The sequence below is a fragment of the Fistularia commersonii genome, chromosome 6 (assembly GCF_037954325.1).
Source record: "Fistularia commersonii isolate RoL2024-O1a breed Wild chromosome 6, RoL_Fcom_v1.0, whole genome shotgun sequence".
Taxonomy (NCBI): Eukaryota; Metazoa; Chordata; class Actinopteri; order Syngnathiformes; family Fistulariidae; genus Fistularia; species Fistularia commersonii.
The window spans coordinates 12406854-12551032 of record NC_141289.1 but is presented as its reverse complement, the minus strand read 5'-3'; the positions used below and the strand labels follow the sequence as shown (position 1 = coordinate 12551032).

The 144179-nt window shown below is 43.0% G+C and overlaps 6 protein-coding genes across 14 annotated transcripts in view; 1 reads left to right on the top strand and 5 right to left on the bottom strand.

Annotated features, from left to right (window-relative positions):
* The window catches only part of retreg2 (reticulophagy regulator family member 2), an 8657-nt gene extending 2890 nt beyond the window's left edge, over positions 1-5767 (bottom strand). The window contains exons 1-8 of the mRNA XM_086148158.1: positions 5480-5767; positions 4859-4962; positions 4362-4392; positions 4022-4151; positions 3471-3555; positions 2808-2945; positions 1968-2056; positions 869-1004 (exon numbers count right to left, since the gene is read on the bottom strand). Of these exons, the coding sequence (XP_086004284.1) occupies positions 869-1004; positions 1968-2056; positions 2808-2945; positions 3471-3555; positions 4022-4151; positions 4362-4392; positions 4859-4962; positions 5480-5733 (967 nt within the window). The 5' untranslated portion in view covers positions 5734-5767. The remainder of the gene's footprint in view (positions 1-868; positions 1005-1967; positions 2057-2807; positions 2946-3470; positions 3556-4021; positions 4152-4361; positions 4393-4858; positions 4963-5479) is intronic.
* Positions 5768-6653: 886 nt separating this feature from the next.
* On the bottom strand, positions 6654-10798 carry prkag3a (protein kinase, AMP-activated, gamma 3a non-catalytic subunit). 4 transcript variants are annotated; one of them, XM_086148153.1, is made up of 13 exons: positions 10614-10798; positions 10474-10513; positions 10238-10338; positions 10072-10153; positions 9908-9966; positions 8979-9039; positions 8840-8894; positions 8277-8403; positions 8018-8183; positions 7772-7809; positions 7543-7689; positions 7262-7449; positions 6654-7133 (listed from the first exon to the last, which is right to left on the bottom strand). In XM_086148153.1, exons 1-12 carry the CDS (start codon positions 10629-10631, stop codon positions 7333-7335), a joined length of 1011 nt encoding a protein of 336 aa, XP_086004279.1. In that variant the 5' UTR covers positions 10632-10798; the 3' UTR covers positions 6654-7133; positions 7262-7332. The 4 variants fall into 4 exon arrangements, with proteins under 4 accessions (XP_086004279.1, XP_086004278.1, XP_086004280.1 ...); XM_086148152.1 differs by having other exon boundaries at positions 7356-7449; XM_086148154.1 differs by having other exon boundaries at positions 8994-9039.
* Positions 10799-11573: 775 nt separating this feature from the next.
* Positions 11574-16383, bottom strand: cnppd1 (cyclin Pas1/PHO80 domain containing 1). The gene is made up of 8 exons (XM_086148151.1): positions 16214-16383; positions 15400-15502; positions 15025-15106; positions 14809-14929; positions 14028-14156; positions 13886-13947; positions 13637-13754; positions 11574-13527 (listed from the first exon to the last, which is right to left on the bottom strand). The coding sequence occupies exons 1-8, from the start codon at positions 16274-16276 to the stop codon at positions 12931-12933; spliced, it is 1275 nt and encodes a 424-aa protein (XP_086004277.1). The 5' UTR covers positions 16277-16383; the 3' UTR covers positions 11574-12930.
* A 577-nt stretch (positions 16384-16960) lies between these two features.
* On the bottom strand, positions 16961-27984 carry abcb6a (ATP binding cassette subfamily B member 6 (LAN blood group) a). 2 transcript variants are annotated; one of them, XM_086148150.1, is made up of 20 exons: positions 27713-27984; positions 26551-27074; positions 24875-25015; positions 24553-24742; positions 23494-23586; positions 23185-23377; positions 22746-22867; positions 22062-22171; positions 21876-21941; positions 21154-21279; positions 20937-21013; positions 20393-20456; positions 20228-20313; positions 20092-20149; positions 19887-19991; positions 19006-19180; positions 18673-18785; positions 18378-18472; positions 18219-18287; positions 16961-18142 (listed from the first exon to the last, which is right to left on the bottom strand). In XM_086148150.1, exons 2-20 carry the CDS (start codon positions 27064-27066, stop codon positions 17986-17988), a joined length of 2556 nt encoding a protein of 851 aa, XP_086004276.1. In that variant the 5' UTR covers positions 27067-27074; positions 27713-27984; the 3' UTR covers positions 16961-17985. The 2 variants fall into 2 exon arrangements, with proteins under 2 accessions (XP_086004276.1, XP_086004274.1); XM_086148148.1 differs by having other exon boundaries at positions 26551-27071.
* A 1557-nt stretch (positions 27985-29541) lies between these two features.
* Positions 29542-30618, top strand: LOC147233381 (tripartite motif-containing protein 16-like). Its single transcript, XM_086148737.1, has one exon. It carries the CDS (start codon positions 29542-29544, stop codon positions 30616-30618), a length of 1077 nt encoding a protein of 358 aa, XP_086004863.1.
* A 25729-nt stretch (positions 30619-56347) lies between these two features.
* Positions 56348-125873, bottom strand: nrp2a (neuropilin 2a). Of its 5 annotated transcripts, none has more exons than XM_086148143.1 (18): positions 125122-125870; positions 116458-116635; positions 108667-108848; positions 100680-100910; positions 97924-98079; positions 97286-97455; positions 95767-95922; positions 84300-84444; positions 81562-81737; positions 79887-80066; positions 79653-79797; positions 71973-72053; positions 71722-71826; positions 65293-65558; positions 64648-64744; positions 63024-63056; positions 58198-58260; positions 56348-57248 (listed from the first exon to the last, which is right to left on the bottom strand). In XM_086148143.1, exons 1-18 carry the CDS (start codon positions 125195-125197, stop codon positions 56944-56946), a joined length of 2745 nt encoding a protein of 914 aa, XP_086004269.1. In that variant the 5' UTR covers positions 125198-125870; the 3' UTR covers positions 56348-56943. The 5 variants fall into 5 exon arrangements, with proteins under 5 accessions (XP_086004269.1, XP_086004270.1, XP_086004271.1 ...); XM_086148144.1 differs by having other exon boundaries at positions 56348-57233; XM_086148145.1 differs by lacking the exon at positions 63024-63056.
* Positions 125874-144179: the final 18306 nt, after the last annotated feature.

The following is a 144179-nucleotide window of genomic DNA, read 5'->3' as shown; positions in this document are numbered from 1 at the left end:
CTTTCAAAAGACTTCATTATCGGATTCTCTGATTGATAATAAAAGAAAATTTAAAAAAAAATTGTGAAAAGGGAACAAAGAATGTAGAATGCCCTCATGTGCAGTTTGAAGTAGCTTTAAGAATAATAAAGCTCATTATACAGAAATACCTTGACTTCTGCTTGTATATCAAATTTAATTTCCCCATTGAAATGAAATGGAATGCTATTGATCTTTTCCAGCCTCTGTAATTTATAAAAAACAAATATTGTATAATAAATAATAATACAGAACAGAGAATATAAAGAAAAAAATGGTTTTATTGAGTGCAGTTACTATGAAGATTTGATGAAGATGCCTGCAGCGCTGGCGGAGGCTGGGGGAGTTTTTCATTTCATGCTCTATCATTGAACTAAACTTGCTTGCCACACATTTAACGTGCTACAACGTACTGCTAAATTTAACTTGCACTCTATGCTACACTTTATCGCAAAAGTTAATTTTGTGATGGAATTATTTCCAGTCCTCTTTGTGAAATAATCAAACCATTCCTGACTGGGTTTGAATGAATCTTATGATACTTTGTCATCTGTTGACATTCCCTCTGTCTGCTGCACTAAATCCCTGAAAATGTGTTGTGCCACAATGGTGTTAAGAGCTCACCCTGCTCGCATGTAACTTAGATCTCACTTGGTATCACAAAACAAACAAACAAAAAAAGAAGCGATGGCTCATTGTGTCTACACACAAGAACACGATTTAAGCTTCTCCTCACTCCAGGACTGAACTGACCCAAACCTTTACCCCTCTAACTCCCCCCAATGCAAAGGGCTATTTTTATGTCGGGGCAGGAGGTTGCAAGGATCCTGCTAACATGAGTGGTATTTACCTTCAGAGACATCAGTGAGTTGAGGAGTTGTGGCTCTGGACACGGAAAATCCTCCACTCTCCAGTATGGATGCCTCCTCATCCGACAGCTCAGAGTCAGTGATGGCCATAGCCAGGGCTGTGGTCTTCACATCCACCTGTGCACAAAACCACAAAGTGAATACTATGGGGGGGTTCTAAATGGTGAAGTATTCATCACATACACAACACTCAAATGGAATGACATTTTCCAACCAAAAAAAACCAAGTTGTAGCATTATTATACTGATTCCATTCCAGTCTCATCTATTTTTCCTATCCAGTTTACTATATTGATTTTTTCTAGTTCCTGAACTCTCACTGTTAATATTTACATAATCATAATATTCATGTTAAGCCACTGAACCCAGCCTCTCTCCATTTCATTGTCGTAGACTTTATCATATATACATACATATAAGGCAAATATATTGCCAACTTCTTCATCAATTCTTAAATAATTGCCAAAGTCATTCTATTATTTTTTTGCCTAGATCAACTCCTTATTCAACATATTGCTCAGTATTTTGTGTTTTCTGAAAAACCTAAAAAAATGACAGGTGATTATTTTAAAAAGGCGATATAGCCAGTGACAAACTCCAATGAGATTTTGAAAAGTTATAGTATCGGTACTCAAAAGATATTCCCTTAAATACACCCTTGCTTAGACTAGGTAACATGTTAGCTTAGACAGCTAACATGTTAGCATCTACTAAATCTCCCAAGAGGGGACAGCACTTTTCCCTCAAATTCATTCATATACCTCTGCAGAAATGCATCAGCAAATATGCTGAAGCCCTTTCTGGCTGCTCCTCTCTTCCTCTTTTCCTTTGACCTGTCATTAGAAACATTTTCTTTGGGAAAACATCTGCCTGGTCCAGCTGAGAGCGCCACCTTTTTCAAATGCCAATATTCAAAGGTCCATTCCAGACGATTTTAAAGATACTCTGCTCTCACATTAAGAAGGTTCATGACTCTTGTGACCTGCAGCTCACTGTCACTGGATATGCCGGCTCGTTTTGTGTCTGCCATACATGCTCCGAGAGAAAGTGCGAGGTGTGTGTTCTGGTGTAAATCAATACCGTTGGGGCAAAACAAGACAGCTCCTCCTCACTCTCGCTCTCCGTTTCAGCTCTGGGCTCATCACCCTCTTCTACCTCCTTCTTCACCTCTGTATAAAAACACAGGATTTTAGAGCGTTAAACCTGCTTCTCTTAGCTAAGATGTAATTAATAAAGCACTCTGTAAACTTGGCAATGTCTCAACACCACATAAAAGACAGAAAGTTTCACTCAAAGATGTTTGTGAGTAACAATTTTGGGAAACTCATTTAAATTTGATTCTTAAACAGACATTGATCTTTTAACATGTTTCCTATAGATTTAAGTAGGAGGGGGTGCATTGCACAGGAGGTAGAATATTGTAGAATATTGAACTGAATATTCCTTGTTTGATTCCCGGATCCTCCTAGTGTCGAAATGTTTTTGAGCAAAGCTGTGAACCCCTAACTGCTCCCCTGGCACTGGTGGACAGCATGTAGCTCATGGGCAGTAGCTCATGGTTCATCCATGATGGGTTAATTGTAACAAACGAATTTCCCCATAGGGATCAATGAAGAATAAATGATAAATTTTAATAATCATAGATGCTTATGAAAATCTAATAACCCAATTGCTGATTCATTTTTAGGATGTCAGTAACACATGCAATATTAAGCATCATGAAAGGCTGTATTAGAATTTGCTGGGTTCTCAAGCTCCTCCTGGCCTGTCCAAGCATTTTCAGCAAGATGCTGAACCGGTAACTGCTCTTCGGGCGATGCAAAGTGTCTGCCCGCTGCTCAAGACTCATTCACAATGGGTTAAATGCAGAGGTCAAATACAAAATAAAGTGCCCAATTCTTGTTGAGGCGTTACACTCACTTCTCTTATCATGCTTGCGGTGCTCGGTGTCTCCCTTCATGCTGTAGTCCAGTTTCATCAGTATCGGTTCCAGACCGGTGTACATTCTCTGGATCAGTTCGTGGTAAACCACCAGAGGCCACAAGAGCACGCTGAGGACTGATGGACAAAACACCAACTCGTTAATACAGAGTTTGTTTGCTTGTAAACTTTTATGTCTCCATAACAAAAACAAAGCTTGCAAGCATAATTAGAACATGACAAAATTTTTCTTTATTTTTCTCTCAAATTTCTTTTGATTTTAGGGCTGGTTATCTGTATTTGTTTGTTCCATGTCAATTACGCATGAGTTTTTCCACTATTTTGTAAACCAGCCCAGTTTATTATTTTTTTTATGTTTTGTAACAATTAAGGTTAAAAAAATGATAAAAAGTGTTTATTGTTGTTTGATTACAGAAAAATCTTCTTGTTATCTGTATCTGGATGCCCAACTCCAACTCTAGGAACTTCTGGTTTTAAAGATTAAAAACCTAAGTGACACAGTAGGGCAAGACTGGAACTGTTAGACGGAGAGCATCATTCATTGAAGGGATTCTAATAACTGTAAATGATTAGCAAAATACACCTTTCCCAACTATTAAGTCGGACTGAACTGTCGCACGACATCAGCCAGCGGAGGCTCACCTATAATATAGGAGATCATTATCCCTGGAACATAATGTCCGACGACAGCAAGTGCAAAACAGCCGCTGCACATCATCGCGCAGAACTGGGAAACAGATGTGAAACATTAAGTGATGACACCTTCAATCTGCTGCAGTTAAAGAGGAGGAAGTGAAACAGTGACATGTCCGATGGTGCACACTCTGTGTGTAAGAGATAATGGGATGTCTGAAGTATCCCAAAGCATATGATGAGATGACACTCTCAAACTCAAGGCAGCTGCAAGAGACTGAACAACAATTTCATAATTGGATCAGGCAGCCAGTTTTATTATTTGTTAGCCATGTTTATTGTCAGATTAAAGTTTTACAATTGTCAAGCATAGAATTCAAGTTGGAATGTAAACAAAGTTCTTTCACAATCAGTCCTTTTTGCATTCAGAACAGAGAAGCCATATCCGCGACAGCATTCACTTGCTCAAATATTTGGATTCCCAAATATTTGGTTTACACTGAAAACCTATTTTTCCATATTTAAAACAACAAAAAAAACACTAGCACTGATGCCTATACCTTTCCATGATTCTGCTGTTTGTACTGAAGCATCTCCTGCAGGTACAAGCAGCAGGTCAGGTAGCTTTCAGCTAGGTGGTGGCTGAGCTCCGGCACACTTAGCAAACGCTGCTCTGCACTCATAGTTTCACTGTATGGAAACACAAACACGAGAGGGTGGCCAAAAAATTACTCGTCACCTACAGAGACCAGCAATCGAATATTTGCACACTGGAATTACTGGGGATAAATTGATAGGTGTGCAAAAAATTAACTCCAACTTGATCGATGGCTTAAAACCAGGTACAAAAGTGACCGGAATTAAATAATGCAATCTATTTGCTGTGTAAACATTACCCACCTTTGTATGGGGGGAGCCTCTGCCTGTTGAACTGCAATAGGGGGAAAAAAAAAAGTTTGCAAACAACTTGTAAACAAATTATTGAGAAAGACAGGTTTTTCACCTTCAGTGCTGTTCTTGCAATGTTGAAAAGGCACATTTTAACCTCCACACTACAATACACGTATTGTGTTATGTTGAGCTAAACAGGATATTCAGCCCAGGGAACATTTCAACAAGGATTTTAGTATCTCTTTACTGATGGTAAAATATGTTGCAGAGTACATTATCTTTAAAGTCCATGCCCTTTATCAAATATCCAAAGAATGCATGCAAAGTCATAGCTACGATCACCTTATTATCGTAACTGTGAATTGTTCCAACGTTCAAAAGGAAAGCACACACCTAAGCAGGACATCAATTGATTTTGCATGTGTACCTCGACGTACCAAGCACCCTTGAAATACTGACGTAAACATTCTCACATCTTATCTAACTGTGTAAATGCCTTGACTTACCTGCAATGGCAGGCAACTTGGGCTTCCATCTCTCCAGCAGCATGAGTCCCAGTAATGACACACTCAACAGGAAAAGAGGCCTCAAGGAGGTGGAGGACAGCAACCTGAGGGGAGGGGGGCAGGACATTAAATTAAATTACAGTCTGCACGTTTGCTTATGATCGGCAGTGTAAATACATTTTCACACATGGATACTGTCAAACGGCTGTAGCTTCGTCTTGTAAAAACATGAGTCTGGGTAGAGGACCTGTCACTGACAGCTGACTTCGATTAGGGCCTCGGCATGAAACGAATGGATCATCTGGCTGAGCTACATGAGATCTAAAGTTTCCACCTTTAACACCGACACGTCTGTCTGTCGCACCCAAGCATTAGAGTGTATTTGCGGTTTTAAAATACGTGTCGCTAAACTCGTCACACTGATTGTTAAGTATCAAACTGGCACGCGATTAAGGTTAGCATTAGGCTAAAGTCGTGGGATTAGCTAACTTATCCTGACACTGGTAAAATCCTCGCCGATGTTAGCCAGTGAGCGAATGATGCTCCTTTATTTAGCCGTGTAAAGCTGTCAGCGTGGCGACAGGCGTTATTTTTATTCCAAATAAAAAAGGAGAATTATACCAGAATAATGTGTTGAGTGTCAGGGCGACCGAGATGCTGTACAACGGCCTTTCCCACACCAGCAGCCTCTGCACCCATAGCAGCAGCGGCTCGTACTGAGAGAGCCAGCCCTGTAGGCGCTCCCGCAGACGGACTAGATCCGGGTTTCCGTCCCCGCAGGAAGGCTCCGAAGTCCCCGCGGGGAAGAGGGCCTCCAGGCCGACCGAAGAGGAGGTAACTGAGGGTCGTCTTCTTTCCTCCTCTGCGCTCGCCATGTTTCCCCCCCCACTTTGTTATGTTGTTTGGAAGATCACGGGGCATATGAAAAAAGAAAGCATCAAGTATGTCATGCGTACAAAATTAAAGCTTCCGGTTTTGCATTTTCAAAATAAAAGCACCCACACCAACCGAAACATAAATCAAGGCTTACCCTCTTGTATTTAAAATGTTAAGAATTTCAAAAGGAGGTTTCCAATTGCATTTAGGAAATTAATATACGAATAGTAATTGTGTTCATTCTTGTGTCAGTGTCAGGTGACAGAAATAACTTTTACGATTTTTTTCCACTTCACATTGATTTAAATGTTACCTCGAAAGCGCTTCTAGTAATCCTAAACTTTTAATGTTAGGAAGGCTTTTGATTTCCAAAACGAGTGAAAACTATTCCTCGTCTCAACAGCGCTTGGTAAATTCCGATTACATAAGCGCTCTTATTTCGAAGGCGACGACAATTTCCGGACTTGTCGGTAAGGACAATAAGGAGCTTAATCGTACCAGTGTCACGGATGGGCGGACGCCTCACAAGGCCCGTACATAGAACCAGTGGAAAAAAGGAAGAGGAAAAAAAACAAAGTCACGTGTTTCCTTATTTACGGAATTAAGGGAGTGAAGTGGTGCAAGTGTACCATCACAGCTGTGTGCATAAATAATAACACTTGGATGTTTGTTCATACTTGTGTTGAAACTAATTTGAATTCTAGCAATATGATTTTGGTATTAATGTTAGAGCGGACTGTGGATTATGTAATCATGACATTATAAGGCAGGAGCATCACAATATGCTAGTAATTGTTGAGCAGAATGAGCAGAATATATCCTCAGTTTTCTTTCTTATTTCTTGTTTCCTTGGACAGGTGTACATATACAGAAAGGACCACACTATAGCTAGCTTCATTATAAACGTTTAATACAGAAATGTACAGCATGGCGCCAATGTGATCAATTTGATCAAATACAATATGCGATGATTCAGTGATTAATCCAGTTGTGATCAACTTTTATAAGGTGATGCAAACTGATAATTACATGGATTTGTGGGTGAAAAGTTTTTACATTTGAACATCTGAGTAAATCATTTGGGGCCTCCGGGAAACACACACATTGTCAGACATTTTAGAGACCAATCAACCAATGGATTCACACAGAAAAAAATGACAGAGTAATGTCTATTTAAAATACGGTAGTCACTAGCTGCAGTGCCAATGTGGTCATTATAAACTCGCCGTAGAGGCCAGAAATACACACAGTGGTTTTGTGCGGACAGGAAATGTTCACACCTGTCTCCTGAACGTAACAGTTGGATCACGGGGAACATCTTCAAATACACGGGTGAACAGGCGGGGAAGTTTTCCTCTGGTGATTTTTCATGTCAATCATTTCAAACAATCGGGGGTTTCTGGAAGACACCGACAACTCTCATGAGAAAGCGTTCAGCCTTAGCAAGGTTTCAGAAAATGAGCTGTGTGACTGAGTGAGTGGGAGAGAAAGAGAAAGAGAGCGAGAGGGAGAACAAGTGCTACCTGCCTGGAAACATGGCCAGGACGGAAGCTAGTACAGGCAATATAGAAGTGATGGGGGACGCTCCTCCCATGGTGCTAGGACAAAAGTGCATCAATACCTGCAGGAGATAAGACCATGGCCTGCAGCAGGTCAGACAAGGAGATGATTCCCCTCACTACATTAGCCCTGTCCACCAGAACCAGCCGATGGACCTGAGGTGAGGAGACATGGATTGTTCCCATTTTTTTCCCACAAAGGATTTTATCATATAACATTCAAATCTCTCTTTTTTTCTTAAATTCTACCTCCGCTTCCACAATGCGATCTATGATAGTTTCCAACGTTTCATCCGCGTAACACTTGATCACGCCTTCGAAGTAACAAGAGCGCCTGCAAACGGCCTCTCGCATGGTCATGTCCAGGTTGTTGTATGACTTCTGGGCTGCGAGATTCTGATGTGGAGGGAAGCACACATCCTTGTCTTTCCAGTGAAAAAAAATGACATTTCTGATATAAGACCTATGAAGAACTTACAATTGCATCAAATCTGGAGTAGAGGGCCACCACTTTGCCTGAGGAAATCAAATAAGTCAGTGTCATTTAACTGTTATTCTGTCATTGATTTTCTTACGCCTAAACTCATTATCTGCTGACCGCTTCTACGCTGATTTAGTAAATCTAACAGTTCTTGCTGCTTGTCTGTATTTTTTCATTGTTATGGAGAATGTCCTTCCCTTTTTTTATGCAAAATGTCTGATCCCTGCACAGGCTTCACCCTACCGTTCTCATCCACCACCGGGAGGGCCGACACCCTCCTTTCCACAAAAATGGAAAGGGCATCATAAAGAGTGGCTGTATGCTGGACTGTAGCAATGTTTCTGAATGTTCCAATTCCGAGCTCCTGGATCTGCCGCTTGACAAACGCAGGCTTGGGCACTTTTTTCCCCTGAAAACACAGTTTAGTGCCACAGCTGTTATACTTGTGTCGTAAACACAGGTCTGACTTAAAGCCGCTTCATACAAATGAAAGTTTGCTCACAAATATATGGAGGAATTTGAGGATTCTTTTGTGAGTCAGAATGTGGAGGACGTTTCCAGATGCCGGATCGATGACAGGGAGCCGATGGATCTTGTATTTCAGTAAGGAATAGATTGCGTCGAAGAGGCTTTGGACAGAGGAGGAGATGTTTCTCAATGTGACTCAACCATAGAACACAAGGATCACAAAGGTGGCAATTTTGAACATTTTTGGACTGTGGGAGGAAATCCATGCAGATAAGGGGAGAACATGCAAACCCGACACAGGGTCTCTTATTCACTTTGCTGGAGGCGCTAGTACAAGAAATTGTGTGAAACCTGCCTTTTGAAGGCTTCAGTCTGACCTGGATTCAACTTTGCTCTGAACCTGCTGTTACATCGGGTCTCTGATGAATTACTCCTGCAACACTTTTCTGTAACCTGGTAAGGTTTAAGAAACGTCTACAACTTGTCGGAGGCCAGCGTTTTCTGAGCCCTGAGCTCTTAACTGGTTCATTTGACTCAATACTGGCTGGTATCTTTCTTGTTGTGATTCAAAAATCCACAAATATATTCTTAACCAACCTGGCATCTGGAGAAATACTGATCAGAAAGTGACTGGAGAACTTCAGGTAGACGTCTAAAAGAGAGAGGAAGCACAGCATTAATGCAGATTTATCAGGCCGTGCAGACATTGCGTCGCTCAGCTATCTTGTTCATTTACTTTGAAATGAATCACCTCTCCATGTCTCAATTTTGTGGCTCTCCAGCTCATACATCTGCACCTTGGTGGAGAAAACCACAACGTCTGGTTATGAGTCAGTCATTTTGCATTGAGGGAATATCACAGCAAATATCACTGCCCACACATCCTTATGTCTAAACGTTTTTTTTTTCATTTTTTTTTTACGTAAAGCATTTTATTTCATTCTTTTAACACATATCAGAATAAAGTTTAGTCAAACAGAATATTGCAGAAATGAGTGATAATGGAGCCCAAAATATTTATAAGTCAGCTTCATCCGTTTATCTCATGATATTGACTATTATCCAATCGATGAAATCGAATCTATTAGAAATTCCTTTTCCATGTCATAATTATCACTGACAACCGTTATAATATTTATTAATTTAGTGCTTTAATACTTAGATCAATCTGATTACTATTTATTTTCTCATTTGTTATTCTTACTGTATGGGAAACAGCATATTTAGTGCAGTATTTTTATATATTTAAAGTAACCTCCAGCATTGAGCCTCTTTGGAAGATCATTTTGGTGCCTTCCCTGAGAAGCAATAGTCATAATAGTAGGGAAGAATAAGAGCAGAAAGAATGAAAATAAATAGGACTAAAACCCCAGCAAGAAAACATTACAGTATAATTACACATCATTATCAAGGGATAAGCTAAGAGAAATTACCTTAAATACTACCTTTCCGTTAATTTAAATCTCTTCAACTTTATATTACATTTTATATCAGAATTAAGTTAAATTCCTAAACTTTATATAACATTATATAAACATTCCGGCACCCCATGTCTGCGATAATTATGGATGTATACATGTAATATTTCTTTAAGGGAAGTGTCTGGCCAGATGTAAGGTCTGATCCTACAGAGGGTCGAAATGTTGTGAGTGCGTTCATGCTCACCAGAGGGGACTTGTAATAACAGTGGAGGATGTTGATGAAATCTGTAATAGTCAGCATACCTGCAAGACCAAAACACACACCCTTCCAAGAACTGCAAACAACAAGGCATTAACTGTCAGAGCAGCGTTCACAATGGGAGGAGGGGGGATAAATCCATTTCTTACCCACAAACTTCTGTAACTTGCTGTCCCACAGAGGTGCAGCACGCAAGCCATTTGCCACCAGAGCAAAAAATGCCTTTTTCACCTTCAAATGCAAAGAATTTTGTCAGAAAATTCTACACACTATTTTTTTCTTTGATGCTTCATTTGAACAGCAGCTGAGGGTTACTTGGAGTTTGGTATCAAATATGACCAGTTTACAGCTGGTTGGAATGGCATCGTAGCAGCAGTGGCTCTTCATGAAGTTCATGTAGACCGTGGCATCATCCTCTGTAAACAGACACTTCGGAAGTTCATACAAACAAACCCCCCTCTAAATCTATGCTGATAAACAAGCATGGCCACAACATGCCACCATGCACGCACAAACACACACACACACACACAAAATCATAATTTAAATACCTTGTTTCTGCCTTTGCCAGTTCTTTTCTGGGAATGACACCTCAAAAACAGCACATCAACCATTCTCAGTATGAAATTGCAGATAACTTTAAATCCAATAAAATATGACACCCCCACACCTTAAGATGCAGATGTCTTACCTTGGAAGGGGGTTGCATTCTTCTCTTGTAAGTCCATGAAAAAATAATGTGATCTGAGCAGCAACGTCAAGACTGTGGGTGGCTCTGCTCGTTTCCCTTGCTCTTTGCACAAAGCTGACGGAACTATATTAAGAGCTCTTGTGTGGTATGTGCTGGGGGAAAGGGGTGAGAAGGCACGACGAATTTGGCGCAGACTCAAAGGGAGGGACTCCCAGACATCTGCTCTTGAAGTCTCGTTACTTTTTTCACGAATGTTTAAAGGGATACACATTTGTGATGCTTGCTCTGTGAGAAAAGGCATTTTGCCGTCGTCGGGCTTTAACTACTGGCTTCAGTGACTTTTGGACCCATGCAGAGGAAAATGTGACAGAAAAGGTGTTTTACGATTATCGAAGTTCCTTCCCCAGCAGAAAGCTCAAAGTCTCCTGCTTTTAGAACTCAAATGACACGACCCACTGTCTGTGTAAATGTCAAGGCTGCAATGGAAACCAAAGGCCATCTTCAACAGCTATTCTTGTTTATCTATCATATATATGTACCATGTTTCCCGTCCAAATGCACAAGATAATTTGTCAAAACCCAAACAATCATTATATGGTTACAAATATTAATATCAGACAGTGCATAGGAGGGAAACATCACTTGGGATGTTCATCAAAAATTGCTTTAACATACTCTAGAAACTGTGAGAAAATCATCAAATAGCACATAGGAAAGAAATTGAAGAACACCTAAATACCTAAAAAGTCAAAAGATGAATACAATCTGTAAGATGACAGATCAAATGTCAGACATCAAAGTTATATATTTAATGTTCAGGTTTCTGCTAAAATGTTGGATCTTATTTTCAAAACAGGAATTGTTTTCCCTCACACAATATTTTAGATGGATAGCTATATCTATTCTGAAGTCAGGCTTCTGAATGATGTGATATCCCAGTTGCATTGACAAATAAAAAAGTATGACCAAATTCAATCTTTATTAATTCTGGCAGCTTGTACATAATTTTACAATATTTGCATTCTAAATAATGTACAGATTTAAAGGACATTGTGCTTTTAGGTATTCAAATTGTTAAAGCAACTTATTCAATATTTTCTTAGAAAGTGAAATGTTCTATGCCGTGTACCATGTTGCCTTCAATAGAAATTAGACCATGAATAACAAGATTTTTAAGTATCAGAAACATCTCCCTCTGGTGTTAAACAGATGAATGTACTTGTGGAGTGAGCTGTTCAACTGCAGTGCAAATAAAGCCAGATGTGAAGGTTTCAACCGCCGAGGAAACACTGCTGTTGAGATTTAAAACTTTTTACATACCAAAACAAGCCATGTTCCAAATATTCACTTCAAAAAGCAAGTACAAATAAAAACATTTTCTGAGCAGACTGAGAAATTTGTTAAAATACTAAATATTACCCTGTTGCAGGAAAGTGCCTTTGAGGTTACAGGCATTCTATTGCCACCAGAAAAAGATGAAGAATCTCGAACACAAAATGGCCATGTCCACTAACAATGATACTGAGGTATGGTATTCAAACTGTCTATTTTTCTTTCCTCTATGCCTTGCCCTAATTTAAAACAATGAATTCAAAGACAAGGTACAATATGCTGAAAATGACCTATGCAATGAACAAAAAACTGTGTGTGTGATGTGAACATATGCACAAATAAATATTGTATAAGTGGATATGGGTGACCCAAGATAAAGTAAACCAGTTAGTCCCTTCTTACCAAGCACCATCAATTCAAATAACAACTTACTGCAAAACCTCCCGACGCAGTCACCAAAGCCCACGCAGCTTGCAACTCAACACACACACACACACACACACACACACACACACACACACACACACACACACACACACACACACACACACACACACACACACACACACACACACACACACACACACACACACACACACACACACACACACACACACACAGCTCCTACTTTACCATCTTATATGTCAGAACTTTGAAACAAGCAATGAGCAAATGATTGTTTGCAGCCAAGGAACGCATTTCAAACAACTAGTGATAATCTCTGGTTGCATCAGAGGATCATACTTATCACTACGGCATTTGGCTTGTGGCAATAATGAACTACAAGTAAATTTCCAAACGGCAGCTGCTTTTGAACTTTTTGCCAAGGCTGCTATGTGCCTTAACTACCTCTACCTTTGCAGAAGTCCTCTAGATCGGGAAGCGCTAACAAGAACTTGTGAAGCAATTCATGTGTCATGAAATCAATGCTGGTTTGATGCTCAGTCTGTCGCTACAGGCTGACAGTGGCGGAGGCTGCAGGTCTCTAGCCAGTCAGAAGTAGGGCTTGGCTTTTGTCGACAGGTATCATCGGATCTGGATGACAGTGTCCTGAAATAGGTGGAAATACCTCCAAAGGAGAGTTCAAGCTGGATTCGACACTTCCAAAGAGGCTGGAGGCCAGCCACTGGATGTTAGAAGAGGCATTTCTAAGCTCACACTGAAGCTGAGGGAGGGTTCCAAAACAGCTGGGACAGAAGTAGGAGGATGTAGACCAGGTTTGGGGAGGTTCTATTTCTGACTTTGTTTCATGATCAACGTGAGCCATTGAGGCAAGGAGGGAGCTCCAGAGACACAAAATGGAAGTCTGTGCAGGAGCTGTCGGAGGACTTTGGCCGATTCCAGGCCCACTGGTTTTACTATTCTGACTCTTGTTGGCCAAAATGCAAGAGGGGAAGCGCTGGGCTTCAGCAGGAGCTTCTGGGTTGATGCTGGAGGTCTGGAAGTGGGCTAGGCTGATTTCAGGTTGAATTGGAAGCAGGGACTGGCCGCTCCGTGAAAGGCTGAGCTCGTGCAGCATGGTGCTTGTTGCAATCAGGCCGGCCACACCTGTCAGATAGACCAGCCCAAGCATACAAGATACCTGAAAAGCGGTAAGGAATAAAACAAGATTATACACCTGTGTAGAACGGCACAACACTAAAGATATTTCACTACCTTCCAGCTCTGCTGGTAACTGTCCTCCACCATACCTTAGTAAAGTGCTGGTAGATGGCTGCAAGGGCTTGGCTCCACGCTGACTGCTCCAGCAGCACACAAAGGTCAGTGTAAGTGAACCAGCCCCGTTTCATCCCCTGTCGATGTGCAATGCTGAGGATAGAGATATGAGTCAGACAAACTGTAAGCCAGTCATGGAAAAGCCAATGACCCCTTTCCAAAGTTTGGTTTGTTGGTTGTGGTTTCTTATACTATGTCTTAATATTTACACTGTTGGCACTGACCTGGTTTCCAGCTGAGACAGCATATCCAAGAAGTCATTTGGCTCAGTGAAGAGGCTCCACCCCTAAAAGGTTTCAAACATTATTAACACATCATATGAAACTGTGTATGCCCCAACTCACACACATGCACGCACACACTTACAATAGCGTTCAAGAAATTCATCTCCAGCCGGTTGACTGTTTGAACATCCAACTTCCCAGCTGCTCCCCACTCATCGTTGAAAACCTCTTCCTCCTCTCCTTCGTCGTACAAGTACTTGCTGGCAACCATCTGATCCAAAGAAGATTACTGCAGTTTTCAAAGCACTAGCAATACACTGAGTTAAGAAACAGTAGTGGTGTCTCTCTGGCAGGGTCGGGAGAAACTTGGACCACCAAAACGGCTATAAACTGCAGATATACATCCTGTTTTTTGTCTATGGTTTCCTTGACAATTGTTAAATCAAAAAAAAAAATCTAAATATCTGTCGAAATGTTCTTGTTGTGGTGACTGGACTTGAATTTCTTCACTTGAAGACATTTCCCCCCTCATGTGAGGCTTCTTCAGTTCTAATATTCGGTAACTCCCCACAGGTCATTGGAAGTGAAGACACATCTCGGATGAGGTGTGAAACGTCTTCAAGTAAAGAAATTCAAGTCAAGTTGCCACGACAAGAAGATTTCAACAAGAAGAAATTAAACTATTTCTTTCCTCAACTTGTAGAAATTCTTTGGAACAATTGTCCCTATAATATTCCATTCATAATACTAGAATGCAAACTGCAAGTTATAACAGCTAAATTACTCAATCTTTGGTAGAAATTACTTCAGCATTACCAAGCCCTAATTTATAGCTGGTTAACTGCTAAGGAACAAACTGTATTCTGAAAAGAGCAGTGGACGCTTGACATAAACAGAATTATCCCAGGACCCCAAACACATACCATGGAGATCAGGAAGAGGTCAGAGGAAGAGATCTTTTGCAGGTATTCAGGGTTTCTATGTCGGAGCCTTTCTATGTAAACGAGAGCCAGCATCATGGCACACGGAGAGATGCAAGCCTCCCTATTCAAAAAACAAAAACAAATTTTAGAAGATTCTAGGACATTATGGCATTAATATCCAGGGATAAAACAGAGTTTATGATTTCATGCTCGAACCTGGCAACATGCGCAGCATACTTCTTCTGGAGTTTTCGGATTGGGCTTGGGGCAGACTTCTGGAGGATTTCAACAGCGATATCTAGGATCACAAGCAGGGGATCAAAACATTACTTGCAAATTTACATCATTGCAAATTGTTAAGTTAACAACAGATATGCCATTAAATATTTGCACACATGCACTTCTTAAAGGCTGTACGAAAAGTGCTTTATGACGCTAAAATTATAGGAAATCTTGTAATTGTAATAAAGGAAGACTGAAACCTTGGATATTGGAAAAAAAAAAAAAAAATCGCAGTTTTGAAAGTGACATATCAAGATGATGTCCAACCTCAGGTTATAGAACATTGACTTTTTCCTACATTCAACATACCTGTAACGGGGCAGGAGAGTGCATCGAGTGATACATCTTTTTCCAAGCCATAGTACAGTCTCTTTCTTACTCGTTCAGACAACTTCTGGTGTCCAGGAAGGAACTGTGGACGCATCACAATGTGAACACTAGCTGATACTACCGGCCTCTACATCACCTCGGGTGGAACACAAACAATTTAGCGGTTGACATACATGGGGATTTACACGCTGAATTCAACATTTTAACCAGAAATATGACCTACGGCTGACCTGCCGACAATTAAGGACAATCCCCAATACATAAGCACCAGTAGTAGCATATTTGTCAAAGGTGGCCAATAGTTACACGAATGAACCCCTTAAAACAACAAGAAATAACCTGAATACGTTTCGTGGGCTCCAAATGTCGAGGGGCAATATTTGAAACACTTAAATTTCAGCTTTAAAAGTTCAGTTTGGAGAAACAGCCTTTTCTAACATGGCGAAAAGTAAAACAAATAGACATCGAGGAAGATTCTCTCGTTTTCAATAACAGATGAATTTCAACATTGCTCTAAGACATGCGGCAGCAAAGCTATCACATGCTCTGCTAGGCCAACAGCTTGTGACCCGAGATTATTCTGAGCTCAAGACGTGACGTTTCTGATTTTACAGACATTATTTTTTTCTGACTTGAAAGGCCAAGCGGAAAAACTTTCGTCTCGGGAATACAAAGTTCTGGTCTGGATGTACCATTGCCTCACCACTAGCAGACAGCAAGCTAGTAGCTACGGCGTTTGAGCATAGCCTAGCTTACTTAGTTTGCTTAAAAATTTGTTCGCGAAATAAAATACCGTGAACTCCTGGAAGTCGGAAAACTGGATGGTCCTTTCTCCAAACAGCGCGTCGAAATCCATAACTAAGTTACTTAAGAGTAAACATTTAAAAGACGACAGGTCAGCCCAGTTCCCTCCTAACCAGGGTGCCTTCGTTAGCACACACCCCAGTCGGTTACGACACAAGTCTCCAGCTGTTTCCTTTTCTAGACTAAGCCGAGACGTCCTGACCGCCAGAGGGAGCACTGTGCAAAGCTGCTGGCCTTTATCGACATAATAAAACTGTGAATGGGGAAAAAACAACAACCAAGAAAACGCTACTTTACTCAAGCAGTTAGAAAACTGCGGATAATCTGGAATGACGCTTACGCTAGTTAGCGCCATTCCATATTGGGTTTCTATCACTTAAACGATGCAAGAAAGCAACTCGTCAATATGGATTTTAAAGACTCTGAGGGAATTATCACAAATCTTGCACCATCTGACCACATTGTATCAGTTATGTATGGAAAAGGGCAAAAGACTATTAAAACATGCAACATACTGCGAAATGATGACGACTAAATGTTCCAAGGTAAAGTAGTGGAGAGGATGTATGAGGTAGTACTTTTTTGAAATATTCAAGGCACCTAGGGAAACAACGTATTTGCACGACCTGTAACTAATCAAAAAGTCAGATGTATTAAGTTCATAAAATGATAACTTGTAAAATCTGTTAGTTTACAGCCTTTACTCTTATGATTGGTAGATTAACTGACATGGAAATATTGTTTTTTTTTTATTTCTAAGTTTAAAAAGTACACAACTACATACAGAAAAAAACATGTTGATACTCATACATGCATTAACACTTTTTAAGAGGTAGGATCAAGAACACACACCTTTGTGAAGTGAATCTGAGACCAAAATTTGAAAAAGGGCAATGACATGCGAAACACATCCCACATAACATTAATAATGGCATACAATTGGGATCAACAAAAAAACTTATCAATGTGATCTAAGTAAACATGGCTGCAGGAGTTGAACACTTTAAATAGGTGAGTGCAGAAAGCACTAACAAAATATCTCACTTTAAAAAAAAATCCCTAAAAGCCTTTACATTATTCATAGATCATTTGGCTAGCAACCAGTAATTAGCCACTGTATTCAACCAGATTCACTGCTGAGACTTTATTTATTGTTCTCTATTCCCTTCATGAAACATAAAAAATAATATACATCCAAGACTATAGTGAGCTGCTATCATCATTGGTGCAAGTCACAAAACGAAAGTTTTCAATAAAAAACATAGGATGGCAAATAAAACCAAAACAGGGGAAGGAGTGCTGCATCTATGATGTTCCTATAATTAAAACTTGTAGTTGATTACATATACAGCCCGTGTCTCCAAAAGTATTATCTCTCTCCAAATGACAACAATGAATTTGAAATGAAACCCTTTACTTTTTATAGATTAAAAAAAATACAGCCCATTTTATTCTTTAAATACAGGGTCCCTGACTTTCAAAATACATCCTAACTTTTTTCCAGTTCAAATCCATTGTTGTGATATACAAAGGCAAAATGACAAAATTGTGTCACTCTCCAAAATTACAAGGAATTGACAAGAGATGCTCTTCTGTTTTTAAAGGCACCTTCCAATGTTGCTATTGATGTCATCTAACAGTATTCTGTTAGACAAAAAAAATCTCAACAAGCTAAATGTTCCATAACATTACATTTAAAATGCACAAGGGAATAAATATGAAGAGTTTTCATATAAAAACAAACAAATAGAAAAAATACATTCAGTGGCCATGGTGGCTAGAGGTGGATGGCGGCTGCAGCTTCTCGGACTTCAAGTCTTTGGCTTCTGGCTCTGATGGGGAATCTGTATCCTGGGCTTGCTGCTGCTTTAGCCACATGTCTGCATACAGTCCTCCCTTGCTTAGCAATTCCTCATGACTTCAAGGCAGAAATTTTGGATTATTTACTGTTAAATGAGGAAAGTTGTTATGTCATTTGGTAAATGAATGCTTACCTCCCTCGTTCAGCAATCCGACCAGCACTTACAACAAGAATCTGATCCGCTCCGATGATGGTTGACAATCTTTTATAGAAACAACATATTTAGTGACGCAGCTCCCGAGCTAAAATGTGTATCTTTTGAAAAACACAGTGGTACAAGCGGTATTTTTACCTGTGGGCCACAACAACTGTTGTTCGATTTGTGCAGACTTTGTGCAGAGACGCCTGGATGTTGCGCTCTGTCTGTGTGTCAAGTGCTGACGTAGCCTGCAGAGACACTGCGTTATTTAGAGTGGAAATACAAGCAGCAACTTCCATTCAAAGTCACTCCATAGTCAAACAAGCGGAGATGGTTATTTCTCAAAGTGTAAAGTAAAGCAGCGATATGTAGGTAAGCTTTCAAAGGTGTCAGCAATTTTATCAAGAAATAAGGACATGCATGCACTCGCTGCATATTTATATCTCACCTCATCCAGCAGGATGATCTGAGGTGCTTTCAGGATTGTTCTGGCGATAGCTACCCTCTGCTTCTCACCGCCACTTAGCTTCAGACCTCTTTCACCCACTTGTGTATCATAACCTGCCAAAGAACAGCAATGTTATTGCTCTTGCAAGTAGAGTGGTGTCAAGTAAAGTTTTGCAACCTCTGCTGCATTTCACTGTCAAAGAAGCCAATATCTCCTGTGTAAAATAATGGTCAAGTAAGCATTAAGTAAATAGAAAAAAAGTAACTGAAACATAGATAATGTATAAGTAGAAATTTAAACAATTTAAAAAGCCTTTAAAGTCGCAAGTCCTGCCTTCAGGGAATGTCATGATCTTATCGTGGATGTCGCCAGCGATGGCGGCCTCCTCCACCTCCTGGTCGCTGGCAGAGATGCGACCGTAGCGGATGTTTTCTCGAATGGTGTCGTTGAAAAGGACAGTATCCTGGGGAACCACGCCGATGTGAGCTCGCAGTGACTTCTGCTTCACCTGAAGGTAATAAATTGCTTTTCTTATCATAGTGAAAGTCAATGACCTGTATTGTTCTCTGGAACTCTAGAACTACCACTTTCTTCTTCACATGAAGTTCAAAGGCAGCATTCAATGAACATGCAATGAAGTGGATTATGTGGGTTTTGACATGTTCACATTTCCACAGTTTATATACACCATGATAGTGTGTACGTACTAAAAATTTTAAAAAGGCATAGGAAATACAGGTTTGATAGGTTATAAGAATTCAACAAACAAAAAACAGTTATACAATCACTTGAAGGGGTGTTTACCTTCAATTTTACACCCAGATAAAGCACTGAATAGGAGATGGAAACATATGAGTGGAATGGGCCAGGCTAGATAACGTACACAGCTTTTCGACTGCATCTGAGTTACCTTCCAGTTTAACTGAATATTTTATATATATTACAGAATTATTGGAAGCTAGTACTGCATTGCTAATAATAATAATAATTAAAAGGGGATCTTACTTAAGGTGCCTAACTTGACAATCAAGGACACCGAAAGAATACAAACAATGCAAGTGAAAAAATGGCAAAAGTAAGTAAGTAAGTAAATAAATAAATAAGACAATAGTTGTTGTTGTCAGATGGAATAGGCCACATTAAACAGCTGTATTTTGAGTTATGATTCAAAGTGTGGTGGGGGGATCGGATTCCGGCAGCAGTGTTGAACTTACTTTCGATATATCCTGACCATCAATGCGAATGCAGCCTCCCTGGACGTCATAGAAACGGAAAAGAAGTCGGATGATGGTGCTCTTCCCAGACCCTGATGTCCCCACCTGGAAAGACGTACAGCATCACTTATGATACAAAATTCACAAAGAAAAAAAATGCAATAGTGCATACAGTTAAAAGTAATGTTTATATTTCTCAGCTTACCAAGGCAACAGTCTGTCCTGGCAGGACAGTAAAGGAAACATCCCTGAGGATCTCTTTGCTGCAAAACAGGGATCAAAGGTCACTTCATTTGGGCCTTTACCTGCCAACAGCTTTCACCAACAGTTTGTGAACCGACCCATCTGTGTAGCTGAAGTAAACATTTTCAAACTCCACTTTTCCAAGCTTGTAGAGAAAATTCACAGCATTTACTTCATCTTTAACCTGCATGGAAACAACAGAGGCTTTAGAGAAGTAGATTGTGATGTAACAGAGGTCAAACGCGGTTGAGATTGACACGTACCTCTTCCTCCTCCTCAAATAGCTTGAACATGCTTTCCATATCGATGAAAGAATTCTGGATCATTCTGAAGTGGAAGAAAGAGTCAGCAGATATAAAAATACACACAAACAGAAATGTAAGCAGAAATATCAAATATCAGAGACACATTACTTGAGAAGAATCACTAGAAAATAAGATATAAAGCGTGTATATAATATAAAGAAAAAAAAATCAGAAATTGAACCAGAATCAGAAGATTTTAAAAAAGAGGCTTTTAAACCAGAAAGTGTTAAACCTTCATGATTAGTAAGTACATTGTGTGCTTTTGAACATGCTTTGTGAAAGCTTTTCCGAATTATTTCATTGACATAGAATTAAACCAACTGCCATTAAGTCAACAAGATAATCAGCCTACTTTTACAGTGTATCTGGTTTGTGATTTCCCAAGCCTGATCAGAGCTCTTGGTCCTCATACTTACAAGGGCTTCTGAAAATGCTCATTTTCTTTTCTGCGACCCAAATCTAACTGATCATAGCACTGTCCACCTTGACAGCTGAGTCTTACCTGTAATATGTCCCAAACCAGTTGAGCGGGGTGTACAGCTGGATTATGTATGTCCCAAAAAGGACAAAATCTCCAACCTAGGATGAGATCGTTTTCTAGTTGATCATTACGTTAATGAATAAAGCATTCACAAAATTTTTGGATGAAATCAGCACATGCTGGTGTATTCATACAATCAGCATCATAATCAAAAGCAACATATCAATGTCAGGCCTACCTGAAACTTTCCCTCCGTCACAAAGTATGCACAGAGCAATGAGCCAGCCAGCAGGCCAGATCCGATGATGACATTCTGTGTCTGGTTGAGGAAGGCCAGGGACGCCTGGGTTTTCCACTCTGACACCTGCAAGAGTGCAAATTAACCAGATTGGTAGCAAAAATCCCGAGTCTGTAATAAAATGCTGCATGCGAATCAGAACTCTCACTTTATTTTTCCATTCTCTGAACCATAGGCTCTATCTTTTTACCTGTTCTCTTATCAAGAGTTAGAAACTGTTGATCAAAAACATGAATATTAATAATGAACATATGGACTAAAAATTTGCTTAGATGGAGAAAGTTGATTTGCTGTGGTAGATGGAGAAAGTTGATTCGCTGTGGCGACCCCTGAACGGAAAAGCCGAAAGAAGAAGAAGAAGGACTAAAAATCTGCTGCTTGCTAAGAAAAGTTTTACTCCAAGAGACACTGATAATCAAATGGCACTGTAAATTTGGACACCACAATATAACAATATGACATTTGATCCTGAGCACTGTTTGGGAACGTTCACCACACTGGACAGTCCTGATATACTGAACGACTAGAGAGGGGGTGACGCAAACTGGGGATCGATGGGAAACAATAGTTTCTGAGCTGCTGCATTCATGAGATGAAGTACACAGTCTATACTATGAGTGTATCAATACTCTGTGTACTGTTACACAAGGATTCTGACTGACCTGATATTTTAAGATGGCATCCTCAAAACGTCTGACTTCATAGTTCTCTGCATTGTAGTATTTTACCTATATATAGCAGACAAATAAAATGATGAAAAAACAAAAACAAAACAATAACTGACATTTTAGAAAGTTTCTTGGCATTAATACAAATATCAGCTGGTTAGACAATCACTATTTCGGTACCGTCTCAAAATTGAGCAAGGAGTCCACTGCTTTGGTTTTGGCATTGTTGTCTTGCTGATTCATGTCTCGTCTATATTTAGTCCGCCATTCTGTGATGATGATGGTCAGAGCTTGTCCACACACAATGTGAAGAGGAAATTAGGAATCTTTGCATTACAAAAGACATTTTCTATGAAAATAACATGTGATGTCACAAATATCAAACAAAACCAGTGCTTATTTGTTCGCCTGCAAGTATCACCGCTACAGCACAGCAACTGTCATGAATAAAAGTAAGTTAATTAACATCTTTCACTAACTATCGAAAACAAACAGCAATAGGTTTTCCTGTCTTTCGACAGACCACTTTCAAGTAATCATAGCAGCACAGAGAGGAGGCCATTCTTTTTAGAACTTAGCTATTAATGATTTTTTGAATTGACTATCATACCTTCAGAGATATTTGACTTGGAGAGATTTTATTTATACAATACAGAATATGCATGATGGGCTGGAACCCTAAATAAACAGACAGCAACTTGCTTGTGAATATATTTGAAAACTTGGGATCTAAAGAGTAACAAATTTCTGAATACCCAACAGGTTTTTCACTAGCCTGCAATAGAACTATGAGTCCTGATTAATAAATATATTTCTGTGACCAATGGATACATGACGGTGCAACTTTGTGCGAGTAGTACTCACTGAGGTACAGCGCCATGCAGACGAAGACAATCAGGCCAAACCAAGCGTTGAAATAAGTAATGAAGTAAATGATGGAAATCACAATGTCAGCAATAGTTGGGAAGATACTGAACACTATGTAGCTGTGGAGAAATTGCATAGGAAGTTGAAAGATTTCAGTTAGTAACCCATTCATCATTTATTTGATGATGATTTGAAATATATTTTTACAATATTTTAGATGCAATAAAATGTTGCTAATAAAGAGCAAACTTCAACACATGACGCCTTTGAATAGGCGGTTACCCCCATCTTGACACAAGAAACACACTAGTTAGACTTTTATTTATAAACGAAACAAAAGGCTGACAACAATAAAAAACTGAAAAGCAACTCAATACAATATACCATAAATACTGTAAAATAGTGATACTGGCTTAAATGTCTATGCCCATCTTACCTGAGCAAGCTGTTGATAGAGGAGGTACCACGGTCAATACTCCTCAACACATCACCTGTTTTGCGGCCCAGGTGCCAGCGGAGGGACAGGGAGTGCAGGTGGGCGAACAGACGGACCTGCACCACGCGATTGGTAAATTGCTGGACACGGATCCACAGGAAAGACCGCAAATTGCTGACGAACCCTGAGGCGCCTGGCAGAGGTAGGGGACAAAAGCATCATCAAAGTATCAGCTGCAGAGATTTTGATCGCCTTGCTGCAATTCTAATGATCTCGCTCTCATCGCGCAGGACAACAAGCCATACCTACCTGCACCTCCACCCTGCAGGAACTTGAGCAGCACATAAATGCACACTGTCGTGGCCAAAGTGCGCCAGCTGCTGCCATCAGTCAGTTCATTTACTAAATGAGGTAGGACAAAAAGGGTTGTTAGTGGGGGATAGACAAAGAGATAGGTGAAACAAAAAACACCCAAAACACAGGTTGGTTTCTGATACCAAGATAATACATTCCTCTCATTGTTTCTCAGGAGAAGATCTCATTTCAATTTCATTACAGGCACAAAATCAAATCATAAAACATATTAAAAAAAAATCAGCAACCTTAAAATCAAGACTAGTTTTGATTTAATTTAAAATTATTTATATTATTCTTTATTTATACATTTTACATATTTTTACGCACACATGCACCCGTTAACATTGGATGCAGTTTCACTCATTTTGTTTTGATTGTAAAGGGCTTACATCACTCAGGATGTTGATTACACAGACAGCAATGTCAGATTAAAAGCCCAATATTATTTCTATTATTTTGTTTTATAGTGAAATTTCAGATTCCTAATCTGGCTCGAACTGAACTATGTGAACAACTACAAAAAAATTGTGTTCAAACAAAACCTTATCAGGCTGAAAGGATAAACCTTGTCAAAGCTGTACTTTATCTAGCTCTTAATAAAATCGTACTTTTAGTATTTGTACTATTTTGTCTACTTTTGATAACCACGTATTGCTAATTATTTTGACTTAGTTTACTATAACTTAGTTAATTTCAATCGAAATTTAACTGTAAATCCTGTTATGACCATCAGTTTTATTCACACATCTCTTATTTTTACTCCTATGTATTAGTTTCCAGCTCCATTTTCAGCAACTGTTTTTAATAAATTTAAGGTGTGATGAAATGATTGATAAAAAAACCCCAAAACATTGTAAAGATTTTCAGTCAGATTTACAGCAGCAGTTTTGTGTGATGAACTGGAAAAAAAGAATTTTGGGCCATGATTGTCATTACAACATAGCTTTAACAACCAGCTCAACACAAAATAATCTGGGCCTGAAGTTTGAAGTAAATTAATTTGAGTCTCACCAATGTTTTTGTAGTAAATGGGCACAAAGACATTGATGGCTCTCTCAGTTCCCAGCAGCCCCAGACAGAAGAGGACAAGGAGCTGGAGCATCATGTTGCCCCGAGGCCAAATGTAGGGAACCAGCAGACGGATCTTCTTCCTGAAACCCTGCCAGGTAGACTGGTTCTCCTCTGCTCTGCCAAGGAGACTCTGACAAATTGAAATATATTGACACAGAAAAGAATTGTAATGTCCCAGGTTCTGATTTTGTACGATGTCATAGAATAACAAAATACTGAAATGACATTTTTTTAAAAACAAATGCCCATTTAGCACAAGCACCTGTCCGCTTTGCTCGATGTCTCGCTCATCTTCATTGATCAGTAGCATGTACGGCCTACGCGGCAACCCAGGGGCTTTGAGACCAATGAAGAAGAGCAGGCCTGTGCCAATGTAGCGAATTAGCCACAGGGCAAACTGCACCTAAGGGGTTCATTGACAGTTAAAAGCAGATCAATATTGATGCTACATTGTGCTACGCAGTTTAACAAAGGAGAAGAGTGCTCACAACACGGCGGCTCCTTAGGAAAATTACAAAGTCAATGTTTATGACAAAGCTTCTTTTAGGATATGTTGAAAATCCAAATATCATCACTTACTTTATTGCAAATCAAATAGTTTTTATTTAGATTCAAGTGTTATTATTCTACTACGCAAATGAGAAGGCATAATGACAACAATAGCAAAGACAATTAGTAGTACCAAATAATATGTAAAGAATCAGTCTTGTTTTAGCCTTCAAATAATACTGACATGCTTTTTGCAAAATGAGACAATTAGCGCATTTAATTCTTCAAATGACAGCTTCCTCCATACAGTCATGAACATTTCTACAATCCTTCCAAAGATCATTTTCAGTGCTAATATACTTTTTCTAAACAGATGCTGAGGAGTTCAGTTTTTATTAGAGAAATATTAATTCATATTTAAATAATTAATTTCTCAATTCTTGAATTTATCAAATTAAATTCATTTCAATCAAAGGTGTACTGAAGAGCCAAAATTAAAGATAAAGGAGAGACCATCATTAGTCATGCTTCTAAAATTGAATCTTCAGAACTGTTTTATATAATTCATAAATTTATTTGTCGCTCAACTGCCAGATTTTATCCAAATGGAACCCCTAAAAAGCAAATTGCCACTGATGAAAACAATTTCTACAGTCATAAGTGAACTTCACAACAGCCTCAGGGAGTCAAAATGTGTTGACACTGGAACATATTCCATATTTTTGACTGCAGGGTAACTTTAAACTGCCGATTGATAACAAAATACAAGGGACTGTTCAGTCGACAAGTTCTGCTAAATCAGTGAGCAAGAAGTGAAACCAATTGAAACTGACATGGGGGCTGGGGTAGAGTGGAAGGTAACAAGAGGTCTCATGAGTCAGCAGTGGCTCTGTCACTCAGAACGGTGGAGTGACTCAGCAAAAAAAAAAAAAAAACAGTCTGCCCTTCACATCCTTCATTGTCATGTATGTTTTAGGAGGCGACCTCACTTTCTTGCCACAGTGGGTTAACTTGCAGGGACGTCTGCCTGGGGTGATAAAAACCCATGATGCTTTTTTTCCCCTGCACTACTAAACTAGTTGTCTTTGCTGTATTAAAACTTTTAAGCAGAGTTAATATTAACATACATTAAATACAGAACGTTAGAACATGCCAACTGAACACTTTACGTGCATTCATCAAGTAAAAGGAACTTGACATCAAATGTTATTGCTTCTTGAACACAAATTTAAGTCAACAATCTGGATTTTTAGTTTCAAAACCGGGGCTGAAGGGTGAATGCCTTTCCCAGAAGAGAGAGACAAGGTTTAATGACAGGTCTTTTCCTGATTTTAATTGTGATTTTCTAAAGGGAACAGTACAATAAATCAAAATGAATCACTTTCAAGCAAGGGACACGTTTCACATGCTAGTTAAATGCATCTCATAGCGCCCGATTGTTCGTCTCACCTGATGATGTTCGTTCTCCAGCCTCCACCACCAGTGTGGACTGTACCAGGAGATAAAGGCAAGATTCTCACCGGAAAACGCCAGAGCCCAGAACAGCAAGAGCACTGCGCTGTGGCCCGTAGTCCGGTCCATCACCAAGACTCTTCGTCTTTCCACTCTGAGCAAGGCGATTGCCCAGGCCCAGCTCATGGCTGAGAAACAGCTATAGAGCACCAGGTAACCTGGGAGCTCCCCATTGCTGGCCAATCGCCACACTAGTCCCCCTAGAAATTGGAGCAGGAGAACGAGGGAGATCGCCTGCTGGAAACCATAAAGGCACGAGCGTGGGATGAACTTGGGTTCCATCGCTGTGCCAAACTTTTGGTAGAAAATGCAGTGGATTGTGCCGAGGAATATGGACATGGTCAGCAGGACTGAAGGGACGAGGGTGAAGTAGAAACAGGGAGAAATGCCTTCATCCACCCAGGTTTGGGAGATTGAGGAATTGCCCTCACAATAGCTGTGTATCAGTATCATAGTTTCTGCTGGGAAGAGAAAGAGAATTCTAAATAATAGTATCTTTAATTATATATATCATTCATCAAGGAATTTGTCACATTAACAATTTGTGCTCAAACAACATTAGCAATACAATGATAATGAATATAGAGAGAAAAGATGCAGAGGAATAAGACATGCATTTTTTTTACTGGAATAGTAATGCATTATTTCTAGGCAGACCTTAAAGAAGTTAAGCTTTGAAATATTCTCTTACTGCTGACACATTTAACATCGATTCAGGAAACAGTGCTAACTGTTAGTCTCACAATTAGTTAAGCAATGAAAACTGCGGATCAGTGACAGGGCACTTTCAGATCTTTATCAAGCAACAGTATCAATATCTCGTCTACCATTTATGTCATTTTATTTAAATCCTTTAAGTGTTAATATTTCTGATGATTCCACAATATGCTCATGCTGGATTTGTATTTCTCACTGACCGAACGACATGCACTTTCGAACTATTGAGTTTTTAAATTATCTACTTCAAAATGCATGCGTGTATTTACGCGTAGCATTTGGATATGAATGAGAAAGGTTATCTACTGCAGATAGTAGAAACATCAAATGCAGGGCTTTTTTTTTTGCTTAATTTTCTTGTTTGCTATAAATTCCACAATACCTGAACGACGCAGGCTCCACCTGTCAGCAACAGAAGCTTCTTCAGCAAGGCTGGAGCAGGTCAGCTAGTATTAGCAAACGGCTAACGATAGCCTAGGCTGCTACACTCAACTTAAATGTCGTCGAACTGTTTCGCCGTGACAGAACAAGAGGAAGATACATCATACGGGTCCGGTTAGGTGTCACTTTTTACGTCCATGACCGACCGTTTCGTTGTTGCGTTGTTGTCCTTGTAGAGTACTACGTAACCGCAGGTCCCCTTGTCAAGTCATACCTCGGCGGCAGGATATTTAAAGTACATAACAGGCAACGCGGGAGTTGCCAGATCAGCGAAATTCCGCAAAACGCGGATCAAAATGTAAACCTAAGTGCGACACAACATTTTATTTAAATAGATTTTATACGTGAAAGAAGTCAACAGTCATCATCCAAACCTTGTTTTTGTTGCATCAAATCCCGAACCGAAGCACGTACTATAACCACAAATAACTTAAAATACACTGCGTTTTGGAGCAAAAGGTACCAGTGATACCATTTGAAATGATAATGGTATTTCTATTTATAATGATAATAGTGTTGTTAATAATAATAATAATGCAAAGTGTGCCTAATAAAGCATATATAGATCTGTCATCATTATTCTGAACAAGAAATGCCTCACTAACCACTACTATTACTGCTGCTACTACTAGTAATACCACCACCAATACAACATCATACAACTAATTTACTATCATTAGGTCTGACCACTAATATCATAAAGAAGTCTACCAGCCCAGTTCCAGCTTTCCTTCTCACAAGTCGTGCAGTTTTATCATGACAACGGTTTAGTGAAGTGACATCACTAAAACACATTACAAAGGGAAAAGATTGTCTCCATTGAAGAAGGGCAGGAATGGGAGTGATGGGCGGTGGAGTGGTCACACCTGTCTTTCATATTTGCGTCAAAAGATATTTCTGGAGGCTGTAAGCTAAACACACAACATTATTCGATTTTTCTTCACTGCAAAATCTTGCCTTTTTAAATTTTTAAGCCAAGGGTCTAATCTGCTGTGAATGTTAGCGCCCCCATGTGGACAAATGTAGGATTGACACATAAATGGAAGATACTCTGTTACATTTTAAGCGACTTGGCATTCTTGTTTCAATTAGCAATTTATCAGGGTTTTTTAATAAAAGGGGAAAAAACCCTTTATAGCCTTTATACATTTATAAATTACTTCTATCTCTTTGACACTCATTACAATTAACAGACAAATTGCAGACTGCCCTGTAATACCTTTTACACATTGGGAAAAGGGTAAAACTGTTAAAAGGAAAAGACAAGCTCTGTGATGTCTTTGTAAAAAAAAATTGCGCACAATAAAACACGCTATGTCAAATATGTTTATTACATTTTTATCTAACCTTGTACCAACAATCATTCACTATATCCTTTTGTACACTAGCAAATTACCCATTCACAATGATATCACTGATGCTTTGTACACTAGCAAATTACCCATTCACAATGATATCACTGATGCTGTGCTTTCCCTGTATGAGCTCGCAAATTACACATTTAAAGTAATCACTGTTATACTCATTCTTCATAGTATAGCTGTGATGTCTGTAATTACGTTTTAAATTGCAGTATACATTTGATGCACTCTGTGAAAGAGTGCGCTGTAATGCCATTTGTGGAAAAATACCAGAGCCTTGCACTGGTATTGTAAATGTAAGGTAAAGTAAATAACAGAGGAACTCTCTGGGCCATTTACTGAAGAAGAACGTTATTAGGATCAGAGCTCAAACCTTTCTTTATTCCTATGTAATTCAAGATCAAATGAAATGGAGCAGACAGCAGGCAAAGGACACAACACTGTCTCAGGCACGGCAGAAATAACCGAGAGGCAACAAGAGACAGAGGTAAGTCAACAAACAATCCAGCAGAGAATCCAGGACAGAGAGAAAGTTGTGACAGTGCTTCAGCAAGAGGTGAAGGCCATCAATCTCTCTGCTGATAAAGCAGTCGAGGACAGCGAGAGGATCTTTAATGAGTTGATTGAGCTCTTGGAGAGAAGTCGCTACGACGTGAACCAAAGGATCAGATCCCAGCAGGAAACTGAGAGGAGACGAGTCAAAGAGCTTCAGGCTAAACTGGAGCAGGAGATTGCCGAGCTGAAGAGGAGAGATGCTGAACTTAAGCACATGCCACACACTGAGGACCACAGCCAGTTTCTGCAGAATTACTTCGGCGGAGTGACAGCAGCGGTGTCAGAGACCAGAGATCAACTCCAGGAGATTCTGAGAGAGAAATGGACAAACATTTCATGGACGGTAACTCAAGTGGATGTCTTGCTGCCTCAGCCGGAGCCAAAGACGAGAGCTGAATTCTTAAAGTATTCCCGTGAAATCACACTGGATCCAAACACGGCGAACAAGTGGCTGCTATTATCCGAGGGGAATCGAAAAGTCACCGTCATGAAAGAAGAGCAGTCTTATTCTCGTCATGCAGACAGATTCATTGACGATTGTCAGGTCCTGAGCAGGAAGAGCCTGGCTGGACGTTATTACTGGGAGGTGGAATTGACAGGTGGAGGGGTGGATGTGGCGGTCGCATACAAGAACAACAGCAGAGCAGGGGGGGAAAGTGCGTTCGGATGGAACGATAAATCTTGGGCTTTACACTGTGACCAACAAAGTTATACGTTTTGGGAAAACAAGAGCCCGACTTTTGTTTCATGTCCTCCCTCCAACAGAGTAGGAGTCTATCTGGACCACAGGGCAGGCATTCTGTCCTTCTACAGCGTCTCTGAAACCATGACCCTCCTTCACAGAGTGCAGACTACCTTCACTGATCCTCTCTACGCGGGCCTTGGTCTTTATTGTCCTCCTGGAGATACTGCTGAATTCATTTTACTTTAAATTCATACAACTGCATGTTCAGCACAGCCTAAAGTGTGTGAAAATCTGTGTTGTCACCTCAGGGGGAATAAATTGTGACACCATTCTGGACACACACCATATTACTCTTGCTATCTATCAGGAAATCTGTGTATGTATGAGATACAAGTAGCGGTTTGGACGCCTCTTCATCGTACAAATTCCTGTCAATATGCAAATGTGCATTGTTGTACTGTCAGGTTTTTTTTCTATATTTACTTCGTTTTTTTAATTTTCACATGTTGATAATTCATGTTTGATGATGTAAATTTCCCCAGACAAAGATACATGATGAAATAAATCTTTATTGGTGAGCGGAAGCAGGATGCTAAGACACTTGAAAGCCTGAGGCTAGATTTAAACCTTGAATGCTGCTATTACATGATGTGCAATTGAATTATCAGGATAGTATAAAGAATTGAAAAAAATCCAAGGGTGAATTGTTTGCTCTGAAATTCAGCCTTATTATTTTGACTGAAAACAAAACAAAAGCATACCGCCCTTTTAGACCTCATGAGATGAAAATGTTATCAGCTGCAATGTAGCTGATAATGTCTGTGAAATGATATTGCAGGCAACATAAACAGCTGAGAGCTCTGAGTATCCAGCTTAATGACACTCCTTTATGTACCCCTGTCACTGTGTGAATAATAAATGTTTATGTCATTATAAATCAAGAAATACGTGTACATGTGTGTCTAGAGCAGAGGTTCAGCTGCAGTGGCCTAGGGCAATCCCAGCTGTGGAAGGAGGAATGATTCCTCAGCTAGAGATTTTTTTTAAGATCAGGACGAGGGGCCACTCACAGTGCAACCTCACAGGTCACCTCATTATATTCCTTTTGAATAATCACCAGACCTCAGCTTATTGTTTGACATCACAGCAAAATCTCCATACCACATTATAAATGTGATCATTTACACCAGGCTTGGAAGGATCATGTATGGCTGCATGATTTTCTTGGTCTATCGTCTTTTCTTATCCTGGAGGGGATCGTCTGTCTTTGGAGGTTGTACTTGATGGCCCGAAAACAAGAAAAGACTGTGCATATGAAAATCTTAGGCGAGTTATACATCCATCGAGCCCAAATGTCAAGCAGAATCTTCTAATTGGTCAGTGTCTGAAGTATCCCATGCCTAAGCCGTCATCAGTGAACTCTTCAAGAAGTGACTGGTCTTCATTTTATAGTCTTGCCTTTTGAAAGACTTAAAAGAATGCTGTATGACCTTAATTTGTTATGTTGAAAAATATTTGTTGAAAAAAAATTATTCCTTCTCTGTTTGGAGATTGAATCAGCTGACGCTAGGTGTGTTGTATACTGCCATTTATTATTTATTTATCTAAACTTACACATTATTGACCTATCAATATTTGAACTCATTTCATACACAAGAAGCAGCAGATAAAGGTTAAAACAGGGCCCCTTTTTAGGGGAATCATCCCGGGTGTTCTAATTATACTTTCATGTTATCAAATGGCACTTTAAGGAAAAAGGGAAGAAGAGTAGCTTTTTTTTAACTGATTTGTTTTTTTATTTTATGATTAAGACATTTGTGATCTTTTGTAGCAATTGGTGAAAGGACAGTGTCCTGATGTACTTCATTTCATATAATTGAGACCAAACTGCAATGCTAAAGAAGGACCACAAGATGGGACTAAATACAAAGGCATTGCAAGTGAAACAGGTCGTTACCGTCTGTTGTTTGAACGATAACTTTTAAAACCTTTGCGACCACGCATACAGGCGGTGAAGAAAACACTATTGAAGATGCGTCTTAGTAAATTAATTCTTTTATATTATCATTAATCATTTTTGATCATAATTACAATAACGATAAAAACAATAGCATTGATTGTTATTCTTATTATCCTGTTATCCACTCGTATTGACTAAATGAGTTTGATAATCATCATCATCATCATCAGTATCATTGTTAATATCATTAACAATAATAATAATAATCCCTGTGACCCTGGGTGCAGGATAAGTGGTGTAGATAGTGAATGAATGCATTAACAACAATAATAATAGTAATAATGATAACTCCCCTGATCCTGACTGCAGGTTAAGCAGCACAGATAAATGGATGAATGAGCAATAACAACAATAATAATGATGGTGATGGTGATGATAATGATAATGAAAATGATAGCAAAACTCAGAATATCGATTTAACATAAATAATGTGTTCATGGTACATTTGGTCGAAAGTTTCTCTTCAACTTCAGCAGGGGGACATCAAAGTTGAATGTACACAAAGAAGTGAGAGTGTCAGCAGAGCCTGATGGAATTACTCTCGAAGTCCATCAATTCAGGATTTTAAAAAGAAGAAAAAAAAAAAAAAATCCAACTCCAAAGCCAACTTCAGCAATCTGTCTTTTCAATGAAGCAAATGAAAGACTCCTCAGAGTAGACTGCTTTTGACATTAGAAAAATGGGGGATCACCCTTTCCTGTTGGAAAGTGTGTGGGCATGTGTGTGTGTGCAAGTGTATTGTCTGGGCTTCCACATACACATGCATACTCATAGGACACAGGCAGGTATAGAAAGTACGTAAATCTTATCATTTTGAGCCCTCACAATAGGCATAAAGAGCTACTAATCTGCTTCATCTCCCCGGTTCTTTTGTGCGAGTGGAAATGGCCCTTCTGTCCATCGGCTGGCTGTCACCGTACTCTTTCTCCCTTGCGGTGGAAGTGGTAGATGGCCTGCCCATCACAGCCCGCACCCCTCCCCCCTTTTGTGAATGTCTACCCCAATAATACAGACTTAGCTAGAACCCAATAAATCTGTTAAGCAGGCCTTTTCTTATCCTCAATCCCACCTTTTCTCTCGTTTTGTGTCTCAAGGAGATGTCTGTACGTATGAATAGCAACAGTAGGGGATAAGGCGGATGTGATTACTAGTCTAATCCCTTGATTTAGTGAGAAAAGATTATTAGTGGTGTTGGAAATGCAAGGTTCAATCTCATTAGTAGGGAAGAGCAATCAATAACGCTTTTGGTTCTGTTGAATGTAGTATTCGCTGAAGGACTGGACTTGGTGAATTCAGAACTCACCACAGGCTTACTGGCAGATGACCTTTGTTATCCCCAAATCACCAATGATCTATTGTGTGTCAACAAGCTGTTCGTAGTAGACATTCACATCCAGAAAGGGATGTGGAAGTATGCTGTCCACTTTTGTCGACAGATGTTATTTATTTCACTTATGAAAGTGAGACGGTCATCCTGCCATATTGCGGAATTATTCTGACATCTGTAAAATAATGGCAGTGACTTCGCTGCTGACTGACTGTGAGATCACCCTCACAACATTTAGGGAAAATACCTGGCAACCTCAAGCAAGTGGTTATTTGTGCCACAGGATAAAAATACATTAAATTCATAGTACAATAAAAAAAGAAACGTCTTGATTCTGTGATGAATGTGAGCGCTGCACTTGAGCAACCATAAATTGAGAAAAGTCTGTGTTCGGGTACAAGAGGTGTGTGTGAGACACATGGGAGGGGGCGCTATGACAGCTGATTTGTCCAAAAGATTGGTAGTTATTAAATGTACTTGATCTAAAAGTCATTTATGATAATCAGGGAGCAGACAAATTGGCAAAATAATTATTCAAAAATAGAGCAGTTAAAAATCAATCAGATTCTATAGGCTGGGGAAAAGTCATTGGATAGTATTACAGGGAGTTCACCGTACTGAAGCTGAAGTAGTGGAATATTTTCTCTATCTATTATTATAATGTTCAAAAAATATGTTCATTTAAGCCAGAAAAATAATGGCATAGTTTTCAGAACTAGGAATGTTAAATAGGACATACAGCCAGTGCTCAGGGGTTTAAATACATATTTAATATTTTCGTGACACCCACTCTTGAAGGATGATTTTGAGAGCAATGAACGTTTAGGCAGAAAACAACTAAAAAAGTAGTGCTAATTCAACTGCATGGATGCCAGCTGCGGAGGCATCCAAATGCTGTAATTTAATTAATGCATTATTCAAATCCAGTATTTGATTTACGAGACTTTGGCCAGGCTGTTCTTCTCGAGCTTTTCGCCCACTAATTTTCCAATATTACTGTTGCGGCATTTCTTGCCTTTCTCACAATTTCCCCAGAGTTATCATACAGTATATAGTCTAAGCCTGTTTAACTCCTTACTTGTCACTGTATCCACCCAGAACAGATGCTGTGACTGCGATCATGTGAGGGGGACAGCTCTGTGTTGACATAGGGCCATGCATACCCTCTTTGTGAATTGACTGTGCTATCATACTCTCATAATTCACATTCTACTTGACTAATAGAGTATTTTATTTTCCGCACTAACCAATAATGACAATAGAAACTCAAGTATGGCATCCAAATACATTGGCATAACTGTATCTTGAAATTATTTAAGGGGCACAATCACATCAGCTGTGCAGGCACTGATTTGATCTGATGGCTGTGAGGAAAGCTGTGACCTTTCACGGAGAATACAAAGGGTTTACAACAAGCCAACGCTGATCTGAATGACGATAACAAGGTCATTTTCGCTTCCAGGAACTTGATCGTGTGGGACGGGCGACGATGAGCTCCGCATGGCGAGCGGAAAAAACAGCAGATCTACACTGCCATCACGGAGCTGAGAGAGGACGCAAAGAAAATTCAGCAAACCTGAACCTTGAGGAATACAGTTGAGATTGCTAAGATTACCGTGGTAAAATTGTAGACCTTTACAAAAGAAATTAAGGATTCGATGGTCAGGTTTAGTGTTTTGACAGACTGCCTAAGTAGACTGCAAGCGTTTGCTGGTGAAAGAGGATCTTTATATCATCTATGTGAGAAAGGTATGACAGGACGGCATTTAACACAAGTGGTCACCTGAGATTTCTTTGGGTGGTCTATTATCACCAGAAAAGAAGTGGAACCATTTTGTGAAGTAAGTTTATTTATTTAATAGTGTAGTGTCTGCTCTGGATGACATCACTGATAACAGCTTCTGGAGTTATGAGTAAAATGTTTTCATTGGCTCTTCTCAGCCCTGTGGCTGAGTTCATTTATTATCTGTTATTACCGTGTAAAATTAAATGCAGCCTCAGGGTCTCCCTGAGCCAGCCTCTGGGGGGCACAGGTCAGTGTCTCCCTGAGCTGGTCCCCAGCTCGGATAAATGCAGAGGGTTGTGTCAGGAAGGCCACCAGGCGTAAAACTTTTTGCCAAAACCAAACTTGCGAATCAAAACTAATAATCTCATACCGGATCGGTTGAGGCCCGGGTTAACAATTACCGCCATTGGTACCGATAACCTACAGCAGAGGCGGGCAAACTACGGCCCACGGGCCACATCCGGCCCGTTGGTTTTTTTCATCCGGTCCGCCAATGATTGGTACAGAATTCATACACAATGTGAATGATTGAACGATTGGATCAATGAATGTGGGAGCTCAAACATCAGATTATTTCATATTTGGAGCTACTTGAGAATTTTCCAGAGCTGAAGGACACAGATTGGCTTTGTGATTTAGCCTTTACTGAAGACATACTGACACCCATGAACTAACTGGATGTGAAGCTACAAGCGAAAAAGTGGTTTGTGCATGAAATGAAAGCAAACTTCAGAGCCTTCAAAACCAAGCTTGTTTTATTTTCAAAGCAAATGTCGGACAAGTTGGATATGTACTGTTAACAAATGCGTTTATTTTTTATATGTATCGTAGCTTGTGGTGACCCCGCCCGTCTGTCAAATTGTAAAAGTCAGTGTGGCCCCTGAGCCAAAAAGTTTACCCTCCCCTGACCTACAGGGTACCAGTGGAAATTGGGCTACTGCGGGTCAAACGAGGAGAGGAGGAAGGCATGTTCAGAAACAAAGAGAAGAGGAAAGGCAAGAGTTTGAGACTGAGAGAAGGGACTTTGAATATTGGGACTATGACAGGAAAAGGTAGAGTTGGTCAACATGATACAGAGAAGGAAGGTGGAGACCAGGAGACCAGGTGGAAAGGTAGCAAGGCTAGAAGCTTAGGGGGAGGCTTTAAATTCCATTATCATGGTACTGACAGGAAGGGCAATGGAGTAGGAGTTATCTTGAAAGAGAAGTTTGTTAGGCATGTTCTGGAGGTGAAAAGAATTTCAGATAGACTCATGAGTCTGAAGATGGAAATTGAGGGTGTGATGCCAAGTGTTTTTTGTGGCTATGCCCTGCAGGTGGGATGCGAGTTAGAGGAGAAGTTCTGGAATAAGTTAGATGACGCGATGCAGAATATACCCGGAGTTGTGGGACAGGTAATTGGTGCAGACTTCAATGGGCATGTTGGTGCGGGCAATAGAGGGGATGAAGAAGTGATGGGCAGATTTGGTATACAGGATAGAAACACAAAGGGGCAGATGGAGGGAAGTGGTTGAAATTGAGAGTGTAGCCAGACAGCATGAGATGGTGGTTTATAGGATGACTCTGGTGACAAGGAAGATCAAGAGGACAGAGGCAGCACAGAGGACAAAGTGGTGGAAGCTGAAAAGGGAGGAGTGTTATAGGGTTTTCAGGAAGGAGTTGACAAAGGGTCTGGTTGGTCTGGGAGACGTTCCAGATGAGTGGACGAGTAGGAGGTAGGATAGTACTTGGTGTATCATCTGGAAGGAACGTAGATAAGGAGACTTGGTGATGGAATGAGGAGGTGCAGGAGTATATGCAGTTAGCAAAGAAGAGGTGGGACACTGAGGGGACTGAAGAGAACAGACGGGATTACAGGGAGATACAGCGTAAGGTAAAGATAGAGGTAGCAAACGTAAGACAAGGGGTGTACGATGACTTGTATGCTCAGTTGGACAGTAAGGAGGGAGAATGACTTACAGGTTTGCAAAACTGAGAGATAAAGATGGAAAAGATGATCAGCAGGTCTGTGTGATTAAGGACAGAGAGGGAAATGAATTGACAGTTGCAGAGAAGAGTGATGGGCAGATGGAAAGAGTACTTTGAAGATGTGATGGATGAGAAAACGAAAAGAGGGAAGGTTGGAAGAGGTGACTATTGTGAGCCCAAAGTGACAGAGATTAGTAAAAGGGAAGTTAGGAAGACACTGAAGATGATGAAGAGTGGAAAGGCAGTTGGTCCTGATGATATACAGTACCTGTGGTGGTATGGAAGTGCCTAGAAGAGGCAGCAGTAGAGTTTCTGGCTAGATTATTCAACGGGATCTTCGAGAGTGAGAAGATGCTTGAGGACTGGGGATGAAGTGTGATGGTGCCCAGACTGTGATGAAGCCAGACTGAGATGGTTTGGTCATTTACAGAGGAGGTATAGTGAATATAATGGTAGATGGATGCTGGAGTTGGAGCTTCCAGGCTGGAGGTCTAGAGGAAGACCAAAGAGAAGATTTATGGACGAAGTGAGAGAGGATATGAAGGTAGTTGGTGTGAGAGGAGGATGCAGAGAATAGGGCTCAATGGAGATTGGTTGATTTGGTGTCGCGACCCCTGAAGGGAAAAGCCGAAAGATGAAGAAGAAGATTACTGTGTAAAATTATCTAATCATGTCTGCGTGAGGTTTGAACACTTGGAGAAAGGGAAGTGACCTCACACAGGGCGAACCTGAATAGACGCCACTTGATTGATTTGACTGACTCTCAAAACGCTGATGACTTCCATATTAAATCTGGGAACCTGGATGTTTGTCAAACAATAATACAGCAAGCTCATCACTACAGGCAAACACAGCCGGAGGCGAATGCGATCAATGTAACCACTAACAACATCATCCCCGGAGCTTTTCCATTTCAAAACAGTTTAAAAGCATTTCAGGGTTTCAGTTTCAGATAATAAAATGAAGGTGATATAGTCATTTCGGAATGATGAATATTTCATTTTATACATAACCGCTGCTTTTGTCTTTTCTCGCAGATACCCAACAGTGGAACAAACAGAATACATTAGACAGTTCCCCGCTGGTTCTCATTAAAGAGGAAATTTCATGTTATAGATAAAATGTTCAATAACTTAAGGATACAACATTCCCAAAGGTACAGCCTCATGTTTCAGTACACTGCCCTTTCCTATTTCCCTTAAAACATCTAGACATTTTAATAGGATTCTGGAGTTTCAGATGCAGCTTCACAAGGAGAATTTAATGTTTAAGATGATCAACAGTCTATTTTCTCAAAGATAGGCCACTTTTTAAGGAAGATGAAAAGGCTGCTCCTGCTATGCTGGACTATCCCTAAAATGAATCATTACTTTGTATGATACAGATTTGATAGTAATTTTATGATAAGGTGCTGACTGTTATAACACACAGTGATAACTTAAATCTCATGTGGGACACAGTCTTAATGGATGAGATGAGCGCGGGAAATTTTCCCATTCAGTTTTGAAAAAAACCTGTCAGGAATTTGTAGAAATGCTTGGTTTTTAAGTCAGTTTCCCCCTCTTACAAATAGCCAAAACCGTTCTCATCCCCGGCAGAGAAAAAAAATACTTATGTGACCAAGAAAATAGCCCGGCACAACAATTTGCATATCCTCAGCACGATTGCCACTCCTGATGGGTGCCCCAGTCAAGATGTAGCATGCTTTGACTCTGTCTATTAACATTGCAGAGTGTTTTACCCAAAACAAATCCAAATTGCTGCCAAGCATGCTTTCACTAGACCGCTGTCTCTCGTCATGGTGACCTCAAAACAAAACAGTCAATTAATAGAATTAGGGAATTTGATATCCATCTCTTTTCTCCGTGAAAACCACATTATGTGCACAAATAGTATCTGAAAGAATAATTGTGCTTCAATTCATGTCTAGAGGGGATCTTTTTGAGAAAAATGTTAGCTTTTTCGGAAATGATCCTTTCTCTATGTATATTCGATGGCTTATGACAGAAGTCTGCTAACATTAATTTTCTTAAACTGAATTGCGGGAGTTGGATATTTTTGGCTCCTGTCTGCTCTCACGGTTAAGATAAACAGGATTTTTCTTCTCATCAGCGTATTCAGGCAAATATGCGACTTTCCCAAAAACAAAGGCGTGTTAGTTCAAATTTATCTTAATCACAAGGCTCGTCTTAATAGTCGGGCAGCATAGCTCTGTGACACAAGGACATAAAAACCAAACATATTACGGCTTGAAGATGGCAGCCCCAGGAAATTATTATAAATGTACTGATTGTTTCTGCAGGATGACTTTAAAGATCTGCAAGTTCTAAAAACAGGAAAAACAATTGTAAATCCAGGGTATGCATAGGTTGGTCTAAACATAAGCACATTTGGAAAAAAAACAAGCAATTCATCAAATTATAAATACCAAGGAAAAGTAAAATTAGATGCATGGTGTGAAAAAAAAGAGAAAACAGGAGATGTATGTGTTGTGAATCAGAAGGCATAGAAAAGAGTTTTCTGGCACATACATCATGCATGCATACAGAGAATGTGAAGTAAATATCATGGGAGGATGTTCGTGAGTTGAAGCCATGATTTGGAGGCCATATTTCGATTTAGCAAAAAAAAAAAAAAAAACAAGCAGTAAAATGGTGCTAAACCATATTTGGTCAAAACATCTTTTCAAGGATCAAACTGCGCGTTACAAAACAAACTTGAATAACAAACTGCATACCTCTCAGTATGATGGGGCCCAAGTCCAAAAGAGTGCCAAATAATTTGGGTTCTAATAATGATTTCAAATAGCTGCCCCAAAAATACAAGGGACCAATTAACTTTTACATTGAAACAAATATTAATTCATTCACTCATTATCTTACAATCAGTGTAGTGGGGGTGCTTGAGCCAATCCCAGCTGTCATTGAGCAAGGGCTGGGGTTCACACTGGACTGTTCACCAGTCGATCACATGACCTCATTCATTCATTCATTCATTCATTATTTATACCCTCTATCCTACACTCAGGGTAGCAGGGAGCTGGAGCCAATCCTAACTGTCTTTGGACTAGTGGTGGGGTTCACCCTGGACCGATCACTAGTTAGTCACATTGCCGCATATAGAGACAAGCAACAATTCACTTGTTCATTCATGCATATAGAGAAACGGGCCAGTGTTGCCCTGAGCCACTCTTAGAGGTGCATGGGTCAGTGTCGCCCTGGGCCGGTCACAAGCCTGGATAAATGCAGAGGTTTGCGTCAGAAAGGGCAACCAGCGGAAAACCTTTGCCAAAACCAAACATGCAAATCAAACCTAACATCCTCATACCGTATCAGTCGAGGCCCGGGTCAACAATGACCGCCAGTGGTACCGATGACCTACAGGGTACCAGTGGAAACTGGGCTATTGTAGGTCAAAGAAGGAGAGTAGGAAGGCTTGTTTGGAAACACAGAGAAGAGGAAAGGGAAGAGTCTGTGACTGAGAGAAGGGACTTTGAATATCGGGACTATGACAGGAAAAGGTAGAGAGTTGGTCGACATGATGCAGAGAAGGAAGGTGGATATACTGTATCCAGGAGACCAAGTGGAAAGGTAGTAAGGCTAGAAGCTCAGGAGGAGGCTTTAAGTTCTACATCAAGGTAATGACAGGAAGAGAAAAGGAGTAGGAGTTATCATGAAAGAGAAGTTTGTCAGGAATGTTCTGGAGGTGAAAAGAATTTCAGATAGACTTGGAGTCTGAAACTGTAAATTGAAGGTGTGATGCTCAGTGTTTTTCTGGAGCTATGCCCTGTAGGTGGGAGGTGAGTTAGAGAAGTACTGGAATGAGTTCGATGAAGCGCTGCAGAATATCCCCAGAGATGTGGTAATTGGTGCAGACTTCAATGGCCATGTTAGTGCAGGCAATAGAGGGGATGAAGAAGTGATGGGCAGATTTGGTATACAGGATAGGAACACAGATCGACAGATGGTGGTAGACTTTTCAAAAAGGATGGAAATGGCTGTAGTGAACACTTATTCCAGAAAAGAAAGGAACATAGGGTAAATTATAACTTATATAACTGCAAAGTAGTTGTAAGTGAGAGTGTAGCCAGACAGCAGAGGATGTTGGTTTGTAGGAGGACCCTGGTGACAAGGAAGATCAAGAGGACAGAGGCAGCGCAGAGGACAAAGTGGTGGAAGCTGAAAATGGAGGAGTGTTGTAGTGTTTTCAGAAAGGAGTTGAAAAAGGCTCTGGTTGGTTAGGGAGAGCTTCCAGATGAGTGGACTATTACAGCTAGTGTTATCAGGGAGACAGGTTGGAGAGTACTTGGTATATCATCTGGAAGGAATGTAGAAAAGGAGACTTGGTGATGGAATGAGGAAGTGCAGGAGTATATGCAGTTAGCAAAGAAGAAATGGAACACCGAGGGGACTGAAAAGAACAGACAGGAGTACAGGGAGATACGGCGCAAGTTAAAGATAGAGGTAGCAAAGGCAAGACAAGGGGTGTACGATGACTTGTAAGCTCAATTGGACAGTAAGGAGGGAGAGAATGCTCTTTACAGGTTGGTGAAACAGAGAGATAAAGATGGAAAAGATGAACAGCAGGTCTGTGTGATAAAGGACAGAAAGGGAAATGAATTGACAATTGCAGAGAAGAGTGATGGGAAGATGGAAAGAGTACTCTGAAGAGCTGATGAATCAGAAAAATAAAAGAGGGAAGGGTAGAAGAGGTGACTATTGTAGACCACAAAGTAGCAGAGCTTAGTAAAATTGAAGTGAGGAAGTTATTGAAGAGGATGCAGAGTGGAAAGGCAGTTGGTCCTGATGATATACCTGTAGTGGTATGGAAGTGCCTCGGAGCGGCAGAGTTTCTGACTAGATTTTTCAGCAGTATCTTAGAGGGTGAGAAGGTGCCTGAAGAATCGAGACGATGTGTGACGGTGCCCAGACTGAGATGAAGCCAGACTGAGATGGTTTGGTCGTTTACAGAGGAGGTATAGTGAATATATTGGAGCTGCCAGGCAGGGGGTCTCGAAGAAGACCAAAGAGAAGATTTATGGACTTAGTGAGAGAGGATATGAAGTTAGTTGGTGTGAGAGAGGAGGATACAGAAAATAGGGTTAGATGGAGAAGGTTGATTTGCTGCGGCGACCCCTCAAGGGAAAAGCCAAAAGGAAAAGATGAAGATTCACGATATATAGAGATATACAACCAATTCCAATGAACCTTCTTCATGTTTTAGGCCTGTGGCAGGAAACCCACACAGACATGAACATCAAAATGCTGCACAGAGGCCCCCTGTCGGAATTGAACCAGGGACCTTTCTGCTTTGAGGCAGAAGCGGTTAACACTGAGCTCTGCTTCCTCCCGAAATAAAAATGATCTCAAATATTAATCCTGTTATTGGGGTAATCTGTAAATGTAAGTGAGCGGCACATTTGCTATTGCTGAACGTCCCTAAAGTCTAAACAAGACTTCCAGAGGAATTGGCTGCCTCAGAGGACTTCAGCACTGCCAAAAAAACAAGCGGGGATTTAAACAGCTCGGCACGAGTCTGTTGGGTTAAACTTCATCTGCTTTGTCCGGGTAACATGTGCGCCTTCATTTCATTAACACTAACACTGATGGAGTATTTAAAAAAAAAAAAGCTGCGTGTCGCTGTCGAGACACAGATGCTCATTTGGATGGATTTATTGCCGTTTTGAATTATGGAACCTGTAAAATATGAAGTGAACTGTAAGTGATATGAACCACCACCCAAGATGGATTAGACGGAGGTGGGGGTCCCTGCATGAGCAGCTCTGCAGTTGGGCCGACTTCCGCAGGGGGAGGGTGTCATTTTCAAAAGAGCATCTCTTACCTCTGGACCCCAGAGTGACGGATATTGCTTTTGTGCATTACAGAAGGAAGGCCATCCATCACAGCTCTGTTCATGTGATGGTCTGTGTACAATGTGTGCAAGTGCTGCCTACCTGCAGGTAGCACGGCTCTCCCCCAAGGTGTTGATGAGATGGGAGCAGGATAAAGGACTGGGCTTTGAGACATCCAGAGACAAGGACACTCACTGGTGTCAAGTGAGACCAGGTTCTGGAGTTGCCAAAGGGATTTTGGGAATATTAGAAACCTCTTCTCCTTGATTATAACTGATGCTCTCACACATATGGCAACGGCAGTGTGTTAAATATACGTATTTTATATAGATCAGTGATGGGCCATGTATTTCACACCTAGGCCTTCAGTAGTGCTCCATTTATCAATCCACCCCTCAATAACTGTTTTATGGTGATAAAAGCCATCTTATTATGGGAAAAATGCAGTAAAAAGAGCCATTGCATTGCAGAGATAACTCATGTAGCCATAATGACAGCTGTTGCTAAAGAAACAAACCTAGAGTACACAAGTCTCCCTCTGCTGCAGCTGCAACTGCGACACACATAAACAAGCATTAATAGCCTCATAAAATTGCAATATCACTTAGGAAAATAGAAATATTTTACTCACCAAAAATTTGGATTATTTGTACACAAAATCCATTCTTCTTTCTTTCCTCAAAGAGTTCAATTACTCTGTTTGGATTATCCATGTGCTTCAGCTCCATCGAGAAGTCGTTTTCTATTGCGATCAAAGCTAATGTTGAAAGTCGAACCTGCCATGTCATATTTCTGGCGTAAGTTTTAATTAGCTTTCGCGCTGAAATGTTTGAGGAGTGGACACGGGGATGGTCAGAGCAAAACACACATATGTGTACAGGTGCTCTCTCCTTAACTTTAGCTTTCACTCCATTTAATCCTGAAGACATAACCATTGCGGCGTCAAAATACAATGCCACCACTTTACCCAGACATTCATTTTCCACCAAAAATTGGATAATAAGACAATGTCATCAGCTCATTTTCCATTGGTAACATCTTTGAATCTGATAAACCAGTCCTTCACTCCTGTGCCCGTAACATAACGCAGGACCAGTGCGAGCTGCGCTGCCTCACTTGCCGTGCACTTGCTCACTCAGCTGTAGATCCACTCTGGTCTCCCCAAAACTTTTGGACAGCACCGTTGCTTTTAAGTATCCAGTTAAGTTTACAAATCCAGTGTGGTCCCAAACACCATGTCGATCAGTGGCAAATAACCACTCCCAGCAATACAAATTGCAGTGTTCCTCGGAGCCTGTGAGCCAGGGGTACCGCTCACAGTTAGCGGACTGACAGTGACGGACAAATCCCTTTCCTAGAGGCATGCTTACTTTGGCATTGCCCAACCCTTGTGAATGATGTCCTTTTATTAGCCATTATAACATTAGCTATTATATCAACACAACAGTATTTGTGTTCATGCAGCGCACTACAGATGCAGCTTGCTAGCCCTGGCTAGTATGCTCTCTGACTATCCAATCAAAGGACGTGACATGCTAATGTTACTGTACCCTCCTAGAAGGTCTTGGTGTCACAGCTCAAAATCTGTTAGGCTGAAGCAACAGTTTCATTGACACATTTTTTTTGCCAGATTACCTGTGAAGAGAACCTTAGCATTTTCATCTCTGCGACCTCCAGCTCATCCAACCTCCAGCACACCATATAACGTCACTGGATTCACCACTGTCTTGTACACCTTTCCTTTCATTCTGGCTGATTGTGTTCTATCGCATAGTACCCCTGACACTTTTCTTCACCCATTCAGACCTGCTTGAACCTGTTCTTTTCCACAGTGTTGCTCTGGACTGTTGACCCTCGGTACTTTAAATCCTCCAACTTCTTGATCTCCACTTCCTGCAGCCTCACCATTCCACCCAGGTTCTTCTGATTCACAAACATATATTCTGTCCTGCTGCAATTAACCTTCACCCCTCTCCTTTCCAGAGCATACCTCCACCTCTCAAGATTTTCCCCAACCTTTTCCCTGCTCTCACTATAGATCACTATGTCATCTGCAAACATCATGGTCCACTGAGATTCCTGTCTAACATCTGTCAGCCTGTCCATTACGACTTCAAACAAGAAGGGGCTAAGAGCTGATCCCTGATGAAGCCCCACCTTCTCCTTGAACTTCTCTGTAACCCCTGCAGCACACCTCAGCACTGTCTTACAGCTAGCATATGTGTCCTGCACCAGTCGAACATACGTCTCTGCCACTCTCTGCCACATAACTGCTGTAACAAAGGAAATTCCCTTATGCGTATCAATGAAGTTTGTCTTATCTTATGCTCTCAGTCTAGTTTTCACCTCTCTTTCCCATAACTTTATTGTTTGGCTCATCAACCTTATCTCTCTATAGTTGCCGCAATTCTACTCTCCTACCTGTCTCTCTGATAACATTGGTTGTAATTGTAATCATCAACTGTAATCATCTGGAAGGTCTCCCTGACCAGCCAGAGCCTTTCTCAACTCCTCCCTGAAAACCATACAACACTCCTCTAACGTACTTCTCTCCCACTCCAGATTTCCTCATACAATACCAGAGCTCCTCTCTTGGCACCCTGTCATATACTTTTTCTAGGTCTACAAAAATGTAATGCAGCTCCCTCTGGCCTTCTCTGTACTTCTCTGTTAACATTCTCAAAGCAAATACTGCATCTGTGGTACTCTTCTTAGGCATGAAGCCATACGACTGTTCACAAATGCTGACTTCTGCTCTGAGTGCAGTTTCCAATACTCTTTCCTATAACTCCATTGTATGGCCCATCAACTTTATCCCTCTATAGTTGCTGCAATTCTGCCCATCCCCCTTATTCTTGAAAATGGGCATCATCACACTTCTTCTGAATTCCTCAGGCATCGTCTCACTCTTGAAGATCCTGTTGAATAATGTAGCCATAAACACTACCGTTGCCTCTCCTAGACATTTCCATACCCCCACAGGTATATCATCAGGACCAGCTGCCTTTCCAGTCTGGATCCTCTTCAGTGCTTGCCTCACTTCACTTTTACTAATCACTGCTACATTGTGGTCTACAATAGTCATCTCTTCTACCATTGCCTCTCTTTCATTTTGCCCATTCATCAGCTATTCAACCTGCTGTACATCCTTTCCATCTCTATCTCTGTTTTGCCAGCCTATATAAATCATTCTCCCACTCCTTACTGCCCAACCAAGCATACAAGTCATTTACATTCTATGGCCAAAAGTATTTGCTCACCTGCCTTGACTCGCATATGAACTTAAGTGACATCCCATTCCTAATCCATATGGTTTAATGAGATGTTGGTCCACACCTTTGCAGCTTTAACAGCTTATACTCTTCTGGGAAGGCTGTCCACAAGGTTCAGGAGCATGTTTATGGAAATTTTTGATGATTCCTCCAGAAATGCATTTGTGAGGTCACACACTGATTGTGGAAGAGAAGGCCTGGCTCTTATCTCCACTAATTCATCCAAAAGGTGCTCTATTGGGTTGAGGTCAGGACTCTGCTGAGGCGAGTCAAGTTCATCCGAACCAAACTTTGTCATCCACGTCTTGGCACGAGACCGATCTAGCATCCGCCAAACCTAGATTTGTTCATTAGATTGCCAGATGGAGAAGTGCAATTAATCACTCTAGAGAAAACGTCTCCACTACTCTAGAGTCCAATGGCAGTGTGCTTTACACCACTGCATCCGACGCTTTGCATTGCTCTTGGTGATGCCTGACTTGGATGCAGCCACGGAAACCCATTCTATGACGCTTTCTGTGCACTGTTCCTGAGCAATTCTGAGGGCCACATGGAGTTTGGAGGTCTGTAGCGATTGACTCTGCAGAAAGTTGGTGACCTCATCACACGATGCACCTTATAATTCCCCGGACCTCGCTCTGTCAGTGTACGTGGCCTACCACTTTGTGGCCGAGTTGCTGTCATTCCCAAACACCTCCATGCTCTTATAATACAGCTGACAGTTAACTGTGAAATATTTAGGAGCCAGGAAATTTCATAATTGGATTTGTTGCATACATGGCCTCCTATCACAGTTCCACACTGGAGTACACTGAGCTTCAGGGAGTGATCCATTTTTTCACAAATGTTTGTAAACACAGTCTGCATGCTTATGTGCTTGATTATATACACCTGTGGCAATGGAAGTGATTGGAATGCCTGATTCTGATTATTTGGATGGTTGAGTGAATACTTTTGGCCATATAGTGTATATACACACGTGTATATATACAGTATATCGTAAGCCAGGTGTCGTCTCCTTGAATGCAGCTGGAGTTGTAGGAAAGTGTTGCAATTATATACATAAATCACATAAAATTTAAATTTCATATGAAATGAATCAGCTTTGTATTTATATTTTACAACCATTTATGCTGCATTGCTCTCTTGCCATCTTCTTGGAGGGAGGTGGAAGGGAGTTGCGCCCATTCTGTAGCCGACGCTTAACATATAATCTTTGATTCATGTGCCGAGGAAGCTGATTTTTAAATGTTAAATCTCCGACAGTGGTCAAATGAGTTCTGGACTGTACTGAATATTCTGCAGTAGTTGGACACATTCTCCATTTGTAGGAAAACTACAGGGAAAAAAACTGGACAAAAATTCGAGCGAATTAAAACACGAGAATGAATTTATATGTGCATAATTGTCAAATAGTTTGCATTTCCTTTTTAATATGAATGCTGGAGAGTCCTCCTAGAAAAGGAGCACGCGAGCACAGAAGCATTTCTCATTCTTAGCAAGAAAGATACTCAATTGTCTGACTGGGTGAACTTACTGTGTTTGGCACGGCACGTTCTTCGGGGCTGACAACATGCAAATGCTGTTCTTGTATTCACTGGCTGTTTCCATAACAACTGAAGGTGAGCAGACAGGCCTTTGACCTAGAATACATGAGTTAAAAAGAACAACACACACACACTCACACACATACACACTCACAGTCGAAGTCAGTTGTAATTTTACACACACAAACTGCATCATCCCCACCTGCTCCTGTTGTTTTCCTGGCCCTGAGGAGGGGCCAGGTGGTGCACACTCCTCTGGGCCTGTCCTCTGGGGGTTATTACTGTTACAAATAATCCCAGAATGACGCCAAGTCCAAACAGTTTCAAGACTGAATATAGACAGGATATTGATTTGATATTTGCAGCCGCAGAATTTTTGTCATCTGATTTTTTTTTTTTTAATCATTTTCTATTCTTGTTTGTTGTCATTTCCAGTGTATTTCTGGAAACTGGAACAGAGTGTCTTTGTGTGTGGCTGTGGTCATGGGAGGATGGCCTTTTGTGGGGCTTGCTTATTCTACTACGATGTGTTTACTTGACTCCCTTGCTTGTGCCCCAGTGGCTTGATTCTGTTATGTCTCACAGGGGCTCAAACTAGAGCTTGTGAAAGAATGATAAGCAAAATGAGCAAGTCCCTTTCCTCTGTGCTCTGGTTGGCTGTTCACAGAACAGTTGCTTCTTTTGTTTCAAAAGTATATTCCTCTGTTTTTTTACAGCTTTTTTTCCCCATCTTTTTTCCTCAATTGATTGCTTCAGGAATATTCCCAAACGCGAAAATGTGGAAATGTGAAAATGTGAGATTCAACTCCGTGATATTCAGGAGTAATTCCTGGTAAAATATGAAGGTATGTGCAGAGATAAATCTATTTAACGCCTACCACCAATGTTCCTTGAACATTCCTCTGACATCATTTTGCAGGGCATGCTTGCATATGTGTTATTATGTGAAAGGATGTGTGTGCATATGTATGTATGTGTGTGTGTGTGTGTGTGTGTGTGTGTGTGTGTGTGTGTGTGTGTGTGTTTGAGAGACAAGAACAGAAAAAGAGCCGAGCTGGTGGTTTGAGTGATGTTTAACTGGGGATCAGCACAGTTGAATGAGGCTGTAAATATGATTTCTCCCGGGTGCCGTTACTCAGAACTGCCATGGTACTGAACTATCACGGGGAAATGTCACAGCTTTACAGTCATATTTTTACACACACACACACACACACACACACACACACACACACACACACACACACACACACGCTCACGGTTTCCCATACAAGGCCCAAGATATAACTCGTGCTATGAACAAGAACCCACTTGGAGCTCTGAGAATATTCCAAGATTCTTTCCCGCAGTGACCAAAACAGACGTCTCCTCATGAGGCTTTACTTTCACACTAATCCTCACAGCTTGTGACCTCCTTATGATCAAATTATGAGTTTATGGAGAGAAAAACAAACCAATATAGACCCGGTTTCTTTGCTAAATGGATATCAGTCTCATCAGAGTTCCTATTAGGTCAATACAATTTCCCTTCCCGTCTTTATGACAGTTTGGATCCACTTCCTCTCTCTCAAAATGCGAGAAATAATCTAAATGAATTCAAATTTCACACTTATTGACTGCAAAATAGCCTTTATCAGTTTCACCAAAGCCACTTTTAACAAGAAAAAAAAAAGCGATGATTATTTCATCTTATTATTTATGTCGCAGTCTGCAGTGTGCGGATTCATTTGTCGGCTGTGGTTGCGAAGTTTATCTGTAAACACACGTCTGTGGCGTAGCTGATTCTGATGAGATGAACGCAAGGAGCGGGGAAGACTCAGGAGGTTGGCTTGTTTAAGGGTAGAATTGTCAATTATTTTTGAAGGGATGGGTCTTGAAGTGTAATTGAATTTGATTATTGCCTCAATGAAAGAAATAATGAAGGGCCTATGGTGGGAAAGGAAAAGTTACGAAAAGGCCATTTCAATTACTTCACAAACGAAAGCGGGGTGGAGGCCTCACCCAGAAGTGTGAGCCATTCACATGATATTCTGTCTCTTATTGCTTTTCTTTTTTTTTCTTACTTCTTTTAAGGACAACAACAAAGAATCCAGATGAGCGAAGCAGCTCATTCGCCGCAGCTGCATTCAGGAAAGTGATGCTTCCCTCACTGTTAATTGATTACCGCTTTCCATCTAAACACAACTTTGTTCTCCGCTCTATTACTGACAGATTTGTTCAAATAACAGCGGGCTCGGTGACGGCTCCGCTGAAGTCATGCAAGAGAGCAGGGAGCAGGGAATTGTGTCTGGTGCTCTCATGCATATTCCCAGAGCATTTGGATCATTGAAAAATGCTGTTGGGCTTGATTCCTTCCAGCTTTCTGCAACTGCGATTTACTTGTGATTGCCTAGAACATGGTAGTTGTTTTCACAATATAGTTAAGAGTTCATATTGATCACAGCGCCACCGTGAGCCTGTGATATCTAATCCGTTTTCCATTTCCAGTCGTGTGAAAACTTTTTTCACTCGTCACTTGCTCTTTCATCTTTGAAATGATGACTGTTGAAGATGCAAACTTCTGCATGGTGCTATTTCTTGACACCTCTTTTCTATCCAAAATACATAGTATATATTTTTTACAATGGGGTAGTACAAGTTGGTCTCATTTTGAGAATATCAAATTGAAAAACATTTTCATTTTCCCTTGATAAAAACAACAGTATGGAAAAAATTATAGCATTTTACATGGCATTTTTTAACATGTATTTTCCCATCTATGTTTTCTATTGAGTGTTGTGCTGTTGTTGCCCTTATAATTTCCGGGTCTTGGGATCATTAAGTTCTATCTATCTATCTATCTATCTATCTATCTATCTATCTATCTATCTATCTATCTATCTATCTATCTATCTATCTATCTATCTGTACTGTATTGATTATATTCTCAAGCACCACGTGTTTTATTACTCAGTTAAGTTTTTCTTTTTCTTTATTACTCATATTTCTCCGTACACACACATATATATATATATATATATATATATATATATATATATACATAATTACTATTATAGACTGTTACACAGTCACACCAAGACAAAATCCTGTGTATGTTATACATTTGGTGAAGAGCGGATCCTGATTCTATCCATCCATCTGTAATATCTGTGTGCGAGGGGGAATGTACAAAAGAATCATAATATCAATCATTCATGCATTCTCAATACCGTTTATCCTGCACTCAGGGCCGCAATGCCTGTCCCGGTTGTCATTGGTCGAGAGGCGGGGTTCATCCTGGACCAATGCAAGTGGGTCACAGGGCCACACAGAGAGAAATACAACCATTCACTCTATCATTATCACGTTTGGGCAAATTAGGGTCTCTGATGAATCTACCGCATTTTTTGGTATTGTGGCAGGCCACCCGAGAACCCAGAGGAAACCCACACAAACACAGGGGGAACGTATAAAACTCTGCACAGAAAGGATCCCTGCCAGAATTGAACCAGGAACCTTCTTGCTGAGGTGGAAGAGCTAACCACCCTCCCACCATGCCATATGATCTGCGTATAGTTTTTTGGTAATAAAGTAAAAATCTCAACATCTCGACATGTGAGACACTAACATTCCGTGAATAACCCCATCTTAACTTTTCAAAGTTACTGTAGAGTTTTTGAAAATTGTATTCCATTTCAGCAGTCTCCACTGGGCCATTTTCATAAAATGTATTAATATGTTAATCACACTTTAGGAGCGACATAATGTTCCCTGCAACAATGTAGAAAATGGCTATATCGGCATCGGCTAGATTAATTGTAATTTAGAGGCGAATTAGATATGCGAAAAAAAATGTGAAAATTACTAATTAACATAACTTCTCCACTAAATTGATAGGGACATCAGTCTCATAATGAAATAGAGTTTGATCTAATTAATTAAATCAATGATATTAAGGATTTCCTCAGGCAAAGAATACTAACTTTGACGAAATATTGCATTCAGGTTACACCAATGCCTGCAAAGTCATTGAAAAGCATAACGGTGGTGTTTCAATTCAAACACTGCATTATAATAAGAATTTCTTATAATGTCAGGTACTTACATCATGCCCACACCTTTGCTCAAATTTAGCCCAAGACAGATGGCTAGGACCCAGTGCGAGAGGTCTCCTACCAGGCCTGATAACAAGTTTCTTTGGCTATATAGGGCAAGCAGGATCATAAACACCCGAGCTTCAAGTGGAGTGAACAGGTGGCCCACCACCTTGGATCGCTCGTCACATCTTGGGTCCACAGCCTGGAATGCGGCGGAGGAAGGCTACGAGAAAGGCTATGAGAAAAGGCTTGTGGGTAATCATATCCAGAACCCATGCGCCAAAAACACCGCTGTTGAGCAATACCAACATGATGCATTGGTTTCATCCTGCACGAAACAGCAAATATGAAAAAAACAAAACAAAAGCAGAGCCAGATGTCAGTGATGAAACAAAGTGATCTACGGTCAACAGGCCCCCAAAAATTGCTTTTAATCAAATTTGTTTTCTATGTGTTGCTCCATGGTGACACAAATGTTGGCCTAGTTTAGAGGTCTGAATAGAGCTTCTCTCAGTCCAATCATTTCCTCCATGTATTTGTTTTGGGAGACAGTGGATGGCGGTGATGTAGAGATGATAAGGAAGGAAAGCGATGGTCTGACTGGTGTTTATACAAGAACTTGGCATTTGTTATTAGGTCTGCCGTCATTGGCGGGCTGCACACCATCCTCCATCCTCACACACACACACACACACACACACACACACACACACACACACAGAAAAACACTCTGACCCATATAGGTGCTTTGAACTACTGGCAGGGCCTACAAGATTATCTGGGCCCCCTTCCTGGGGAGACCATTGGGATGTGGGTGCGTGGTGATGTGTGTCAGAATGAAACGTATTTAGAAATGTGAGTGCACGCTGTCAGTCTCGACGTGTGCATGTATTTGTATGTCTCCACTGCAGTTTTTGTGACAGCTCTCTGGATGCTTTTCAAAAAGATGTAAGGTTTAGTCTCCAGGTGGTTTCTCGTTTTCAAACAGGCACTGAAGTTGCTGGGAAATGGAAATGGAGAATTTATGATTTCTGAATTTCTCCCGGGATGGTAGAATCCTAGTCTATTAATATTCCGCATTATACAAGATATTTCCAAGGGCTGAAAACAGTTAAAACCAATCTATCTTTGATAGGCTTGACATGTCAATATAGAGGTATTACAAACTGTTTAAGTTGAACAAGCAAGAAAAGTTTCCTCTCCAACTGTGGTAACTGATGTGTTGCCTGTTTGCAGCTCTTCCATCTTGATTACTCACAAATCCCACATTAATTAGCTGTGTGTTTCAGTCACTTCCTGTGGCTCGACCCTCGTATGGGCTCCCCGCGCAATCTGCCCTATCGACTTACAGGGCGCCAGGGATTTTTTTCTTTTCTTTTTGAAGGCCACTTCGGCTTCAGAGGCAAAAGAAACTCTCTGATCTGACGGCAAAAGGAAAGGGCCCCAGCAGCCTGGTGTTACAAAAAAAATGGATGACACACACACACACACACACACACGCTCAAATAAAGTTAAGAAAGATTTGGTTGAGAAAACAAACGGCAGCATGGAACAATGACAATCTGGTTCCTTTGGTAATTTCCTGTCGGCATTCATTCGTGTGATGTGGTTGTGACTGTTCTGTCGGGATCAATCAGACCTGCGAGCAGATGGCATCGCACTCCTCTGGTGGACCGGGGATTGTCTGTGTTTTTTCAGAGACAATAATTGGCCTGCTATGTCACGGGCTGGAGCGTACTAACAGGCTCTGCCATCAGCACTGCGTAGTATCGACACATCTCCCTGCAAACCGCGGGCTTTTTTACGTATCGGCTCAAAGTTCCGCTCGTCGTTGTCAAACTTAATAAGCTACGATGACAGGGCTATTTAAACGGCGACACATCCGAAGAGCACGCATACACGCGGAAAGACCCGAAAACGTTAAGTGCGGTCCTCTCATTCATCATTCAAGCCACAAGTATAAAAGCCATCATGGCGACTGCCGGCACAAAAACCTTGGTCTTTTTGTCTTTGGATATTTCGGGCTGTTCACGCCATCCAAAGATATCATGATCTGCATCAGAAACTGTTTGTTAACAAGGTTTGCATTTAGGTGATGGAAGCCAGTGTGAATAATCGGAACCAGATGTGAGAGACCCAGCGCAATGTGTAAAAAAAAAAAAGAAGCAGGGTAATTGCATGTTTCTGTGTGTGTGTGTGTGTGTGTGGAGTGTGTGGTGTGGGTGTGTGGGTCTGAGCTGTTAGGCTCTTCAAAGCTTTGATGTTGAAGCTCCTAAATGAGGGCCACCAGAGGTCCGGACTAATGGGACATCATGGAGAGATTATAGGCCAAGCATGGCAGGCTGACAACATGGCATTATATGTATGAATGCGTGTGTGTGCGTTTTGTGTGTGTGTGTGAGTGTGTGTAAGACAGAGAGTGGGAGTGTAGGAGTTTATGTGTGAGGGTGTGTGTGTTCCTCTTGCAATTAAAAGTGAAAGTTTATCGGAAGTCTCGGCTGGAGTTGGTAATTACCGAGACACTGAGTTGCGTCCGCAAGAACGTAAACAAAAATGTATCTACACGTAACATCCCAAGAAGTTTTTTACCAGCTTTATTCATAATATGGTATAAATCCTTTATTAAATAATCATAACAATAATTATAATAACAATCATAAAAAGAGCATTTCTGTACAAAGACCCCTTTTAAAACAACAACAGCAGTCCGAGCAGTGCGAAGGGGGGATCCTATCATTTCATGTTGTTCCTCCTCCCGGCAGGGAGGGAGCGCTGTCAGTGTCACTCTCAGCATCAGCATCTTGTATCATGTCCTGGCTCCAAAGGCAAGCTGGATCCCCGAGGCTCCAAGGCACTTTGAAAAGAGTCAGTGGGGTCCAGAGATGCAGGCCTCAAGAGTTGAGGCAGGGCAAGTGTGCGCGCATGTGTGTGTATGTGTGTGTGTGAGCATGATGAAGAACAATGGGATGGCATGTTGAACGTGTTTTCGATAATGCTGACTCTGTTTTGTACTTCATAGTCGTAGACCTCAGCAGCAGCCATTGTTCCCTTCATATTCATATGTGCGTCCAAGTGAGCCGAGTGTGCATTTATGTTCTGTATACACGTCCGTATATACAAGCAAAACGTGACAGCGTTTGGAGAAGTTTTGCAATTTAGGCTGTGTGTCTCCGAATCCTCTCACCCTTCTTCTCATGGCTTACGAGTTCACCTCACCTGCGAGGCGAGGCCCTTTCTCTCGGCCTCGCCCGCCCTGCGCTGGAACGAAACAAAAACAAATAAACAAAAAAGAAAAACTGATTCGGGAAGTCGGCCTCATTCAGCCAGTAGGTGGGGGTGTGGTTGGCGCGATGTGTGAGTTTAGGGAGGGAAGGGGGGGGGGGGTAGGTCCTTTAACTCATGGCTTCTTGAGGTCCAGCGGTACAAAAAAGAGAAAGGGAACTCTTCACTTGACGTTGCCTCAAAGTTATTTCTCGACATTTGAGCGGACAGTTTAAGGCTTGGAGTGTGTGTCCGGGGCACACAGCCGCTCACATTTGAGAAGAGCTGTTTTTTTGTTTTTTTTTTGTTTTTTGGCTGTGCCTTTTGTTTTTGAATCCCATTTGTTGTTTTTCTTTTTCTGTCCTCATGAAATCACCGAGAGAACATCGCCCCTGTGAGACACATGAGAAGTTTTAGTGCTTTGTCAGCCATATCTTTCTCAGTCTCTCTTTGTTTCTCTTTCCTTTGTAGATTTCATTCCCTGCTTTTCTCAGCAATCCATAGGTTGCACTGACCAAAAGTTCCTTGACCTTTCTACATCAAACACAATGTAAACATGACCTTCTCTTGGACGGGAACCAGTGGCAACAGTCGCCGACTACTAAATCTAAAACAGTGACTATCCCTGTCATTTAAAGAATGCATTAAAATGCCCCTCGTTTCTCCGCCTTCACACCCATACACACAAACACACACGCACAAACATACACACACACACGCCTCTTTTTCTACTTATCTGCTATCGCGGACTGGCGACAGGCCAAACAGAAAACACTGAACAGAAAGAGAAGTGACAAACTCGAGGGATGTCAGTGACTAAAAATACATAGACTTTCATGACGTAAAGAGGATAACCGAGGCCGATAGATTGCGGGGTCTACAACCGAACGAAAAGCAGAAGGGTGGGGGTGGAGTGGATGGAGGGCACACATAGGAGCTAAGATCTAGGCCACTGTGTTCACATGTGATTAAAAAAAACAAAACAAAAACACTTTCTAAGCAGATTCCTAACCTACCACCTTTCCAACACGTGTTCTGACTCTGTAACGCACAGTATCCAGTTTCAAAACTAGACCTTTTACAAATCTATGATGCATTTACAAGGCGTTCTCTTTTGGTGGAGCAAGAATCTGTAATTGATATGTGTAGATATTTAGATTTTGAGGCCTAACATCCCTGTAATGAAACAGTCCACGCGGGGGGGACACACACGACTGACTGTCTCTCTCTCGCTCATTGGTTCTTTCGCCGCAAAAAAAAAACAACCAACACCTGACTGTGCCATGTTTTCAAAACAGGAAAGGAAGTGACGATCTCGTCCTCCCAGGCATCTTTATCGTCGAGGAAGTAAACTGACTCTAAGGTGAACTGGAGGGATTGAAGAAAATAGTGAGAGGTTTTCACGAAACAGCTGCATCTCACGCAAATTTTCCGTCGTCTCCCGCGTTTCCACTCACTGCCTCTTCACGCCTCGGTGCAGCATCGCTGTTGGTTCAGTTTGACTTTGTGCTTAAGACCGTCGTACAGTTCAAAGTTGTAGTTCTCCAGGGTGGTGGAAGAGCGTGACGACAGGCCGCTGTAGGAGCAGGTGCAGTAGAGGAGGAGTCCGGCACACACCGCCCCGAGCAGGACGCCCAGGGAACTCATGACAATGATCGTGACGAGGATCGGATCCAGGGTGTACAACCAGGAGTTATCCTTCTCCGACACGCGTGTCACTGGAGGCTCCGATGACGGCGGCGCCGTGTTCCAGTCTGAAAACAGTAGACCTGTGATCAGACGACAGGTAAAAAGGACGGTAAAAAATTGAACGCAGACTCTCACATTGACTGATTGGGCAACACAAAATTGGAATACTCTCCAAATGAAATGCAAATTTTAAAAAGCGGCACATGCAAATCGGTGCGTATTTCCATCCTTCATGCTTGCGCAGAGTTGATTCATATTGATAAATGGAATATATTAAGATAGCGCACTCCACCAGTGCAAGAAGAAGGTCCGCCCGCTCTGATTGTGTCGTCAAAATACATTGTAACATTGTCTTTCTGTTTCCCGATCCATTACGGCATTTATATTTGTTTACTGGAAGGCATCGAGGAACACTTTCTCTCTAATGTTTTTATCGGCTGTCCTGAAGAACCTTTTATCAATTAGGGAAGTTTACATCTCTTCTCAGCATAAACTTCATGGCAGTGTATGCTACGCCAATTTTTGAATTTGCACAAAATGGTGGTAGGATACCCTGCTTAAGATTTGCAAAATCAAATTTGCAATGGAACACTGGTGTTATAATTACAACTTAGTTATTATTAGCATAATTGGTTTGACCATATAAATAGAGGTGGGGTACCAAATGAGTGAATTGACAACAATTAAAAACAGCCAAAATAAGCTTCACAGCTAGTGGACTAATATAATTGTAAGTTTATGCTACAGTATCTCACACTTGGATATATATGGAATAAAATCATGTTAATAAATTGGATTAACTTTAAAGGAAAACCTTGAGTATGCTGAGTACCATACCCATTAATAATGACTAAGATTTCATAAAGAAAATATTTAAAATGAAATGAATTACTGTGCGATGAATCAGAGATCAGCTTTCTTGATATTTACAACAGAATTGCAACAGTAAGTGATGCTTACTGGAAACCTCTCGGAAACAGCAAGGATATAATAGCTTCTGCTTTCATTAGTCATGTAGCTCACTCTTACCTCCACCTTGCGAATTTCTGCCACTGAAAAGACGTCCATCGGCAAATTCATTTGGTATCTTAACTGTTAGACAAAAGCACAGGACATACAGTCTTTAATAGTAAAGAATGCGTTTACACATACCTATTATTAAAACAGCGCGAAACAGTACTATCTCCTTTGCGATAATGATCATATCTTCATGTAACGTGTATGAGATCTGCCCTCTAAACACAAGAAACTCTTGGAAATGATAGAAAAATATGACTTTATTAATAGAGAAAGATCATTATGATACATTCCTGTCAAACACACAGTCATCATGTAGCATACTGATGATATAAGACTGTTCATTCCATGTGAATAAAGTTGCAAACATGTCATCGGATAATAAACGTTAACAATATCATTGTTAAAAACATGAACACTATTACTGTCAAGTTTAAGAGCAGCTTGTTGGATGATCTAAGAAGAAATAAAAACAACAACAACCCGGCCAAACACATCCACATTTAAGTAGTGCTTGCAACAGTTTTGCTCTCCCTTCGACGAAACCCACGGCACCTCCGTGCGACAGAAAAACAGAAATTGACGGAACATCGAAAGTTTTCAAGCCCAGAGACTCAAGTTTACTTTGACTTAAGATGAATTTTCTTTTTGACTCTTCGTGTCCGTGCATTCGTGTCTGAATGTGTTTTGCGCTTACTGCTGCTGGCAAGCACACGAGAGTGGGAGTAACTGCTTGGCAAGGCACACGTCTAGATCTGGAGGTCTTCAACAGCCAATGGCATTATTAATACGGTTTCCCGGGCAACTAAAGTTGGCAGTGTACTGTGCAGTAGAGGTGCAGTAGATGTAAGAGAAAAGTGCTTACAGCAGCCTTAATAAATGTTATCTGTCCATTAACTAATTACAACTATTAGAAGCTTGGAGCGTAACGGTGTTTGGATGGACCAAGTAAGGTGTCCAATCAGCCCTCTCCAAGCTCATTTTAAATCACACGAGCGCGTGCCAAAAAACACTCCCGAGAGAGAAAAGAGCAGCTATGGCAGTGTGGCAACAAATTGACACTTTTTTGCTGAGCTGTGCGCAAAAAAGTCGATGGAATTTCGCTAGTGTGACAGATTGTGAGAGAACGCTCCATCAAGCTGCCGAGCTAGGAGCTCGGTTTTATCCGATCCCTGGTGAACTTGTGTCGAAATCACTGCACTGAACCACTGACAGAGCGACGGGTGCCAAATGGGCCGTTCCTCAATAAAGTAGGCTTTAAGTTCCCAGACATGTTAAATATTACCGAAAGTGCATTAACGATTTCTTTTCGTTTTCAACAGTCTGTCATGCAGTCATATGGCACTACGAAAGAACTGTAAAAAAAAAAAAAAAAAAAGCTCTGCCCTCCCGGCTTTGATTCTTTCTGGGCTGTCTCTCAAAAGTTTAGCATATACAGCGAAACGCAGTGCTTATGGCTTCCAGCTGGTTCAATGGGGATTGTAGGAACATAAATCAAGATAGAAGTGGCAATGGCGGACAGCTGCGTCTATTTACAACCCTACAAGCAACAACAAGCACATATTCACACTAAAAAAAATAAATTAAAAAAAAAAAAAAAAACGCACCATGGCTTGGCTCAGCATGGCTTTCATTTTGGCAGCTCAAAGACACTGGGAACAAGGGGTGGGGGGGGTGGGGGGGTCGCGAGGGAGGGGGTTGGTATCAAGCATATATGGGAAAGGAGCAACATGCTTTATTATGGCAGAGAATCAAGATGAAACACTAAACACTATAGACGGCCGCATCCATCACTGACTGATGCGTTTATCAGGAGAAGACAAGACGTTCAATCAAATGAGCCGGTTACCCCCATTTGCGATGTAGAACTCTTAAGTATGATGGATTTACATTCCTTTGTATTTAAGATGTGCACATGCTCAGTTGACAAGGACAATGGACAATTTATGTTGCTTCTTTGTAATAACATCCTCACTTTATCACGGGCCCGAATGATCAAAGCGATCGGACGATATTACAGAGATACCAAGAGTTGGACTTTTCCAGGGCTTTTCCAGATCGTGTCTTGGGCAAGCGCAGCTAGGTTTCTCCTCCCTCTATCAGCACTGCACAGCTCCTCATGTCCCTGGGGTCTTGTTTTTTAGCCTGTGGTTTGGCAGCTCTGGCTGGCTCTCAGCAAAGAGCCAGCACCACCCCTTCCTCCCAGCTCACACATGGCTGTGTGTATGTCCATGTTGGGGTCATTCCAGGACCACTGGGGATGTAAGGGGCCAGGCGGCACTCAATGATCCAAAACAAGCTGTTCAGATAAATAACTTACTCAGACTTCAGTCCTCTCATCGGGAGCATCACAGTGTGACATTTCGACAGCGATGTCCGTAACGGAACAGAGAAAAAAAAACAGCAACCAAAGCTACATCCATCAGAGCGATATAAAGAGCACTTTTTTTTTTTTTTTTTTTTTTTGCTAATTTTTACTTGGCAGTCGAGTGCACTGTCTATATTTTCACCACCCCGCTGACTGTAAACTAAATCGTGGAGGGGTTTCCTTCAGTCAGTGACGCTGAATCACAACACGCATCCTGCCATCGAGATCAAAAGTGGGCATCCTGCTCTGCCGAAAGAAAAAAATGCGGCTACGTGTCTTTTCAGCAGAGGGTACGGTGTCGGTCCCGGCTGTCCAACCTCACTGTCAGGACTGGCTCCACCCCTGGGGTGGCCATACTGGAGGACCAGTTAGAATACTGGAAGCATTGCGAAGAGCTGTGATAGGCCACTGACAGCTGGCTCTTCTTGGTGGCCAGGTGTTGGCGGCAGCAACAGAGGGCTCTGACAAAGATGGCCACTGCCAGCAGAAGGAGGGCACCTCCAGCGGCCATAATGTAATACCAGTGGATGGGCAAGGGAGGGACAGGAATGCCTCCCCCTGGTGGAGAGATACACAATAATTGGCTAGCGAGAAAGAGAGGGGTGGCACTTGTTTCTTTTCTACATTCTATCCCTATTAGTCCTCATCATACAAACAGCAGGCTTGCATCTCATATGAGCGTGCATGAGCATGCTGGTTAAATAAAAGAACAGAAATCTCCAAGGCCAAATAAATAAGAAAAAAAGCCCAAAACAAACAGAACAAAAACTGACATGAAAATGCATCCACGTAGCTTGAGTTGATGTTCGGGGAACATTTTCACACCAAGATTATCAAAAGATTTGGTTTGAAATCAGTCCAATTGTTGAATTGCGCAAATGCAATGTGACTCCGTCTTCATTTTTTTTTCCAAGACTCCAATGAAATGACTTGGTGGGAAACAAAAGCCGCCGAAATTAGTAGTAACGGCACCCTACACGCTAAATTAAAAGAAGCTGTTTCTTCCTGTTTCAGACAGCGAGCTCCAAACAGCCCCTTGATGGAGACTCTGACCCACGCAAACCTCAGTTGGAAACCACATGGGAGTCGAGGATTCCAGAGCTCTCAGAGCCGATATTGAACGAGGATTTGTTATTTAGCTGGCTCGAGTTGGGAGATTTGTTTTGAGTGCATAATTTATCCCGTTCTCTAGGCTTGGTTTTACATTTTTTTTCTCTTCCTTCTCCCGCACATCAACCTCTTGGCCAGTCCTCTCCTCCTCAAGCCGAGCGCGGTCTCCTTGGAGACCGTCTCCACAGATCCTCTACACTGCTGCCTCTGGCAGGACCTAACATTGCCAGTTCTTGGGAATAACCAACTAACTGCCTTCCAGGAAGTCTCTTATCTATGATCCAAAGAAATCCCTCCAAAGACATAGAAATCTAAAAGAAAAAATGAAACCGACCTGTAACATCCAGCTTTGCCATGGATATCAGTAAAAACTTAGGGAATGTCACACTAAACTAGGAAGAGTGAAGTTGAGCTGATATTTGGACCATGACACGTAATTACAGAGAGAAATGGTGCGTGCTCCTGCTACTTCACATTGCACACTCTCATTAGTTGGAGCTCCGTTGGGGAAAGGACAGACACCCGAGCTCGCTGCTGCTCAGTCACTCTATCTGATTGCTGTTCATTGGGGACGCCGGTGTGTATGAGCAGTGATATTAATGTGTGTTTTTGCGCATGTTTTCAGGGGTGAGAGACTCCGCATGAGTGGGTGTTATGGAATAGAAGGGGTAGAAAAGCCGAAGAAGTGCACACACACACACACACACACGCGCGCACGCAGACACACATCGTGTTTGTGCTGAAACTGCCGAGGTCTTATCTTATTGGAAGACATTATGAGATGCCAAAACACTGACTTCAATCTCATACGGTCCCCCAGGATCCTATGAAGTTATATAAAACCCTTCATGTTGAGTCAGACAGCTTAAAATTAAGAGTATGTTGCGCTTTTCAAATACCGTGAGGTGCGCTTGATTTAGCTTTGCCGTTTGTGACTAATCCCGTTTTCCACAGAGACTGACAAGGTAAAAGTAACTCACTTAAAAATAAATGAATAAATAAATAAATACAAAAAGGACTGAACCAACTTTTTTTCCAACCACAACAGGGATTGGGTCTCATTTGGTATTTATAAATTCAATAATTCACTTCTTCGCGAGTTGTTAAAACATTTGCTGGGTCGTGTATACATGCTGTCGATGTGATGAATTATCTGTTTAACAAAAAAAAAGATTAATTGGAAAGCGCACATTTTTTCCAGCCTCTGCAGGGGTGTTCTTGCCATTGATTTTTTTTTAGTGATTGAGATATCTTAGTGCTGCCAATCAAAAATAAAAACATAAAAAACCCCAGGCCAGAGCAAACAAACGAGCAGGAAGCAAGACCAGAAAGGAAGTGACATCGTAAAAAGAAATCTCACCTGTCATTTCGGGAGAAAAGGCGTTAAAGGGTTCTGCGAGGGCAGAGAGAGTCAGAGACAGCAAAATAGAGAAAGAGAGACAGAATTGTTAGATAACTTTTACTTTATATTAGGAAAAGTCAACAAAATGTCAAATAAATGTCAGAAGACGATCACTCTCCTCTCGAGGACATTATAGTTAATTCCCCAGATAACTCAAAATTATTATGGCATTTACCTGAAAAAGCCATTTCAAATAGTACACTGTACGAGTTGGGAGTTTGCAGCGGGTTTTTGCCGTGCGTGTTCAGCGTAGGTTGTGTGTCCGCGGGTGTGCGCGTTCTCATCTTGGCGAATGTCATACATTTCAAGTTGTTTATCTCCAGATTCAGCTGAACTGTAGAGAGCATTTTTTTTTGTTTTTTTTATTTTTTTTTACTTGCTGGCTAGCTTCGACTGCCCAGAACGTAAACACAAAGATTTGGTGTGTATCTGTGTGTGTGTTCCGAGGGGTTGGGGGGCAGATGAGAGACAAAAGGCAGAAAAAAACGAATGGGGAACCGGCACCTTTTTGGCGGGAACACCGTGTTGTGAAAACCTCAAACTGTGTTGGGTGATAAGCCCAGTCCCAGCTTTTGGGAGTGGCAGAAGACGGGAATGCAGCCTTCCAGAGCTGCTGCGCCGTTCGGATTCTCTCAAGACCCACGACACACACGTGCATACCGACTTTCTGATTGGAAAGCGCGCGGAAATATAGGTGTTTGTCATGAACATGCGAGCAAGCAAAGGCCCTCTGCCATTTGTCCGGCTCTGATGCACATTGGCCGTCAGTCAAAGTGATGATAACTGTTTTTTTTCTTTTTTGGCTCCACACCCACAGCTTGGTCTCTGATCTCTTTAAGACCCTCTCCAAAGCCCCGGCTCGGGCAAGATTAAGGAGGCTACGCTAGCTCTCGGCTCACACCAGGCACCTCGAAAACTTGCTTGGGAAATAGCCTGTCTAGTAATTCCCTTTGACAGCTCGGGAAAAGCTCTGTTTACAAATACGACCGAGCGCAATGGAGATAGCAGGAAGAGGAGAGAAAGGAAAGAAGAGAAATCTAATGAAACATAGATTAGCATCACAGAGGCCCACGGGGCGTTTATGGCCTACTTTTCTTATTCTTCTTCTCTTTTTCCATTTTTGTGGCAGAGTAAATGCCATCCCTCCCTCTCCTCCTTCCTTTCATCTCCATATTTTGTGGGGTTCTTGGAATAGAAACAGTCTCCCAAACTGGATTGGGAGGATCAGGGGAAGAGGAAGGAGTGGTGGGTGTAGCACGTCTTGTGTGCGTGTGTCTGTCTGTCTGTCTGTGTGTCTGTGTGTGTGTGTGTGTGTGTGTGTGTGTGTGTGTGTGTGTCCGCTCAAGGATTTTATGGCTTGAAGTGAGTGGGTGAGGGGGTTGGAGAGAAAAAGCGAGAGGTTGGAAAGTGTGTGAGTGTACTGCATTTGTGTTTATTTGTCAATATTCTTCTGTATGGAAAATTATTTTGGCAGAAAAATAAAATGTATGAATAGTTTGTCCCAGTCTGTCTGTCAAAATCTTGCACGGTGTGACATTTATGTGTGAGTATGTGTGTGTGCGTGTGCGTGTGTGTGACTAACCTGTGCATACTTCCAGAGGGGTGCTAGAGCTCATGTGGATGTTGTCTATCCAGATGTGTCCTCTGGTGCCGTGCACAAAGGAACCCTCCATCACAACCTGAACCAAGCCGAGGAAGAGGAAGAGGAAGAGGAGGAGAGGACAAGAGGCAGAGGAAGAAGGAAACGGAGGCAGGATGGAGGGGAACGTTGGGAATTGAGGGGCGGAGGCAAAGTGAGAACGGGGACAAGAGAGAAAAGGAGGAGGCGGAAAAAGGAGAAATAAATAAAAACTTAATACAGTGCCAGTGATTTCAAAGTTATTCTTGGTGCTCTTCTTCCTCTCCTCTGCGAGCCTCCCCACCTTACTTTTTTATGAGAACATTAACTGCTTCTCCTGTCAGTGACAAATGCACAGTGCTCCCCAAACAATCACACTGCCGGAAGATACGACACAGCTTTTTTTTTTTTTTTTTTCTGTTTGAAGTAAAAAACCTGGCTATCGGTGACAAAACACGCCGTTCCCCTTCTCTTTTCACAAATATAAGACAGGAGGTTGACTTTTAACAGGATTTCAAATGTATTGCTGTCACAGCTTTTTTTTTTTTAGGTTGCGTGCTTTTCGGTGTGATATGGTTCTTAAGACTGTAAATAAGTGTTTATCAGTACCTGGAAGTCTTTGGGGGAGCGCGGCAGGATGGTGCGTCCTTCCTTCCAGACGGGGCCTCGATCGTCTTTCAGCGTCCAGAGAAGGGTGTCTACATTTTCGGCGTCCCGAAGCAGGACCCGGAGGTGGCCTTGGGCGTCCCCTCCCATCTGATAGGAGAAGATGAGGCAGAGGGGCCCACTGTCTGCCACCACCATGGGGCTGATGAGTCGTGCTCGCTGCTGCTCCGTCTTCAGGCTGGCGTCCAGGTAAAGATAGCTGTTGAGCTCTGAACGAGAGTGATGTCACGTGTTAGGGTTGATCTTATAGAAAACAATCAAGTTTTTTCATCAAACTATAAACTGTCTGAGGTGGTCTCGTCGAGGATGAACAAGTTGTTTAATTAAAGCTCAATGCAACCACCATCCTAAAAGATTGATAAATAAAAAAAAAACGAAAGTGATATTTTGTATATGCCTATACATACATATGCATATCTAAATATACACACATACATACATATGTATGTGCAAATAAACACATATAGACATATACATAAACATTCATATACAGACACATATACATGTGTGTGTATACGCATATACACATGCACATAAACATACATATACATATACATACAGGTTTGTGTATACATATACACAAATACACACTTACACATATAATTATACACATATAAATACACACACATATAAACATTCATTTACGATACATATGCATACACACGCACACATATATTCATGCATAAATATTTATTTATATACACATATAGATACAGATACACTATATGGCCAAAAGTATTCACTCATTCATCCAAATAATCAAAATCAGGTGTTCCAATCACTTCCATGGCCCCAGGTGAATAAAATCAAGCACCTTGGCATGCAGACTGTTTTTACAAACACTTGTGAAAGAATGGGTTGCTCTCAGGAGCTCAGTGAATTCCAGTGTGGAACTGTGGATGCCACCTGTGCAATAAATCCTGTCCTGAAATTTCCTCGCTCCTAACTATTCCACAGTTAACTGGCAGCTGTATTATAAAACTATGAAACAGCAACTCAGCCACAAATTGATAGGCCATGTAAACTGATGGAGCGGCGTCAGTTGATGCTGAATCGCATAGTGTGAAGAGGTCGCCAACTCTCTGCGGAGTCAATTGGTTCGGACCTCCAAACTTCATTTGGCCCTCAGATTAGCTCAAAAACAGCTCACAGAGAGCTTCATAGAATGGGTTTCCATGGCCGAGGAGCTGCGTCCAAGCCACACACCACCAAGTGCAATGCAAGTCATCGGATGCAGTGGTGTAAAGCACGCCGCCACTGTGCCACCACTGAATTCTAGAGCAGAGGAGATGCGATCTCTGGATTGACGAATCGCGCTTCTCCATCTAGTAATCTACAGGACGAGTTTGCATTTGGCGGTTGCCATGAAAACGATAATTGTCTGACTGCATTGTGCCAAGTTTGAAGTTTAGTGGAGGGGGATTATGGTGCGGGGTTGTTTTTCAGGAGCTGGCCTTGGCCCCTTCAGCATACCGACACATTCTGGACAATTCCATGCTCCCAACTTTGTGGGAATAGTTTGGGGATGGCCCCTCCCTTTTTCAACATGACTGTGCACCAGTGCACAAAGCAAGGTCCATAAAGACATGGATGACAGAGTCTGGTGTGGATGAACTTGAATGTTCTGCACTCCACAGAGTCCTGACCCCAACCCGATAGAACATCTTTTGGATGAATTAGAGCGGAGACTGAGAGCCAGGCCTTCTCGTCCAACATCCGTGTGTCACCTCAGAAATGCGCTTTATGAATGGTCAAAAATTCCCATAAATACACTTCTGAACCATGTGGACAGCCCTCCCAGGAAAGTTGAAGCTGTTATCGCTACAAAAGCTGGACTAACAGCATACTGAACCCTATAAATTTGGAATCAGATGTCACTTAAGTTCATATGCGAGTCAAAGCAGACTAGCGAATACTTTCGGCTATATAGTGTATACGCAAACATATATATGTGTATCTACATATGCATAAATACATGCATTTACACACACACACACACACACACACACACACACACACACACACACACGTATATACATACACACAACAATTATAATAAAGGAAACGTTTTTTCTCGGTAAGCCCTTGCTTAAAGCAGATAAACTATTATAATTCACTTCTACTTCTTTCTACTTCTACTATCTTTTTATTTTTTTCAAACTCCTGACGCACTACATTTGAAAAAATGTACGGGAAAAAAACGGCTTGTCTTTTATTAGTTTCGCAAGACAAAGTCGGATAAACAACCAAGAGAACAAGTCTATTGTCAAAAAGATCTGTGCTCTATTCTCGAGCTTGGCTCATGCAGTCTCTTGTAAGACTGCCAGAAAATGAGCACAGCTGCGTATTAACTTTCAGTTAGCAAGTTGCTACTTTTGAATGAGCCCTAAAATAACCATGATTTTAATGGGTTTTTAATGGGTAATTTAATGGGTAAAAAGGAAAGTCTTTTGATATCAGCTGTATTTGGATGCTGGGCTTGTGAGTTTGTTGGGTATGAATCTTTTAAATAAACATTCTGTGTGTGTTTATGACTACAGTCCAATGATTATCGTCATTAATCACCATTATCTCCACATTCAGCTTGACTTAAGGCTGTTTTATGTGTTTATACATACAGTATATCCATATGGATAGATGTCAAACATTGTCTTTTTATGCTCATAAAATGCACCGGGTAGAACAGTGAGAGTTCTCAAAGAAAAAACAATGTAACAATTTACCGGAAAATTTACCACATATAATCAGTTCCAAAGCACCTTATAGATGACCAAGGAAAGATTAGGAATAAGCAATACATTTTCCAAGAATAAAAATAAAAATATCAAAAATCAACAGAATAAAAATAAATCCCCCTAATGGTTTCAATTGATGATGCGGGAGATAAACACAAATTGCATTTGTGCTGGGTGTCATAAAATCAGGTTTTCCTCAAATAAGCACACATTGTGGTTATTATTGATGATTTCCGGATATTGAAATATTAATCTTTTTTTCTTATTACCCCTTACAGGACCAGTCACGTACTCATCCATTCGACAATGTCCGGCGTTTATGCTCACAAATGAGCACAGATGTCTTAAGCAGGACCCTTATACCACAAAGAAACTAATCACCACTTACTAACAGGAATAGGATTACTGCTGCACAATAGTCATCTCAAACAATAGGGCATGACAAACATAAACACACAGAAGAATAGTTACAGTGAGAGCGTCATGGAGTGCTACCAGAACTCCAGCCAAGACCCGGAGGGGCAATTTCTCTTCATAACGTTCGAGGTAAATGAATTCAACAACGGAAAAGTCCAACAAAACTCCATTTGTTGACATCAGAGGATGTTTAGTTTGCAAATTGGACGTCGCTATAAATCCCATTGTGAAAGGATAAGATTGACAAGCCCACTGTATGTGAGAGTATATGTGTGTAAGAGGATGAAAATGGGTGCATATGTGTGTGTGTGTGTGTGTTTGTGTGTGTGTGTGTGTGTATGAGGCATCTGTTGAAGAATGTCTTAAGTTGGCCCTGTGGGAATTTGTCCAGTGTAAACAATTTGGAATTTTAAACACATGCTTTATCATGAATAATAGTACGTCTTTGTGTGTTGGGAAGCACTACGTGCCTTGTCGGTTTACGGACGCAAAATAGAAGCTGAGTCAACTTGGGGAGTGTACAGGTATTTTCCACAGCATGCAAAAGTGAGTCTGTGTTAGGTTTTGTTTCCAAGTAACTAAGTCTGTTGCTTTTTTTTTTTCTTTTTTCTCCGTGATAATGCAACATCTGCTTTTTATCACGAGCAGTAGCATACAGTGAAAGTAACAGTGTATGTTTTTAGTCAAGCCACGCTTAAGTTAGAAGAGCTGAGGTGGTGCTGGTGGTGGTAACCCCTTTGCTGGATGCTTTTCTTTTTTTGTACATGTGGCCTTTCTAGCAGATCAAACAAGCAGTATCTGTTGGGACAAATCCTTGACAGCTCCCCTCTGCCCGCCATACGCCTAGGCTCGCCTGTGTGTGACACTTCAGACAGCGTGTGTGACAGTATGTCCCTTGGCCTTTCCCAAGCCTTGCGATGGTTGTGCGCGACGTTTTTTTTTTTTTTTTTTTTGGTCGGCGCACCTAGAGGTGATGTGGAACAAATTTTCGTTTTTTATCATATATTTTAATGTGCGCGCTCAAAACAAACCCCCATCAGCGTGCCTTTTGTGCTCCAGACGGCGTATAATTGAGAATGCTTGGTAACACACAGTACAACGGAGCATTATTAATCCATTTCACAGTGGTCCCGTGCAGTGGGAGACAAACAAGGATTCAATCTATGAACTCCACTTAGAGAGGTTTTTATTGACGGGGGAATATCCCACCAAATAATAGAGCAGCGCAGAGGCTAAATTGAGCTGGAGCCTTATGACTAGTCTCATGCCTTAGGTCAAGAGGTGGACATATGAATGTTTTTTGGGTCACTTAAAAAAAAAAGTTTAACTTCTGCATAGAGGATTAAACAGTAATTTGATAGTGGTGAAATAATGATGTTGTGTTGGCTGGAATGCCTGACCTCTGACACCAGCGGGGGAAATCAAAAGGCTTTGGCGGCGTGCTAGAACGACTGGAAATAATTCTTAATACATGAAAGCCACAACCTGACTAATCTAGGAAACCTGTTCTAATCCAGCTGTGATGAAAGAAGCCACTTTGAAACCCCTTGTCAAAGACAGTTATGACCTAAATAGGTCACGCTGGAGGAAAATCTCTCCCTTTTCGCCCGAGATCTGTTGCCCCGCTGAACATGATCCAGGTGACATCACAAATCTAACCAAAAAGGGGGCAAACTGAGCCTCCGGTTTAATTCCCCACAGCTGTTGAAAGGAAAAAAAAAAAGCTGAATCTTTCATGGAGACTTGCTCAAACCCGATGAATTTTAAAACAAGGCCCGAGCTAACAATCCCCCGCCCTGAACGTGAATAAGAGCGCAATAAAAAAAAAAAAAGAAAAAAAAACAACCTTAAACCCAGAAGGAAATGTCTTTTATAGCTTTTAATAACATGCCAAAAGCTGCACTTTTGATCTGCTGGAATGCAGAGAAGGAGAATGAATAATTATTTCTTCAAGGAGTGTCTAAGTAGATGGAAGTCTACACAGCATCATCTGGGATGTGCCTGAGGTAATTGAGGGGCCGTAACGGACGGCTGGGAATAGCCGCTCATCTTTGGAATCTCCTGCTATGAGTTTAATTTGAGCTTCCGCTTTTTAACCCCTTCCAACAGAGGCATCGCACCACGCAGAAGCTGACAGAGGGCGGGCACATGAGCGGCTGGATGGAAGGGATTCCTTCCGACTCTCTCTGCTCGAATGAAGTGGGGAGGGACTGCGACTGATGTGGAAAACAGTGTTTTGTTTTGACCAGGGACTCCCAGAGTGGGGTCACAACCCCTGGGTATTGATGAGACAGAAAGAATTTATGGACATCTTTCAGAATTAGAAAAAACTAACGTTTTTCTTATTTCAGTAGATTAAAAAACAAAATAAAAAGAAGTCAAAAATAACCAGTAATTTTTCCTCCCAACTTTTAGAAATTATTTTCGTATAATTTTTGCTTTTCATCAATAAGAAAAAATATATATATATTTTTTTTTTCCATGTTCTTTATATTTTTTTGTATTTTCCATAGTTGGATGTTTGATGTCAAAATCATAAGATGGCTTTTTTGCAAAAAAAAAAAAAAAAGAAAAAAAAAGGAAAGAAAAGCTTATGAGCAATAGGAAGATTCAATAATTAGTAAGATTACCCCGAAATTGGGAGGACAGTACATAGGGATTTTCAAAAAATTACCCAAAGAACTTTGGATGAAATAAATGAAATACCTTCACTTAATGTTCTGAATTACTTAATGACAAAAGAAATGTACCCTTTAATCTGAAAACAATGATCTAAAAATTAGATAACTCCAATCGTAAATAGAATTCCATTCAAGATCCCATCAAGTTCATACCTATGAACCTGGAAGAAAATCCCCCCTAATCTAAAATGAAAGCTTTATGCTTTAGCAGCCCCCTCAAGAATACTGCAGGTAGTGATTTTTTGCCCCCAGAAATGTTTGACACCAGTTCACTCACAGGAGCTGATAAATCCAGGTTAATGCATCTGCGCTTGTTCACGTTTCGGATAACAAACGCAGATGCCTCCACCGCAAATTAGCTCTGCTTCACACCGCCTGATGCTGAAAGAGGTGATACAGAAATCCCTGTGGCACAAACAGCGGTCTTGGGCTGGGTTGCTGAATCATTTTTTTTACTATTACGTGGCTGCGGTTTAACGGAGCGGACAGCTATACAATGACTCACACAGAAATCCACGTGACGGGCAAGGAAGACTCACCATGGCTGTGCAGAGACCAGTGGAGGGGAGCGTTGGGGTCGTGCGTCCATCCGCAAAAGCCATGGTCAAAGTCGCACAAGCTGTCTAGCGGAGCAGAGGGGGCAACTGAGGAAGTGGAGAAGGGATAAATAAACAAAAAAACGTCCTTCTTAGATACAAATTGTCATGCAGGAATTTCATTAGCGTCAAAAATAAGACTTCTGTGCTAAAACATTCCTAATTTCCGTGTTTTTTTTTGTTTTTTTTTTTACCTGTAGAGCTGACAGGAAGGGTGGTGGTCTCAGTGGTGGAGGGTATGGTTGGAGTGGCAGTGTCTGCCAGCGTTGTTGTTTCTATGGAAACAAAAGCAACGCAATTCAGGTCAACAGGTGGGTCACAGGAAACAACTGGCAGACCACAGATTGCTATAGAGGGACATGGGAATCACCCAGCTTTTGCTAAAATAAATATTTAATTTCTCCATTGGTTTGCATTAGGGTGGGAGAGGGTAGACTGATGAAAGAAACGCATCCTAGACAAAATTATAATAATAATAATGGCTTTTTTTGCAATTTTTTTTAAGACAGATGGATGCATTTTGGTACCTGGAAGCTAAATATGAACATCACGGCATAAAGGCTGGACGCAGCGGCTAAAACTCCCTCCAAGCATTTTAATTGACCTATTCTATCTGGTTTCTATAATCCACAGAAAATTAATGGGTGAAAAAATAGGATTGGCCATTTTACGAGGGGGTTATGTGGTGTAATATTACTGGGAGGGAGCAGAGACTTCCATTAGTCCTTACGGGGTTGCCTGGCAACTGGTGTTAGCGCTGAAATTGTCTGGCCCGTAACCCTTGGAAAATAACCCCCCCACCCCAAAAAAAAAAAAACACCCCAAAAAACACTTGAGAGTCAGCAGGAAATGACCCCAAAATGACAGGAAAAAAAAGAGAAAAATCAACAGGACAGTAAGAAATGATTAGCACATTATGAGGAAATTAGGAACAAAGCATTCTTGACCCATTTTTTGAAAGAAAATTGCATCTTTCCCGGCAACCCGGGGAAAAGAATGGCCCTGTTTTTCTCATGAGTTCCGCCCCAACGTATCCGAAAACATGCAAGGAGACTGCCGGGAGTGGGAAGACATGAACGGACATTTTGAGCGATCCCTTCTGGTTGTACTTTATCGTAATGTTACGGATAAAGAAAAGTTGTGCAGATATCAATACAGACAAAGTGAAGTCACTGTTCGTAACTAACTGTTTCCTGTCTGCACTTGGTCATCCTGCCCGGAGCGCCGGAGACAAGCCGAGGCAGGCACAGATAGCCCCACAGCACCCGAGGGGGGGCCCTGTCATGTTGTGTCTCAGTGCTGGGTCGTCAGTATCTCTCCAACACACACTGACTCAGATGTAAAGACGCACACATGCACGATCACACAGGTCCTACGTGCTAACACACACACACACACACATACATATAGAATGCCTGGTGCTGGGGTTGATGGATGACTGTGTCTAACAAACTCCCCTCGACCTTGGAGGGGATGATCAACCTCAGGGACCACTCACTCACACAGGCACACACACACACACACACAACCACACACTGTTTGTGAACCAAGGTGAGCACACTAATGTATTTCTCACTTGGCGACCCAGGCACACTTAGAGGAAGAGGAGAAGAGCACACAGTGGATGTATAACAACTACCTTAAACACATGTATCTCACAAACAGAACACGCTCTCATAAATAAATCAGTGATCAACTCCTTAGAGCGCATCACGCAAGAGCACACGTACGGACACATGTCGAGCAGGCTGGTGTTGGAATGCGAAGGCGAAAGCATCATGTTATTGGGAGCAGATGGGTGAACTCGGGTGCATCGTGGGAGCCACACTGAGATTTGGTTTCAACCAAGTAGTCAAATGTTACGTGAGGAAAACATTCATGCAACAAAGTGCTCAACTTGGGGTCAAAAGAGTGATAAAAGTGTTAAATCTGATGTTCCATTTTTCTAAATAGGAAAGAGGGATGATATATTAAATCCATACTATCGTCTTGTAAAGTTCTCTCCTTTTTAATTTGTAGATAAAAAACATTCATGCAGTACAATGTTAGAAATATTTGCATATGAAACAAATTAGACATGTAAAAACAAGCCAACAATTATTAAACTGACATCAGCAAATTACCTGAAAAAAACGGGAAATGAATCATGCTAATAATTCATTTTAAGGTGCCTTGCTCAACACTCAAGGACACAGTACACTGTACATGAAATGGCTGTAGTGAACTGTTTTTTTTTCCAGAAAAGACAGGGACACAGGTTAACTTATAAGAGCAGAGGGAGGAGCACACAGGTAGACTACATCTTGTATAGACAAGGTAATCTGAAGGAGATCAGTGACTGCAAAGTAGTGGTAGGTGAGAGTGTAGCCAGACAGCATAGGATAATGGTTTGTATGGCTCTGGTGACAAGGAAGATCAAGAGGACAAAGGCAGAGCAGAGGACAAAGGGGTGGAAGCTGAAAAGGGAGGAGTGTTGCATGGTTTTCAGGGAGGAGTTGAGAAAGGCTCTGGCTGGTCGGGGAGAGCTTCGAGATGACCGGACAACTACAGCTACTGTGATCGGGGAGACAGGTAGGAGAGTATTTGGTGTATCATCTAGTAGGAAAGAAGATAAGGAGACTTGGTGGGGAAATGAGGAAGTGCAGGAGTATCTACAGAGAAAGCAGTTTGCAAAGAAGAAGTGGGACACAGAGGACTAAAAAGAACAGACAGGAGTACAGGGAGATACAATATGATGTAAAGATAAAGATAGCAAAGGCAAAACATAGGGCGTACGATGACTTTTATGCCCGGTTGGACAGTAAGGAGGCAGAGAATGATCTATAAGGGTTGGTTAAACAGAAAGATAGAGATGGAAAGGATGTACAACAGGTCCGGGTGATTAAGGATAGAGAGGGAAATGTATTGACAGGTACTAGAAAAGTGATGGGAAGATGGCAAGAGTACTTTAAAGAGCTGACGAGTGTGAAAAATGAAAGAGAGGCAAGGGTATAAGAGGTGAATATTGTAGACCACAAAGTAGCAGAGATTAATAAACGTGAGGTGAGGAAGGCATTGAAGAGGATGAAGAGTGGAAAGGCAGTTGGTCCTGATGATATACCTGTGGAGGTGTGGAAGTGTCTAGGAGAGGCAGCGGTAGAGCTTCTGATCCGTTTATTCAACATGATCTTAGAGAGTGAGAAGATGCCTGAAGATTGGAGACGAAGTGTGATGGTGCCCATTTTTAACAATAAAGGGATATGCAGAATTGCGGCAACTATAGAGGGATAAAGTTGATGAGCCATACAATGAAGTTATGGGACAGAGTAGTGGAAACTAGACTGAGAGTTGAAGTCAGCATTTGTGAGCAGCAGTATGGCTTAACGCATAGAAAGAGTACAACAGATGCAGTATTTGCTTTGAGAATGCTAATAGAGAAGTACAGAGAAGGCCAGAGGGAGCAGCATTGCACTTTTGAAGATTTAGAATTTGCATACGACAGGGCACCGAGAGTTGAACTCTGGTATTGTATGAGGAAGTCTGAAGTGTGTCAGACTGGTGCAGGACATGTATGCTAGCTGTGAGACAGTGGTGAGTTGTGCTGTAGGGGTAACAGAGAAGTTCAAGGTGGAGGTGGGTCTTCATCAGGGATCAGCTCTGAGCCCCTTCTTATTTGCAGTAGTGATGGACAGGCTGACAGAGGAGGTTAGACAGGAATCTCCATGGACCACTATGTTTGCAGATGACATTGTGATCTGTAGTGACAGAAAAGAATAGATTGAGGAAAATCTTGAGAGGTGGAGGTATGCTCTGGAAAGGAGAGGGATGAGGGTAATCGCAGCAAGACAAAATATAGGTTTGAGAATGAGAGGAACCCGGGTGAAGTGGTGAGGCTACAGGGAGTGGAGATCAAGAAGTTGGAGGACTTCAAGTACTTAGGGTCAACAGTCCAGAGCAACAGAGAGTGTGGAAAAGAGATAAAGAAATGGGTTCAAGCAGTTTTGAATGGGCGGAGAAAAGTGTCAGGAGTACTATGTGATAGAAGCATATCAGCCAGAATGAAAGGAACGGTGTACAAGACAGAAGTGAGATCGGCGATGTTTGAACTGCTGGAGGTCGCAGAGATGAGGATGTTGAGGTTCTCTTTGGGAGAGACGGATGGATAGGATCAGGAATGAGTCCATCAGAGGGACAGCTCTTATTAGATGTTTTGAAGAGAAGGTCAGAGAAGCCAGACTGAGATGGCTCGATCATGTACAGAGGAGGGACAGTGAATATACTGATAGAGGGATCCTGGAATTTGAGCTGCCAATTATTAAAAATGATTTCACATCCAAAAAAAAGAACTTACCAATAGTGCCTGTTTTCATTTACTAAATATGAAAAATCTGCATGTTATTAATTTAAAAACAAAACAGGACTTCTTTGTCATTTTGCCTTTAAATGCAACAACGGTGTTCTCTCTACGCAGATGCAGAATGCTCAAAATCTGTAAAACTGAGAAGAGGGCTGTTGTTTAGGGCACGCTTGGATGCCTCGCATAAGACAGGGCTCTGGATTTGGAAAACAAAAATAACAAGCGAGCTGGGAGAATTTAACACTGAAAGAGCCTCCTACTGGTAACTTTTCTCATTCCAAATTACTATCAGCATCATTTAAAGACTATGAAAGGCACGAAGGGTATCAAACACGGCGTGATACACAACCGATCTCCTAAAAGGGGCTTCCTGTGGAAATGAGCACGACTGCTCCCCAGCTGTAGAAATGGCAGACATGAAAGGCTCAACCACAGCTGGCAACGGCTTCTGACATTAACTTAGCGTTAATGCCATGTCCTTTATGGCAGTCATTAGCTACTAATGAGACTCTTATCGCTGTTTGCACACCGGGAAGGTGAGGCACGAGAAGCGAAAGCGACCGACTTGCCCAACCTTCTTCAATTTCGAATGCAACCCTCGTCTCTTACCTCCCGCTGGCTCTCGTACTCACGCTCCCTGCTTGTTTTCCGCTTTTGCCTTTTTACTCCTGTCACCCACCTTAAGTCACGGGATAAGGCTTAAAAATAATCAAAAAAACAGCCCAAATATTACCCAAGTGCCGGCATGCTCCTGTGAGTGTACGCCTAAATACACATTAACTCGTGACACCACACAGTCGAGTCCATTAAGATTCTATTCAAGCTCCTGAGCACTCCATGCTCTCAAAGGTCAGGCCTTGTCACAGTGTAAATGTGCTGACCTTTCTGGGGTGTGACAGGGGTGTCAGGGGAGATCTGGACGGGACCGACTCTTGAGATTCATGTGAGTGCGGATGTTTATAAGAGTCAAAGAATTTATGTCAACCAACATGACCTATCCGCGTTGCTCCGACGTCTGTCCTTGATGAGAGCAAGGTGTACTGGTCGTGGGGCGTTTGCACAGGTGGGCCGAGCACACGAGCTTATCCCGACGCAGAAAAGAAGTTCTTCTGCAGTAGAGTGTCGTCTTACATAATGTGTCTGCCCCTGCAGGTGATGATGCAAGTCATCATCATGCATGGGATGAGACGCCAATACTTAGAACTTGCACTCGGGGGCGGGGGAAGAAATGCTGGCAGATAATAGCGATGCACATAGAAACACAGATTTGGTGCACCTGCTCATGCATGGACACACAATAACATATGTATATGGAGAAAAAAATGCTTAGCCCTGCAATATCAGATCAAAATGCGCACACACACACACACACACGCACACACACACAGGCGCATTGTGAAGACAGCCATATATCTATGCATATAAGTTAGCACACACTCTCCTAAATATCTGACTCAGCAATATGTCAGAGAAGATGAAAAAAGCTTCAATTATGTAGAAAGCCTTTCTGGAAATCTCTGCTCACACACACACACACACACACACACACACACACACACAGTCAGAAGTTGTATTTTAGAAAAGATGGGATGCTATGAAAGGAGCGACATAAAGAACCTACATTACCAAGCGACAGAAATAAATTACCAAACAGCTATGACTATTTAAAACCTGTCATCATCCTGAGCAGAAAAGGGGTGGGTAAGGGGGGGGAGGGGCAGCTTCTTACGAAGAACCCGAGACACTGGAGGTTTACTTTACAGATATGTGCGACGCGTGTGTGACTTCTCTCCTCGGACCGAAACGATCCGCGTACATATTTTCAATTTCAGAGCAACGGCATCAGAGAACAAGTGTGTGAAGGAGTGAGAGAGGCAGTTTTGATGCATAAACAGAAAAAACTTGGGGGGGGGAGGAGGCCGCTCCAGTGAAAGGATGTACAAGGGATGTGCAACAGAGGCGAGGGGGGAGCGGAGGATAGAAGTGGAGTAATGTTAACAAAAAAAAATAAGAACAAAAACATTTATAAACCCACGCGCTGGGCCTCGGGGAGGGAAAAGGAAGAACTACAACCATGTGTAGGTATTGGGGAGAGAGACCTTGTTATTATTCACTGCGGTAGCAGCTACTATGTTCGGAAAAAAACAAAAAACACAAAGTGAGATCTGAGGCTGTAAGCGAGATTCAAAACTAAGGCTCGACTTGACAAGAATTGAGTGCAAGAGAAGTTAATGATTTACATATTGCGGCGCAGTCAGGTGTCCCTGCTGAGTCTGAGGAAGGCCTGCGAACATTGTGACCCGCGGCTGCACCCGCTCTGGGTCGCATTTCCTCAAATGCTCCACTTCATCTGATAAAAATCACTGTTCTATCAAAAGTGGAAATCCTTGAGGTTTCCTGCCCTTTTTTTCTCAATTGGTTTCCATCTTGTGTTCATTGTTTCTTGCATTTGCCTGGATTTCTCACTTGTCAAGCAACATTAAACACAAAACACATTATTTCCTGTGTGCCACAAGAGGCTTAGGATTTGCTAAGCTAAATAACACCAGGTGTTTAGATCAGGGAAAATAATCACTTCTGACTTCAAGGTTAATTCTCTGTTGAATTCTCTGAAGATTCCTGATTTTTTTTATAATCCAATTATATGTAATTAAAGCATCTGATCATCGGCAGGGCAGCATTTACATGTTACACAAATGGGTCCCAACTTTCTGACAGAGTGTGACAAAGTATCGCTCTAATAGCGTCTTTGTGTGTGTCGCGAATTCTAAACGCCCATATTACGCAGGGAAATCAATTACTTTTATACACTCTTCTACACGGGAGCACTCCACTTCATCTGCCCTACTTTAAAATAAGCACACACACACAAAAAAGCACACTTAAATCATCTTTGTATCGGAGTGCTAATAGTGGCGTGTGTGTGAGGGAGAGTCAACATACATGTCTATCTGTGGTTGGTTTGATGTGTGACTGTCTATACATGCTCGGATGTCTGTACTGAGCTTGTTTCCCCGCACTATACAGTCCAGCCATCCTGTTCAGGCACCCGGGGAGTGGTAAACAGTGAAAGTCCATATGTTTGTGTGTGTGTGAGTGTGTGTGTGTGTGTGTGTGTGCGTCTCCATTGCCATTTCACATCTGGATAACAGACCGCACTGGAAAGTCTCTCAAGGGATGCATTCCTACAAAACCTAACCCCATCCACTCCCTCCCCGATGATAACACCACTCGCAGGAGCTCAGAGAGGGACCGTGTCATGTTGTTTCAGTCGGTGATATCAAAAGCATTAAATAAAAATAGGGACCTTTGGCGATCAATTGACCATTGCGTGATCAGGGTGTGTCTTCACCTGTGACAGGCAAATATGCCTAATGCATTTCTAATGTGAGCCTCTCCGCTGTGCTCAAGGTCCATTTGGCTCGGCCCAGGTCACTAGAGTTCATCGCGGTACGTAGCTAATAAATTCAGTCGGAAATATTACAAGCGACAAATTATCATAAATTTAGCAATTCCTCCCTGTCACTGAGAGTCTTACCTGGAAGGTCACAGCCCAGGATCTCCACTCTCATCCCAATCCCTGCGGGAGACCATCTCTCCGGATACAGTCTGATGTACTGGGCCACCGTCTCCTCAAAGCGACGCAGCTCGGGGGTGTCATAGTGCGTGTTCCCCTCGAAAATCTTAAAGAAAATACAAAGCAATGTCATTTCAGGGGTTCCTGAGATGGTGCTGTTCCATCCCCCGCAGCTGGCGGCGCTCCTCGACTCACCTTGGGCAGGCTCGTCTTGAAGTCCATGATGAAATTCCAGTCTTTCCCGTTCAGGCTGTGGGCTACTTTGTACTTCCTGACAAATGCACGATTATCTGTAGTTGCTCCACTTCCTGCATCTCCGCCTCTGGCTCCCTGGGTGATGACTCCGCGCACAGTCTTAGGTAATCCTAAATCCACCTGCGGGATTTAAAAACATATTCAACTCACTTGTTTTGGTTGCATCTGTGTGAGACACTTGTAAACTTCAGTGTAGAAATGACAATTCAAATCAGACACTTGAGAGGGTCTGTCTCTCTCCCTTTTTTTCTTTTTTTTAATATTTGCACGTATTTATGATTAGTAAATTGGGGCTCTCCAGGAAATCTAGGAAGGATCAGCAACAAGTTCTGCCACTAGCTGATCTACCGTACAACAGTGGCCCCTCATTATTGTCTGATGTCTTTGATTTTTGGGAGGGGCGAAGATCGTGTCTGAAAGAGCAATCGCTCTGCTCCTTTTCTCCCCCTGAGTAAAATATTCTCTAAAAAAAAATCACTTTGAAATACAGCGTGAGCTTTTTAAATTGTTTTTTTTCTTGACGGCGCTCGCTGTCTGAACTATCGGTGATACCAGAGATTCATGGCAGTTAGTGTGAAAATGTTTTGTTTAACACCGCCCTCATTACAACACTAGTTCTGTCTAGAATACATCTTTAATTACACGTGTTTTATGGCGGGGTCTTTGATTTCTGCTGCTGACTAATTTGAACTAATTTTTATTATTATTACACTGTATAATTTAATCTAATTTAAGGCATTTTAATGGCCTTTTTAAGGCCACTTGAAACAAATGTAATGCCCATTCCAATGTCAACCATTTACATCTGGAAAAGATTTTGCACAGTAACAGATACGTACACATGAACTTCTGAATGACAATGGAACTAAAGAATCACATGGATATAACCTGTGTATGATCATTAGTGCATCATTCTTAGTATTGTTTCTTTTTTGCTCCAACTTTGGTGTAGTAACTTTGTGCACCGTCAGAACACTGGGAGCGAACAATTAGCCAAATAAAGGGTTCAACTTGTCAATCATCACTGCTCATCACGCAATTCCGATTAAATTTATTTAATTTCATATAGCGTTATCAAAATAGATTGCTAAAACAAAGTTTTTTCACCATCGAGTGTATTTAAATTTTCAATGCCTCTGGATATTGAACTGTAGGCTTTTTAAGACCATGTAAGGCCTTTATTTTTGCTAAATCTATTTAATGACTTTTAATGCTTTTTGGTGGCCTGCAGAAACATTATTTAAAGTAACCAATTGTTCATATTTTTTTGTATAACCTAAACCAGTTGCTGGGAATATGCATGCAAATCAAAGGGAGACAAAATTAAATTTTTTACATTTATTTTAGTGTACTATATTATTCGTTTGCATGAAATTACTTCACTGCATTTAACCCATAAAAGACGCACAATGAGCAGTTGGCAACCACTTAGCAACAACACTTCGACGAGCTGGAGGAGTGTGGGGATAGAACCAGGCATGCTCAGTTCAAAGGACGATCGCTCTCTAATCCCCTGAGCCATGCCGTCCATTTTAATTTTATGTTGTTTTTTTTTTAATTGATTAGATAATATGCATGCAAACCAAAGGTAAGTTTAATTAAATTCCTTGTTTACCTGAAGCCACTCCTCCCCTGACAGCGGCTGCGTGTTTGCCGGGAACCAGCCGGACCGACTGGCCACCAGACGCGCGGCAGCAGGGTTCCACACCATGTCCCTGCCGGAGGAGGCTGAGATTTGGGCGTCCGGAAGCAGGCCGGACAACATGCCCTGCATGTCTGAGCACGGGGCGTCTGGGGGGGGGGCGGAAAGCAAACAGACAACTTTAACCTCCGCCCCGGGGAAGGCCGACGGACAGGTTTCAGCCGTGACCTTACACAGACTTACACTGTTACACATATTCCCACCTGGGAGCTGTTAAGCTTCGCTGCAGGATCGCAACACTGGCCACTAAGCATTAAGAGTTTAGAGTGGCGCGAGAGGAGAGGTTGAGCTAAGGCAGACGGAGGGTGGCAGTAGGAGTGTGTGTAGAACACCACCGCATCTTCATTCTCAGAAAGTAATGAGATTACTCTTAGCTGATGTTAACGATGCTGCTGAAGAGTCAGACTGCATTTCATTCACACACACACACACACCTTCAGCTCCCTCGAATATCTAAGCGTATTTGGTACACGTGGTTTGTTGATTTATCAATAGGAGTTGAGCGTGTTCCAAGCACATTTAAAAAGAAATTCAAAAAAAGAAAAAAAAAAAAAATCACTGAAAAAAAGCACTGAAAAGCAAGGAAGGAGTATTTGAGATGGAGAATGAGGATTAAGAGGATAAAAAGATATAATGTGTGGAGCCAGTTGGCAATGAAGTAGAGAGGAGATATTGGGGAAAAAAAAAAAAAAAAAACTATGAAGAGACTTGGAGCAAAATGTGGCAAAGCATTTGGGTGGTCGTTGGAGGGGCGGGATATCAGGATGCACCTCCTACAGTGACGAACAGAGGGAGAAGGAAGGATGTGAGGAGGTAAGCGAGCTCGATGGGTGGCGGTGGTGAGACTCAGAGGAAGACGGGGAAACGGAAGGGGAAGAGAGAAAGAGCGGGGGGGGGGGACTGGAGGATGGGGAGACGTTAGCTGTGCTGACGGTTTAAGAGAACGCGGATCAAAGTTTCATGCTGTTATGTCACTGCAAAAGCAGGAGATGTAAATAATGAATAAATGGCACAGGAAATGTGGATGTGAGTTGTTTTTGTGTGTGTGTGTCTGTTTGCCTGTGGGTGGTATCTATGTACATTTCAAAGAGTATTCTGACTTTTCAGGTCATTGGCTATATTTAGAAAGTGCCCGCGTGTGTGTATGAGTGTGTGTGTGTGTGTGTGTGGATGTACCTGTACTGTAAAACCTAATAGTTATTTCAATAGCAGCTGTTGAGACGGTGGCGAATCACAGTTCCTGATGTAACAGTGAACGAGGGGAGCCATGAATGATTGATCTTTACTCATTTCTCGATATAGAAAAACCTCGCAGAGCAAAGAGGACACATCAAAAAGGATCTCGAACCATGAGAGGGGGAAAAAAATGGCGTTGCTGGTGGGTGGGTGGGGTTAGAGATAGAGTACAAGCGCCGAGAAGATGTGGGAGAGTGTCGCTGACAGAGAGATGGCTGGGGAGAAAGCAAAGAGGGAAATGACACTGGTGCGGCTGCACTGCGAGGAGGAACAGAGCAAAACTTTCCTTTCATTAGCAAGAGACTCGCAATGTATAAAAGATAGCAGGAAGACTGTGGGGAGAGAACAAATGGATGTGCGTGCCGCTGTATGTGACCGCTGCTGGCATTAAATAGTAGTAGAATTCAGTCTGTCTATATTAACTGTGTTAAATCTGGTCTCATTGCAGGCATAAGTTATTGTTTGTACCAGGATACATGATAACAGCCTCATATCGGTCTCTGAGTCCACCGGCTCTCACTTTGCAGGGCGCTTGGCTTGATTTACAGAAGCCATCCCACCATTGTTATTTGTTTTATCAATGTTAAAAGCGACCACTGTATTGTGTAACTGTTAGTGCAACTGTTATTATTAGTATGAGATCATTTTTGCCTGTCCATCCCAATGGTTGCGGCAGAAGGACGCCCACATTGAGCTTTCCTACCTGTTACCAAGTGTCTGCTCATGGGGGGGAATGTTGGGTTTCTGTAAATTGTTTTAAAAAGTGTCTGGACCAGACATGCTCTACAAGGCAAGGGTTTGGTGGCAAAAAAAAAAAAATTGACATGACAGAAGAAAGGAAAAAGAGGCTTTTTGTCTTTGGTTTTGAAAAAAAAAATAAAGCCGGCTGTTGTTTTGGGGGATCTTGGTTTATACCTGTGTATCCATGCCATCGTAAGTGCCCTCACTCGCTCCTAATACATCCCTTTATTGTCATTCTAATGATTTTTTTTGTCCCAAAACAAATAATGGAGTGGATTCATTTTGCAGCGGGAGCTAATTGGTATTGAACAACTTTGTCTGAAATAGCTGAAACCCTATAGGCGGCTCCATTTGGGGGAGAACGCGGTTGAGGAATGTGTGCGTGTGAAAAAATAAACTTTCAGAAATCTGAGGTTACGGACCGACCAGACGCAGCTGCCACAGCGTTTAACAGCAGCTGGTTTTCCCGAGGTTTGAGCTCCAATTGTGAGAACTTGAAAATCAAGAGCAGCCTATTAGGCGGGTCAGATGCAGGGGCAGATACCGGCCGGTTATTCAGCCTCCAAACTTCCTCCCCTGAATATTTTCTTGCTGGGTGATCTATTCCTTTTGCTGTGTTATTTGTGGAAACGGTGGAACGGTGAAGAAATGAAACCCGGCGAAGCGACACACACCTGTGATCTGGCATCCGTACAGCTCAAAGCGGAGGGCGATGCCGTTCTTCCAGGTCTGCGGTCGGATGCGGACGAACCTGGCCAAGACCGGCTGTGGGACACGGTTCAAAACCACCTCGGCCGGGTCTGTGTTGGCGTGGAAAATCTAGAGGAACGAAAGACAAACAGGACATATTAAAGATTGCTTTCAGATAGAAAGAAATGCCCTTATGGGGGCTGGGACCGTCTTATTCTGATCTATCTCCCCATTTTTCTCAAACACACACACACACACACTGTTTCCACCCGCAGTACACAGATTCGCTTGGCTACACTCACACACGGTGGCAGGCCGGAGACAAACCGGAGACAACCCAAACACAGATCCAGTGTCACCGGCCCAGCTGTCGACGTGTTTTGGGGGTCAAAGGTTTCTCGCTTGGAGTCTGGGAAAGCCTTATGACGGATGAGGGTTCCCCTCCCTGTCTGTCTGTCTTTTGCACACACACATATTCGACACACAGCTCACACACCTCCATGCCGAGGGGCCATAAGAAGCTATAGGAGACGCGGGACCTCATGATTGTCCACCGGGGGAAGGAGGCGGAGGGGGGTGTCCAGGTGGGCAGGATGTGAGACAAATAATTCCCGATGGTTCCGCCTTAAAGCAGCGACATTAACTCCCTCTGTTAACACTCCCTTCCGGGGGTGGTCAACTTACTTCCTGTTTTGGATCGAAATTCCTGTGATGTTTCGAGGGCATCGGATCGGGACAATCACTGACAGACATTACTCTTCCTTCTTTTTGCTTTCCCTTCAAACCACGAACCCATTTGTAATTACAAGAGACTTCCACTCGCGACTCTGCTTTCATCTCGGTTTTCCCAGTCAAATTCCCGTTAAACATTTATATCGCTCGCCACCTCCTCTCCCTCTCTCTCTTCTCCCCATGTGTGTCTTTTCTTCTTGTTGGCGGTGACAAAACCAAAGGAACACGCGGAGACACAGGAAACCGCAGCGACACGGATATCCACATACAACTAACTGATAAGCGGAGGAGGGGTCTTTTAAGTGAATGATTGACTGTCAAGTGTCATTCAGTCTATCTGGCTGCGGTCGAGTGGGTGGCTGAATACCAGAGGAAAACCACAATGACAAACACGGCAGCGGAGAGACAATGGGAGGACAGAGAGACAGCTGCTTCAATGGGATGGATTACATATTAAAAAGGCACCGTGTCCAAAAAGACTCACGACATGATGCGACGCCCTCTTCTTCCAGCCAACTCGGGCTTTTTCCATTCGGGGGGCTCTCCTCCTCTCCTCGGGTTTGAACACATTATACTTGTCGCTAAATGTGACCCATTTGTTAAACTCCCCGGCCAGTGAACGCCTCTCGAAACGATGTGGTTTTGCAGATATCTTATAACTGGGGTGGAGATAGGCATGATATGACTTCAAAATCCGACTCCGGGGGGTTTTATTTGATTTTGGGCATGGCCTGATTTAATCAAGTGGAGCTGACATTGGTAATACAAAGCAGTAGGAGTGTTTGAACAGATAAGAGGGGCTATCTCGGCTGTATCTTTCGCCGGATTGAGGATAGACGGCCGTTGTGTTTACCTAAGAGGCCAAACAGTGGATGTGGGCTCTTATGGGGGTTATGTAAACACCCACACACTCGCACACAAAGACCAACGTACGGTGGAAGCATCAACTGACTCATCTTTACCACTCCCAGATATTTGGTGGCAGCGGCAGCGGTGAGGGGAGACAGGGGAAAGGCGGAAAATGACTGTGGGGTCATTAGAAAAAAAAATGTTAAACAGACAAGGGAGAATTGAGGAGGAACTTGCAAGAGAAAGGAAGTAAAGAGGGGAAGATAAGGTTGAGGGGAGGGCAGTCAATAAAACCTAATGAGGAATATAAACTGAGGAATGCTGAGGAGGTGGGGTGAGAGGGTCGGAGAGAACACGGGCCCGCTTCATTTCTAGGACAGGAAACAATCATTTATCGTTTCATGTAAAATTGACTTTCCTCAATTTGAAAATGAATTTTGCAGCTTTGGAAGCTCCTTGCAAACCAATTGTCAGTAGGGCGAACCTTGGGTTAAAGGACATGAGTTGGGAAGTAAAATGTGTAAAATCAAAATGTCCCTAAAATGACAACTCGTGTCATCACAGAAGGGCTGATGATTTGCTGCTTTGAGCAGTAAGAATCGCCTTACTATTGTTTTTTTGGAATCGAAAGAAAAAATTTAAACTGTAAAAAGAGACAAAAAGTCACTCCGCATTGTAATATTCCATTGGAATATGTTGCTGCCTTAATGTTGATCCCTTGATCCCTTTAATGTCGACGATACGTGTACTATATAAGCGGTATCATCCAACCGATACTCCACTTCTTCTTACTCTCACTCTGGAATATGCTCTGCCATTAAAGCAAACACCCGTTCTAACGTCCCACTGATCGTTCTTGTACACAGGGTACATTTCTCGAACCGAGAAACATTACATGGTGTCAGAAGTGGGATCTGACACCATGGGATCTGACATGTCCATTTCGTCTTGAGAAATGGACATGTCAGATTGCCTTCGCCCCGCATGGACTGGGATGCTACGAACCTGCCCAAGGCATGGCGTAAGTTCAAGCTCCACGTCGAAATTATGTTGTCTGGACCGCTAAAGAAAATAGGGGAAGACGAAAAGTGCAGCTATCTACTTCTTTGGGTCGGAGAACAAGGCAGAGATATCTACAACACATGGACACTAACGGAGGGTGAACGTAAGACATTACACACCTACTACGACCGTTTTGAAGAATACGTTATGCCAAAGACGAACATTATCTTTGCACGCTACAAATTCAACGAAAGAATTCAGGGACAGAGTGAACAGTTTGAACAGTTTGTTACGCACCTTAAACTGCTAGCGCAAGATTGTAATTTTGCAAACCGCGATGAAGCGATAAGAGATCGTGTTGTTTTCGGCATCCACTCGCCCAGAGTAAGAGAAAAACTACTCCGTGTCGGATCTGATTTGACATTAGACAAAGCAATAGACATAGCGCGTTCTCACGAACTAGTGCAGAACCAACTGAAGATGTTTGCAGGCGGAAACAGTGAGCAAGCCGTGCATACAGTCAACCGGCAACCGCAAAAAGCAGCGCCATGGAAACAGCCCACCTCACGACGTCAAGGCGGCGCGGTTGGCTACAAGTCGGACGGAGATAAGAAGTTCCACAACTCATGTTGATACTGCGGCAATCAAGCACACTCAGCACGAGATGTATGTCCAGCAAAAGGCAAACAATGCAAGTTGTGCAGCAAATGGAACCATTTTGCAAAAGTGTGTCGTTCAAAGCAGATAAAGGCAGTGCACAAAGTAGATGAAACACAGCCAGACAAAAGCTCAGAAGATGAGAACTTGTTCATTGATGCGGTGACACAGAAAGATGACATGGAACAAGTCTTTGCAGACATCCTTGTTGGTCCAAACAATAGCAAAGTCAAATTCAAGTTAGACACTGGTGCCTCAGCTAACGTAATTCCTACGAGCACTTTCAGAAAGCTAGGAATACAGCACACATTGCAAATGTCGTCTCGCCCTCTCTATGGATATGGAGGTGAACAGTTAGCTGTGAAAGGCAAAGTCGATGTCGAATGCCAGTACAAAGACACTAAACTGCCACTGAAAATTCATGCCGTTGACACAGCAGCACCACTGGTGCTGGGGCTCAAAGCACGTCTTGATTTCAAGCTCATTAAACTGATCCTATCTGTTTCAGATTCGCCAAGCATATCAGTCATGGATGAGTTTTCTGACGTTTTCACAGGAATAGGTCTTTTTCCTGGTGAGTGCACCATCCACGTAGACCCTAAAGCAATACCTGTGGTTCACCCACCAAGGCGTGTTCCTGTTGCTCCACGCGAACGCCTCAAAAATGAACTCATGAACATGGAAAGGCATGAAATCATCATCGAAGTCACAGAACCAACCGAATGGGTAAACTCAATGGTCGCTACTGAAAAGCCATGGACAGGTAAACTCAGGGTTTGCGTAGATCCAAGAGACCTCAACAAAGTGATCAAACGCCCCCATTATCCACTGCCCACACTTGAAGATGTTACATCCAAACTAGCAGGAGCTTGCTATTTCAGCGTAATGGATGCTAGATCTGGGTATTGGGCGATAAAGCTAACAGAAGAGTCCTCAAAGTTGACAACTTTTAACACTGCATTTGGCAGATACAGATTTCTTCGCCTACCCTTTGGACTCAAGTCATCACAAGATGAGTTTCAGCGCAAAGTGGATGAGACCTATGAAGGTTTAGAGGGTGTAACAGCCATAGTTGATGACGACCTTATTTACGGAAAAAGCAAAGAGGAACATGACAAAAACCTTCGTGTGATGTTGCAGCGCTCCAGAGAGCAGGGAGTCAAGCTCAACCCTGAAAAGTGTAAAATCGGTGCCACTGAAATCAGCTATTTTGGACACCTGATAACGAAAGATGGAATTAAGCCGAATCCAGCAAAGATCGCAGCTGTCAGAGACATGGAGCCACCCAAGGACAAAGGTGAACTCGAAACCATTCTTGGCATGGTCAACTACCTGTCGAAATTTGCCCCCATGCTATCTGACATTAATGCACCTCTGCGACATCTGTTAAAAGAGTCCAGTGAGTTTGTTTGGGATACACAGCATGATGAAGCATTTAGACAAATGAAAGACCTTATAACGCGCGAGCCAGGCCCCGTTCTTGCTTTCTATGACCCCAAGAAAGAACTGGGGCTACAGGTCGACGCATCAAAGTATGGTCTAGGAGCAACTCTGCTACAAGAAGGTAAGCCCATCGGCTACGCATCCAGATCTCTCACAGACAGTGAAGTGAACTACGCACAGATCAAGAAAGAGCTATATGCCATCTTGTTCGGATGCAAGCGTTTTCACCAGTATGTGTATGGGCGTCAGGTCATCGTGGAAAGCGACCACAAGCCACTAGAATCCATTCTTCGCAAGCCTCTCACTGCAGCTCCTCCAAGGTCGCAACGAATGATTCTCCAGTTGCAGAGATACGATTTCAGCATAATTCACACACCAGGCAGAGACATCCCTCTCGCAGATGCTCTCTCAAGGAAATCACTCCCTGACCCTGATGACAGCCTCAAGGAAGGTATGGATTTGCATGTGCATACAGTGTACCAAAGCCTACCCGTCAGTGACACAAAACTGAAACTGATACAAGAAGAAACAGAAAGGGACCCTCAACTGACACTTCTGAAAAGGACAATTCAAGATGGATGGCCTGAGGAGAAGAAACAATGCCCTCAGCGCATTGCAGAATACTGGAACTATCGTGACGAACTGTCTCACATAAACAACATCCTTTTTAAAGGGGAGAAGATAATAGTGCCAGAGTCACTCCGCCCGGAAATGCTATCCAAAATTCATATAGACCATATGGGAACAGAAAAGTGCAAGCAAAGAGCTCGTGACATAGTGTTCTGGCCAGGGATGAATATACAAATAGAAGACATGGTTGCGAAATGCCCAGTGTGTTTGGAGCACAGACCAGCAAACACCAAGGAGCCCATGATCAGCCACAAGATCCCCAACAGGCCATGGCAAGCAGTTGCTACCGATCTTTTCACCTGGAACAACGACAACTACATTGTTACCGTCGACTACAACAGCAGATATTTTGAGTTGGACAAACTGCACAACACCACTTCGACAACAGTCATACACAAACTCAAAGCATCCTTCGCAAGGCATGGTATTCCTGAACTTGTGATCTCAGACAACGGCCCACAATACGCAAGCAGGGAGTTTGAGGCATTTGCAAATATGTGGGAGTTCAAACACGTAACCTCAAGTCCACACTACCCTCAGAGCAATGGTCTTGAAGAGAAAGCTGTCCACATCGCCAAGACGCTTATGGAAAAGGCCAAAGTTGATCGCAAGGATCCCTATTTGAGTCTACTTGAGTACCGCAATACACCCATTGACAATTTCAAATCACCAGCCCAGCTGCTGATGAGCCGACGCCTGAACTCAATTCTGCCATGCACCTCTCACCAGCTAAAACCAAAAGCGGTAAGCCACAAAGCTACTCATAGCATCAGAGCCTCTCGCAAAAGCTACCAAAAGAAATATCATTATAGAGCCTCAAAGCCACTCTTAGCTCCTTCATCCAGGACAAATGATTCGCTTTCGGGACAATGGACGTTGGAAACCAGCTGTTGTTGTTAGTACAGCAGACAGTGCCAGATCATACAACATCCAAACACCAGACGGAGTTCAACACAGGAGAAATCGTCGCCACTTGATGGACTCTAAGGAAACCGTTTCCACTGGTGACCACTCTGAAGCTCAGCATGCACCGGAAGGGACTAACCATAATTCAAAGTCACCACCTGCTCTCAACTATCGCACTCGTTCTGGCCATGAGGTCAAACCTAGAGTCATTTAGATCTATAACCTTGTCTATGCTTACCCTATGTTTTCAGTCCATTTGTAAAATTGTTTAATGTTGCATTCAGTCCACTTTTACCATTACTATTACTACTATTTGGTTCCATAGTCAGCTTTACCATACAGACTTGGTGTTTCCTCTAAAAGAAGGGGGATGTAATATTCCATGGGAATATGTTGCTGCCTTAATGTTGATGCCTTAATGTTGATCCCATGATGTTGATGCTTTAATGTCGACGATACGTACACTATATAAGCGGTATCATCCAACCGATACTCCACTTCTTCTTATTCTCACTCTGGAATATGCTCTGCCATTAAAGCAAACACCCGTTCTAACGTCCCACTGATCGTTCTTGTACACAGGGTACATTTCTCGAACCGAGAAACATTACACGCGTCTCCCTTCTTTTGTCAGTGTTCCTGACCCAGTATATCAGAGGTCAAAAAGGTCACCGGCCCTTGAAGGGTGATAGTTGATAATTGACAAACTTCACGATAAGATTGACTGGAAGTGAAAAGAACAGCTTTTTAAAAAAAAAAAAAAAAAAGGTAGAAACCCAACATTTGGACCACATGCTGTAGTTCAACCAGACTAAGGGGTTGTTAGATGAACTTTCTAAATGGTACCTACATTTAGTCCTTCTTTGTAAAACTTAAAATCACATGGAAGACTTTTCAAAAGGACTTTTTTCTCTCGAAAAAAAAAAAAAATCAATTGATCGATTTCCACGACTGTACTCCCAGTGTGTGCGAAGAAAAGAAAGACAGAGAGGGCAAACCTGCCCTTCCTCTAGTCTGCCCAACAACCGCCATTCATTTTTAATGTGTAGTCTATGTGACTGTGGTGGCTCCACCCTGCAAGTCACATGCAGGCGAGGTGAACTGAATAAATAATGTTGTCATGTTGTGTCTCCGGGTGTAGAGTCATGAAAATATAACGAAGCGCTGCTTGTAGTCTAAAACCCCGCATACACATAGACAGAGCAATATGCAACAGCGTGGGTGTGGACATTGATGGGGTACCATGGGTATTGAAATATTGATGACCTCGGCAAATATTGAGGTCACTATAGGCATGTATGTGTATAGCAGGGAGTATCTGGAACCCTGATAACATGTGGCATTAAATACATCTCAATGATCAAAATCACCCCTCAAACAAATCCACAAAATATATAATTTTCAAGGCATGAATAAAATAATCTGTGAAAAATTACCCAATATTTAGAGGGAATTCCATATCAAAGAAATGAGCAGGAATGCCATTAATCACTTTGTGTGATGAGCAAGAAATCACATACACACCAGTATTGAGCAAAAATTGGCAGGAATTCAATGCAAAACAGGAAAGAGATGCCAGGGATTATCTTTTACCTTTAAATAAGGCTCTAGAACCCTGAAAGTTTAAGAAACCCCGCCAACCTATAGGGCGCTTCATCGCGTCTTATTGGATTTATACACTCGAAGGCATCTTCTTGTCTATAGTGGGTACTTCCATTGCCCATTAGGAGACCCTCGAGTTGCAGTATCATGTTAGATCTAGACCCTCCATCGTCCCCCAGGGACATATTTCGCAGCCATGGAGCACCGGCGTGGGGGCTCTAACCCTGCCTCCTCAAAGTCCAGCTGTGGAGGGACGGAGGTGGACTTCTCCGAAGACATCATTCATTTCATGGATATCTTTCCTTTTCCTCCATGCTGCTGTTTTTTCGATCTCAGTCTTTCTCCATCCATTACGATCCTTATTCCACCGTTCCCTCTCTCGCCGTCTTTCCCGTTATTGTTCCCCGTCTTTGTTCACTCCTCTTCGTTCCCCGGGATGAAGATGTTGACAGTGGGAAGTGGTTCCAGCTGGCCGCTCTCCACTGCTGGCGCTCACAGAGGTCTAGTTGTCTGTGTACGTGCGCATGTACAGTATGTGTGGGTCGAGGCAATGATCCTTAGAAATTGTCTCACACTGCCTTTTGTCATAGTTATGCTTCATTCCTTGTCACTCTGACCATCGTGTGCGTGTGCGTTTCTCCGACTCTTTAAACATGTATGTGAATGTACTATTATGTTTGTATTATGCATCACCTTGAGGACTGACCGTGTGAACGACCAGTGTGTGCCTGTGCGAGAGAGAGACAGTGCGATAAAAGGAGGGTGAAATGCTGTGTGGGCACTTTATCTTGTGCGTGTGCACGCATGCGTGAGTGTGTCTGTATGTGTGGAACAGTGACACAATGTGTGCTGATTTGATCTTACTCAAAGACCAATGATAGCACCTCTTTAATGTTCATTGACTTTTGTAATAAGGTTTTTTTATCCAAATTCTGTAAGTGTGTGTGTGTGTGTGTGTGTGTGTGTGTGTGTGTGTATTAGACAGAACTACACAGTATGCTGGCGTCTCTTCAAGTAACGAGGTGCATATGTGAACAGTGTGATTTAAAATTAACAAGTCACATGGGTGTCAAATAAAAAATGTGTTGGCATGCAGAAAGTCAAGCCAAAACACACACACAAACACACACACACACACATACATTCACACACGGACACAGCCTGTTTGTTGCTGCAACCAGAGTGATTGCAATCTGCAGTGTTAAGAATTTTTTTTGTCAGACAGCAAATGTCTTTTCACTCCGGCGCTACATTCGCCCCACTTTCGACTAAATCATCTTTACTGGCATTATCTTCCTGCCGTTAACACAGCAGAGCCCAAATCTCCTCAATAAATACCGACTTAAAATCTCTCCAATAACAAACATAGTGAGGTAAGACTGCTGAGCTAATGCCTTTATACATGAATGATTCATATCTAATGTACAAACACTAATTGCCCATCCTTGCCAAAACACACACGTATGTAGATTGAAACGCATACTTCCGACGCGTCTCTGGCTTCAGGCTCGCTGTTAAATGACAATTAGAAGAGCCAAATCCGAGTTATTACAAGACTCCCTGACGAGAATTGAGCTTCAACCACTTAAGGGCTCTTTGGGGGGCTTAGGATGGGCTAACTGGGAGTTTGTACGACAAGAGCAGTGGATTAGCAGTCACGGAAGATTCAACTGCGGCCCACGGGGACCCGAGGAGAACCTGGCGGATGCGAAAAGTGGAAAATGTAGAGAAGTCTTTGCAAAGTCAAGCCATGCTGAAATCTCGGCTCGTGAGAAAATGTAGTTCAATTCGCAAAAACTGCATTGGATTCCTTATGCTTGAAAGGAAAATGATGCGTCCCTTAATGTTTCTTTATATTGATAATAAAGTTTAATTGATTCACGTTTCGCCGTAATAATGTTAAGATTTTTTTCAAAGAAAAAAATTCTGAAACCTTTTAATAAGGCGAAAATGTCTGTATTTTATAATAAATTCTACATATGTATCATGATAAGTGGCAGAAGATGGATACATATATTCAAATTTCTATACATACATATATACACATCTATATGTGTATTTGTTTATGTGTATTTTTGTGGCTTAATGGTTTATCAATTTTTTTTTTAACATTTTTGACTTGTGTCTGCATAGAAAATAAAAAATCTCCCTAAACTTGTATAATTTTGTTGAAATTCAACACAATTTATCTTATTTCATGGTGCTTTCCCTTTTTGAAATTTCTTTTTTTTTTTTACAAGGTATATAATGGAACCTGATTTGTTTTTTGGGGGGTCATTTTGAATGTTTTGGCAACATCTAAATCATTTTGAAAGTCTCTCCATTTTCATTTTAGCACTGAACTGTCAGTTTTTTCATTTCCAATCTTAAATCCGGCACCTGTGATTTTGTTCCGGGGGGGGCTTCATGCATTCTTAATCCATGTCTGATCAACTGTTCATTTCACACCTGTTGGTGTATCTTCCACTAAATAATTGTGTGGGAAATATGCCAAATAGTTTCAAGGTCTGGTGGTTGTCTTAATAACTTGTCTCCTTCCTCACCCGGCTGGGAGCCGCCTCTCCCAACACTTGAAGCCATACATAGATATTCATATTGACTTCTTGTTAATCTTTCATCAAGTTGTATGATCTACAAACTGTATGAAGAATTAAATGGCAAACCACGCGTGGTGACTGTCGCGCATCCGTCCGAGTTCCGTCTGAGTTGGAAGTTTCTGGGCAACGCCCTTTCGGCACGGACAGATGAGCCGACATGCGCGTAAGGGCACACTGTTCTACCGAAAAGAGATCGACCAGCGGTCATTGGGAGTGTGTGGATGCAGTGGGGAGGATGAGGGGGGTTCAAATAAACTGCACAGATGCTGATCTTTTTAAAAGTCAAATCCATGTTTCGCTCAATAATCTCCGCATCAAATACCCCCCGTCGGTCTCACCCAAACCAATCACTGGCGGGTGCAGATGGGGGCTTCCTCCACCCCCCTCAGTCCATGTGTGCAAGTGTGTTGGATTAACACCGTTCCCACCAACACCCATCCCCACACCCACCGCCTTAACCCTTGCCACTCCATTTTTCTGCTTGGAATACAGTGACCTTAACCCAAATATAAGGGATGGGGGTTTGAGTTACCCTGGAGACGGACTTACTGTACCATGGCAATAACAACAAGCCCTGTACTGTATGCACAGTCATGCAGAAGCCCATTTTTAGATTTTACTATCCCAAACATTGGGGTCAGCCAATGCAAAAGACACCCATAGTCTGTAAACAAGGTCGCCCTTATGCACCTACTTTCTCACTGCGCTTGTGAGCGTCAATAGGAGAAAGCTGATAAATATCTAGCCTTAAAACGGCCACATAGACGACTCCATTGTTCTCGTTTGTCAGCTTCCCCTCCACTCCCCATCGCTATCTCTCCCTCCCATCACCTCTTTTCCTCCCTCATGACTGGGGTCATGACTCCCGCTCGAAAACAGGCCACGAGGTAAAATCTTCTCCGGTAGTAGAATCTATTCATGGGCTCCTGTTGTTATTAGAATGCATAATCTGATGATTTGATAGATGTCTTGTAACTAGCAGTTTCTAAATTTTTCTTCATCTGAATATTGAGGATTTCCTCATAGAATCTACCTTGTGGTTCTTTCCGTGGCGATAGACCATCCAGTCCTCTCCGTTGGTGCTGACCTCCAGTTTGAATGTGGAAACATAGTAGGACTTCTGCGTCTCTTTGGAAATGGCCCCCTGTGTTGCGATGCCCGTCAAAACCTTCAGAAACTGGAGGTCAACCTTGTGGGGGGGAAAAAAAAATGGAGCAAATCGTAAATTTTGTTCAACGATTGAAAGTGTGTCCCCTTAATGGGAAAGCGCAGGAGAGAACAGATGGAAACAGAGGGACTGTAGATTCCGGTCTGTCAGGATTTACACCGCAGAAGGGCCAGCCACTGTGTCTATCTGTCAAGCAGACAGTCAGGGATGGGCACCTACTGTAGCCCACTCCTGAGGAGGCCTTGTTTGTGTGTGTGTGTGTGTGTGTGTGTGTGTGTGTGTGTGTGTGTGTGTGTGTGTGTGTAAAGCTAAGAAGGCTGCAGGCAAAGATCAATGGCACGGTGTTTCAGATGCATTCCTGAAAAGCACCTTCATCAATCAAGACTTTCCTCTAAGCGTGCATGTGTGTGTGTGTGAGTGTGTGTGTGTGTGTGTGTGTATGTGTGAATGTGTGAATGCCTATGTGTGAAACCATGTGTGTTTGAGACAGGAAAAGATTGAGTGCACAGAAGCACTTCCTTATCATCAGTTCACAGTTCCCCCATTTCCTTTTAGCGCGTGTGTTCTGGTGGACGTCTTCACTCTATGCAAGATATTGCGGCTAAAATAAAAAAATCTCAACATTGTAAAAATTAAACTAATTTAATTTATTTCTAGTAGATAGTAAGGCTGATACACATTTTTACCTCTTTTTTGGGCCAATTTTTTTTGCTTATTCATTCTGAATTTAATATCAGGATATTAAATTGAATTTTTACATTAACTTTCAATTATTTCAATACTTCCAATTGCCTGTTGCCATGTAGTGAGAAAAATGCCTCTGGTTCAGCCTTGTGATGTGAGACTGCAGTTTTCCGGTCGAAAAAAACAAATATATCTACTGCACCACAGTAAGAGGGGGGACTGACAACGAGTCAATAACCTATAAAGATGGAACCAAACATGCATTTGTTGATGTCTAGAAGCGCAGACATGAGTTATCGGTGACTTCCTTGTATCCCTTTCAAAAAAAAAAAAGGACAAAGAGTATAATTTTCATAGCAGCAATGCAGTTAGAAACCAATTACAAACTCCAAATTGGATGTATTAGCTCACACTCTGTGTTGTTTTGCATCTGTAGAACAGAGCATATTTATCAGCTGTGATGGAGGCAATGAGCAAGATAGATGCTGCATGAATAAGACTTCTATCCAAATAAATGTTTGCCTTGAGGATGCTGATTAGACTCAAGTCAGTGTGCGGCAATTGGTAAGGGGAAAACCAAATTGCGGTTTTTCCTTTGGGAAATCTGTACGGGCTGAAGGTCGGACTGAGGTCAGGAAGAACTGTTTTTTGCGCTTTGTCAGGTGAGCTGGGTTTCGTACAGTAACGCTCCGCCCCTGACCTGAATGTACTCCTTGTTGCTGTCCTCAGAAGGTGTCCAGGCGTTGTCATGGTTATTTAGTCGAGCCTGGCGCGGCAACCAGCGATTGTCATAGAAGGTCGTGGAGGCTGTGATTTGATCGTCGCTTATCTTCCCCGACTCCATGCCCAGCGCCATGCTGCAGTGGAAAGCTGGTAAGACAGAGAGAGAGAGAGAGTATGGCGATGCATGGAAGAGGATTAATGAGAGAATGGAAAGCTCAAGAAAACAAGGAGGAAGGAACTAGAAGACAGAGATGCAGAGTTAAATCCGAATGGGGAAAGGTCAGAGGTAGAGAGAGCAGGGGAGCAGTGGTAACTTTAGGCGGAAGTAATTTCTATTCTACTGGATAATAAAATGGCTCTTTCTCTGAGTAACCCGCGCTTTATAGGGAGGAAATGAAATGGACCGAGAGGGAGTTTTGAGATTAAAACGTCATTACAGTAGCAGTGTTGAAAGAATGGAGAGGGTACGAGGACATTTGAAATGAAGACAGAGAGAGAGAGAGAGAGAGACAGTTTCTTGGTGGAGAAGTGAAACGGACAAAACTGTCATACGTGGGAAACAGAAAAAAGGGTATAAGATACGAAGACACAGTAAAAGTATATCTTGCAACTCACAGTCGCTGACTTTCTTTTGTGTCATGTTGTATCGGGCGGAAAACCCATCTTTGGCCACGGCCATATCGGTGTGGAAAGACAGTGAAAGAAGGCCGGAGGATGACTGGATCTCAGGAGGGATCTTTGTGCCGCAGTACCGGCCAATCAGAGGAGCCACTGTAGCAAACAAAATACATTAGGGATTTAATATGGGTGTTTGGTTAGTAGCTGTTGCTTTACCTGTTTGGGCAGTTACGTAAGAGATGTCTGCTCTTAGAATTAAATAAATAATCAGTGGAAAAAAAAAAAAAATGGTTGGCTAATGAGTCACAGCGTGCCTCCACCTCTACCCTGTCCATCTCTCCATCTGCCATGTGTGTTTCAGCCAGAGCTCACAGGGAGGGGGTTAGAATCCCTGTCTTAATACAAGCTGGACTGGGATCATCCTCACACACACACACACACACACATCAGTGAGGATTACAATAGTCTCAAGAGGGGCTCCCTCGCTAGACACTAAATTCTTCACCCTTCCGTCTTCCCTTATCCCGCTTTCATGCCCGAGGAATCTTCTCACTTGAACTGGGTTACACTTTAATTTCCTCCTAATTCTCAACTTTGAATAGTATACATTTCAGCTATCAAAGCCCCCCAAAAAATTCGAGGCTATAATTGGAAATTTAAATCCACACGGATCACCCCCGCTCCCCCCCCCCGCCCCCCACAACTGAAAATGGAATAATTAGAGCACATCATCAGTTCTCCGCTTCGCGGATAAAAGGGACAAACCGGAAAAGGGCAAGAGGCTGTGAGTGGCGGAAAAGACATCGCTCGTATAGCCAGAGAGGGTTTTCATTGGCGGCGTAGAAAATAACATCACCCCATTGGCGGTCGTTATCAAAGACCCCCCCCCCCCCCATAACATCCTCAAATGCTTTTTTTACCGCTTCTGATCGACTGATAGGCCAGGTTGGTAAAACTCTACCCCTCCTATTGGATGCGGACAGATAGCGATCACGGCCTTCACTCTCACTCGCCTGAGGAAGGAAGGAAGCCGAAGGTGATAAGGAGGCAAGACGGGGGGGAGGATAGGAAGGGGCTGATATTATAGAAAGGGAAGAGGGGCATAGGGAAGGGCTGCTCCTTGGGGGTATCACAGCACTTTCAGTTTCCAAGGGGGAAATAATATTTCCTCTATGTGATTTAAAAAAATATAAGGAAAGCCAACGAGCACTGGCTTCCACCAAAACTGAATTATAATGGAACCCTTACTTACGAGTACTTAAAGTTTTCTGAGATGCAAGCCATCCTTCAGTGGATTTCTTGGCACTGCGATACAAGCGTTTGAAATCAGCGCGGCTGCTGCTGTCCGTGAAGTCGGACGCGCCGCCAGTAAGTAGCCCGGCGAGAATCGTGAAAAACACGAGCGAGGTGGGCTGCGCTGTGGACATGGCCATGAAGCGACGGAGAGCATCGGTGAAAAGGCACGAAGCATTTATGGGGGATTTGGTGCAGCAGACAGCAGGGACGTCAACAGGCATGGTATCAGAAGAGTCACTCAAAGCCAGTTTGGTTTGGTCATTTTAAAAAAGAGGATTGGCAATGACTGTAGCTAAATTAAGTTGAGCGATAAAGTGCAGCATTGTGAACAAGTTACATTTAGCAGTACGCTGTAGCACTAAGCGTATATCGAGTAATACTGGGCTTACACCTTAGGATTTGCACAGTTGCAGACTTGAAACTGAAAGGCGGAAAGAAAATCTTAAGAGTCTTACACAAGTCGCAGCGCAGTGCTGTAAGACTCTTACGGGGTGGTAATCTTAGTCTAAGAGCAGTCGTAGATCAGTTTTTTCCTAGTCTTTAGCTTATGACAATATCAAACATGTGTGATATTATTGCAAGTCTTCCAGTCTTGACTATGATGCGACACAATTATAAACCAAAAGATGAGCTCCAACAAAACCGGAAAAAGGAAACCCGGCAGACAAACAATCGCCAGAGCGGTATTGGTAGAAAAGACGCCATTTCTTTGTGCTATGGATGATCGGGATCTGCCCGATCAGTATGGAACATCCAGGAAGAGGAGTGAATGATGAAGCTGTGGGCAGGACAGCCCAGCTTGTACGATGTCAACGCTCCAACGTATCACAACCAAGTAGAGAAGGAAAAGCAATGGACTGAAATAGCAGAGGCTCTGAAAATACCCGTTGAAATCATTGCGTGGTTAAAAAAAAAATTGCTGAAAGAATCTATTTGTAGTTGTAATGACCCTGTGAGATTCACAGTCCTGGTAAAATCTTAGTCTGAGCCTGCTCTCTAAAGCCCTAAAAACTAGTCTTTAGATGTGAGATGATAGTTTACGCAAGTCTTTTCCAAATCTTTTCAGAGTGGGTGGCATAAGTTAAGTGACAGAGCGCAAAATGAAAAACTCCCAACATCCAATGCCACTGTCGATTTTTTGTCCAATCTTCAAGCTAAATACACTAAATAAAATCTGTTTATTTCTATACATTCTCTAAAATTATGTATTATTATTTTTTATACATTATTTGATACTTATAAAGTACATTTTTCATATTTTAACACACCTAACAGAAAAAAATAGTGTGTTTTTTGGGGCGCCGGCAACAGATTAACAGCCTCTCAATTCATTTTGATGAGCAAAATGCGTTACGGAACAAATTAAACTCATATGTCAAGGTTCCACTGTACTCACATTCGTGTTTAACTTTCTATCTAAACCATTGTTCCCGATACGTGCGCACGTGTGTTTTCACCTTGTGGCAGGCCGTCCCACACGTCCAGCCAGTCGTACTTGCAGTCACCTTCCCCCACAAGCAACGGGTCGTTCTCCAGGTCAAAGGTCAGGAACGTGAGGGTGATGTCCATGTAGGGCGGGGCGATGATCATGTAGGAGCACTCCAGATTGTGGGGGTATTTATCCGGGAAGCCCGGCGACTCGATCATGCCGGAGCTGCTCGTGAAGTTGCGGAAGCAGAATTCTGACCCTGCGAGGATGGAAGAAGAGGCTATTTAGAAGTGGAGAGGTAATCGGTCACATAAAGTGAAGATATGAGTAAACACAATCGATCAAATAATGATATCTCATCTGACTTGTAGAGGGTGTTCCAGAGAGTCATTCGTCACTGACAAAAGACTGGAATATACGCTGCACGAAGTGACTCACACACACACACACACACACACAAAACGTTAGACTGCTCCAGTATTGAGAAGTCCTCTGTGTTCAAAGCTAATAAATGTGTAAAAATGACAGAAACTGAGAACAAGCTATGTGTTACGTCATAAAGGATTGGCTTAAAATTGTCTTATATGTAAGGTTTAATAAAACAAAATATTCGATTTGCTGTGATTTTATACTCCCATTTGGGCCAGGTCTGAGAGAGAGAGAGCGAGAGAGAGAGAGAGAGAGAGAGAGAAGAGAGGCTTGGCCAATTCTCTACTTTGTATATTCAGAAATCAATATTCTTATATTTTCTTCCTCCCAGTGTTCCACTTAGTGGTCTGCACACTCAAAAACATCCCAAAATGTTGTGTAATGGTTCTAACCGAGCCCAGTGCAGCGGCTCTTCATTAACCATGTAGATGTATGCACCCCGGGTGGCTCACCTTGAGCGTGGGCAGCTGTGTGGCTCAGATCATCTACCCATCAGCCACTGCTCCACAGCCCGTCGGGGAGCCTGAGTCACGGCTGAGTGTTCATGGACCGACATGTCAGGGAGGGTGGGAGGAGGCTGGCGGTCATACGTCTCAGCAAACTGACCCCCCCCTCTTGGTTCTCTAAATTTATATGTTGACCATAAACAGCTTGGCCTGTTTAGTCGTATTTATTTTCACTATCTAGCATTATATGCCTATTAGGGGGGCGAAAGAGATAAATCTTAATGTGAAAGCGCTGCCTTTTCATTCGGGTCGGTGTTTGTGGCATTAGAAAATTAGCCGATGGCCCTCTTTGTCACCATATCATTTATAAGATTCACACATTTCATACTTGAAATGGTTCAGAGGAGATCATTCATTCAATTACGTCTTTCATTCGCTCAACCTCTCACGACTGCCAAGCATACAAGCAAACATCCCGTTTGCTAAATGTTTTCCCATCGCTTTCGAGAGCAGGCAGGGAGGGTTATGTTCGGGGAGAGGGGCGTGGGGGGACTCCCGGTGTCTTTCAGACCTGGCAAGTCTGAGCCGCATCTGGTCAACAGTGAAAAGAGAACTGCAAGCCTGACGTTTTGATATGTGGCAGATACTGATTCATAAAAACTGTGTAAGGAGAGCAGACGTACTAATAGCACATTCCTCCAGCAGCATTCCTTTGAGGCACCAGTCCTTATTATCAGGCGGCCCTATAAAAGCTGAGGGGTGGGCTGGGGTGGGGGGGGGGCTGTTCTGGCTCTCCCCTGTCTACACTTGATAATGGCAGAGAACTGACCCCAATCAAATTGGAGGCAAAAGGAAAAAAAAAGAAACTCTGAGACACTTGTCGTGTTTTTCTTGCAGTTTTCTGCAAATTACCACCCCTTCTGTGTTCTCTGTATTGAAAATGATCCTAAATTGTAGTATTTTTTTTTTTTTTATCACTGCGTGTAATAACTTCTCCACAAGTACTTTGTAACCTGTAACTTGCTTTCCCACTGTAGGAACTCAGGCTGTTTTTCTGGTGTATTTGGGAAAGCATAGGAACAAGGACCTCAGTTCCCAGAACCATTTCAGCTCCTACTCCGAGGCGGCGTCTTCTTACAGTTCCATCTTGAACTGAACTCGTATGACGTAGGTGCTTGGTGATTGGTGGAACTCATAAGCCACGGGTATTGCAAGATACTCTATACGGAACGCCATTTTTAAAAATGAACATGGTCACTGGCCAGCTGTTGCCCATGAAAAAAATGACAGTACCAGCCATATCGCCACCACGCTGGTCATGAACGCAGTAGCAACTTCGCTCTCATATTTGTTGTTCCTAGAACCGTTCTGTCCGTCTTAATTCACATGCATTTGCAAATCACGCATGATTGCCGCACCTTACTGATGGTAACCTCGCATCTTGTCTCCACTCTCGCGTGCACTTCAACATCAAATGACAAATCACTTTCCATCCCAGAGGCCGTTGCATGCTGGGATCTGATGGTCATTTCCTCCATCCTCTTGACTCGCTGGGTGTTGTGCGTGTTTCGGCGCAGAATGTGACTGACGGGTTTAAATACAGGCGAACACGTAGGCGAGAAAATATCAACACGCGTGTGATTGTGACGTGCTTGTGAGAAGACTCGGTATTTATGAATCACATGGCATGCGACTGTGTGCCTTCGCAGTCGGCCCTATTTAAATGTCTGTCTGTTACGGAGGACCTCACACATGGTTTTAGCTGCCGGCATATTTGTCTCTCAGTATGTGTCTCCTGTGTGTCTGAAGGTGAGGGTCTGTGTGTGACAGCTTCCCAGTATGTGTGAGACACACTAACACACTGGCCTGGTTTCTTACTAGGTCACAATTTAACAGCGTGGAGTGTCCCCCACTTGAAAACTTAAGATATATGCACAGCTTGATGCCATCGCCTCAAAACACGCTGGTCTGTCTTCAGACAGACGCACTTTCGACTCTGCCACGCGCCAGCGGTGTGTGCATGGATGACTACGCTGTCTGTGTGTGCGTCGCAGGGGGTTCCGTATGCATGAGTACCTCCTCTTTTCGTTAGCGCTCATTAGTTCACAGTATATGAACACGCCAAAAACAAGTCTCTATTCGTACCTCCCTCTGTCACCTTTTGGCTCATCTCAATCACACGCACGCACACTTTTGATATGCCGGTTGGTGCTTGCATCGCCCTATGAGCTGTCATCTGTCAGGAGCTGGCTTCCGGCGAAAAAGGGGGAAGTCGTGATGTAAATGTATGTCTGTATGGGTGTGAGGGGGCGGGGTGAGAGGGTGAGTTGCTGGGCAGAAAAAAAAACATACAGAAGTAGCTATTGTAGTAGCAGCTCCTCTTGTACTATTGGGGAACCCCTTCGCCTGCTGCTTTTCCTCTCCACCCATAGCTCATACCCACTCCTCGCCATAATAATGTGTGAGGTCGGTGTTTACGCGTCCTTATTTAATTAACTGACGTCTTTTCTTCCCATCCTCTGCGCCACGTAACCCCCTGCCGAGGGCACACCTCTCGGGGCACATCAAACCGTCATCGCTCTCTCGGCTCGATAACCGCCCCTCTCCGTCTGACATACAAGGACGGGCTGGCAGAGATCTCTTGAATAACTCTGCCGGAGCACAATTCGAGCACTTTGATGAAAAAAAAAATCCCTTTCATGGCATCTGAGCAGCGGTGTGAATGCAAGTCTGAGGAGGCATGGAGACTCTACAATAGCATTGTGAACTACAAAAATAAAGAGCATTCTTGCTATGCTGAGGCATGACCCTTTTTTTATACCCAGTGTCTGTGGCCACTTTGTATGTTGTAAAACGCTCTGCGAAAGTAACGGCTCACGTTTGTGTAATTCTCCCGGAACGCAGCCTTCATCCAGTGCCTTTTTTAACGGAAAATGGCACACCAATGCCAGAATCCTATTTACAAGCAGTCTGTGCCTGATTCAAATGATTTGTTCTATTACTGTTTCCTTTTCTTTTATCCCTTATCAGTCCTAAATATTCCTTGCAGTCATCCACTTTATTATATCACGATTTTAATTTGTCTCCGCCGTCGATCGCTCAAGTGTTACCCTGGAAGAGGGAGTAAACATGACAGTAACAGATGCAAGGGTCAGACTCCAATCATTGCAATCGCGTCAGAAATACACACACGGCCAAAGTTACGACTGCCACTTGGGTGGGGGGTCTCGCCTCCGGCTACAGTCCTGCTGCGACTGTGCAGATGCCGTGGCAGCGGTCACCGGCGGTCACAGAGGAGACTTGATGGCCTCGAGAGCTCCCCGGCTTGGTCTTTCCTTGGGATTGGTCACAGTGTTATCTGCCTCTACTGTGCTAGTGGTGGGCTTTGGGGGGAACTGGGAAAAAACGGTGCCTTTGCTGGCAAGTCTTCCCCCTGTAGCCGTGGTAACAACGTCAGATGCACGTGACTGTGTGTAAATGAAAGTGTATGAGGGATGGATGGGTGCACGGGGGTGGTAGTTCGGGTTGAATAAAGGGTTAAGCACGCATGAGTGGGAACAAAGTAGGCCACAACAATAAGAGGGGAGGTGGATGGGAGTAATGCACTATACGGCAGGATTAAGGCATACGTATTTGTGGATGATGGGGGATGAAGGAGTGATTGAAGGGGGTTCCTTTGGAGAGATGTTGTTCAGGGGTAATTTCTCAGCTCTAAGGCCCTTGGGCAGAATATTGGAGGGGTGGATGGGTAGTAGAAGAACGGATGCAAGTCAGAGGTTGGCTGCCTCTCCTCCTGCTGAAAATAATTAGCTTTTCCTGCACTGTACCCCCTATTATACACATGCACACACACACACACACACACACACACACACACACACACACACACATGTTGAGACAAACAGATTGCCTGTCCAACCCAAAAACCCCTAGAGTAGTAACAGACACAGCTTATGTAATAAGGTTGAATGAGCAAAAAAACAAAAACAAGCTAATCATTAGATTTGGGTCCTGAAATCAGGCCAAGAATTGCCTTTCCGGCTGTCTCTCCAACACACGTGCAGTGGCGTGCGCACGCACACATGCGCGCACGCGCACACTCACACACACACACACACACACACACACAGACAAGCTGCCCAAACCAGACACCCTGTCTAAGCGCTAGACAGTATGGTGGGGTCAGCCTCTGAGATCTACTCTCAGAGGAAGTCGAACAGAAGCAAGCAAGCGTGTGCACACGCACATACACACACACTTCTTATCTTCACTACTGTACTACAGTAGGACACACCCTTTAAAAACAAACGGGCACCCATAAACATAGATGCGCAGATCCATGGACTGTAGATACGCTACTGGCGCTGGAGGATTTATCAATATACGGCAAATATCATACTTCATAAATGTGGTACCATATTAGGGAATTTATATGACCTTACCCAGAGATCATGATGTAACACTTAATGTGTATTTAATTAAAAAAAAAAAGAAAATTAAAACAAGTGCAATTATGGTGCTGCTTTATGCAGGGATCAAAAATTATTTATCGTGGCAGTCTATCTAGCACATGATTCAAGGATTCAAAAGCTTTTTTGTCAATCTTAAGTGTCCTGTACGCACACATTAGATGTTTTGGAGAGAAGGTCAGAGATGCCAAACTGGGATGGTTCGGTAATGTACAAAGGAGGGATAGTGAATATATTGGTAGATGGATGCTGGAATTGGAGCCAAGCAGGAGGTTTCAAGGAAGACCAAGGAGAAGATTTATGGAAATAGTTGGTAGTTGGTATGAAAGAGGAGGATACAGAGAATAGGGTTAGATGGAGGGTTAGATTCCATACTCAAGCAAAAACGATGATCCAAATCAATACTGAAAGGGAGTGCCCAAAATGAAAAGGTTTTTCAAACCCTGTCCTGCACTTGATCCAAAATATTCAGAATTCCATGCATCAGGTAACAGTTATACTCAAAAGCACTCATAACACAACACTCATGCACGGCGTCTAATGGTTGTGTTGTGTTGTACACACATTATATTAGCACATCAGCTGGGATCTATGTGTTCCCTGTCAGAAGTAGTTTGGGCCCGCTAATGTAAAACAAACAAACATGATGAGGGAGAATGCATCCGGTGCAAATGCAGTAATTACCACATGGCCTCAATCATGCATACAATTTCACTATTCCTTTCTGGTTTAGTCTCTTGTCACCCCAATCATTTTCCCACTGTGTCTGTTTGTCTCCCTTTACCCTGCTCTCTTTCTCACACACACACACACACACACACACACACACACACACACACACACACACACACACACACACACACACACACACACACACACACACACACACACACACACACACACACACACACACACACACACACACACACACACACACACACACGCATCTGTCATTCCGCCTCCACACACATACATACAGAATCTCACATAACAAGCTGAGTGGAACCACCCACACATGCAGCAGGCAGACACCTACATCTGCTCACACACTGGCACAATCTCTTATACCCCCTAAATTTACACCAGGATCCTGTTAAAGCCATGGCAACTGCATCCCTCCTCCTCCAACCATATAGCGATACATATAGGTGTGTGTGTGTGTGTGTGTGTGCCTGTGTGTGAATGATGTTATCTCCATCATTACACCATCTTTGCAGGGAGAAGATGTGGCAACAGTGCGGAACATCAAATCTGGGTCACATCGTTGTGAAATACAAAAAAAATCTTTTCAAAAGAGAAGGGGTGGTTCCACGTTTTTTTTTTTAAAGGAAGAATGTGTGATTCTTAATTTCGAATTTCACCTGTTTGAAATGGGTATTTAAGAGAACACCCCGAGATACATTCAGAGAGCTGACAGCCAGCGTATAAATGAATGGTGGGGTACCGACAAGCTGGCTAAAGACAATCAGCTGGTAACTCACTGGAGTATAAATCTTTCAGCTGCCTTAAGGTCATACGACCATTCCACCTCTCCTACACACACACACACACACCATCAAAGCAAATATACACCCCCTCTGCAACCGCACCTGCTGAAGTGCACAAGTTGAAGTGTACTTCAGCAGCCTCGAGAAAATTCCATTCCAGTATACACTCACCCTCATCAATCCTCTCACATCCACCTTTACCCATAAAACGTAACCTTTGGTCCAACGACCCGAGAGTTCTCCACATCACTGCCCGCCTCCTCAGAACCTCTAATACGGACACCGCGGTGCTCATTATCCGGAATAGGAAGTGGATTCTGCTCCAATTAAATTCTTCGCATGCTTTCTGGTGGCCTTAAAGTTGTTTACGAAAGCATTTTTTTGCTGTGCTGTTTTTAGCCTTGTTTACATGCCCAGCTGCTTCTGGCAATGCAAATAGTTACAGGCGCGTGGAAGTGCAGGGGTGACTGATCCCACATTTCGGGGCCATTTCTGCTGAGCAATGGTGTGGCACGGCGTGAGCAGCACATTTGGAGAGAAATAATTTTGAAAAGAAATGTAGAGTTTCCGGCAGTGGCTGAATACTATGATTTTTGTCAGATTTAATCTCCAAAATAATCATAATGACTCAAATATCAATCAGTCAATCAAAGTGTAGGAAGAGCAATTGGATTCAGAAATGGCATTCATGTCACAAAATCTAATCAAATACTCAGGTTTAATTATTTTTCAATTAAAATAATTAATGCAATATAAAGAGCCTTCTCATCTGTTTCACAAACACTTTTATTGGAGAACGGAGTCCAATACCGTTCATTCGTAACTAATTATATGGCCAACATCAAGACCGACGCATGTGCCGAGCTCGTCTCCCAGGCTGGGATTGAGACCAATCAATGATCTTTGGATAGATTACAATCAGCTTCATTGAACATCAAGTGAAGCCTGAGTGATGCATTTTGTACCCAAGCTGTTTGTATAGATCGCAAACAGGGCGGCACATTTGGCAAAAAAATGTTGGCTATGTGAAAATAGTTGTAATGTTTGGAATGAAGATAACACGTTGAGCGCACAAGAGTGGAATTTGCACTCTGTATCAGTCCATCTATTTTTCCAATTACTTGAAATGAATAAATAATTCATTGCCCAAAATCTGATGAATGAATAATGCACAATTAACTCACCTGTTTTGAAGATCTCGTAGCGAAGAGAGAAGCCCGCCCCCTGGTGGGCGTAGTCCGAAACAAATCTGATTTGGAGGGAGGGGCCAGACGAGATTATCGGCGCCGGAGCGATGTTGCTGCAGTGCCGACCCAAAACGTCGGCATTTTCCGAAGTTCCGTCGCGGATCTCGATAAAGTCGTACCTGGAAAACAAGGAAAGAAGTTCCTGTTGTATTGAAATGTTTTCTCTCTTTGTTTTTAACAACAAAACCCTCTTAAAAAGGTATCCTTACTTTTAATTTAACAGAGAACTTAATATTGAGTTTAATACAGCTGGAAGGTATTAAGGGAGGTTAAGGGATGAAAGAGTGAAGCAGGGTGAAGATAAACATAGAAAGATATGTTGTGGGGTTACGCAACGGACTGGGGTAATAAAAACCAGACAGGTGTGTGGACGTACCATGAGGTCATCTGCAAGAAAGAACACAAGGGTGTTTTCTGGTGAAGAAGCGACCCAACGTTCAGGGTCACACGATAAGGTTCAGACACAGAAACTAGACAAAGTAGCGGGAAATTGACTTCATACTTAAACTTCCACGTGCTTGAGCTCTCAAGTCATCATGACCTTTGACCGGCGGCCCGACCCTGAACAATAAAAGCAAATTCCTAAGTGTCGGGTCAGTGTGTGTATGCATGCACATATAAGTGTATGTATACATACACATATAAGTGTATGTGTGAGAGAGAGAGAGAGATAGGCAGGGCCCACCTGGCTGATCCAGAATTAGCTTGCTCTATATGAGAGAGTGTGTGATTCCGGCAGCATGAGTGAGACACAGGTGGTATCGCAGATTTAACTGCCAGTAGATGAATTTTCAATTCCTCCCTTTTTTTGAACAGCAGGCTATTATAGTCTCCTATATAGTCACATATCTGTCTGCAGTTCCATTTGACTTTGGAACACGTGGTACTCCTCCCTGTTGCTGGGGCCACGTTTCAGTTTTTATCCAAGGAGCAAATTAGATTTAAAAAAAAGAAATTAGGATTATAGAATTAAAACCTCAGAAATATCAAGTGCCTTGCGTTTCTGTCTTTGTGTGTGAAGACGAGGGCTGAATGTTTTTATTGTCCCACAAAGCAAAGCCATCTGGTTCTAAATATGCAGTTTTCTGGGAAAAGCTCGACGTTTACCAAAACACAATGCTGTAAGGCTCTGGAACGGAGTGTACAGCGCAAACTATAATTTTCTATTAAACACAATGTTGATGCATTAGCTTCAGTTCTGTTGATATGATTAAGAGGGCTGAGAATTACGGTGAACCGCATGGCATAAAAGTAATAATTTGAGGTTGTTGAGGACTTAGAAGAAGTACAGAAAAAACCTGTTTGGGCCACAGCTGTGCTTATTTATGCTGTAAAAAAAAATCTTACTTAGCGTGTGTGTTTGTGTGTGTGTGTGTGTGTGTGTGTGTGTGTGTGTGTGTGGTGGGACAGTTTGCACCCGCGCGTATCCGATTTCCCATCAATAGATGTCGTAATACGCAATTGGACATAACCGATCTTGAAAATATATAGGCTTCTGTCTCTTTGTTACTAATGTTTTGATTCCTGGCCTCACAGAGCCCCCCCCCCCCCCCCACACACACGCGCGCACATACACACACACAATCACACTTGTCTCAATTAGTTCATATGATGAAGCCCTCAAAAGACAACAGGGCGTCCTCTCACTAATTACTGTCACAGGCTGTTTGATTCTGATAAACACCGCAGACAGCTCCGGGTCTCAGACACGTCTAGACTTTGTCTTCGACCATCCTGGAAAGACATAAGAGGCATCATTGAAACCGGTGGGTACAGTAGTTCTCTAATATCCCCAACGCTGATAAAAGCCAATAATTTAATAATATCTTTACGGATCAAAACACCAACACATATAAATGTGTTGGGGAGGGGCTACATTCTAGAAATGATAAATAAATGCCCCATTTGCAATTTGCCACATTTCCACAACGTCAAAGACCACTAATGTATTCCAACTAGCAGTATCTCAACAGCAACCAAACACTTTAACAATTACATTTCAGTGTTTTTTTTAAATCGTGGGTATATAGTAATGAAAAAAAAATTCAGCCGTTGATACTCTTGACATTCTTTTTTTTCCTCGTACCGGGAAAAAAAAAAATCTCAGCGCGGAGGTTAAAGACGCTGTAACTTCACATTTCACGGGGTCTTAAATGTACATGATAACTGAGTCAACGGCATCAGCCGGAAAGCAGACCTGAAGAGCTCTTACTGTATTGAATAAATAAATTTGAAAAAAGCACTCGTCCCATTTTCTCATTCATGGTTATAATCTTGCATCCTACAGAGGTGATCGTAATGGCTTTGGTGGTGAGCTCCCTCGGTGAGCCTGTAAGAGCTGCGGCTATCCCCGAGCACACCTACTTAGGGCTGTAACTGACACAGGCTTGGGGAAAACACACTCAAAACATACACCCAGCAAACAAGTACACAAATAGACCTACATGCTTCACATAAGCCGTAGACCAGCACATGCGCGTACGCCAGTGCATTCCCGTCGCAGTTTCGCCAACACTATGGATAAAAGGCCTGCGAAAGAGCTGAGAGCCTAATTAGGTTTTAATTGATTTTGGAGTGGGTCTCTATCTTTCTTTTTCTCTCCCTCTCTCGGTCTCACTCTCTCCTGTCATGGATTAGCGTCAGTGAGCGAGTGTTCCTCAGATGTGATTATTGACCTGTTCGCTCAGCCACTCCCCAGGCTCTGATGAATACATGCATGAGGGCCTGACGCGTGAGAGCCCTCTGTCCGTCTCTTTCAAACACACACACACTTGAACGCATTCCAGGACATTGTGCATACACATAAATCATTTGCACACACACATGCGCTTGAAGATGGGCATTAGCATCGCATACTCCATCTAACATGTGTGTGCACACACACACATAGTCACCAGATCCCATTAGGAGATGTCCCCCCCCGCCCCCCCATCAATGTCTGACACCATCAATTCCCCATTCCCTGTTCCTTGTCTGTCTGAGAGTCAGACCCCCTCCCCCCCCAAGACTGGAGGGAGTTGGATGAGAGAGTTTAGGAAAACAAACACCTTCCAGGGCCAGTAATTCCGCACTGGTCCAGACATGTCCCCTCTTCCTCTGCTCTCATATATCACTCCGCCATTCTGTCAAAACTACTAATTGCCTCTCACACCTTTTGCTGTTTGTTGGGGACCACGGATGCTTCCTGGAGGCATCAGCATCTCAGCACAGATATGCACATCTGCAAACACTGTGTGTGTGTGTGTGTTTGTGTGTTCATGTTCGTTAACATACTTGTGTGACATTGATGAAACTGCTCATCTTGAACTAACATCTATTTCGTCTAAATCAGGTTTACTTCCTCTCATTTAACCAACACTGTCCAGACACACATTTTCGATATCGTCTTTCATCGCAATTTGTTTAAAAGAAATAATTTCTAAATTACGCCAGAGACGAGCATTGAATTTGTGAATTTGCAGTTGCGTCAAGCTCCTCTGATTCACACAGATAGAGAAGCTGCAGCATTTTCCGGATATCAGTGATTTTGGCTTCGCTTTAACACCAGAGGCTTGGTGTCTAAATGATCTTCCTCTCTGCCTAATTGCATGTGTGTGTTTGCCCCCCCGGTTTTCCAAATTTGGATAACTGAAACCCAAAGAATTATATTCTGGCAAACAAAGAACTGTTGTCCTCTTGCACTCTGTGACTGTGAGATGCACAGAAGCAGACATGAGAGGAGTGGATTCACAGTAGACACATACCTAATTTTTACATCACACACACACACACACACAAAACTTACACCCCGCCCACCCTCGAAGGGGACTCTAATAAACCATAAGTGCCTCTGAAATATTAACTAGATGCTGGGAGCAAAGTCCCTGCAGATCTGCAGTGCCTGCCATCTTCAATCTAGCCCAAAACAAATAGCCCTCCTCTTCCTGGTCTTCCTCGTGCCTCTGCTCCCCTCTGCGCTGTCCATCACCGGTCCGTACTTACAGCTGACCGGGGGCCAAACCGCTGACCACAGACAGTCTGGGCTCGGCCCCAGACCCTCGGGCGCGGCGATCGATTGGAGGCATCAGACTACGGCGGCTGTTCGAGCTGCAGCTGTGACCCAGCGGCTCCAGCTGGATGCATTTTAATGGACCACCATCTACCTGCATACGCCGCGGAGCTCCCTACCCCTGCTTCCTTTTTTTATCCAGATCTCACCGGAGATCCTGTTTTTTTTTTCTTTTTTTAAATCTTAAACAGCAGGGAAGAACTGACACATCGGTACCCTAATCTTTTTAACAGATAGCTTATATGCTTCCGTCTCCGATGAGCAGGAGTAATCAATAAATAAAAACACTTCTGAGAATGGCGGATACTTCTGGTTTATACGCTTTCTTTTTATCATTTTTTTTCCCCATCACCGACAAAAATATGTTATCGACAGATCTATGAAGCCACAAACACGATCTTAATGCTGGCAAAACGGCGTTCAGTGACAGATACTGAACAAGTCCCTCCAGTCATCAACCCCATTTCTTCTCTTATCCTTCGCCGTCTCCCTCATTGTCTTCATCCTCTTCTCTCGCACACAGTAACCAGTGCTGATCATGTATCGATTTTTAATTACAAGCGGAATACAGACATTGATCTGACACCTCAATGCCCCCCCCCCCCCCGCCCCCGGCTCCCTGGGTGTGCGGACTGCGACTGTGAGACTCACTGTAAACTAATGAAATGGAATTGACAGGTTTAAGAAAAAGATGGGCGGAAGGGAATGGATTTTCAGTTATGACAGTTTTATGGAACATGTATTTGTGTGCTTACATGGGTGTTTGTGATTCTTACATTTTTGATGTTTGACATTGTAGAAGTGTTAAAAAAAAAAAAAAAAACACCTCTGGCGAGAGGAGAGGAAGAAGGGAAAAACCAAATGATGGGAGGATCAGGATAGAGGTGGGGTCCTACCCTCCTCCTCAGCTCCTGGTATATCACTAGGTAGCATCTTGGGGCTCGGTGATGGCAGATTGCATTAGTGATATGGACCTGATATTTCATCTAGCCTTTATTACATTTAGTTCACATCAATCGCCTGGCAGGCTGGAGGTAAGAGCTATTTGGCACAGGGCCTCCCCCGTTCCCCCCACCCTCTGAAATGAAATCCTGAATTAAAGTGCCACCTCAGACATAGAGCTCCTCTATAAAGGCGACCGATTTGATTGCTGTGGCGGGACCGTAGCTCGGCTACGCTAAATCGTCCAAGCGGGTGACTGTTTGAACTCTTTCAGGTGCGGGGGGGGAGAAGAGACGGGGTTCAACGGCTGGACCTTTTTGCCAGGGATCAGATGCCATGCGCAGGCTGACTAAGCACTTCTGTTGAGTTTCAGAAGGACCTGAATTCTTGAAGAGGGAGACAACTCAGATGACTGATGAGCGCTCTCATACTGGCAGGCAGCAGGCTGATCCACCTATATGTCTAAACTTATCTACTGAAAGCACATGGCTGCTATAGCCGTATATTTTTCTCGCTTTTGACGATCTGAGATTCGGACCGCATCGGCAGTGTGTCTTTCAGGTAACACCCCGCTCCCCACCCCCTGCCCGTTGCTGTCTGGGTAATCCCTGCAGTCACGCAGGATTTCTCTGGGACCGAGCGAGACGACGAGGCCCTAAACCTCCGCGCCCCCTCCGGCTTCTCTCTCGCCCTCGACCTAAAGAGAGGAGCGTGAAAACATGCAAAAATCTACTCCCTACTCTAAAAAAAATGGGGAAGCAACCCATAACAGCGCCACAGGGCTTGGAGCCGTCTGTGTGTAGAGAGCAAAAGCATTACAGAATGGAAAGACGAGGAACATCCAGCTCGACTCTGGCTTCCATTTTTCGCTGCTGCTTCAGCCTCCCGAAGGGAAATCCATCCTCTGCAGAGGGCAAACGCATTACCTATGGAGGGAATGCATAAATAAATGTTGGCACGATCCGTTATTCCTCTAATGAGCCTGTAAGACGACTGTGTGTGTGCGGAGACAGTGAGCGTCGGCTGTTATCGTGAAGTGTAAAAAAAGATGCTTGCCGAGTACTCCCACATGCCTCCCGCCGCCCACGCTCTTTTGCGCTCCACGCTCGAACGTACAGCGAGAGGGCAGAACGAGTGGGAATGTGTTATGTTAGAGGGCGAGCCAAGGCCTCAAGCCCCTTTAGGCGAGTGGAGAAAAAAAAAAAAAAAAAAAAAAGAGAGACAGCCCCATCCTCATAAAAATCTCTGCAGAAATAGGGAAGAGAGGCATTTCAGTTTTTTCTCTCTCCCCTCCTACTTCTCCTCCTTTGCTTCCTCTTTGCCTTGGGCTGCGAGAAACGATTTATCAGCAGGAGAGAAGCTCCTCAACGTGAACGCGGGGAAGTCCAGCGCGCTTTCTTGTTGACATAGTCGAACGGGGGGGGGGGGTTCACTTATTGCTGTGAAATGCCCTCCCTCACAAGGACACATCACATCGAGGCAGCGGTGACGTGATACAACTGTTTGTAAAACCCTGCCGATGATACAATGGTGGAAAAAAACAAGAAAAAAAACACTCCTCCTTGGTGAACAGTCACATCAGGAAAAAAAAAAAAAGTAAATGAGCGCATTTGACTTTATTAACCTTGGAATTTACCTTTTATTCTCCCTGTGTTTGTTTCAAATCCCCCTCCCATGACTTTGGATACAAAAAAAAAAAACAACGATTGGAAAACAGAGGAACCTCTTCCTTCTTTCCCTGTGGTCAGAAACAATGGAGAACCATATGATTTGGATTATTCATGTCTCTGAGAAAGGAAGCTGACCAACACAGTCATATCCAAACAGCTGGGTCTCATTCTCCTCCTCCGCTGCCGCTTCCCCTTCCTTTTCTATTCATCTCCCCTCGCCGACCAAATCCAACAGAAATCTTCTCTTTCATCTGTCCTACCTGTTGATCTGCTCCCCTTGGCCGTACGGATGTTTGGACAGTGCTTGGCATTTTGGCTATCTGATAGGGGGGGGTTACTCCTTTATCGCACTTATAATGTCAAATATTTTGTTAGATGTGCACAGAGGAGATATTCAAAAGACGATCTGAGAATTTGGGGATGTTAACACTATAAAAGAAAAATCGTCATATATATATATATATATATTGATCTGACAGGACCTCATGACAAAGCTTTCCTCATCCTAGATGTCAGCCCAAAAACTTTTGAAATCCGTGATTGTGTGCAGCTGATGGGCCCATTTTGGGGACCAATTGCCCAAAGCGACGAGGAAAAGGTCAAAATCTCAAATTCAAACGCAGCGGCATCCGAAATATTATGCGTTTAATGGTGTGAACACAAAATAAGAGAGGGTTTGAAAAATACACGCTTCCAAAGGAAATCTTGGTCCTCTTAATGGCCTCGTTTTCTAATGAAAGCTTATAATTACGTTTCTTTTTTGTTTGACCTGTTGAATCCAAAACGGCTCACGTGCCAAAACATTATTTTCATATGCAAAAAAATCAGTTTGATTCGAGGGGAAATTACTCATTTTTGAAATACAAATGCTTTCGGGGCAGGTTGATGATGAAAATGCCAACTCGCATCACTGCTCGGCCAGAATAATAACACCCCGAGAGCTTCTTACCGGTGAAATTACAGGTTTGCCGAGTTTATTATTATGACCAAATGTGCGCACCCCCCCCCACCCCAATTCTCCTAGCCCCCACCCCTTTCTTCACGCTTCAATTGCCCCCATCGTCTTACTTGCAGTCCAGCCTTTCGATCTCGAAGTGCGGATTGAAGTTGAGGACGATGCGCTGTGAGGCCTCGGGCGCCGTGATGATCCACTGACAGTTCTGGTGAGGGGGGTACTCAAAGGGATAGCCGGGGGAGGTGATGTATCCCGCCTCGCTGGCGTCGTAGATGCCCCTGCATTCAGACCCTACGGTAGGAAGACACAATCGGCGTCAGACCACTTTTTCTTTAAAAATCAGAACCCGTATTAAGACTCCAGTGATTCAGACAATGCATTGAAATTCTTACTTTGCACACCCCTTCACACCAGGCGGACAGCAATAGAGACAGTAAACTGACAAGAAGAAACATGAACAGTACAGGCAGGAAGGAAATACTTAGTTAAGTAATTATAAAATTATTTGGTAATAATTTAAGGAAGTAATAAATACCACCTACGAAAGGAATTATACTATGTTAAATTATGCAGGGGGAGTAAGGTGTCTCTTGTGCATTATTAGCTCAATGAAATAAAATGGAAAATTTGTATGACCATCATTTAATAGATGCAAATAATACACTATATATATGTGTGTTTATGTTTTGGATGATTTTGGATTATTTCGTGTGAACAGTAAATTTGTCTGCTTGGAGGTCAGTGCAGGAACATGCGCACAGTGAAAGGCAGTTTCATTCTGCAGGCTTCTCTTCTTCAGCTGCCAGCAAACTCAAGGCTATGTTTCTCCGCCACCGTATCTCTCACAGCAGGTAGAGAAAGTTTTGAGAGCCTTTTTTTAAAGAGGTCGGAAACCGCATGTGGTAATCGTCTCTTGTGTTTACTAAAGAATAGTTTGGTTTTTACTTTTCCATGATTTATTCCGGTCTGTCTTTTTAAATCCTGGTGATGGAGTGCATCTTCAGCTGTGCGTGCCACAAAAGTTATGAACACCGGCAACAAAATATCAGAAGGAAATTAGCATTTCCACCCGGTGTCAGATTTCCATTGCTGCTAATCTTTGTGAGAGCAGAGGAAAAAAAAAAACTGACTGCCAAGTAACTGGTTTGTCACCAATTATTTAACAAGGGCATGGTTTTGATCAGCACATATTGAGAAAATCTAAATTTTAAGAACAATTTTGAAAAGTTACCAAGATTCACTCCCCCATCTGCCCTTTCTGCCCGCATCGAACTGACAACCAGTATTCGAAGAGGCATCTTCGTTTACCTGGTTTCCCTTTTGTGTGGATGTGATGAGTAGCAGATGAAGAGTAAAACAAAGAGAGCAATTGAGGCCACCAGTCGGGAGGAAATTGGAAAAGCATCTCCATTGTGGTTTCTCAATGCAGAATGGGACAACATGCATGGGCTATTAAAAAACTAGAAAACATCATCACTGCCATGTGTGGTGCAGGCACACACACAAACATACACACACACACACACACACACACACACAGTGAGACATACAGAAGCCTTTTTCACCCTCTTCCACGCCCAGGCTCTTATCTCTCTAGTTCCCCGTTGGGAGCGTTCTCCAAGTGTAATTGTTGCTCCGACAAGCCAATCTGCAAACATTAGAACACATTCTCTGATCCGATCACGCTCTCTGAGGAACAATAGCCCACCAATGGCATCGCTCCGTGGGCTCAGGCAGGAAGTGACACCCAGACGGCCTGTCTGCTGGGGGTTCGGGGGTCACCCCAACTCTGTAATGAGAAACTAATGCGACAACAAAGTGCCTATTCTCCGTGTGCTCCCCGACAGCTATGACAGCCCCCTTTTTTTTGCGTTATCTCGTACAAACACGCAAAACACACAAGCTCACATGCAGACACACAAAAGGAACATATATTGCACTAAATGTGGCTAGATTATTGGGTTTTACCAGTGAATAGGGGGATGGTGGGTAGCAGTTTGCTTACCACGCTAAATATCTGCATTAGGATTTAGCGATACATAAAAAGAATGAGGATTTTCACAGTACCAACATTTATCACGTCACACATAACTCAATATTTTCATTACTTTCATAATCTGATAAGTTTCAGAACATTTGGAGAATACGTATTGCTATTTTCTTTGCCATTTTTTTCGATTATTTTTGAGTTCACTCGAAGAATTTACCCATTTTTTCAGCCAGTAAAAGCTCACATTGCTCTGTTTGGTTGTACACCATAAAACACTAGTATATCGCTCAATACAAATGTGACTACGGTAGTTCTCTATTGGGAAACTTGTGATTTGAAATGGAGAAAGATGAACAATAAGCATTTTGACCAAATAAGGAAACGGGAGCAGAGATGAAACAACTCCCAGCTTTATCAGGCAACGAAACGTAAACGTATTGTGCACAGCAATAAACAATGCGCGGCTAAATGGTGGGTTTAACCACTCAGCTGCAGAGCTGAAGCTATTTCTGACATAAATGGGTTGATATCCTCGTCGGGGTTCTTTCACATTTTCTGTGAAAGCAACAATAAAGGAAGAGGAAAGAGGAAGAAAAAAAAAAAAGAAAACAGCACCAAAGGCTTGAAGTGTAATAGACCCTTCAAGTGTTGACATTTCCGCCGCCTATTGTGCTTAAAAGGCACACTTAAGATTCTCTGACATTTGATAGAGCTGCGATGGCTTCCTTACTTTGTTAACAGAATGGAGAAACGCCTACACCCGCACGCACACACACACACACACACACACACACACACACACACACACACACACACACACACACACACACACACATACATCTCAATGATGATTGGATGTGTGTGCTCCACTCGGGACGCCCACACCAACAAAAACAGACAGGGCCTACTGCACAAGTATACAAAGACACTCATATCCGGCTAAAATGAACATTTCTGCACATCCACACACACTGGCTGTCACTGATATGTGTTACAAAAGGACACACACAAATAAATCAACAGGGACTGTCAGTCACTGGCTTCGAAAAAGATAAATAAAAAATTTTCAAAAAGATAAGTGGGGTGGCAAAGACAAGGCAGAAAATAACAGAAGACCACACACAAGATGCTGCTCTCTATCTGCTCTAGCTGTCCAGACAGCCATTGTTCAGAAGCCTATGGAGGGAATGGTGCAGGAGGCTATCAGTACAAGGAGCCTCAGCAGATTAAGCTGTTAGGGGAGAATCCTGCAGCCTCAACACTTTTCCCTCGGGCCGAGCATTCAATGGCCGATAGTGGATGAAGAGGAGAAAGGAGGGAAGAATAGATTACAGTGGGGCAAAATGGAAGAGGTAAGGGAGAGAGAGAGGAGTACGGCACCGGCGACGGAGGGGAGATGAGTGGACTGACAGCAGAGTGAGAGACAGTGGAGCGATAGAGAAAAGATGGATTGAAGAAGATTGATCGAAAGGGAAGGGTTTGGAGGCAGTGGGTGGAGTTGATGTATGATAGGTGGGTAGAGCAAAAGGAAGAGGAGGAGGAGGATGTGTGACAGCCACAGGCAAAGAGATGACAAAAGGGTTATGAGGGAGAAGAAACACGGCGGCTTAGGAGAAAAAAGGATGCAGTGTGCGAGAGGAGAGGAAATGCAGTATGTTTTTTGGGTTTGTGTGTGTGTGTGTGTGCGCTACACAGCAAGCATGAACAGCCTCATTAAGAACTGCCTGCTATCCAGTGGCTCCCTGTAGACACTGACCCCTTTGGGAAACCTCTGTCAGTCAGCTGGCACAGGTAGACTTTGGGTGTGTGTGTGTGTGTGTGTCAGACAGTCTCCATGTTGTGGGAACATAAATACATGGTTCATATTTGCCAACAGTCTGAGAAGGCAAACACTGAGGATGTAATACGGACCAAAGGGTTGGGTCAGATAAAGAGCATCCAAGATTAACAAACGGTTCTTCTTTGTTTAACTTCCTCTTGCAAAGGAGGCATCACTGAAATAAAATTTCAACTCTGCAATTTCAACCATTTTTCACTAAAATGTTACATCGTAATTTAACAGTAAATTCTGCAATTATGCCAAACACTGCCAGACCATGTCCTCCTTAACCGGTCATTTATATTGCAGACTGGCTGGCAGAACCCCACAATCCTTTGTGAATGATGAAGGTTGTTGGGAGCTTTTCGCAGTTCTGTGCTAAAGAACTCCATTGTTGAATAGCTGTACAATTTTGTGTTTGATGTGTTTACCCTGCACCGTTAGTTGTCTTAAGTCTTAAATTTAACTGTTAGTGCTGAGAAAGCCCCCCCCCCAGGTTTCCCCTGTTCGTTGACTTGAATTAAAAATAATCCTGTGAGCAAGTTATCCTTGACTCTGATTGTCACTTTGCTAAATCCCAGCTTGCCACAATATCCAAACTTTTCATTTGCATTTCCCGTCCGGCTAAAAAGCGCTGCGACGGCACCACGAGACCTGTGCATGCTTCCAGGATGATTGTTTGTTTCTCTGATGAGCGATAAGTTCCAGAGGGGGGAGAAAGCTTAGTGTTCAGCAGCAGGGGAAGCACCCTGGAGCTGCCAGCAAGCCCCGTGATTTACGGTCTCCCACACACACACACACACACACACACACACACACACAAAATTAAAACTCCATTAAGAAAGACTAAAACTTCATTCAATGAGACTATTGTCACCACTTTGCATTGAGTTTTTCCCGCATGTGAAAGAGCGTGGGCCCGCATTTGCATTCATTATTATTCCGTGCAGATGAAACGAACGCAGTTCCGTTGTGGATGCATCGAAAGGCTGCTATTTTTTTTATTGTTAGCATATACACTACCAGTGCAATCAGAGTTAATTAAAATCCCTCCTTGTGTGTGCATTTTCAGCCACTGCCTTTATCGTCATTATCTGAAAAAAAAATGTGCATATATTTGCATGTCTTAGCTCATATTCAGTGATGTATTTATATATATATATGAGTGTACGTTTGTGTGTGTGTGTGTGCCTTAAGTCTCTTTTCTATTAGCTTCCTTATCTGGGAAGTACGGCGTCATGCTCCGGGATAAGCTGAAACTGTGAGGAGAGGCGCTGATAAATCCCTCCATCATTCCTTGTGTCTCCTGCCCTCTCCCCCACCCCAGCCCCCCCACCTTAATTAAAAAGTGCTATCACCCAGAGTGAGGGAATGAGAGGGGAGAGTGGGCCGCACTCATCCAGCAGAGGTTGTCTCTCCGACTGCTTTTAATCTCAACCATTCTACACTAGAGTGGACCCGGGGAGAGGATGAGGACGACGATGAAGAAGAGAGATTCGCTTTTCATCGGCAATATGATTTAATGCATTCCTGACCAGATGGAACAATGGTGTTTTTTTGTGTGTGTGTGTTTGTGGGTGAGGTGTGGTGGAGGAAGTTAGTGCATCTCTGTGTGAGACTGAGTCTAAAATTCACACTTAATGCAAAAAGAAGTCTCGGCGCCTGGTACGAGAGGCGGGGTATCATCAAAAACAGCAGTTTCCAGGAAGAATCTAATTTCTCAGCTTAAGACGAAGCTCGATGTTTACCTACTGAATAAATCCTTATCTACATTTTCCAACGGATTTTGCCCAATACATTAAAAAGAATCCTCGAATGAGTCAAAGTTTATCACTGCCAAATGCCTGGACGATATTTTGAAAAAGCAAAAAAAACAACAACAACAAAAAAAAAAAAAACCATGAGGCACAAAGCAACAAACAAGCATTAGATGGACAGTAAACTGTGCTAAATATTTTAAGGGGATTTTTTTTTCTCCCCATTCAGAATGAACAAAAGCCCCAACAAAGGCAGAGGATTTAAAAAAAAAAAAAAAAAAAAAAAAAAAAATCCTCTTTCCCCTTCTCCTCCTGTCTCTTTCTCGACTTTCGCCCCTAACAGGATAAGTGCCCCACGCTAATCAGCTAAATGCACAGTGCTGACCATTGTGATCAATGGTTCAATGGATCAGTTGAGTAAACAGATGGTTGCTGGTGCTCACAGGGAGGTGGAGGGTAATGGGGGGGCAACAGTGTGGGTATAATCCTCAACTAGTACCTGACTCCGGTATCGAGTCTCCTTCCCTAACCTCCTCCATCTCTATCTTAGCTGCAGAACACACCGATGCTTTATTTTAAATGCTTCTGCGTATTGGTGGCGCCAGCAGCGGTGGAGGGAACGTCAAGAGAGAGGGAAAGAGCTGCTGCTAAAGTCTTGGTGATTTTGTTTCACTACCCCCTACTTATCCCTCCCGCCACCTTTAGCTTTCAGAAGTAACTGCATGGGAAAGATAAAGCACTTTTCTGTGAAGTGCAGTTCCGACGAAATAGGTGCTTTTTCGCAAACACTTCCCGCTTTAACCCGACTTTTGGATGACGGTAAAATCAAAAACGATTCGCTTCTTGACAAGTCCGGACCCCTCCTGCTCCTGCCCAACCTCGTCCCCCTTAAGACCCCCCCAAACGCAGCCAATTGAAGAACTCAATTTAATTTATGGAGGCCCTTGCTTTTAATTCTTTCCCAGAGAGAGAGGGTCTGTTGCCTGCGACTCCAGTACCTGAGCGGCGTCGAACAGATTGCATTGTTTGTCTTTGGTTATGAATGCTAATGGTCGACCTTGTTTTTCGTGTCTCGGACGAAAAACGCCGAAGAGGTGGGAAGACGAAAAAGAAGACGCGACAAACAAAACAAATAGTTTGATAGGTGGAGACTGGGGGGGTTGTGAAAAAATAGATAAAAAGTAGAACAGATCAGCGGAGAGCTTGATAAACAAATAAGTGAATCAAGCGATGCACCTCTGGAAGATGACAACACGTATTCGGCGAGGCAGCGAGGCCTCCCACTCAATAAACATGCAAATGAGCTGCTTAATGGCCTGAATATTAATGCCGGCGGTAATGAGTAATTAATGTACATGTCACCGAGTCAAACTATTGTGATTACACCACAAGTGGAGTGGAAGTCTCGCAGCAAAGTGGTTTTAAGACATGAAAAGGGACCTGTATAACTGATGAGGGGGGGCTGAAAAACTGTCCCGACACCTTATATCTTTCATGGATCGTTTGCCGACGGGACCGCGACGAATCTTTACATTTACCGAGACATCTTGCTGAGATGCCTTGGGGCGCGCGGCTTTTTTCGTTGAAAAAACAGGATAGGACGTTTACGAATTTATGACATATTTTCCATGAAAGCGTGTCGGCGATGAGAAATCGGTCTCTGCGTTTCGAAAATGTGGCTTCCGAACCCCTCGGCTGGTTTTGAACCCAGGGATTTGTTCCCCTCTCCCGTCCGGTGCCCTTTTTTCGCTCAGTGACCCCAGTCCACTTTGTTGTTGCCCTCTCCCCTCACACCCAGTTTCATTAATAATCTTTCCTCCCTCTGACTTGTTTCCTCCTTCATCGCAGCTCGGCACAGACATCCCCAGCCCTGGAAAAGCTTTAATGAAATGTTTTACACCCTTCTGCGTATTCCTGTTCCCGTCCCCACGCCGTACCCTCTTCCCTCCCTGATCCATCTGAAGGTAATGTGGCTCTGGAGGAGGGAGGTGGGGGGAGTGTGAAGGCCAGTGACACGCCGTGCACTGTCTTGGCAGGGAGAAAGAAATAGTATGTGTGACAGAGAGAGAGAGACAGAGTGGGAGAGAGAGAGGCAAAGAAAGAGAGTGAGAGATTCAGCTTTTTGCTTGCTTGATAAGGGCCAAGAGGCCCACATCTGTCTCTGATCAACGGGTGCGCATGCAGCCAGTAAACACACACACACACACACACACATACAGAGAGAGAGATGACAGTCCGCTTTAAATGCAGCCCAGAGAAGAGGAGGAGCCCATCTGGGTTCGGATGGAGTCCAGCCGGTGTTGGGAGTGGAGAAAGGACATCAAATCCTTAACTTCCCCATAGCCACTCACAACCTCTCCCGAAAAGGCAAAAACTGACAAACGGAGTAGTTTCTTCCGCATTTGACTCCGGTTGATGTGTTTCTGCAAGACTCGCAACCCGGCGGCGCGTCGGACCACGTGACCTTGCGTCACCCCGGCGCCTACACTTTCTCTCGTTTTGTCAAACCGTCCGGTCATTCCCGCGGTAACGTGGTGATCACGATCTGACCGTTTCCCCCTCGTCTGGTGGGTTTTAGTTCAGGTGGGGACACAAAAAAGGAGGATGGGTGTTGTCTCCGGATCGCTCGGAGCGCTCGGCTCTGACGGCGCGCCGCCACCCGGAGCCGCCGGGGCGCAGCCGCCGCCGGACATCCACGGCTCCACGCCGCGGACGACAACCTCCATAATACACACACACACACACACACACACACACACACTCATAAGAGACGGTCTAGAAGAAGCGGTGTTTGAGGAAGATGACTAAAACAAAGGCGGTGTTCGTGGACCCGGCGCTTTTACGCACGGTTTTTTGAAACCAGTCACCGGTTCCCCCGAGCCTCCGAGCAGCAGGTTAGGTTCAGTTTTGCGGCAAAAAAAAACACTCCCTCACGCCGTGACACTGCATTCAGACATATCTTTTAAAAACTTCAATTCAAAAATACTTATATCAAAAAATAAAAAGTTTGAAGTGATCATTTACAGCCCGGTCATCAGTGACTCAGCCTGGGCCAGATCACCGTTTACTCTCCTTTAAATATTGAATGAAGGCATAATCTTAAAACTGTTTTAATTATTCCCACTCACCGTTTATGGATCATTGTTATATTTAAAAACATACGCGTTTCTGATGTTGTATAAAACGCAAAACAGTAAAAAGTAAAACTCACCTTCTTCTCCTCGGACTTTCGGCGCTAGGTGACACATCGCCATTAAAAATCCAACCAGGGATGAAACAAAATCCATCTTAGAAAACGGAAACTTCTCGGAAATATGTTGAGTTTTTTTTTTCTCCACCTCGAAGGTTGTTTTTTTTTTTTAAGATTCTACTCTTTCTCTCCCACCTCCTCCTCCCATAAAATCCAAACAAACAAACAAACAATCCACAACAAACTAAATTAGCTCAATAATCCCGTGACATTTACACGTCACCGGGTATATTTCGGGTGTTTGTGATTCCCCTCGCCATGCAGCGGTTGGTCCATCCGAAAGGCACGGACACGGAGGGTCCCGGCCGCGGCTCCGGACTGGAGGGGGAGGACCCGCTGCGCTCCGGCGGCCGGACGGCGCGTCAAGATCCCGCGTTGTACGAGGGAGGGAGGGGGGGGTCCGCGGTGACCACCCGCAGACTGAAGCCCGGGGTGTTTTCCAAAATCACTTAAAAAATGAAGAAATCAAAAACAAATATATCAAGAGTGCGGAGGAACCGGAGAGGCGCTGCGCTCCCAGCCCACTGCAGAAGGAACCGGCTCCGCCGTGCGCGTCTCTCTCCGGCGGCGACTCGGGTTGTGACTGCACTCCGCTCCCACGCCGGCGTGTGCTCAGTATCCGGAGAGAGTGTGTGTGTGAGTGTGTGTGAGTGTGTGAGTGTGTGTGAGTGTGTATGTGTGTGTGTGAGCTATCGCATTACAGTCACGGCGCCTTGGCCCCGCCCCTCCAGGCGGTCACCGATTACAGAGGGAAGACAGAGCGCACGTGCACGCCCTCTCTCTCTTTCGCGCACACACACACACTCACACACACACACACACACACACACAGATCCAACCATTGATACGCACTCCTCCACAGATAAGACACATTGTGTGAGTGGGAACAGAATTTGGCCCACAGCTGTTTGCAGAGCTGCGGTGCAGAAACTGGGAGCCCACTAAAAGTGTGAGGAAGAGGAGGGAGGAGGGTCCAAATTAGGGGCGCGGGGGGAAGGTGGGGCTGAAGAGCAAAAGGTTGCGCGGCCAGCCGCCCTTTCCCTGCAAAAACACATCAAAAGAACAAACCAATGTCAAAGCCTTGGACTCGGCGGAGGGAGAGCTCACCTCAGCCCTGCCCAGTGGCAGCCCTACAATCAACAGGCCTAAATACAGAGCAGCGAGCTCTATAATGACACAGTAGTGAGCCCAAAATAATCTGCTGAGAAAGTCCTCCGCGGGCCTCCAGCGCATGTGCCCCACGTGGTTTGTATTACCGTGTAATGTAAGGGAGCGACCCCCGGGGCCCCGGCAGTGCAGCGAGGTACGGTGTGTAGCCTTATTGGCGTCTTTATTTCGGAGCGGCTCGACGCATTCCCAAGGGTCAGGGCACATGGGGAACGTTTTTGAAGTGAGGGCGAAACGTGCCGTCCACCCGGCTGACAGGAACTTTCATCTCGCGCTGGTACGAGCAGCGTGCATTGAGGAGAGGGGAGCCGAATATAGCCGAGCGACTAAAACTTAATCCTTTCGGTTACAGTAAAACAGAGCAGATGATGAGATAAAACTGCAAGATGTTCGTGCTTAGGTGGGATTAGCCGAGAATAAATGTCCGTAAAAACACCTCTTTCCGAGTGAAAACGCTCAAACCACCGGTTGCAGCGAAATGAGTCTCGCCGTGAACCCACTGAGAGTAAATTGCACCTTGCGCACAATTTAATCCACTGCTTCCTGCTCAGTGTTCTTTCCGTGCACGCTTCTAAATGCACGCTCATGTCTGTATCTCAAAATAGTGGCCTCTGAGCTTGACTGGCCGTCTGCAGGGAGCTGGCTCGTAACCGAGACTCGGGCAGAAAATGAAGGAACAATTCATGGGGAAAAAAATTAAAAACTCAGTCGGTATTCACCCTTTTAAAACGGAAAAAAATAAACTAATAAATATGCAGAACTGCAAAAAATAAACATGATATAACTCCGTGCTCCTTGTTGATCTTCTCTTGATACCCTTGAACACGTCTGAGCAGCCGGAGTCTACATTTTTGCTAAAATCAGAGTGCTAGACCATTTTTTTCAAGGCAGCCCAACACTGGGCGTCTCTGAGCAGAATAGAATCATTTTATTTTATTTGATATTACTTAATTTTTCTTATATTGTTTTTTTTTTTCTTCTCTTTTTTTTCCTCATCATTTCTCATTTTATGTTTTTTATCAAGAGTTTTTTTTTCCCATTTGAGCCGGCTCCCACAGGTTACCTCAGTTGAGCGAGAAAATGCTCCGAAACTATTTTGCTGCGAAAATGTAAGAGTGTATCATATGCTTCTTCTTCCCCTTTCGTCTTTTCCCTTCAAGGGTCGCCACAGCGGATCAACCTTCTCCATCTAGCCCTATTCTCTGTATCCTCCTCTCTCACACCATTACCTTCATATCTTCTCTCACTGCGTCCATAAATCTTCTCTTTGGTCTTTCTCGAGACTTCCTGCCTGGCCGCTCCAATTCCAGCATCCGTCTACCAATATATTCACTATCCCTCCTCTGGACATGACCCAACCATCAACGTCTGGGTTCTCTGAGCTTCTCTCCAACACGTCTAACATATACTGTCCCTCTGATGGACTCATTCCTGATCCTTTCCATCCTGGTCACTCCCAAAGAGAACCGTAGCATCTTCATCTCTGCGACCTCTTGCTCTGCCTCTTGTCTTTTGTAACTGTTTCTGGGCCATACAGCATTGCTGGTCTCACCAGTAGGAGTGTTTCGTATGCTAAAAATCCTTAATCCACCCATCTCTCAGTAAGTGGTGAGTGAAAAAAGTTTTTTTTCTTCACATCTTAATTTTAGGGTAAATCATCCTTATAATAATGGACCACATTGCTGGGGAAAAATAAAGAACCGGTTATTGATGAAGCCAAAATGGACCAAATCCTGAACAAAACAAGATTTTAAGCATTGGAATACCAAAGACTGAAGACAGACTTGTTCCTTATGAGCTAAGAACCGAGTAAATGTTCTCTTTATATCTTAAGTTGGTTTGTTGTTCACATTTGTCACCATGATGAAACACCATCCTATTTTTGATAACCTCTTTGCCATTCAAACATTCATTCGTTATTCATTATCTATACCTCTTCTATCTGTCCTGTACTCAGGGTTGCAGTTTGTGGCTGGAGCCGCTCCAATCTGTCATTGGGTGAGAGGCAGGGCTTACAGATGTGGAGACATACAACCATTCACTGTGCACTTCACACATCTGGGCAATTTAGGGTCTCTGTGAGAGACCGTGAGAGCATCAGGGAATCCGGAGGAAACCCACACAGACACAGGGGAGAACACGAAGACACAGAGAGGCCCCCGCTGTCAGAATCGAACCAGGGACTTCCTTGTTGCGAGGCGGAAAGCTATATCAGCGCCACCGTGCTGAAAAACCCAAGTAAACAGCTGAATCATATTTCAGCCGGGATTAATCGAACCGGAATGAAAATATGTATCTATGAAAATCCTGCCGTTATAGTTGAATGGAGTCATCGCCCTTGACGGAAGGTTGCGTGACACGTGTGTGTGTGTGTGTCACTACTTTTATGTCACCCCGCTCAACCATCATCCTGCCTGTTCCACAACCCTCAGGTCGACTAGATGCCATCAATTTACTGCTTTCTTCCAGTCTGTCAGCTACTTTTAAGCCCACCTCCTCCCCAAGGCTGCTGCAGCTATCAGACATCACTGTGATTGGATAATCTGGGCCTCTGGGTGGGGGTCTGCAGTCGCATAAACCCGGTCTGTCATCTTTAATATTGCGGAGTGTGAGTGGATTTCTTACGGTAGAATTAAAAATAAATAAATGAATAAAAACTTTTCTTGAGCGCCGATTCTTTGCTTGAACCCAGTTGTGACCGACGCAGAAGCACAAAGAGAGATCAAACGAGAGAGCGACGAAACGGGGTCGGTTGGAAACCTTCAAGCAACAGTCTGTCACACCCGTCCTGTATCCCCCCCTTCCCCCGTCCCCAGGGGTCATTTGATATCCCTCTTCAGCATTTGTCAACATCTCTGCCCCGACCACTGGCTTTCAACCCCCCAAACTATTGGGTCAATGCATGGCTAATGGAGGGCAGCCATCCACAGGAGAAGGAAGGAGAAAGAGAAAATATCATAGGTGGTGTGTGTGTGTGTGTGTGTGTTGATATTGCGTTGCGTGCACAGGGACGGAATGGTATTCTTGGTAAATACATTTTTTTGGGCATAAAAATTTGAATTTCTGCTTTGCAGAAATCATTTGTCAATCAGATGGAGCCGCTAAGATTTCTTTCATTAGTGGGTCTAGAGTAGATAAGTCATCGCAAAGTATCCCACTTCACCCCTAATACAGAAACCCTGCTGTTTTTTTTTCTACTCGCATTAAGGAAGCTGTAGAGAAGTTGAAGAGACATTTATTATGCAGTAATGGGTGAAATACCCTCGCCACTGACTGAAATAAAACTCATCGTTGTGAACATGTGGCATGCTCTCAGCCCAAGGGTTAAAAAAAAAAAAGACACCGGGATATTGCATGTCTCGGTGTCAGAGGCTGTTTAAGAGCCACGGCGGCGAATACCAAATACATAACCTGCAGCCGCGGTGTGTGAAACCCTTCTCTGGATGTGTGTTTCCCCAGGTCATACCATCTGTATTCCCTCTGTCTGTTTCCGCCTCAAAATACAGATGACAAATGGCTGCCACGCAGCCCGGCTCCTCAACTCAGCACACCTGCACTGTGTTCACTCATGGGTGGTAAAGGAGAACACAACAGGGGCCTTTCTGCCCCTTGTCACATGTATTTGTGTGTGTTTGCGAGAGAGAGATAGAGAAAGAGAGAGAGAGAGACCAACGACTGTTGTGCAGTCTCTCTTATCACAAACCTGCCCCGGAGACTGACAGCATGACTGATAACATTCCCTCTTTTTCCCTTTTCTCTTCCCCATCTCTTTCTCACATCTCACTCGCTCCACACCTCTCCACCTCCCCTTGTCTCACTCGTCACCACGTTTTGCCGGTCAGCCGGCCGTTGGTTTTGCCTGCACGAAAGGTCCGGTGGTCGACTGATGGGGGCGATAAGGAAGAGATAGCCTCGGCTTGACCCCATCAGTGTCCTGAGAGCGTGTGCTTGAGTGTCTGTTCGGGGGGAGGGGGGCTGGGGCTAAATATAAGCACATCGAGTGTATTCGAATGAGCGTAAACACATGAAGAAATTATGAATTTTCCGCCCGTGCATATCTAAACGACACAGAAACGGCATCTTTCATTTTTCAAAATGTTCTGTTTGTTGTATTTTTTATCTCCGCTGTGCTCTGCTGCCACGGCGACCCAATTTCCCACTGGGATCATTAAAGTTTCATCCGATCTAAATCAGATATGTGCGTCCCAGAACACACACACACACAAGCACACACAAACACTCTCGCCACGGCACATTTCAGCATGAACTGCATCGTCTGCTAACTTCTGTCACTCCTACACAGAAATACCTGGGCCACCCAAGCGCCGGGCACACCGGGCGAGGATAATAATTACACAAACACAAAGAAACGCACACATTATTCTGTGCTACACTATTCTTTATTGTGTGAAAGCATCTTGCGCCTACAAGTCTCACCTTTCTCCCCCCCTCCCTCCCTCCTTCTCCTTTGAGCATCTGTACGGGTTACCTCTAATACCTGAAACAGCTAAATCATCAAAACTCTTTCAGATGCGGTGAAGAGCTGCACGCACACCTGACACAGACGAAACCTCAAAGCTGAGCCATTGCAGATGTCTTTTGATTTAAGGAGACAACCTCAGAAATGCCAGAGTCTGCATGCTTTTGTCTATCGGAGGCGTTGGACGCTTTAATACACCTAATAAGGCCTTCAGTACTTGCTAATAAGAGTTTGTCAAGAAAGATGAGACAAAAAAGCACAACTACTGTATCCTGAATTGTAATCTTCTTATTTGTAATACACAAGTGATCCTAGTGGGGGCAGGCAATGGCACCGAGCGAGAGAGCCCGTCTGCAGGCAGTCTTTGGGAACACTGTGTAAAATGTAAATAAATTTGATGTACGAGAGAGCATACATTAAAATGATTAAGATATTAAGCTCCGGAGAAATTGCACTATGACAGCTTCAGTATCTACGGATCTCATTTGCCTAATTGTGGCACATCTAGAGCTTTCTGAGGACTTGAAAGCTGCGGCGTTTATTAATCATTCAGTAAATAAGTCACAGTGAATGATTAGATTTTGCCGAATGCCCCATTTTTGATGAATGATACTTAATTAACCTAAGTTGCTGGGTTTTTTTTTTGTTTATTTTTTTCTTAAATCACGGTTTGAACTCATTCGACACAAATGGCAACGCGGTTGCAGAGCTTTTGCCGGCTTGCTTCGAAAAAAATAAGTTGTTTGCCCAATTTAATTGCGAGATGTCTGCTCAATTCCCCTGCCGCCTCTTGTTTATGATACAGCATCATCATCCTCTGCATGTTGTGGAGGAGATGAGAGACGGCATGTCTTCTTCCTCTTATTTTTCAATTTTTTTTCCAACGGGATCCATTTTACTTCTGCTTGGTCTCTTTCATCTCTTTCCACTGCCCTGCTGTGGGTCTTTATAGGAGCATCAAAGTGACCTTCAGCGCCCTGACCCCTCCTCCACCGCCCACCCCTCCCTTTAGCGAGGAAGAGAAGGGGGATTACTAAACATCCCCCCCAGACAGATTTACAGTACCTGGTTTCTAAATCGTACGATTCCATGAGATCATACGGACGAGCTTTCGAGGTCTCATCGAACAACCACAAATAAGCTTAGCTGAAATCTGAATAAAAACAGCAGGAATTTTCTCTTTTGCTTACATTTTAGGTACCAGCATTTCTTAAGAGAGCCTTGATGCAGACTCGTGCATTTAAGGTAAGCATAAAAAAAGAAAGGTCTCTCTGTGTTTTGAAAAGACTTGCTCACGCAACCAATTACAGGCTCTCATTCATGCTTTTAATAATGTCACTAGCAAACAGAAGCTAAGTAGCATGTAAAGTCACTCAGTACAGTGGAAATGATGTGAGCTATCATAACTAGCACACTCTCCGGGTATATCTAGAGCCTCTGCTATTTCTGCTACTTTGCAAAGAAATACCGCTTGGTAGCAAGTATCCTGTTTCCAGTTTTGTTGGAGCTCATCCATTGGCTGTTTCAGTCTTTGCAATGACATAACAAAAAGCTTGCAATAATATCAAACATGCTTGACAGACCAGGCTAAACTTAAAGAGCGAGATGAAGATATCTCGCGGCGACTCCAGTAAGACTCCTCTGTGACATTTATGATTTCCTTAAAACTTTTAGTTTCAAGTCTCCGACTGTAATATCGTAAAGTGTAAGTGGATGCTAATGAGGGAGAGAGGCCTTTATTATCGAGGGGACAAAAGTCTTTTGCTTGGTGATGAGTGGCGTTTTGTCTTATGGCGCAACATTGGAAGGTGGAATAAGAAGCATGGTTGAAGATGCATGCTGTGACCGCAAACTACAAACTGTACTATTACATCATTTGTGTGCGTTTGTTTTCTTTCTTAAAAAGAGCATTTTTATTAAAATGGCCCCCCTCCCTCAACCAATTTTCTGTAAAGATGGGATTACATTATAAAGCCATTCTGTTCTGCCTCAAGAATGGTAATTGGCATCCTGCGCAACGTCAGCTCCATTTCCCCTTCTGCTCTCTCGTTTTTGTATCTCGAGGCAGATTTGGATACGACTCATCACGGAAAACCCTTCGATCTTCCAAAACAGTGAATTAGCATGTCTGGCTGCGTCCTTGAAATAACACAGCATGTGTCCCGTGACGGGAACACGCCAGTGTAAAATTTGGTCCTGGTAATGGACTTTGAGGCAGTTTTTCCTGATCCCGGGATCCATAGAAAACACCATATTATCTTCGAGAAAATTTTCTTCGCTGATTGTAATGCTGCGGCTGAAAGTTCTACCTTCTGCACAAAAACGCTTTTTGTGATTTTTCACTCTAACGATTACCTGCGCTTGTTAACAGAATTGAATCAAGTTTTTTTTCTTTTTAATCCCTTAGAATAAGATGAAAACAAAATGCCTCCCCATAAAGGAACAATGAAACCTTTTAAATTCTGATCAAATGCAGCCAGTAGAAATGAAATTGAAAAAAAAAAAAAAAACAGAAAAAAAAAGGAAACGGGGAGACAGATGTGAGGATAAAGGACGGGTGTTACAAAGCAACATAAGAGATTTGCTGTGCATCTGCTACACGAAGGAGAAGTAGAGGGAAAACTGAAGGGCAAACACAAGAAGAAAAGTCCTATTAACATGGGAAGAGGAAGAGAAAGCGGCACAAGAGAGCACTTAGGGGAAGATTGCTGACAATTTAAAAAAAAGGATCTTAGAGAAAGGTAGTTTCCTTAAAGTGGTTTAACCATGGTGCATTCATATTTACTATGGTAATCTTATCAATACCGTGTATGTGTGTGAGTGTGTGTGAATATTGGAGACAGCGAAGCACTTGGCCCCATGAGCAAAACCTGATTGACTTACAGCCTTTTGACCACAAAGGTAACATCTGTTTCAGTCATGCAAGTGACTGCCCAGTGCTCTCTCTCTCTCTCTCTCTGTCTCTCTCTCTGACACACACACACAAAAATGACATGTGTCTGATTGCACACTCCCTTCGCCACCTACTGACCTTGATATGTGCCAGTCAATGGGAAGTGGACCATATCCGCGTCTCCTTGAGATTAAATGGGGAGGAAGATTGAGATGAGAGAAATAAAGAACCTTGGTTCCAAAACTGGCATTCGAGTCTCTTGAAACCATAATTTAATCCTTTTCAACCTTAATTAGTTGGGGTTACTACTCTGAGAAAGATCCTCATCCACTGAATACTTTAAAAAACCCTTCGTCGTAGATGGGTCTATGTATGCACTGAGCTTGGGCGGTGGTGTTGATACATTGAAAAAGAATTTATTGCTGGGATCACATTGTCCATGTGCTTTACCTCTGTAGTTTCAACACATCTAAATTCCAATTACTGTTTCCACACAAACAATATATTTTTGTTTGTTTTGTATCTTTTTTAAACACAAAATATTCCCTCAAGTTATTGTGTGCATGAGGAACAGAGAATGTGGAATAAAGAGATAAAGATATCTCTATATATGCATTTACATGCAGCCATAAGTGGCACCGGCCGGTGCGAGGGGCCACGGGCCGGTGTCTCCCTGCGCCGGTTCCAAAGCCCGGAATAATGCAGAGGGTTGCATCAGGAAGGGCATCCGGCGTAAAACTTTTGCCAAAAGCAAACATGCAAATTAATCATTAACAACGACCGCCACTTTGTACCAATGACCTACAGGGAACCAATGGAAACTGGCCTACTGTGGGTCAAAGTAGGAAAGGAGGAAGGCGTGCTCAGAAGCAGAGAGAGAAGAGGAAAGGCAAGAGTGTGGGGCTGAGAGTAGGGGACCTTGAATATTAGGACTATGTGAGGAAAAGTTAGAGTTGGTTGACATGATGCAGAGAGGGAAGGTGGATATACTCTGTGTCCAGGAGACAAGGTGGAAAGGTAATAAGGCTACAAGCTTAGGAGCAGGCTTTAAGTTGTACCATCATGGTACTGACAAGAAGAGAAAGGGAGTAGGAGTTATCTTGAAGGAGGAGTTTGTTATGGATATTCTGGAGGTGAAAAGAATGTCTGATTGACTTATGAGTCTGAAATTGGAAATTGAAGGTATGATGCTCATTGTTGTTAGTGGCTATGCCCTGCAGGTGTGATGTGAGTTAGGGGTGAAGTTCTGGAATGAGTTAGATGAAGCGATGCAGAATATCAATGCAGACCAGAGATGAGAGAGTGGTAATTAGTGCAGACTTCAATAGGCATGCAGGTGCAGCTAATAGAGGGGATGAAGAAGTGATAAGCAGATTTGGTATACAAGATAGGAACACAGAGGGACGGATGGTGGTAGACTTTGCAAAAAGGATGGAAATGGCTGTAGTGAATACTTTTTTCCAGAAAAGGCAGGAACATAGAGGAACTTAAGAGTGGAGGTAGGAGCAGCATGTAGGCTACATCTTGTATAGATGAGTTAACCTGAAAGAGATCATTGACTGAAAAGCAGTTGTAGGTGAGAGTGTAGCCAGACAGCATAGGATGGTGGTTTGTAAAATGACTGGTGACAAGGAAGATCAAGAGGACAAAGGCAGAGCAGAGGACAAAGTGGTGGAAGCTGAAAAGGGAGTGCTGTATGGTTTTCAGGGAGGAGTTGAAAAAGGCTCTGGTTGGTCAGGGAGAGCTTCCAGATGATTGGACAACAAGAGCTAGTGTTATCAGGGAAACAGGTATGAGAGTACTTGGTGTGTCATCTGGAAGGAAAGAAGATAAGGAGACTTGGTGGGGGAATGAGGAAGTGCAGGAGTATGTACAGAGAAAGCAGTTAGCAAAGAAGAAGTGGGACACTGAGAGGACTAAAAAGAACAGACAGGAGTACAGGGAGATACAACGTAAGGTAAAGATAGAGGTAGCAAAGGCAAAACCAAGGGCGTACGAGGACTTGTATGCTCAGTTGGACAGTCAGGAGGGAGAGAATGATCTATACAGGTTGGTGAAACAGAGAGAGAGAGATGGAAAGGATGTACAACAGGTCCGGGTGATTAAGGATAGAGAGGGAAATGTGTTGACAGATACTAGAAGAGTGATGGGAAGATGGAAAGAGTACTTTGAAGAGCTGATGAGTGTGAAAAATGAAAGAGAGGCAAGGGTATAAGAGGTGACTATTGTAGACCACAAAGTAGCAGAGATTAATAAACGTGAGGTGAGGAAGGCATTGAAGAGGATGAAGAGTGGAAAGGCAGTTGGTCCTGATGATATACCTGTGGAGGTGTGGAAGTGTCTCTGAGAGGCAGCGGTAGAGTTTCTGACGAGTTTATTCAACATAATCTGGGAGAGTGAGAAGATGCCTGAAGATTGGAGACGAAGTGTGATGGTGCCCATTTTTAACAATAAGGGGGATATGTAAAATTGTGGCAACTATAGAGGGATAAAGTTGATGAGCCATACAATGAAGTTATGGGAAAGAGTAGTCGAAACTAGACTGAGAGCAGAAGTCAGCATTTGTGGGCAGCAGAATGGCCTCATGCCTAGAAAGAGTACTACAGATGCAGCATTTGCTTTGAGAATGCTAATAGAGAAGTATGGATAAGGTCAGAGGGAGCTGCATTATGTTTTTGTAGATCCAGAAAAGCATATGACAGGGTTCCAAGAGAGGAGCTCTGGTATTGGATGAGGAAATCTGAGTGGCCGAGAAGTATGTTAGACTGGGGCAGGACATGTATGCTAGCTGTGAGACAGTGGTTTGATGTGCTGTAGGGGTAACAGAGAAGTCCAAGGTGGAGGTGGGACTCCATGTACAAGACAGTGATGAGACCAGCGATGCTGTATGGCCTAGAAATAGTTACAATGACCAAAAGACAGGAGGCAGAGCTAGAGGTCGCAGAGATAAAGATGTTGAGGTTCTCTTTGAGAGTGACCAGAATGGATAGGATCAGAAATGAATCTATCAGAGGAAGATCAGAGAAGCCAGACTGAGATGGTCATGTACAAAGGAGAGATAGTGAATATTTTGATAGACGGATGCTGGAATTGGAGCTCCCAGGCAGGGGGTCTCGAGGACGACCAAAGAGAAGATTTATGGACGTAGTGAGAGAGGATATGAAGGTAGTTTGTGTGAGAGAGGAGGATACAGAGAATAAGGCTAGATGGGGAAGGTTGATTTGCTGTGGCGACCCTTGAAGGGAACAGCCGAAAGGAGAAGAAAGAAGAATTATTATTATCATATATTACTATAAACAGAAAGGGTTACAAATCATGTGAAAATTGCTTTCCATTAGAATTAACGAGTCATAATTTACTTGGGAAAAGTTACAAGTTGCCTGCAATACATTGCTTTTCAATTGAAACCTCAATCCAGCATATTCTATAATATCAGCTTTACTGTATATAATGACAGTAAGAAACCATTTATTTAAGGATTTACTTTTTAGCTATTTGGATGATTTCAAAACATATTTTACTTGTTGAAAAAAAAGAAAAGGAAGAATATGATATATTTTCGAATCATGTTGTACAGTGCATACATAACACAGCTCAGTAAGTAAGTGTCGTGTTTTGATTCTTGATAAATCCACTAAGAAGTCTTAACCCCTTCCCACAACTAAGTGATGAATGGACTCGTACTAAAAGACAAGTCACTTTCACTCAGTCACTGGTAAAAGTGAAAAGAATACAGGGCAACCTGACGGATCTGGGTGTGAAGCTGGTAGACAAGAGTATTCAAGATTCTTCTTCAACCCTGGGAGGGCCAATATCTAGTCTTTCCCAAGTCACCTGCGATGGAGACGGTGGAGGATTAAGGGATTGACACAATGATGGAGAGGCCACGGTGACAGGTGAGTACAACCTGCTTCAAGATCTATCATTATTTAGCCAAGGATATAGAATATCAAATTGCCCATGGGAGACGCCTCTGTTTCAGCCTGCTATTATTAAGAATGACTAATATATTCTGAGCTATGGTATCGGATGCAGACTGACACTCAATCTTTCTGAATAGTCCTTCAATAACGTCTCCTGAGTTTCCTTATGGCCAATCAATTGCGCCGCAGCGCAGAAACAAATCACCATATCGTCGAGTCAATAACAGTCAGCCACGGAAATACCTCGCCCCAACTGTCAGTGTTTGTGAAACCTGGCTGTGTTTGAGAGACCGGGGAGGAATGTAGAGGTTGGTATGTTTGGCATGCCGCTCTCATGGGGAGGGATTAATTTTGATAGCGATAAGGCGGAGATAGCGAGGTGTTATCAAACATGCTCTGACTTTAGGTGAAGCCAAGCTCGACCAAAGTCGAGACGGATGATGATCAATAGCTGACAGGGTAAACACAACAAAAACATCTATGTGGGAAGGGGTTAAGAGGTCATTTCACCCGAGATAGGCTCAACTGTATTCCAGAGACTGTTTGCTAAAGCCTGTTTCTCTTTCAGGTCTTGGGACATTATATGTTAATTGCATGTTCAATCAACAAGCCACAATTTATTACATTTCAAATAGCAAAGACATGCTGACACAAAGTGGTCTTCTGATGCTTTGTGTCTGAGCCTATCAAAACCGGCTCTTCAAATTTATATTATGGATCCGTCCATCACGACCAGTCAGACGAATTCAGTTTCAGGCATTGTTTCTGGTCTATCTAAATAGCAGTGAGTAGAATACAGTCATTTGGCAGACGCTTTTATCCAAAGCGACTTACAGTGGAGATGCCGGGGATTGAATCCAGGACCTACTACAAGCGAAGCATGTGCTCTACCACTGAGTTACACACTAGTCGGTAGCGGGGCTCCGGAGCTGGATGGGGTCCGTCCTGTTTTCCTCAAGGCTCCGGATGCGGTAGGGCTGTCCTGGCTGACATGACTCTGCCGCATTGTGTGGATGTCAGGGACAGTGTCGCTGGACTGGCAGCCGCTTTTTTAATAGGTGGATCGGAAGGTGCGCTCCAACCACAGAAGGATCACACTCCTCAGCCTCCTTGGTAAGGTCTACTCAGCGGTGCTGGAGAAGAGGGTCCACAGGGTCATTGAACCTCAGATCCAGGAGGAGCAGTATGGTTTTCGTCCTGGTCGTGGAACAGTGGACCAGCTCTATACCCTCGGCAGGGTCCTCGAGGGGGAATGGCAGTTTGCCCAACCAGTCTACTGTTCATTTGATTTGTGGACCTGGAGAATCCATTCAACCGTGACCCGTGGTCAATCCTGTGGGGAGGTTCCCCGGGAGTATGGGGTACCAAACCCTGTCGTACGGGCCGTTCGGTCCCTGTATGATCAGTGTAAGAGCTTGGTTTGCATTGCCGGTTGTAAGTCGGACCCATTTCCGATGAGTTGGACTCCACTAGGGCTGCCCTTTGTCAGAGATTCTGTTTATAACTTTATGGACAGAATTTCTAGATGCAGCCAAGGTGTCGAGGGGATCCACTTTGGTGGCCACAGGATCGAGTCTCTGCTTTTTGCAGATGATGTGGTTCTGTTGGCTTCATCAGGCCATGATCTCCAGCTCTCACTGGAGGGGTTTGCAGCCAAGTGCAAAGCGGCCGGGGTGAGGATCAGCACCTCCAAATTTGTGACCATGGGGCTCAACCGGAAATGGGTGGACACTCCGGGTAGGGAATAAGTTCTGCCTCAAGTGGAGGAGTTCAAGTATCTTGGGTTCTTGTTCACAAATTAAGGGAGGATGAAGCGGGCGGTTGACAGGTGGATCGGTGTGGTGTCTACAGTGAAGTGGACTCTGTACCGGTCTATTGTGGTAAAGAGGGAGCTGAGCCAAAAGGCGAAGCACTCAATTTACCAGTCGATCTACGTTACCACCCTTACCTATGGTCACAAGCGGTGGGTATTGACCGCAAGACGGAGATCGCGGATACAAGCGTCCGAAATGAATTTCCTCCGCAGGGTTGCCAGAGTCTCCCTTAGAGATTGGGTGAGAAATTTGGTGGGGAGGAGCTCAGAGTAAGGCCGCTGCTCCTCTGCATAGAGAGGTGTCAGATGAGGTGGCTTGGGAATCTGGTCAGGAAGCCTCCTGGCCGCCTCCAGGAGGTATTCCGAGCATGTTCCTCTGGGAGGAGACTGCGGGGAAGACCCAGGACATGCTGGAGAGACTATGTCTCCAGGCTGGCCTGGGAACACCTCAGGGTCCCCCCAGAGGACCTGGACCATGTGGCGGGGGAGAGGGAGGACTGGGCCTCAACTCTGCCTCAACTCCGGATAAGCGGGAGAAGATGGATGGCTGGATGAAATCTCTGCATTTGCAGATCCCCTGTCTCACCAATGCATTAGGGCTTGTTGGGGCACAAGCTGCATTTTGTTTTATCTGCATATTTTATGCTTTCCTTTGTGATCTGAGACTTTGTTTCGGTGACATCTGTCCGTACATTCAATCTTTGTCATCAGAAAGGCAACATCTTTCATAAATGTTGACGCAAAGATGATTTGATTGCATCAATGACAGAGATGTCTATAAGGATACAGGGATCAGCCAACAGTGCAAAAGGTCAACTTCACTATTACATCAAAGTGTTCTGTAAAACCTCCTTTCTAGGCTTGATTAAATTCCTTCAAACTCTCCCTGATATCAGTCTGGGCAGACACCAATGTAGGCTGAAACATGTTGGCAGAGGCACATAACCGCAATGCAGCATTTCTAATTTGTTATATTTTTACTAGCGCAAAGGCTCCTTTTTTATTTTTGCCTCAGACGTTCGTCTTCTCATCTGAGTGTTTCCACAGAGCTCATTCACTCGGCTGCATTCAGATGGAATTTTCATCTAATCTCACGCCAACATACACAAGTATTTCACCTCCCAGAAACAAATCACGTGGCTGTCAAAGAAAAGGAAGTAATATGACCGAAACCCGACAGCAGGCAGAGAAAGACGTCTTTCTTATTTGGTCAAATTTATGATCTGAATTCAGCATCACAGAGCTGAATCTCTGCCTCAGACAGGATGAGGCAAACATGTGGTCTTATGTAGTAATTACAGTTACACAAGAGAATGAATTAAACCTGTAATTACTGAACCTGCCCCAGCTTTTCTTTCAGTTCCAAAAGTGTGTAACAGAAGTTGTGTCTGAGGCATTTCATGAGATTTGTTTGTCCAAAAAGGTCGCTTTTTTGATTTAATTCAAGATCTGATTTTACACCATCTTTTTTCCTGGGGATACATACGCTATATGGCCAAAAGTATTCGCTCACCCATCCAAATATCAGGTGTTCCACTCACTTCCATGGCCACAGGTGTATAAAATCAAGCACCAAGGCATGAAGACTGTTTTCATTACAATATTTGTGAACAAATGGGTCGCTCTTAGCGCAGTGAATTCCAGTGTGAAACTGTGGATGCCACCTGTGCAAAAAATCCTGTTGTGAAATTTGAACATGGAAATATTTGGGAACAACAACTCAGCCGAGTCAACCACATGGTAGGTAATGTAAAGTGATGGAGCCGAGTCAGCGAATGCTGAGGCGCATAGTGCGAAGAGGTTGCCAACTGCAGAGTCAATAGCTACAGACCTCCAAACTTCATGTGGCCCTCAGATTAGCTCAAGAATAGTGCACAGAACCTCATAAAATGGTTTTCCATGGCCGAGCAGCTGCATCCAAGCCACGCATCAAGTGCGATGCAAAGCGTCGGATGCTGTGGTGTAAAGCACGCCGCAAGTGAACTCTAGAGCAGTGGAGGCATGCTCTCCAGTGTGACGAATTGAGCTTCTTCATCTAGTAATCTGATGGAAAAGTCTGGATTTGGCGGTTGCCAGGAGAACGGTACTTGTCTGACTGCATTGTGCCAAGTTTGAAGTTTGGTGGAGGAGGATTATGGTGGGGTTGCTTTTAAGGAGCTGTTCTTGGCCCATTAGTTCCCGGGGAAGGAACTCTGATAGCTTCAGCATATCAAAACATTTGAAGAATGTTCCCGACTTTGTGGGAATAGTTTGGAGCTGGCCCCTTCCTTTTCCAACATGACTGTGCACAAGTGCACAAAGCAGGGTCCATAAAGACATGGATGACAGTCTGGTGTGGATGAACTTGACTGGCCTGCACAGAGTCCTCAACCTGATAGAACACCTTTGGGATGAATTGTAGCAGAGACTGAGAGCCAGGCCTTCTTGTTGCAACATCAGTGTGTGACCTCACAAATGTGCTTCTGGAAGAATGGTCTAAAATTCCTATAAACACACTCCTGAACCTTGTGGACAGCCTTCCCAGAAGAGTTGAAGCTTTACAGTTGCAAAGGGTGAACTGATGTCATATTGAACCCTATGGATTAGGAATGGGATGTCATGTTTGTATGCAGGTCCAGGCAGGTGAGTGAATACTTTTGGCCATATATAGTGTACACACACACACACACACACACACACGTTTGTGTGTTTCTAGTAATATCTAGAATAAAATGGAAAGTAGATAATATCCACATCAATCCCTCTATGTTTTGAAACAAACATTGGTCTTGCTGTAATCAAATAACTGTATGAAATATGATTTATACTTCCCCCATCAGCGCCACGAGACACTGAGAAAATCCACACCTAAAGAAATACGATACGAATAATGAACTTATTTGTGAGTGAAGCTCAGTGCGTTAGGTGTGTGTGTCGATTTTGTATAGACACGCTTTTCAGGTTGTCCCTCAGTGTGAATACAAGTCAATATTATGCCGGTCAGACTGTCGGAGGTCCCGACAGGAAATGTTTCAAAGCTGTTAATTCAAAAGCACCTGACTCAAGAAAACTGTCTGAAGTTGTGGCTTCACTTTTACACATTTCTTTCGCTTGTAGGCTTTTAATGAGGCTGGAGATGAACTAAATCTGATTAGGAGGACACTACTACAATCTTGACATAATGGGAATCTCCCCTGAAGTCAAAAGTTTAGCCAAATATTTTTTAATGAATTATCAATTAATTAGTAGAATGCCATGTTTCCTCGGGCCGCTTCAAATGATTGGATGACCTAATATTCTGTATTCTCTTGCAGATTTATTGAGGGGATGATGAGATATTGGGTATGAATTAAGGTTTACCGAACACAACTAATTTCACGGATGCTCTCCGTGAGGCGTTGTGCTCCTCTGAACTACAATGCTCTACCCCCCCCCCCCCCAGTTTTCATTTATTTATCTATTAGGCTCAAATAAAGCAAAGATGGCCATTCCAGATATGTCATTTCCATCCGTAGTTCCGATGAAACAGAATGAGAACATTTCATCCAACTCACGTACACCTACGATTAACCAGCATGACGAATACAAAAGTCAAATTAATCCATGTTTTGACTAAAACATTAATTTCATCCATATATTGACTCAAGTGCTTCACACATTCACTACACGCAGGGATGTAAAGTGCAGATATATATTAATATAAAATCAATCCTACTGCCATACCCAGAAAATACAAACCAAATCAACTCAGCTGGTTTCCTGAAATTTCTAAACTGGACAGGTACTGGAATTTTTCGAAACTTCATGCATCTTTCTGACCAAGTAGGAAAACAATTACAGCATTTCTACATGAGTCACAGATGGACAGTTTTGGAATGAAAAGCAGCTTAATACATGCAGCGACTCCTGGGAGGAAAAGTCTGATAAACATCAGTATTTTTTTCAGAGAATTATGAGATTAATTCTTTATCAGCTTTGCGAGTTGGAAACGTCTTTGACAGTTAGGCCGAGTTTCACTGGCCTACACGGGCTGGTGTGTGTGTGTGTTTGCATGTGTGGGTGCACGTAGCAACTGCAAGTGTGTTTATAGTGGCGAGCTGAGTGGAGTGTCAGATGTGGTTCAACAGCCACTAACCCAACGGCCGTCTTTGAACAGGATAATATCACTCCAGTTGAGAAAGTTGTTTATTTGTCCAATTAGATGAATATTTTAACAGCTTGAATAGCAAATGTAATTTTAGGGGTTCAGCACTGAACTGGAACAGTGTGTGTGTGTGTGTGTGTGTGTGTGTGTGTGCGTAAAACAAACAGACCAGTGTTAAGGTTGGTTATGCAAGAATTAGATTAACTGCCTTTTCCTTTCTCTTTCCCTGCTCCTGTTTCCTTTGGAAAGAACAACAATAGCACCATTTAGGGTATCTGATGTGAATGAACCCTAAATAATCTGGTGGAAAGCAACTTGCCGCGGTCCCTGAATAGCTTGTATTAACTGATCATTTTGGTGTATTATCTGCAGGTGGTTGGTTTTTGCCAACTTTCTACAGGAAAACGGGAAAAGCATTGTTGTGCTCCGACCCGAGACATACCGTGCTCCGCTTTTGCATCACCGTTTGCTCGCTATCTACACTTCAATTGGAAAGGGAACAATTTACCTCCCATGTTCAGATTGTGCCACAAAATAAACAGCTAAAAAGGAGAAGCACCATTTTTTCTTACCTAAAAGTGTTGTTTCACACTTGAAAAAACAATCATCCGGCAATCATT

Coding starts and splice junctions, on each gene's coding strand:
- prkag3a (XM_086148153.1), bottom strand. Junction 9,040..9,907: donor GTTATTACAAGTCCCCTCTG/GTGAGCATGAAC, acceptor TTCTCCACCAAG/GTGCAGATGTATGAGCTGGA. Junction 8,404..8,839: donor AGTATTTCTCCAGATGCCAG/GTTGGTTAAGAA, acceptor CTCTGTCCAAAG/CCTCTTCGACGCAATCTATT.
- cnppd1 (XM_086148151.1), bottom strand. CDS start 16,276: ATGGATTTCGACGCGCTGTTTGGAGAAAGGACCATCCAGTTTTCCGAC. Junction 13,948..14,027: donor TGAATTTCTTGAACGCTATT/GTAAGTGTGTGC, acceptor GAAACCTTTTAG/GGGTGGAGCCTCTTCACTGA. Junction 13,755..13,885: donor CTGTCTCAGCTGGAAACCAG/GTCAGTGCCAAC, acceptor CTCTATCCTCAG/CATTGCACATCGACAGGGGA.
- abcb6a (XM_086148150.1), bottom strand. CDS start 27,066: ATGATACTGATACACAGCTATTGTGAGGGCAATTCCTCAATCTCCCAA. Junction 21,014..21,153: donor TGACGGAGGGAAAGTTTCAG/GTAGGCCTGACA, acceptor ATCTCATCCTAG/GTTGGAGATTTTGTCCTTTT. Junction 18,143..18,218: donor CGGATTGCTGAACGAGGGAG/GTAAGCATTCAT, acceptor TCTGCCTTGAAG/TCATGAGGAATTGCTAAGCA.
- LOC147233381 (XM_086148737.1), top strand. CDS start 29,542: ATGGAGCAGACAGCAGGCAAAGGACACAACACTGTCTCAGGCACGGCA.
- nrp2a (XM_086148143.1), bottom strand. CDS start 125,197: ATGGATTTTGTTTCATCCCTGGTTGGATTTTTAATGGCGATGTGTCAC. Junction 100,911..108,666: donor CTACGAGATCTTCAAAACAG/GTGAGTTAATTG, acceptor CCATCCTCGCAG/GGTCAGAATTCTGCTTCCGC. Junction 84,445..95,766: donor GCCACGGAAAGAACCACAAG/GTAGATTCTATG, acceptor TCGTTCCTCTAG/ATTTTCCACGCCAACACAGA.